We start from the raw sequence: 144,179 nt of genomic DNA on the forward strand, positions 1-144,179 counted from the left end.
CTGAAGCCTGCCCTCTAATGGTGAAAAGCAGTCTGGTCTTTGGTGGCAGGTGATGTCACCACCTAATGTGCTTCATGGGTGGTGACATCACCTGCCACCAAAGACCAAGCACCCTGCTTTTCACCATTAGAGGTCCAGCTTCAGAGATTTGGGTTTGGGATTTATTTACTCTTTAAAATTTACACACTTTTACTACATTGTTACTGTCACAGGGTGATGGTGTATGTATGTGTGGGTGGATGTATATGAAGATGTCAGCCTACGGTCTGGGCAAGACCAAGAAGAGGGAGGAAGCTGTGAGGGAAACCGACATCCTGCAGGAACCATGAGAGACGCAGAGGGAGGGAGCCAGATTGCGACACCCAGGGCGAACTGACTGCTGACCGCTGGCAGAGAGAGGGACACACTTTGTGGGAAAGTGGGGGCGTGAATGTACGCTTCACCCCTCCTTCAGTTAAGAATTTGTTCCTAATCCATGTTTTAGTGTATGCTAAATTAATTGTTTTTACCTCTACTGTTGTCTGCATGCTGTTTTGGGTCAGTGCAACTCCCCAGTAGAGAAATATTGGATTTTTCTTTACAGTCACACCCCATACCTGTGACATTACTACACTTGAGAAAGTCAGAAAAACCAAACATTGTAAGATCTTTTTCATACAATCTCAATTTCTCTCCCCGCTGACTGTTCACAGTGAACAGCTCCACCATTTTTCAATTCATGATGATTCGGTTTTTTGTTGCTCATAGGACGCTAACAAAAGTTATAAGTTATATCAGGAAACTGATTTGATACTTAAGTGAAAACACACTGAAGAGGGAAAAAAAAATCACTGAGTAAAAAACAATACAAACATAAAAGCCACTCATTTACAGCCATGAGTCAGTGTAATTAGTTTCTTCCAGTCTTATAGTGCTATAAGAACATAATCATTAAACATATGCCACACCCCTAATAAAGAAAGTAACCTGTTGATGAAATAAAAGGATCTTGTACATTATCCTGCAGTTACTGCAGCATCAGCTTCTAAACGCCTTGATCCTTGTGTTTCACATAAAATGACTGATGAATTAAAGTTTCCATTTTATGTGGTCAGCCACATCATTGCAACGACGGATAAATTTAATTTACATTCAATCCCTCCTCACTAGCATGCACCAGTCTGCATAATAATAATAATTTGCTCAAAAGTAAATGTGACGCAGTGCCATGCCTCCAGTTTATCTCTCGACAAACGGAGAGAAGAAAGCCCGAGAAGGAGAACTAGAGTTGTTTTTCTTACTTGAAGTGATTGCACATATTAATGCAGGTAACAGAGTCCAGCTTTCACTCTGACAGGAGACGCCAATGCATCGATGCATGGTTGTTATGGCAACAAGCCCATAGGGGACAGCTGCTGTAGTAATTAACCAGTATGCCTCAATTTGCCATTCATTAGGCAGGTGTGTATAAACAGCCAAATGGAAAGCCGTGTCTTTAGCTTTTTGCCTGGTTTGCCATCAAAGAGAACAGGCAATATGCTCTCCCATCAGTAAAACTCTGTGACCAAGCCCACGTAGGCATGTTTGTGGGTGAAATAAAGGGATATTTTGCTTTTCTTCACCTCAGCAGTGAACTGTTTGCTCATAAGTTGTGATATCAAGGCAGAAAAGAGCAGCACCTCCCACTGACCTAACTAAACCTGACTAAGGCTTGTTAGGCCTGCTCTGATCTGTGGGAACTACACACACCCACACATAACACACACACACACACACACACACATGCACAGATGCCCCCACACCAACGCAGTGCCTCACAGCGTGTGTGTGACTAATCAGTAGTGTCATAACTTTATTGGACAAACAGCTCACGTCACAGTTGGTGACAGGACACTGCAAGGGAGCAATCACACTTTCTGAGAGCCTTGATCTTTTTATTTTTTCTTTGTTTACATAATTCATATTTTGAATAAGCACTCTCTCTGTAGAAGCAAGGCCCTTTTCATGGACATTGGGCCCCTAACAAACTGCATCATGACTGTTACATCAGAAGTGTATAACACTAATTTTGATAAAAATCCAATTTCAACCAGATATAAGCAAAAAAATAATTTATTTTTCTGACCTCTCACTGTGCATGTACCACCGACAGAGAGCAGATATGGCTGATATTGAGAAAACATAGCAGTGGCTGAAAAAGGCTGGACTGAAACAGCACAGAGCCACTGATCATGGCTAAGCACAAGATCAATAGAGGTCAGGGTGTACCACACCAGGCAGGACCCCAGGTGCAGGCTGTGCAAAGACACCCTTGAGACAGTATAGCACATCACATCACGACAGGGTGCACAATGCTGGCGTGTATGGCATACATGGGGCACCATAACCAAGTGGCTGGCATAGTGAACAGGAACATGTGCACCGAATTAGAGCTGGAAGTCCCAGGGTCAAAATGCAAGACACCTCCAAAGGTGGTTGAGAGCGACAAAGATCCTGTGGGACTTCCAGATCCAGACTGATAAGCTGGTGGCGGCTGATCAACCAGACATCATGGTGGTGGACAAACAGCAGAAGAAGGCAGTAGTGATAGACGTAGCAATCCCGAGTGACAGCAACATCAGGAAGAAGGAACACAAGAAGCTTGAAAAATACCAAGGGCTGAGAGAAGAGCTAGAGAAGATCTCAGGGTCACAGCCCTGAGAGCTCCGATATCGTGGTTTGTTTAACACTTTTTTTTGTTTGTTTTCTACATAATTCCATCTGTGTTCTTCCATAGTTTTGATGTCTTCAGGATCAATCTACAGTACAATGTAGAAAATAATAAAATTAAAGAAAAAATATTAAATGAGAAGGCAGGTCATATATTCTCCTTTGTTTATTCAGTATCTCAGGGCTTTTCCTTTCTCTTGGCTTGTAGCGGTGGTCCCCCTGACCAGCACCACAGATGCAAATTAGCCCTCGACTCAGGTTTCTATAGTAACACTCATTAGCCGAAAGGTTGAAACAGGCGGATTCTGACTGCTGTTTGTGTGAAGCGAAGCAAGCCCACCCACTCCCTGACAGAAACAGGTTGGATTTGTGGACAAAACAAGTCTTCAACCCTGCTTGCCTTCACCTCTCTTGTCAGGTGAGTGCATCTGTGGGTGAGGAACCAAAGGAACCATTTCACAAGTGTTTTGCAGAAGCTGAAAACGTCATTCGGATTAGGGTCAGACTACAAATGCCTCCCATCCTACTTATGCATCTGGTGTCATGTCAGCTTCTACATGCTTTGTCTTCCTGTCAGAGGTGTGAGATAAGGCTCTGAACCTTTTTTTATGATAAACCAAGGATTTTAATGCCTCTTTTCAGGCCAGGCAGAATGAAATATAGGACCAACTATGCAAATTATGATGATGAAAACAACCGTAGAGCTTGCACGATTGGGCCAGGCTCACCAGAAAAATCAGAGCACAAAGACAAGATGTTTTTTTGCACTGTGTTCAACCTAACCTATCAACACTATTTAAGGCATTTCAAGACTTTGTAAGCTATAGACTGAAAGCTACTTATGGTGTTGAGATTTAAAATTTTTCCTGGCAGCATCTGTTCAGCTCAGTGTGAAAGCAAATGTGTGAGATGTAGCCCACATGTGTCTGAGATCTATGTGTGAACTGCTGATTGCTTTGAATTCATATTGCCATTTTCTCAATCTCCACGGCTTCATAGGTTTGTAAAAGCTCAAGGAAAGGAAAGAAGGGCTCAACCAATATGAAATGTTGACGATGATACCAGTATTCTTTTAAACTAAGGGTTAAGGATATGGTTAGGTTTAGGCACGTTTGGATTTAGTTAAGGTCAGGGAAAGGCTTTGGAAAGGTGAAAATGCACCGCCTCACACTCCCACTCACGGCACTCTATCTTCTCCTTTCTAGTAACGCTTTGTCACCTTTGTCACCGAGTCTACACCTTGGTAATCCAGGAGCGCGTCCAACTTTCTTTTATAGGGAAAGTGGCATTTAAATCAGCAACAACTGCCTGTTTCCTTCATATGATCCTTTCATGGTTAAATCCAAACAATGTGCACAAAGCATGCAATTTAGATTGTAAGATAAAAAGCTCATTTCACAGCATTTTGAGAGACCTGGCAACAATATTCACTCGCTCTAAATTTGACCATTTTCATCACAAAAGATCCAATTAAATTAGGCTACGGTCAGGTTTCACCGCTATCCTCATCAGGGAGGAAAAGCTCCTGGAAATAATATTAATACGAATAGCTTGCTTTTACTAATAGATAATTGTATGCAAAACAATCAGTGCATGAATATGTGATCACACTGCATCATATCCTGCAGATTAGAGGTGAATGACGCCGGCTGCCTGGGTCTGATTTGTTTTAATATAAACCCAGTATCAGCCAGATTATGTCATCCCTACATGTTGATCTAACCCTACAGAGGTTTGCATGAAAACAAAACCCTTTCCTTGTTTTATCCTTTCCTTGTGATAAATGTGATGTTTTTCAACTTTATGTTAATTTTATTGTTGAAATCTGTGCTGCTGCTGCTAATCTCGGCCAGGTCTCCCTTGTGAGAGAGAGTTTTCATCTCAGTGGGTTAACTGGTTAAATAAAGGCTAAAGCGTAAAATCCCATCTTTCTCAGGGAAGTTAAATGAGAGGAGAGAATGGGAGAGAGGTAGAGGGAGAGAAAATGCTCATAGTGGGAGAGGTCACGGGTTGCGAGTGACTCATTTCCAGACTCGTTAATGGTGTATGCGTGTGAGGCCGGGAGCGGGAGTCAGGGCCCGCTGTTGACTCCCACAGGAGGGGCCAGATGACCAGCAACCAGCATAATGACGCACATCCTGCTTCACAGCACAGGAGCCACTCCACACATCAGATCTGTTTCTTATTCTCACCCAGCTCTCTTATTCCTGAGAAAGGATCGCTCTCTTGCTCAGTTTCTCTCTCTCTCTCTCTCTCTCTCTCTCTCTCTTTTACACACACACACACGCAAACAAAGTCGCACACAACAAAAGCACACACACACACACACACACACATCTGTATTTATAGCACTTTAGGGGACAACGCTGCTTGCATTATTTTCCAGCTTGGTGACAGACAAACAGCAGCGTATCTCCTTGACTTCTTTGTGGATAATAAATGAGCGGTTTGCTGTGGGGACGTTAGTATTTGTTGTGCATGAATTATTTAACAGAATGTTCATGTTGCTCAGGAAATAAGATGCATGCCGCCTCAACAAGTATCAAGAGAGAGAGAGAGAGAAAAAAGAAAGAGAAAGAGAGGAGGAAATGAAAATTACATTTCCCTAGCTGCCTTTTCTTTTTTATGCTTTGCCATTAAGCACAACAAGGCCCTGACCTCTGGCCTCTTTATTTTTGGTTACTTGTAATTTTTTTTTTTTTTTTGTGTTGGAAAATGAAACTTATTGTACTTTCACTTTCACTGTACAGAAGAAACTCAGAGCATACACCATAGGAAGCAGGATCAAACCGGTTTGGCTTAATAAATGGTTGGGTGATGATAATGGCCCTATAGTTCATGTTTGGTTTATCGGTGGTTGTTTGCTGAGTAATGATCACAGCTACCCCACCTTTTCATTTATGATTAAATCACTGTGAAACTGAAAATGTCACAATGAAAGAGGGCAAAGCAGTCTAATTCTGTTCATTAGCTGGCTCACACTCACACTCACACACACACACACACAGACACACACACACACACACACATGCACACACAAACAGCTGATAAGACCCTGCAGGCCTGTAATGTCAATACACACACGTCATAAAATCTATGTGTATTTCCTCCAGCTATCAGGCTATTGTCGTGTCTGTTGTTGTGTCAGTACTATCTGTCAGCAGTGTGCTGTGTGACAGAGGGCATGCGAAGCTACTGATAGTGTGTGTGTATGTGTGTGTGTGTGTGACAGGGAGGAGAGTGACGCAGCACAGATAAAAGAGCGTGGCCTTAGAGGAATAGAAACCCTGAAACTGCCGCTGAGCTTTGTTTTTCCCTTTTTTTTAATCTTCAAACAAGAGATTTCTCATTCACGGTGGAGAGAAAAGCCTCAGTTGTTGTCTCACACACACACACACACACACACACACACACACAAAGCAAAAGCTAAAACTATGGGATTCTGTTCCAGGATTTAAACCCAATATTTTAGAACTCTGACATATGGTTTTAAGCATAATAGATTAACTGGGATAATTGGGGCATGAGACCTGTTTTATGTCAAATCGAGCTGGGGATATGAATTGAAAAAGTAGATTTCTGGTGCAATGATGTAACTGAATCGGTAATACTGTCCTAGTCTACATTATTCTAAAGATCTAAAGTAGGCTGCTTCTAAAAATAAAGTGATAATAATAGTCACTCTTGTTCCATCTCTGTTTGATCTTCCTCATCTGGTGGCAGCAGCTCAGAGAAGCACCCAGTACAACACTGACCCCTACTGGCGAAACAAAGCAATACAACAAAAAATAACAGGACAAGTAGAACTTTTTTTTTTTTTTTTTTTTTTTAAATTTCATAAGCATTTATTCCTCTGAAACACAAAAGACAGCTTGTCTTAAATTAAGCCTTAAAGACCTAGAGTGAAAAATAACAAATATGTACAGTGCATTTCCATTATCAAGTAAACCTACATTGCCTGTGTATGAGCAGTGCGTAGTGTGTAGATCATGAAGCTACAACAAATAAGGTTTAGTTGCAGACAAACAAGCCTAGACGATCTTTCAAGTGGGTTCCAGGTACATTTCAAAACTCAAGGCCAAACGGCAAGAGTGGTCAAGTTCAGTTGGAGTCCAATAGCAAAGGAAGTCTTCCACTGTCCCTCCCAGACTGATGGGCAGTCACCAGCCCGGAGTAGTGGTGGTCAAGATGAGGCCAGGGGGGTTCCCAAGGGTCCTTCAGAGGATTCTAAGGGACATGGTGTCCCCAGTAAAACCACTAATACTGTAATTTCTTAAGTTTCATTCACTTTGAGTCATTTCAACCCGAGAATATCTACAAATGACCACTGTAACCATCACTCTCGCCATTATTCACTCCCCATATAGTGTACACAGCTATAAATACTAAACAAATGACAAACATGTTGTATCATTTGGGGTCCATTTTGAGTCCATGCCATGACCACAAACAATTATTGGATATGGCAATGTGTGGCACTTCAGTCCAAAAGAGATTGAAAAAAAAAAATGTCTGTTGTAGTTTCATTATTAAAATTGGGTGCATGGTTTGTCCAAACCATAGCCTATCTAAACTAGTAATGCCATTCCAAGGTGAGCACTCAGATGCTGGTGCTAAGTCAGGCACCGGCTCCGAACCAGCCCTGGTGGAAAAGAGGTAAGAGACAGTGTTTACTCTGAAAAGACAGTTGTCCAATATATGTAACAATGTAGCCACAACACTGACCGAATAATACTATCAATCATGGCTCAACTTTAATTTACTTGATCTAAGAAATAAGGCGAGGTTTGGAAGGTCTGTTGGCAAATGAAGATATAGAGCAATCGCCAGTCAGTCTTTGGTGATTTGACACCCCGGGGATCCTGGGACTGAATTTTATCACATGGAAGTCCGAATGGATGTCAGTTTGGGGGTTCCGTGACAGAAAACGCCCGAGAAGCTCCTGGTCTGAGCTCGTGGTAACTATTTCTCCTCTCCAGGATGCGGAGGCTCACAGCTGATGTGGGCGGGGGTCAGGCCGAGTCGTCGCCGCTGCTCTCCTTGCTTCCCTTCGGGTTCTCCTCGGGTCCCTCCGCCGTGACGCTGTCCGACTCTTCCTCCTCGATGGCGAGGCGCGCGTCCGCGGAGGAGCACAGGGAGCTGACGCTGCTCTGCTCCGTGCACAGCACGCACGCCAGCGGCGACATCAGCGCGCTGTCTTTGCGGTAGAGTTCGTAGTGGTTGCCATGGTTACCGCAGAACGGCAGGGACACCTGCACCGCGCACAGTCCCGACACGGGGGCGGGAAAGGTGAGGCTGTGCCTCTTCGGCAGCGCGCCCCACTCCCGCTGCTCCTCCTCGTGCACCAGGCGCGTGAACACGTTGAACCTCCGTTTCTCGCGCCTCTTGGAGCGGAAGTAGCCCAGCATTATACCACAGAGGAAAACTCCGTAGAAAGACATTACTATTAAAATATATAAGTACGCGTCGCTCTTGTCCGTTTGGGACTGTCCCGTGGCCTCTGTTTCTGGGAAGAGACGCTTGGATGTGGAGTTTTCTGGGTGCTCCATCTTTCTGTGCAGCCTACAAGGAGGACGTAGAGAGTTTGCTGAAAAAGATAAAAGAATTATAGTGATTAAGTGTTTTGTTGTTTTTGTTTACGCAGAGTTTACGCACGCGTTACGCACAGAAACCCTCCGTCCGCTGTACTGATTCTACTTAGATTGTAAATTAATGTTGTGTGTGCAGAGTCATTACTGTCCACATCTGCCAGAAAGTGTGCGCTGTCATGCAAACATGTTATATCCAGCCTCTCTGAGTATAAGAGAAACAAGGAAAGTCTTAATTGCATTGTGTGGCGCTTGTTGTGGTTAAAACCAAAGTGAGTCCAAAATTGATCTTGAGAGAAGATATCATGCAAAAATGTTCTTGCTCCATAGTTTTTAATGGTAGTAAATTACATTAGATGCATTTTAATAAGCCAAGGTTATTGAGATGACACCTCAGTATTTTATATTCATAAATGCCTTTTTACAGTTAAAGACATTCTCAGCATTATGTAAAAGTTCAATGAGAAAGTGAAATTATTTTTTTAATCTCTCCTTGAACATCTTTAAGACAAAAAATTAACAGTTCATTTTCCAGTTCTTAGTTTTTGGAATAAGTTACTAATTGTTTGCAACACACAATATTTGTCTAACTTTGGTATAAAATAATGATAACAAATATCTACAAGCAGTATTAAAAGTACAACTCCTGCAGTGTTTGTAACTAGTAAACTCACCAGAATGACAGAACCAGGGATCATGTGAACTTGTAAGTGGCTTGTATCCTCTGGTGAGCTCCTCTGGAGTTTAACAGCAGTTGTACATGATGTGGATATTTATACAGAGACCCAGAGGTGTCATGAATCACGTGATGAGGAAACTGGTTGAGGAAAGACATTATTGTAAGATGAGGAGTATCCCTACGGAAGCCCTGAGGGCATGTGGCCCTCTTTCTGAAGTTTCTAAGAAATTTTTAAGAGATAATTAATTTGTCATATTTACAGAAAATGTTTCCATTTAACAGGACACCAAGGAATATTAAGAAATCCCTCAATGGGAGTGAAGTAATTTTTCCCATCAGGTCCCCCTTTTGTTTTTCTGTGTATCCTGTGGGCATGAACTTCTTCATTTCCTTTCATGAGATATTTCAGCTGTCTCGCAAATTAACCATATTCAGACTATTAACGATGAAAAAAGAAAGTTGCAGAGCAACAGGTAGAAAGCATCCTGAAACCACAAAGGAAACTGCAGCCAAATTGCACTTGTTTTCTGATATTAAAAAAAAAAAAAAAAAAAAAAAAACAAGTGCAATTTGGCTGCAGTTTCCTTTGTGGTTTCAGGATGCTTATATATATATATATATATATATATATATATATATATATATATATATATATATATATATTAAATAATATACTATTCATAATTCACTTTACACTGAGATCTTCCTCATTGAAAGGGAATTTCACCTTTTGCAGAATCCTCTCATTTTCCCTAGTGTTTGGGACACTTCGGTCTAGATTTATGATGTTTTTTTTTATGATGCCTGTTAAAGTAGGACTTTATACAGCCAACATGACTCGCTGAGACACACTGCTGTATTGACATCAGTGTTTAATGTGATGGTTGGCAGAGTACTTTTACAGCTAAAATAAGCACTAAATCAAATCTAGTGCAACAAAACAAAGTTCATTTAAATGTAAAAGCTCAAACAAACACCCAAACTGTCCACAAACAAGTGTCTAATTCATTGCAGCTCCAGGATTTATCACATTAAGATTTCTCACTTTGGAAAATAAATGTTGACAAATATTGACTGAAGTGTCCAGGAATTTGAATGTGGATTTTTCTTCAAATGATTGAGCTTGTTTGATAGTCAAACTGCTCTCCTCCCTTCATCATCCAGCACAGCCAAAGGAAACATTGCCAGAACTGTCAAGTTGAGTCTCAAAACTGTGATGGATACTGAGTGTTACTTGTTGAATTGGATTGGGTGCTGACCAGTCACCGCTTTCAGGGAATCAGTCTTCTGAGTGCAATCAGTTTGTTCCTGGAAGTTCAGACAAAAATGTGTCATCTTCCATCTGTGTTTTGTGTCACATATCTATTTCAATGAGCATACTGACAAAATGAGGTGTTAATATGATAAATACAACTAGTCGCTTTGAAAAGCAGCTCTTTATAGATTCCCATTACAGTTTAATATCTTTAAACTTGGTGAATGTGGAAGAAATAATAACACAATAAAATACTGTCTGCAAAGACCAAACACAATCTTTATTTACCTCATTTGATCATTTCCCATGGCAAATTACAAATAAATACAGTTGGATGCACTTATGTTACAAGGCAGGTTCCCCACATAGAGTGGGAGAGGAGCTCCAAAACTGGTCTATGATAATAAAGCTTAAATAGAGTTAAAATAGAGACTATACATTTGCTTTCACTGGTGATCACAACTCCACACGCACACGCACACACACAAACACACACACACACACATTGTATTTACAGTCAAGGAGAGACAAAATTAACCCGGGATTAGAAAAGGTGCGTCATTTCTAGGTAAGAGCTCAACACATCGTCTAGAAACACCGTCCTCCATGGCTGTGCAGTTTTGTTTAGAATACCTCAAAAGTTGTTAGGTTGAATTGACCCAGAAGCACAAGAAAAGGCAGCAGGTGTCACATTGTGAGGGATGCTGGAGTCATGTTTGTGCTGTGTATGGAAATTGTGTGTGCACTTGGGAGGCCTCACCCTCAGTCACACACATGCAGATTATGAAATAACACAAGGCTATAAAATAGGCGATGACAAACACAATAAATGTGAGCCAGATGCACAGAGGCTGCACTTGTAAAAGTGTGCAAATTTTTTCAACAAGTGCATTTAAGTGTACTGAGAGTTTTGTTGCCAGCCTTTCTTCTCTGTAATCAAATGCCTTATTTGGATAGAAATGTTAAAATTTTGTATTACACAGTGTCTTTTTTAAATAAGTACAGCCATGGTTAAACAGTAATTCCAGCTGTAATATAAGCAAAAGTAAGTGCACACTGTGTTTTGGACAGTGTGCAGACGTTCCACTATAGGAAACCCAAACAGACTAAACAACAGTGCATCTTTTTTCCAACCTTCATACAGTAACTAGTACATTATGGTCCTACATAAGAATCATATCAAATCATTAATGTTGATGATGACAAGGTAGCTTTCATTAGCCCAGGTATGACTGTGGCATTTTACCAACCCCTTCTCAAATGCCCTCAGATGACTTCGTACTTGTGGAGTCAGATGTGCTGATGGGAGCGGCGTCCCATGAGCTTCAGAGTCAAAGCCTGACTGTGGGTGGGAAACAAAATAAACCTTTCACAGAACTCAAAAACAAGAGGAGAACAAAAAGAAACAAGAGGAACTAACCGTTTCCTGACCTGCAGGAAACACAACCTGTCGCTAGGCAGAACTCGGTTCCGAAATGAAAAACACGACAATAGGAGAAGAAAAGATGATCACCCAATAACGAATAGAGAAATTTCTTTGACATACTGTAACCTTTCTAGAGTGTCTCACAGGTTGACATCCAAATTCGACACAGCAAGGCTGATGGGCACAGAAAAGCAACGAAAGCAAACGTGTTCCCCCCAACATGAGCTTCTGCTTTGGCACTCAGACAAGAGTTCAACAGACGACTTCACTAAACACATTCTGTTTCATAACCCGCATCTGGAAAATAAAGATCTCCTCAAAGAGGACACACACCTGGATAAAAAGGGAAAGGCAGCACTGGACAGGGACATTTTATACCATTTTCCTTCAGCACTTTGTATTTTAAGTACTTTTTTTTTTTTTTTTTTTTTACCCGTCTTCAAAGCTGAGCAATATCCATCAATTAGAAATTCAAGTAAAAGCTGCTTCCAAAATAGAACTGGTTAATGTGTGCACAGCAAAGGGGAACATTGGTCTCTTGATCTCATTAAGTTTCTTTTTGGTCTTAGGAGAAATACGATTTACCAAAGATTCAAGTCATTGTGGCTTTTGTTGTTAGACAGGGAGGAGGATGGAGGGTGTAAAGGGAGTGTTTCCGAGTCAAGTGTTGGTCTGTGCTTGGACGAAGAATCACGCTGCGGCGGTCTTTGCTAGCTACTTCCCACCATACATTCTCTCAATGTCGGCCTGGTAGTGGGTTTTCAGCTCCTTGCGTTTGAGCTTGAAGGCGTCAGTCACGAGTCCTGTCTCAGGGGTCCATGGCTCTGGGCTCAGACGGATCTTGCGAGGGATTTCAAATCGCTCTAGTTGGGCTGCGGTGGAAGAAGATGAAACGCAACACAAGTTAGAATGGATATGAAACTGCAGATGGTTAAGAGGCTGATCTAATCCTGCACAAGACACAACAAAGGCTATGCATGAACTGGCATGGTTTTACAAGCTGCAGCAGCTGAGAGAACTTTGCAAACTAATCTCAACAACAGGCTTACAACATGGGAATAACTCTGACTAATCGTACAAGCTAAGACAAAACCATCCATGCCTGAATCTCTAACGATTCAAGCTTTGACCTCTTCTCACCTGCAAGAGCAGCTTCGGTGATGACCTTAAGGACCAGCTCCTCCATAGCCTTATTGTTGCAGAGCTCCTCCCATGAGCCTCGGATACGATACTGGTCAGCCAGAGCCAACAACTGCTTCTGATTGGGCACCACAAAGCCGATCACGTAGGTCTCATCACTGCAGAGCAGGAGGAGTGGAGGCGTGGTGTCAAAGAGAAAGAAAAAACAATACTTACAATACTCTGTGCGTACTCTAGCAAAAGTGCACTGTGCCAAATAAGGTGATGTAATGGGACACATGCATGCATTTATCAGTCCATGGCTGAGGGAGATATTTACCCTTATAAGGCTGAGGACACACTATGTGCCTCAACAGACTGTGAAAAGATCATCACTTACTGAACAGCTAGCAATGACAAATTTTTTCATCATGTACACTTCCCAAAAAATGGATTTAGGGATGACACAGTGCCTGAATTGTAATGCCATGCAACCCCCAACTCCTGGAAAATAAAGTCTAATTCCACAATACAGAACCAAAAGAAATATAGATATTTTCTTTCCACACCTCCTGTATTTTTTCTCATCTCACTCCTGCTCAGCTCTCATTGGCTGTTGTTGGTCTCTCTTTAGATTCAAGCCATTCAAATACTGTACATGTACATGTAATGGTATCACTTAATCAGTACCTCATCCCACTGCCTTCAGGGTGGAGGTACAGGACATTACAGTGCAAAAAAGCTCGCCTTGGAAAAAGCCTGATCCCTGCAGGCATTGCTGCCTTAAACAGCCGGCCACGCTGAGAGTACAAGCTTTACACACCTGTCCTGTGTTACTGTGGTGATGGGATGCTGTTGCCTAAGTGTGATGTATTGCTGCTGTGTATATATGTATTGTATTGCTGTTGTGTACATATGTACAGTGTTGTGAAAAGGAATTTCCCCTAGGGGACAATAAATCTTAATCTAAATCTAAATCTAATCTAACTGGACTAGGGGGCAAGAATGTCCTCAACCCTCACATGTTACAAGATGTACAGCTATCCCATACTAGTGTTGAATTGGGTCCATCCTGAAAACTAGGCAACAAGACCAAAATGTCCACCACAATTGGTGCAAATTTGATGTATTTACTTTTTGTATTTGTGATGTGCGGTGTCTGGGAAATTTCAGGCCTGGTGATGTCACTGCAGCAGGCTAATCAGGTTTATATTCAAAATGCCAGATCCCTGTGTGAAAATCAAGGAATCTCAAAAATTTTGCATCTCGCATGTGATGGACAAGTGGATGGAGCTCAATCCATAGCCCAGTCCCTAATTTTCAATCATGGAGGCCAAACAGTTCAATGACCAAATGGTGGCTTTAAACACCCTGGAAGTCACATGAATGTTCCCAGCCCAAGCTAAACACACACACAGACCTGTTGGCGTAGGCACAGATGTTGTCGACCAGAGGGCAGTTCTTCAACATGGCCTCCACCTTCCCCAGGGACACATACTCTCCTGCCTGCAGCTTCACCAAGTCTTTCTTACGATCTGGAGGAACAGAGAGAGCAGGCCGTCATAATGTGTGTATCCGTGTGCACATGCATATCTATCTGAGTACGTGTATCTTAATAAGGAAGACGGAGACTGGAGGAAAGGTCCATTTTCCACTGAACTGTGTATGTCTGACCAATCTGATGTAGATAAAACAGAGAAGTTGGAGTTTCTGGCTGACTCATGTAAACAGAACTGGAGAGTAATTCTGGGAAGTGAGGTGAATCTGATTTGTTAAAAGGTTCCTGGGAGACGAAGGCCTGCCAGACTGATGAATGGCAGTCGAGCGGAGGAGTTGCCTGGAAGAAATCCAGGAATGTGGGGCACTATGATGATAATTTGTGCTTTCAAGTTGGATCAGTTACAGAGATGATCCACAACACGGTGGCGTTTTCGCAAGGCGGTTCCCAGATATCAGCTGAGCATGTCACTCAGTGTGTCTAGTGCTGTGATGCCTTTTTCTTTGGATTCTCTGTTGCTGAGGTATCTAGGTTTCTTCGTTTACATGGACAGGCTATTGCTGATCATGCAAACTACCGAGTTCTTCTTCTGTTCGGTCAAATAAAGCTCTGGCAGCATGGTTTGTTTAGCCAATCAGAAGAGAGAATCAGCCCCTATCCACTGATTGGTGGACTGTTTTCTGAGTGACATATGGTCAGGCCAATCAACCGACGTCATTGTGCAATGCATTCTGGGACGTAAACAATAGTGCGCTGCCATACTGAGCAAGAGAAAAACAGAGCCAGCGAGATACAGTAACTATCTGAAAACTTGTCATGGCTACCGCCGAGCGTGATGTTATACAACCGTACGTATTTGAGCCCGACTCTGATCCCGAACCACAGACGAAGCCGGCATCGTATTGTGTCAGGTTGATAAAACAGTCGGCGCTGAAATCAGCCCAACAGACGAGCAAATATGGACTAAAACCCTGCGAGATGCGTGAAACTGGGACCCTGAGCATGATGTTATATGACCGTACAACCCCGAACCACCTCAAATCTGTTTATTACAGGATGTTTCAGAATGGTAAGTTATTTTTATGTTATGTTGTAAATATGTTGTGAACTTGTTGCCCTGGGAGCGGAGGGGTACTGGCTAAGTTCGCTAGCTTTGTAGCTCGTTGGCCGGGGATGCAGGCGCTGTGGGCGGAGTCAGTGACGTCAAGACTTACACGAAGTGCAATCCGCTCGTTTTACAGGGACAGTTTCAAAAAATGGGCTGTGTGCACTTCTCCGTTTATCACAGGTGTAATGCATGGGACAGTATTTATGTGGCCCCATGACCTTCCCTATCACACAAAAACAACGAAAATTGCATTTTTCAGGCCATGGGGCCTTTAAATGTAAATTGTATCATCTCTTCATGGTCACCAGAGGTATTCTCCTAGTCAGTTGTTTTCACTAACTGACTACAGATTGAACTATGGTCACAATTGTGCTTAATCTGAAATATAGTCCTCAGAAATATGTGAACAAAATCAATGTGAAAAATGTGTAAAAATGCAGAAAGTGACACTGTGGGCTAAAAGGCTCACAGCTCTCTAGTTATTAATCTGTCAGTCTACCCATTCAGGTACCCTGTCGACCCATCTGCCCCGCTTCCGACCCACCCATGCATCCTCTAATTCACAAACCCAGCGGCCTAGCCATGTACATGTATGCCTCCACCTTCCCATCCACCCAGCTATGTACCCATCCCTCCATCCATCCACTTCTCCTCACCAATTATCTTGAGACATCCATCATCGTGGAACTCTCCGATGTCTCCTGTGCAGAACCACCGCTGGCCGTTCTCATCCACACAGAAGTCCTCTTGGTTTTTGGCCTGGTTCTTATAGTATCCCATGGTCACGTTGGGCCCCCCAATCAGAATCTCTCCTCGTGGGTGGGGCTTGTCAGTGCTACGGTAACCACCTGAGAGTAGGGGATCAAATCATCTGTGTAATGGAAACTGGAGTAGATTGCAAAAAGGTAGATTCTATATGGCATGGTTAGATCATAGATTATTCTCTATACTGTTTTCTGCCCTCCTGCATTATCATTCTGTGGCGGTAGCTTGCTGATTTTAAAATTTATTGCTGCCAAACAAGTTCCAATCAAGTAATAAACTACATCATGATCGGTTTAAAGATTTAACAGAGCCTAATAAAAATGCATGATGAAATGTTGCGTAAAAGATGGAGAACGCAAAGCTATAAAAGAGAGCAGAAAAGTGGCACGATTTCCTTACAAGGACATGAGCTGGCTGCTTCTCCTGAAGATAAGAGAAAGAGTGATCTCTTCCTCTTTTAATGCTGTGCATCATTCTCACTTGCTAGGCCATGTGGAAGTATCAGTCACTGGATTAGCAACTGACTAAAGTGTTTTTATGTGCCTCCAAGTGTGTGAGAAGACAAAGGGGGCAGAAAGAGAAACAGAAACAGAGAAAGGCTGATGTTCATCTCAACTGTGTGATTCTGTGTGACACTGGGTAAGTGTATGAATTACGAATGAATTTGGTGTGTGTGTGTGTGTGTGTGTGTGTGTGTGGCTCCTCTCTCTGTCTCACTCACCCTCCACCCAGTCTTTGAGCTTGATCTCACAGCAAACCAGTGGCCCTCCCACTCTCCCAGTGCTGTAATCCCACACTGGAACAAAACATAACACACATACACACACGATTAAGAAGCACACTAGCATCAACACACGACATTTATTACTATGGCAACTAGACCTCCCTTCCTCCCTCGCCATGGTAACCCCATCCCAAAGGAATGTCCACAGAACAGTGTTTTCTTAGCTCAAATGACCGCGAGCGGAGAGCGATGGGCAGCGGGCCACTCTGTTGGTTTAGTCTGCCTGGGAAAGGCTGGGAACATTTCCATTATTTCAGAAATGTGCTGGCAACGAAAGCCAATACCTCAGTCGCACAGTTCAAAACAGATTATCAAGACACCGATCACCACCCGACATGTGAGTGACGTTCTTAAAAATTCAAATGAAATCATTAAGAGAAAAAAAAAAAAAAAAAAAAAAAAACATTTTTTATTGCTTTGTTTGCAAAGTGCAGTGGTAACTGAAACACTTGATAAAACAGTTTTTTAAACTTCGACTTAGACAGAATGTCACCAATTTTTGTGAATATTTTGCATTATAATAAAGAAACTTTGATATCAAATCCTGTTTTGATCATTTCATGACAGGCTAAAGAGTGGACGACTGGGGCTCTCACCGTATTCTGACCTGTCGATGTTTGTTTTTCCATAACTCTCTACCCTCCTTTTTAAAACAGCACAGCCCCTCCTTTTTTCACTTCGACCCACATGCAATTCAACCATTTTCTTCTCATCCACTTTCCCATCCTCTTCTGTAAAAAAAAAAAAAAAAAAAAACTCTTGCCCTCTTTATCGACACCAAGTTCACTTTCATCTCTGCTTTCATGTTGCAGAAACTTCCTTTCCTCTATGACGTCCCTCAGTTACTCGGTAATGAGTTACTTTTCCCATTAACAAATTGGTTCTTGGTTCTGACAAATTTTAATTTAATGAGTTATTACTGCTGATGTGGCCTCCTCTAAATATTATATTGAAGTTTAAGTGGCCAAAAACCATGACTTAAATTTATCAAAATGTCAGTTTGAATAAAGAAGTTCTCAATGGAGCTTGAAGGTGCAGCAATATTCTCCAGTGCTGCTCAGTTTCAATTTGTCAGCACCACATCAATAAGTATGCATTTTTGCCCACTTCTGTAGGGTAAAGTAACAGAACAGTAAATCAACCTGCCTTGACTTGAAATGCATTCCTTAAAGTGTATAGTAATTGCATGCTAGACTCTTTGCTGCACTGCTTACGCTCGCTGATGGTTCCAGCGCCGCAGGTCTCAGTCAGGCCGTAGCCTTGTCCCACCGGGCAGCAGAAACACACGTTCATGAAGCGCTGAGTGGCAGCTGACAGCGGCGCGCCACCCGATAACAGCACCCGTGTCCGACCACCCAGCAGGGAGCGCACTTTCCTGAACACCAGCCTGGACACACAGAGGGAGGGATGGATAAACTGTACTTGTATAATTTAGGATGTATATCGCTGATGTCATGAAAACTTCTAGTGAACTTGGTGATCTTCATGTTTTCAGCTGAGAGACTGCACATCCTTCTTTCAGCTGAGGAAATCCTATGAATCTTGACCTTATAAAAAACATTAACAATGTCTTAACAATGCCTAAAGGTGCTCTGATCACTGACTGTCATCAGCCAATATTCATTCTAAATAGTTTGATCGGTGGTCTTAATAAAGGCCGATCAGAAGAGCTGATCCAAAACATGATGATGATCCAAAACATGCGAGGCAATTTCTCTACATGCCACTCAAATGGCTTCACTAGTCTGGCAGTTTCACCTAAATTTGCAATTTGCAAGATGAATTCCAAGGAAATGTCAACATCAGGAACCTCATCAAACATGTTAGTCATGTCAAGGAATCTGATGAGTTTTCAAAGCTAGTTAGCACTAGAGGGAGAAAAGTTACAGACCTTGAAAAATACACGGGTGTAGAAGTACAAGTTTGCTTTTTTTGTCTCTCATTTCTTGCAGGGCACTCTCCAAAATGCAGGGAAAATTTGAGGGCTGACTGACTTCAATCAGTATTTTGGCGATAACCTTGTTTTGCTGCAGTTTTTATGGTCTTTAAAGTTGGAGTAAATTGATAGTCCCTGTGTTTTGTTTTGTCGACTGGAATTGATTTTTGCTATATCTTTAAGATGCTCCCAATAACCAAGTGTAGGCTACGGTGGTTTAAGTTTAAGCCAATAAACAAATAATGTTGTCAATTCATGATAGTTTTCATCTCTTAATTTTAGAATGTACCGTATTGATCTGAATATAAGACAATATTTTTTCCATTGAAAATGCCCTGAAAAAACGCCCTCGTCTTATATTGGGGGTCTAAGCAAATACACATGTATTGTACTTGCTACTTGATGTTCCGTGCTTGAATACAGCACACTTGTGTGCTCCAGCACGGTACGGGCGTTCATGCACGAGCACATGCACGGTCACGCACGCAGCGGGCGAACGTGGATACAACGTAAATCATGCAACTTTCCTCCTGCCTCCGCAAAATCGGTTAATGCGCGGCGCGATTACCGGCGAATGGCCGCGTCGCGCAATCAATAATCAAACATGTTGTCTGTGTCGCTGTCCGTGGTGCTGCTGCAACCGCGTATAAACAAAAGTTGATTTATGATGAAAGGTATGGCAGTCTGTGTGCGCCGCACACCTGTCATATCCGGCAGACCTGACCGGGGGAGTGCGGTGCTGACCGAGGCACCGGGCGGCATCAGGTGGGCCGGCCGGTGTGCGCCGCCACCCTGTTGAATGTAGCAGCCAGCTGACATGCCGCTCCGGCTGTCAGTTGGACGCTTTCTAAAGTTACCTCCGAAACTGTCAAGGTAAATAAATATCCCTTAACCCTGGCCATGAGTGCAATGTGAGACGGTGGCGGTCTCAGAAAGAAGAGCTAAAAAATGCCCACAGCCAGAGAAGGACTTTTCGTGGACCAAAAACTGGTCGATTCAACGAGACTGACAGGAGGGTGTGCGATTTTGTGAATGAGAAACGTAGTGAAGGACTGCCCGTTACGAGGGCTGTGATGCAGCAGAAAGCACTTGAAGCTGCCACAGAGCTCAACATACCCCGCACTGAGTTCAAAGCTAGCATGGGCTGGTGTTGCAGAATGCAGTGGCGGCTTTAAGAAATTTGGGGCCCAAGGCAAAGGCAGGCATGGGGCCCTCTGAGATGAGAGGACAACACACAAAACAGGGGCCCTGAGACACACATAATACAATAAGCATTCTGCTGGCATTTTAGCAAAAGTATTTTAATCAAAAACATAATTAATGTGCGCAAATAAGTAATAACTGTATTAACCATAAGTGTATGAGGAGTTTTATGGGGCCCTCAGGAACTTGGGGCCCTAAGCAACCGCCTAGTTTTGCCTAATGGTAAGTCCACTCCTGGCAGAATGCCCATATAAAAAGTATTTTTCCAAAAAAGGGTCTCGAAAAAGAGGGGTCGTCTTAAAATCAGGGTCGTCTTTTATTCGGGTCAATACGGTAATATAAAATGTTGTTAGAAATAGTTAAATAAATAAATACTGCCACATGACAAAGAGAAGGCTTCAAATAGACCCTGTCATTGGTATCAGCCAATACTGCTTCCAGCGATTGATGATCAGCCCAAAATTCCAGATTGGAGCACCCTTACTTTAAAGTAAATATGTTTCTTAGTACCTTAAAAGTTGACATTGTGGAAATACACACTACCCTTGCTTATCGTGAGCTGTCTGACAAGTGCTGTGAGATAATCCAGTATCACTGCCCTGCTATGTAGAAATCCTAGCAAACTGGCTAATGTCCTACATGTGCAGCAGAAATGCAGCCAAGTCTGAGTCAAAGTCCTCAGATGGCACGAGAGTTGGAAAGCAACACTGATCTTCACAATGATGTTCATGTAGTATCTGAAATCAAGGACATGAACACAGTCATTTTTATGTGTGTGTGTGTGTGTGTGTTTTCATATTCATCTCCTCATGTGACCTACTTGTCACACAGAGGTGTGCTGTATCCTTTGGCAAGCTGCTCCAGTTTGTAGTTGTATGCCAGAGTAAATAGTGTTCGCTGGACATGGTTCATCTCCTCCACCTTGGTCATCACATTTTTATAGATACGATCCATGATCTCCTGGAGAAGAGAGGGAGGAGAAGAGATTGATAGAACGCGAGAGAGTGCAAGGAAACGAGGAATAGAATGAGTAGAGAGCACATGGGTAAGATTTCGAGGAAGCCATAAAGTAGGATACAATGAAGAGGAGAGAAAATCATGGAAATAAAAAGAGGCAGTGAGAAAGTGGGGGCAGATAAGATGGAAAATGTTGGTCAGTAAATCCTGTTTTTGTACATATGCCGCCGGCCCAGCTAAGAGATTCAAGTGTTGATGCTGTACAGTTGTGTAGCTCTCGCAGCTCCTAATATGGGGCTCTGCTCTGAGCCCAAACAAAGCTCTGACACCTTAAATATGGAGGGTCCAGTCATTGCTATGGCCACAGATAACCAAGGCAATGATAACAATGTCTTTACAACAAATACAAGCCAGCTTCAACTCACAGAGGTGCATGCCGTGGATATTTGGTATATTTTGGTATATTTATGGTTGCTTTGTAGAGCGCGCTTAAGTGCACTATTAATTTATTTTTTCACCCACTGTTAGCATAGTTTGCTTTTTATTGGGACAAGAACAAAGTTGAAGTGGAGCTTTTTTGATGTTCCCAGAAGGCCTGTGGTCCCAGAGCTTATTTAGCATGGATTTTTATTTAGCAATCAAAGCAGTGAACACCATAATTTGCTAATAAGTGCCTAATAACACAATTAAACATTACATGAAGTAAGATAACTCTTAAAAGAACAACATAATCTTTTCTCTTAACACGCCACCTCATGATGTCCGGAGGAAGAAAACTGGACAATTGGCAACACATGTGCTCTTAGAGTTTGGTTGCATAACACGAAAGGCCCAAATGCATTAATAACAACAACCAACCAACTAAACCAGTAAGCAACACACAACAGTGAGTCCCTGGGCACAGCAGACATGAAAAACTGCAGAGTGACTTCAAAGACACTATAATGACCATGAATGACTTGTTTGTCAGTGTATGGTTTGACTGGTCCATTTTAATGCAATACCTGAAAAAAAAAAAAAATACAAATACAAATACTCTGTAGATTCTGCCATTTCATATGGAAAAACTGCAGTAGTACTGCATAATAGAGAATATTGCAAGGTCTGGTTGAATTTACATTAATTATTAGACATGCAAAACCAGAAACTCCTAGAGATACTGGAATTTGTGTTCTCAGGTTTCTCTTTACAGGATGAACTGGGATGAATTAGTGATAGAAATGGATGGGATTAGGAATGGGAGAGTGGGAATGGGATGAATTGGTATCATGGTGTGCCCTGGCTACAACCCAGTCGTAGGTCTGCGTGACTCGACTTGGTGCCTTGGTTTCGTATTGTCAAAGGGCCTGTAGTGGAGGGAACAGCCCGAGCCCCTCTAAAACCAAGAACACTTCATTATCCAATTCAGCAGAGTGTCTTAAAAGCCTGGGTTATGGTTAAATGGGGGAAAGGGCACAAACAACAAACAATAAAAACCAGCTGGTCGCCGTGTGTGCGTGCATGTGCGTGCGTGCATGTGTGTGTGTGTGTGTGAAGATAAAGCAGCGAGAGAGAGGAAGTCCGCTTGGAATTCAAGCAGCAGCCCGTTGTCATATCACAGCAAACAATTTGTGTGTATGCATGTGTGTGTGTGTGCGTGTGTGTGAGTCGTGGGGATAACCACACGGGGCTTTCTCACGTTCTGTTTACAGCTGTGAATGGTTCCAGACACTGGGGCCCTCTGCCCTTTACACTGCGACCCCTGGGAGATGTGGGGTGGGGGTGGGGGGGCCCCTCATGGTGAGACACACTGAGAATACAGAGGGAGGTGCTTACAGTCTCCAGTCTCACCACTAGCCATGGATTACTAATCCCAATTTCTCAATTTCAGATGGTTACTCATTTCCAATTTCCCTCTGGATATCATGAATGTTGCATCTTAGATAAGTTTGATGGCGCAATTGCTCTGAACAGACAGTCTTATCTCCAGGGTTTAGACATCTGAATGTACTCTATCACAAATTAACAAACAGGCCTGTGATGTGCACTGGATGCAAGTTAAAGCGATGCAAGTTGAAAATGTTTGTTATTATGCAAGTGAGCACAATGCATTCACTGATCGGAAATGTGCAAATATCTTTAATCTCCACTTTAACGGACATGGAATTTCTGACATGGCTGTGTCCCCAATTTCCCAAAATATGATTTGTTTCTGTCTGCTTATAAATGCTCTGACATAGGAAATGTAAAAAAGTAATGTTATTATTTGAAAGTACTTTAGCTGCTTTAGCTCAACTAACGTTTCAAGATTACATTTTAAAAAGGAGATTAAAAACGGGTTTTATTTGGTCAGAGTGAACTGAGGATTTTTTTTAAAGGTCAACAAATAATATTAAAGACAAAGACAGAATTTCCTCTGGTTTTCGATGCCAAAGTGAGTTTTCACGCAACATTGAAATAACAGCCAGATAAAGCAAGACCAGGAAGCACATATATGAAACACAATATGATTCTCTTTAGTGGCAAAAATTATTTGCTCTTAATCAAGTGTAAAAAACTTGTACCTCATTTCCTCTCACTGTAACTAATCTGAATATCATACTTGGCGTAAAATATATAGTAGAGACTCGGCTTCTGAGTTCATGTGGCTCATCAGTATTTGTTTTCACAGCAAAGTTAAGCTTTTTTCCATGACATTATCAAGGCTCCTCCATCACCCATTCAACTACTTCCTGATGAGTTCAAGCATCGTAAGTGACAGTAACTGCAAGGCTTCTTTTTCCAGCCCAAAGTATGTATCACTACGTTTGTTTCTTCCTCTTTCTCTTCACTGTAAACCCTTAAAAAACCAATAAACCACTTATGGAAAGTGCTCACTCCTCTTTTTTGCTGAAAAAGTTGCCTTTGACAAAATACAGCCATGCTACAGCTTGAATAAAGACGGTCCTAGCGTCATCGCTGCTGAAGCCTGGGTGATGAGACTCTAATGCTGAAGTGACAGAGAGCAGAGTTGGCCAGAGACAGGAGCCAGAGGGTTTGATTTACGTCACAGCCAATAAAGAGAGCGACCAAGGCCTGCTGGACACTGTCACTGCAACACCAGCTGGACTGTGAACAAAGACAAAGTGAAAGCTGAACTTAAGTCAGACGAGGCCCAGTGTCGAGCCCAGAGTGAGTGTTTCTGAAGCAGACGGAGAACAGAGCGACTGAATTGCAGGGATCAATGCACAGGCTTAGCAAACATTATATAATGCACAGTTTTTGCAAAAAAAAAAAAAAAAAAAAAACAGAGAAAAATTCCAAGGCACTCTCTTAGAAACAGTAAAATGCCTTTATTAAACTGGCATTGTCAAAGTGACATACTAAAAGCAAACTCCGACGCGTTTCGGCGTCAAGCCTTCATCAGGGAGTCAAACAGAGTATTCTCACAAACACAGATCTTTTGTCTAGGACAGAGAGAAAACGGAGAGAAAAACTTTTCTCTCCGTTTTCTCTCTGTCCTAGTCAGCTTGAATACCTGTAAGGTGGAGCCTAGCCATGCTCTGTGCATGGGCAGGTTGTTCCACACCCACTTTGCTTCACAGGAACGTAGTGGACGCATGTCATTGGTTGAACACCAAGACAAAAGAACTGTGTTCGTGAGAATACTCTGTTTGACTCCCTGATGAAGGCTTGATGCCGAAACGCGTCGGAGTTTGCTTTTAGTATGTCACTTTGACAATGCCAGTTTAATAAAGGCATTTTACTGTTTCTAAGAGAGTGCCTTGGAATTTTTCTCTGTTTTTTTGCACAACATATATCCCTCTCCAAAGAGCACCTTTCCTCAATGCACAGTTTTTATTTGGTCTTGTCTTACCGGGACAGCTGCCATCAGGGTGGGCTGCAGGACGCTGGTGTCTCCTTTGCTCCCCTTCTTGATTTTGGTTGACTAGATGTGAAAGAAAATGGTAAAAATCACAACAGTGACAACACACTTTCAAATCAGTGCTCCTTCTGATCTTTATTCAACGATGCATTTACATACAATGAAAGGAAAAGCTTGATTTCCACATACACTTCAAGGATGAGTGAACTCAGGAGGAATCAAGGCCCTGACTGTAGCACAGTGACGAAACTGTTACCAATCCTCTTGTTGCAATAGAGTAAGTTGTTCACAGATCTGGTAAGAGCCGATGTATTCCTTTAAAAGGGAATGCTGCCATTTTGAATTAAAATATTAAGAAGTATAATATTTTCTCTACCCTTCAGGGGTCAGGTCAGGTCAGGTACATTCCTCAGATATTAATTTGCCACTTTTCAGCACGATGGCCCCGATCCAGCTGGCAATTACAGCTCTGGAACCAAGTCAAAGTTTTTGTTTATGATCCCAGTACTCCTCGAGGGATGGAGAAAGACGTTTTAACGCTGAAAATGGATGTCATTCCCCTTCTTCATAGAATTCCCCCTTTTTTTAAGTAGTATGGGTATGCAGTATGAATTACGTTTGTCAAGTGATAAAGGGTACAATCCTCTCTCAGTGACAGTTTTTCTGTACCTGGTCAGCCAGAGTCTGAGGTGAGGAGTAGCCGATCCTACAGCCGTGGGAAACACACACAAGCTCAGCACTCAGCTCCAGGACGTGGGCCAGAGGCAGGTAGCCGATGTAGGTGTCCTCTTCGCTGTAAACAAACAAACAAACAAAAAAAAAAACAAAAAAAACAAAAAAACAACAGCTAATCAATATCTTTTTAATTGAGCAGCAGATGTAGTTCATATCAGCAAGCTAAATTAATGTTACATATTTGCATAATCTGCTCGATAATCATGTTTAATGCGAACCATTATGTTCTTTCGGAGCATGAATCATATCAATGTCATGTTTACAAGATGAATTCCGTGTACCAAAAATACTACTGGCAGCATAACTGCAAAATGCAAGCCATCTTTTTTATTTTTTGCTTGAACTTAAAAATGATTTATGGGCTACTTATTTGGCAGGGCAAAAGTACATCTGGTTCATCTAAGGACCAAATGTACTCGATACAATCATCCATCCAGAATCTGCTGGAATCACATTTCAGCAGATGTGTGTGAAATTCATGGCATACATGAAGGGAGGATGGGGGGGCGGGGGGGTTACACAATCGGAAGACAAAATACACAAAGCAAAGCCATCGTTTTCATTGGGACACCGATTGAGATCGTAACGGACATAACCCCTCCAACCTCCATCCTTCTCACCCCAACTCCCATCCTCCCGGATTTTCCCTCCATGCTCCGCTCCCTCCTTCCTGCATTTCCTCTCACCCCCGTCCCGCTCCCCTGAGAGGAGCGTTGGTCTCTGTTTTAAACTAAACTAAACACTTCTGTCATTACTTGATGCTGGTTAGCTGACCGGCCTTTGAGAACCATACCTCTGCACGTGCTCGGCTGACATGGAGGCCCCGACCAGGAAGCCGGCCCAACAGATCATTCGGCGTCGTTCCCTAGTTTTATCAGACAACCTCTAAATCAACAGTGCTGACGCTGCATGGAACCAGCGGGGGTGGAGATTACTTCAAGGGGAGAGGTGGGAGTTGGAAACGGCAGATTAGAGGAATTTGTTTTCTTAATTGTGCTGATATAATGCTATCTAAACAGCTCATCTCTGCTGCAAAAATGCTGAGGCGGTTTTCTCAGGACTGAAAATCACTGGCCTGGGTTGTTAAATAATATAGCGCCATACACACTGGGGGATTTAAGATACTTATGAAAAGGAAGGGTACAACAATATACAATCCCACCAAACATCCGACGTCTATTGGACCGCCAGATCAGGTCCATATCGCGCTGGTCAGTCTAGGAACTTATCTGTACGTCTACATGACCTCCGAAATAGGTTGTGCATCTGGACATCACACTACGATCTCAACTGGACGTTGATAAGACGTTCAATATTTGAATGCGCACAGAAGCAGTATAAAAACTGTCTAAAATGAGTTTAAATTTGACGTTGAAAAGACGTCCACAACGACCACATTTGGACTACAATTAGCCCTTATACGGAGGTCCTGTGGTCGTCAACACTGGATGTTCGGTAGACGTCGAAAAAAGACGTCGTCTGGCGTTACAGTCTGCACATTCAGGTACCAAAAGAGGTACCAAAATTGGACGTCCAAAAATGACGCATTGAAGACGTCGGTTGGACGTCTCTTTGCACGGTGGGCTGGGATGCATGCACTGGAAAGATTTTTACGTTGAGCAAAACATCACATCCTGTTACTGAGTTAAGCTGAACATTTCTGAGGTCGGGTTAAAACGCAGCAGGATGGCTAACGTTACACTGCAAGCTTCTTCACATCCAGCGGGTTTCACTTCCAGGCTTTAATAATTGTGTCCACCATGTTTGTTAATATTTCAGAATGAATTAGCACCTTTCCTGCCGTGTCATTCCATGTTATTACAACAATGACAATTAAAAAAAAAAAAAAAGAAAGTAATCAGTCACTTCCGCTATTTCTTATTTACACTTACATTTCTTTTTGTTGTTGTTGTTGTTGTTGTTTTTAATTTAAAGTTGTGTGTAAAGTTTTTTAGTTTACGTTTTTGATCTGGTAGTGGATTTGTTTTTATGATGAGTCCCTGTCATAATAACAATAGACATTGAAGACATTTGCCAAAATGTAATAAAAATGACATTTTCCATTTTAAAATCCCATACTCATAACCTAATTTTGCTTTATTTGGCTGTTGACGAGAGATTGATTGATTTAGATAGTCTGGACAGGCAAAAAACACATGAAATGCGATTTTTGCAGATTCGATCCAAACCACATTTGGAGGTGGTTTGACATGCGATTCCAATTGGATTTCCACATTGGATTTCTGCGTCTCAGTCTGGACTGTAGACATTTGCCTTAGACGACTGAATAAAAAAAAAAGATTTACAAAGTCTCAGAGACTGAAGTTAACGATGACTAGTGTTTACTGACAAATGCAGTAGCAATGCAGGTCAGCAAGGTAGACTGACTAGACTGCAACAGGAACAGCTACTAGGGATGTCACAAGAACCGACTCTTCGGTACCAAGTCGATGACAATTGTCCAAAAATATGACGGCACCCATTTTTCTATGGGACTGTAGGTACCCTAGACACCATGTATTTGCTTAGATTTAGTGTTTATTTAGATTTAGCCATCAGCAGGCCATAACTTATTCTTCTGAAATCGGCGGGCTGCAGTATACATATGATTTATGCTTGTTCAAGTGTGCGCCCATGAAAAGATGGCTCCAGGTGCCGCTGGAGCAGCAAGACACACAGCAAGAGGATTTTGCATTGGAGGCGGATGCTCAGGAGATAATAATAAATTCACAAAACGAAATATGCAAATGGTGCCATCGAAATTTCCCATGAAATAGTTGTTTCTTTTTCTAATTATGTATAAGCCTGTTTATTATCACCATATTCTTCTCTTGTCTCTGCTGGATACTGCAATTGAAATTCTGTGCAATCTGAAAAGTTGTTATTTAAGCACAGTTGACTTATTGCTTGTTTTAAATACTTGAAGGCTTAAATACATGACTGTTCAACAGATTTCAACACAGGAGTGTATGTTGGAGTAAATGGGATTTTTTCTTTTTTTTGTCTTTTCTTTTTTTTTTTTTTTTTTTACATGGTATCAAAATGGGTATTGAGAATCATGGAAATTCACTGGTACTGGTATCGACTACTGAATTTCTGGTAATGTGACAACCCTAACAGCTACACTAGAAGTCTAGACTACAGAAACCATGGCCATCCTCAAACTAGACCTGACTAGAAACAAAGCAGTGGTGCGAATGGTGAGCACTTCAGACAACCTGACAAAGGCAGAGCGGAGAAGCAAGGCTTGATGTCAGCTGATGAGCTGATGGGAGACGGCAGCAGGAGGCGAGAGTGGGCCAGCAGGTGAAGAAGCTCATGAGAGTTAGCAGCAGCAGCAGCAGACATATTTAAGTAGAAATGGCCAGACTATCCAGGTACTGAGCAGTTTGACTTTTTACCCCTTCCCTTTTTTTTTTTTTTTTGAAAATCATGAAGTTTAGGGCTGAATTAGCAAGTTATCTCATGCCTGCTCTCTATTGATAATCTCTAAGCTGGTATCAGTATTGTTATGTAGGCCTACATTTTTGCCATGTTGTCTTTTCGCTGTAAATGTCTGTTTGTATTTCTGTTCATGGGCCTTCAAATCTATACCTGTGAGTCCTTGTTTGTGCTGTGCCTCCATGCACTGTTCAGATTACCTAAATATTGAAGCCTACTGACCATATGCGCCATAAACACAGGTGACACAGAATTAAGGTTCTGTTCCATTTAAGTCTACCAGAATCTTTCCAGCATGAACAAAAGCAGGAGCCTGGCTCTGTTTGACTACATGGACAGGAATCTTAATTAATGTCATTAGTAATACTTGTGTTTACCTGCCATTATATATAATTTTCCATCCTTTTCCAAACTTTAAAGCCCTATATGAGGAGTGTACAAACGTATGGTGTTAATTCCGCAGATTCATCCACATGGGAATGCACTATAACAGAGCCATGGTTAAATATCTCACACTGCACTACAGACGACGCAGTGCCTACCTCAGATTGGGTATCCTCTCGGCCATTCCTGTGATGCCGGCGATGATGTTGCTGTGGGAGATCATGACGCCCTTTGGGATACCTGTGGAGCCGCTGGTGTACATGATGACAGCGATGTCGGAGGGCAGCGGCTGTTGTCGCCCACGCGCCACTGTACGATGGACAGATGACACACACAGAGACATGCACACAAACACACATTAACTTGATACTGTGGAAACACATTACAGACTTGCAACAGCAATTTGCATGGTTTTTCCATTGCGAAAACACACACACTAATGTACAAAGAGGGCACACAAATGTTTAATCGCTGTGTAAACATTAATAATGATAGCCTGTTTCAAGGATAGAGGTTTTATCGGGGGGGCTAGAATAAATCTCATTAGCTCCATGTGCACAGGAAAAGCAGATTTAGCAAAACAAAATTCAAATGGATGCAAAAGGTCCAGGAAATATGAGTGCTTGTAGTTCACTAGAGATTGTATAAAACACAAACAGTTTACACAGAGATGGAAAATTAGTCAGCTGTAATATTAAACAAGCAGGCCACTGTTCAGTAAACCTCTGTAAGCCTTTTAGCACTATCAGTGGAGAGAGGAATGTGTCAGAGAGCCGACTAGGCCAATCAAAGACACCATCTCCTCCTCTTTGCCTCTGTCCTGTAGACTTCAACAGTGTACATTTGGCTGGCACACTGTCGCCTTAAGTAAATCCAGTCCTGGCTGGTGTGTGTGTGTGTGAGAAAGTGAACATGTATTCACGGGACATCCCAGCCACCCTGTAAAACATCTTTTATATTGCATCAAACCAGCTCAATTACCTCAATATGTCATGCATCTACAGACACAGACAGTGTTGATACTGGGAGGTGTGGAAGTGAAAGTTGTGCAGGCTGCAGTGCCAACTCTATATCCCAGACACGTGAGTTCAGCTGTCAGCACTGGAACCAGCCATGGCCTACATATTACAAGCAGGATTATTTTTTCCTACTTAGGTGCCAGATAGGTGGGATCGGCTATGTAGGATGACACAATAAATGCCAGAAAGTTCAGACTATTAGGGAAACGCACTTGATAGAGAATTTATTATTTTTTTGTGAATGCTGTCTTACTTCTGAGACATCTTCATGTAATAAAGGTTACAATGCTGAGAAGTATGTACAATTAGTTGTGACTTGGGGTTGCGATCTCTATTCTGTTCACATCTGTGCTTAGAGCCAGATATATTAGTTTGCTTCTGAAACTATTTATTGTTTTGCGGATATATTGGCACTTTATTAGAAATCAGATGTTGGCCAGGCAATGCTGTCAACTTCCAGTATGATGGATATGGTGATGCAGTTGCAGTTTAAGAAGCATTCATGAAGCATTTCATGCACAAGCTATACGTGTTTGAATCCTATCAGAGTGCAGCATGAATAGGCCGCTAACATTATCCAGTTGAAAATTTTGGTGTCCTAATTACCACTTCGGCAGCTTTTAAGTAGCCTTATTATAACCTTAAAATATTGAATACTGGCACAAAATATTTGCTTTCAACAGCTTCAGTCCAATAGTATCAGTATCAACCTTCAACCTGAATCCTGCCCGGGCTCGTTTGTGAGCTGTGACTGCCACCCACTTTCCTGGGTGCTGGATGTTTGTAGAGGCAGACAGGGAATAGGGTGTTAGGAACCGTGCCCTTTGACCCCTGCACTCCTCCACTGCCAAGGATCAAATCCTGCCACAGGCCTGCAGTACTTTGCTTCCTCTCTGTTCGCCCTGTCTGAATACATAAATAAAACCCAAATCCTTCAAAAAGGAAACAAAACCAGTCGGCAGTTTGCCAGGCTAGCAGCAGCGTGCCCTCCATGTGAGAAATGAAAGCTGTTGTTTTTCCTCTCAGCTTAATGTTGTGTGGAACACAAACTGAGCAGACAGACAGAGAACGGGGAGAGGGACGCCGGACCGGGTGCAGCGGGGGAAAGAGGGAGAGGAAAAGGACGTGACAGTCGCAAGGGGAGGGTCCTTCTTCTGACGTTCACTCGGCGCTCGGATGTGAGGCGTGGAGGAGTGTGTGTCACTCCGCGAGCTGATGTCATGTGAAGTTAACAGCAGTGTGTGTAAACATGACCCTGCCCAATATCCCAGTGGTCCATCCTCCCTTCCTTATCCTCTTCTCTCGCTTTTTATCAAACCATAACAGCACCAGCTCCTTTTTTTTTTTTTTTTTTTTTTTGGGCCAGCCTGAAAGGCCAACAACTTAAAACAAACAAAAAAAAAACAACAAATAAAAACAAAAACAAAGAAGGGAAGGAAGGTTTCCTCACCCATTCACCAACCAAGCACTCCTCCTCTTCCTCTCAATCGACCTTAATCTGACACAGATGTGAGCACTTCCTCATTCACATGACCTGCTGGGCTGATCCGCCGACCCCTCCCCCCCATTTATTGGGTGAGTGGGAGCATCCATTAGTGCTGCTAACTTCTGAGACATTTCAAGTATACTGACTCAAAAAGGGGAAAAATTAAGTGTGAATGAGGGGATGGCAGGTGGGTTGTGGATGTGGAGACATTTGGGGTTGCTGCCGTTTTTTTTTTTTCTTTTATATTTCTTATTTCTTTTATATTTCTTATATTTGTTTTCCCATACTTAGTCAAACCACAGGCCACTTCTCATCATGTGCAGTTATCAATTTTTTGGATTTTGTGCATTTATGATAGAAGCATCAACTGAATGTTTTTTTTTTTTTTTTTTGCAGATTTGTATTCCTTGATGTAAATTTGAATGGTTATTTTGACTAGCAGGGATTTTTTTGTTTTGTTTTGGTTTTTTTTTGTTTGAATGACTGTTTTACTTCTCTATCACCACATATGTACCCATTCTATGTGGCTAAGTAAGATGCTTCACTGCATAACTTGACTTGACATATAACACAATAGTTCAACATACTGTATATCCAGTACATGTAAGCATTTATATCTTCTGGTCAGCAGAGGGTGAAGCTTTTTACATTTTCCAGTTTGTTTGTAATAAACAGAAGAGGAACTGAGCAGTCAGCATGAGCAGTGATAGCCACCATGCCTGGGCAGACAAAGACAAGAAAGTCAAACAGAAAATCCCAATAAAACCATGTCATCAAACACGACGTTTGATGGGGTTGAAACAGGGTTGAAAAGCCTCTGAAGCAGCATGTAGATCACGGGACACTTAAACTCTTTAGTGAAATGCTTTTAGGTCTGTGAGCAGCACATTAGAGTGAGGCAGCCTTCATTGCCGACTTTCACCCTTACAGACGTTCAGTAAAATACTGACAGATATCTGATATATGTCATATGTTTTCTTTGTGCTTCTGTTTGTTGAAAACAGACAACAGTTACCATTCTCAGGTTTCGCTCCCAGCTCCTGAACCGCCGACATGTTGTGAACACTGATGCCTCGTGGGTAGCCCAGCCACGTTGTAGGTGTGTTGTCCACTACAATAATATGCTGCAGCCTGGGAACCTCACGTAGGATGGCCTGACACACACACACACACACACACACACACACACACACAGCATGCATGACACGTATACATGTATATACAGTTACATGTGACACAAACCAGGTTTCCTCTTTCAGCAGTAACTGAAAATCCTGTGCACATTAGCTTCATCAATATTTACACTAAGAGAGGATGTATGACAGTGAGCAGAGGAGAGGTTTGTGTTTAGGCTAAAGAAGTTGGACATGAAATGCCAGCGCATGATTTATCTTTTGGGGAGTGGAAACTGTCCAAAACGTGCCATAATGCTCAACACGTGCACCCATCTTGTCCTCTTTTTTTATTATCCCCCAATACTGAATGTCTTAATAAAATGGCTCAGGGAACATGGCGAATTTATGTGTAGCAAATATACTGTACAGAGTATAGATTTATGGCTTTTAAGTTTAGAAACTGTACGAGTCTGCTAGGCAACATTAGATGAGTTGCCTCAACATTGTGGCTTTATACATATACGGATATTTAACTGAGCTAGTGATGGTAAACTCACGCAAACTCAATTTATTCTTCTAACTAGCGGGAATTTACCAGGCTTTATAGCTAGAAATGAAGTACAGTAATATGAAGATGGGGTATTCTTAAGGGGAAAAAGAGATTTATGTTAATAGTACCACCACTTTACCACTGCTTCACAGAGATTTCACCTTGAGTCTGGTCTCCAGCAGCTCTCGGCTGGTGATGATGTGTGTGACCTGGGCCTCGTTCAGCCCATGAGCGATGGCCGGACCACCCAGAGTAGAGTAGAGGGTGACCACTGCAACACACACACAGATACAAGATGACACACTCTATATACACCGTACATCCCTGAGAAACTCTCTCAAACTAATTATACATGTGCATCCAGGTTTATCAGAGCTATGTCATAGAGTTCATCATTACACCATAAACAATACACAGTTATGGGCCGAGCTCCTTTCCAGTTCTAAGTATAACATATATCCAGCAGGTTTAAGTGGGGAAATTGTGTGTGTGTGTGTGCATGTGAAAACATTCCCTTCCCCAGAAGGGAGAGCTGTCCTTAATAAACGCTCTCCCTGCAACACTTTTATTTATTGCAAATTACTGTTTATTCTCTCAGGGTTTTTTTTTTATTATTATTTTTGGTCCCTATGGTCAGAACTGAATTTGGAATAAGTATTCTCATGCTTTCTTATATGTTTATGTTGTATGTTACTTTAATGTTGGTCTCAGTGCAACCATTTTGGTTAGGTATCTCTAGGAAAAGACATGTAAACTCAGTGGGACCCGATAGGTTGAATAAAGGTTAAATAAAACACACAGAGACAGACACATTTTGAGACCCATTTTGCAAGAAGATGTTTTTACAGGAGCATGAGCCAAAGGAAGAGGAAAAACAAGCAAACAAACACAAAACAGATCCTCTGGCTCTTTCATTTGCTGTTAAAGCGCTACATGGATTGGCACAAAGCTACATGTCAGATCTCCTAAGCCCCTATTCCAGCTCCAGGGCCCTTAGATCCTCCTCATTACTCCTCTACATCCTCGTGCTTTCAGCATAAATCCAGGGGTAAACGTGCCTTTTGCACTGTTGCCCCCAGACTATGGAACAACTTACCCCTCAAGATCAGATAATCCCCTTCAACTAATATTTTTAAATCCTGTTTTTAGTTGTTTCTTTTTACTTCAGCCTTCGAGACAGTCAGCCTTGAGTTTAACATTTTAACAAACATCATAATGAGCATGTGTGTTTTATTCTTCATGTGATGCTCGATGACATACTGCACCTTTTATTTACATTTATTCATTTAAATTTAGATTCTTTTATCTTGCAACTTTTACCTCATTGTACACTTTGTCAACATGTGTTGTTTTGAAATGTGCTCTATGAATAAATTACTTGACTTTGTCTTTCATGTGTCTTTTCAATAGTGACCAGATTAGTGCTTTTCTCTGACGCCTCGCTGTCCACAGAAGTTATACATCACTACTCCTGAGGTCTCTGGAGGATGTCAGCCTGCTGTCCGAGCCAAGAGAACTGAGCATCACTATTCTAGGCCCTAGTAGACATGTGAGCAATACAACTCCGCCTGCACTCTCCGAGGAGGCAGCTGTGTTTTCTGTATCATAACACAAGTGCACTTGATTGTCCCATCTACCAATCAATCACACGTGAGGATCATTAAAAATGAAAAGGAACAAAAAAATGTCATACAAACATGAGCCAGCTCTGGGCTGGTGTGCAGTATATCTGCTGGGTTAGTATGTTCAATTTTCCACAAGACAATTTAGACATCTGAGAAATACTTTGCAGATATTAGCAAATTAAATAGCTCATCAACAGAAAAAAAAGGAAAAGGTGATCTCTGGAAGCTGCAAAGCCCAAAAACCACAACGATCAGCACTTGGCACCAAAGTTGAAAAAAATTAAACTTAAAACATGAAGCTCCTGAGGATTATCACTTTAACCAAAACATCAAAATGGTTTTCCAGAAAACAACAGTGCCTCTGTGTTATCAAAGGGTATCAAGTCAATTCCCTGTGGGCAGTTTATTGCTCCACATCCAGCGAATTTATGCACTTGAATGAAGTCTCCAACCAAACTAGAGGTGTGTATCATGCTGCAAGTCAGCAGTTAGAGGGGACATCATTTGTTTTGTATCGCTGCTAGGGGGAAATGAAAGCGCTGACAGTCTACCATACAGATCAAAAGGATGTGATCTGTCATGGAAGATGAATTGTTGATGTAAAAAGGGATGAATTTGTTCTTCCTCCAGCAGGTTTTCCCACCTGTCAAACTGATGCACCATGCCAATGTCTATTTTATGGCAAACTTTGCACCTTTGCACAAAGAGGCTTGTGTACGTTTTAAATTTAATGTGTAAACTCAGACTTGGTAAGAGTTTACTCTCAAACTAGCCTGCATTTGAACTTAAATATAATTGGTGCAAAAGGCTGCCAAGCTGTATATATAATGCTCACTGCTGTGTGCATTTACACTGTGGTGAACTAGTTTAGGGGGTGTGCGTGTGTGTGTGTGTGTGTGTGTGTGTCTGTGTGCGTGTGTGTGTACAGTCAACATATAGACAGCGCGGCATGTGTGTAGATGGAGCGTGTACGTGCTCCATGTCTGCACGACTCAGCAGTTCTACTCTAGCGTGTCCCACAGAGATGACATCATCTAGCGCCTTCAGGGCCTCAGGATGGCCTCCTAGCCAATAAGAGGCGAGCCCTCAATGGCTCTTTAGGGGAAATAAACATCACTGGAATGTTGTGTGTGTTGCAGCTATCTACATTTGTGTGACCTTCTGTGTGCGTGCTCACATACATGTATGCGCTTGCCGAGGCACCAGCATTTAGACCAATATTAAGCTTGGGGGGCTCCACATGAGAATTTGTAATACATCAAAAAACAGAAAATATCTTAGTTATTATTTCCTGAGACCTACATATTGACAGATGACGTGGCCTGGCTGAGTGCAGTGCATAAAAATACTGCAGCCAAGTCCTTCAGAAAAGCTGAGACTAGCTGAACTTTTGACAAAATGCGGTAAACATCGTCTGCTGATGGATGAAGTTAATCAGCCAATGAGCCCTCCATAACGCAGCCTGAGTGGTTACAGCACAGCATTCGACAAAAATGCTGAATTAGACAAAATATTGGGCCAGCATCGGCATTTTATTACAAATCTGCTATGCATCATGTTGTCCAGCTCTGATACTGTGTAATGGATATGATGCAGTTTGATTGACTACATTCAGTATCCACCGTAGAATTGATCAGTGTTACTGAGTACTTTTAAATCACGTTACACACATTGATATGAACATTTAATTTTGATCATTGCTCATTTGATCTGAAAGAAGAGGCCTTGTATTTCTATAGGACCTTCCTGGCTCAGTAAAGGATGAAAAAATGCTAGTACTTTAATAGCAAAAGCAGTAGTAGCTTTACTTTTTAGTATTATCCTGTGTTTCAATACAACGTGTTGGCATCCCATAAATGTTCGATCAAAGACTTTTCCACACTCACAAAAATGCAATTCTAGGAAAAACCCTACATGGATTTTTTTTTTTTTGCACACAAATTATCAAATATATGTACAGCTTTCAGCAATTCATACCAATCAAACCCCATTACACTTATATATGCGTGCATTTCTATTTCTAGGTGTGCACATTTCAGTGGGATAGTAGTTGCAAGGCTGTGTGGAGGTTAGAGCACCAGTAGCCAACTAATTTCAGGTCAGCACCCCCCAGGAAGAATGGACAGATGGGGTGAGAGAGGAAGAGCGAGGTGAAGGTGAAGGAATGAAACAACAGCAAAAAGAGAGACAGACAGAGACAGAGAGAGAGAGAGAGGGCGAGACATCTAGAGAGACAATGTTGACACAGACACAGGGGCTTATGGGACAGGGCTTAGTGACAATACGTGCTTGCGTCACAGAGGTCCGATATTTCCTGCTTGGGCGTGACACCTCCAGCCGTGAGATCTAAACACTAGTTTATTAAAACGCATTGAAGAAATGCCCTAACCCCGGCAGCGAAGCATGTACTCCTGCAGCTGGAGTTAAATCCAAAATCATTATAATTGCACTTGCATGATTTTCATGCCACAGCAATGAGAGTTAAAGAGGAAATGCACTGTACATGAATTCCTGCACAGAATACCCCATTTATTTAACACGCACATCTAATGACAAGTGGAGAGAGCTAGCAGAGGTTGAACACAACTGCATGTTGACAAAGAGCCAGTAGTGGATAGACTGTCCACACACACACACTCACTCACTCACACACACACACTCACACACACACACACACACACACACACACACACACACACACACACACACGCCATGTGTTTGAGTTCACTGGGGGCCTTTGGCTGACTCCCTGATGCCTCTGTCAACATCAGATGCTCACGTAGACCTCCTCATCCCTCCTCTGACGCCATCACTCCTCACTTTCTCTCTCTCTCTCTCGCCTCCCCTCTCTCTCTCTGTGTCTCTCGCTCTTTCTCACCTTTCACCCCTTTCCACCCCCCACTGTATGTGTTATCCATCGCCCCAGGCTTTTTACTGTCCTGAATATTTGTCTTTGCAAGAGAGAATAATACATTTCTTGGCTTGCGCGCACAGCATATTTAATTTTATTGTTGCAGAGACCATGACATTTTAATGGAGCATTAACTCAAGTGCACAGAGAAAAGGAAGGAGGTTCCTCAAGGACAATCAAAATATTAAAAATAAATAAATAAATGTTTAAAAAAAAAAAAAAACAGAGCACATGGGAGAGATGGTGCTTTTAGTAAGAAATTTAAGACATGCATCAATCAAGGAAAAAAAAACAAGGGACACTTCTTGAGATGATAATGTTAAATAGGCTTCGTTAAATGCCTAATTATGTTAAAACAATCTCAACTCGCTGTTGAGGGCAACACTGCTGAAATGTGAGGTGTTTTTTTATTGCTTCAAGATGGACTAGTCATTAATTAAAGGCCTTTTAACTTCTGCAATTCAAGAAGAGGCACCTTGGTTCTTTCTGAAATTTGTCAGTCCTTTATTAAAGTGGTACTTCAAGGACTCTGGTTTTTGCTACTATGACTGTATAGTCAGATATCATCCCGCTGACTTGTTGAAATGAAAATAAAAACAGGCAGCTGGAATAAAAACCCAGTGTGAGGCTTTTTTAAATGCTGCTGATATGAAGCCATTCATACGTTCATAAAGGGTCTATGTCAACCAATTTGAGCTTGTTGTTACGGTCAAATTTTCCAAATACCTTATTTAAATCACCACTAGATTAACGTGCACATTCATTTGTGCACGGTGTGCACAGGTGAGACAGCAAAAAGTGGTTTGAAAAATACACAGTGCAAAATAGTGCTCTAGATCTTGACACTTGATGGGCTAAAATATGCGCTATAATTATTCTTCACTATTTTGCACCATGTCTTGCTATTAAATAACTCCTTTTTTTGTACTTGTACCTATGAATCATTTTTCGAGGCTTTTTAAGCTCTTATAAATCAATGTGCAGGTTCCTCTGTCCTCTGATGTTGTTGAAGGATCTGAACTTATGCACCTGGAGAAACTGACAGCTTCATGGCCAGACAGGACAGTTAAGGTGAAGGTTAGTATCAGACATTTTTTACAGAATCAAAAAATACTATGACAAGCCAGAAAATCATTTTATGGGACAAATGAACCCTTTGTATTAAGAGTGTTAAGAAACAGTGTACAGGTATAAAATGACAATGCAATGTTGCAGGTATGAGTGCAGGCATGTGTCACCGTGACAAAGAAGTGAAATCAGCCTGCGGGTCAAACAAGAGAAAGCGAGGGATGAGAAGGCGAAGTGATGGAGGAGAGAAGGACGGGCGGAGGAGAAATGGGACACTTATGTAACTGAGAGCAGAAGGGACAATTTGACCTTCTTCTGTCTCTGCCGCGCTCTGCACATTACAAGTTGTCCCTAAATTTATTCTAACCCCTAACATGCATGCACATGCACACACACACACACAAACACAAACAAATGGCCACGAATTTGCTCTCATTCACACACATTTGGATGATGCTCAGTGGGAACCATCCGACTGGAAAAGGCACAGGGAACACAGAGTCGCCTTCAAAGAGCGACAGTGCACAAGGTCACGAATAGAGCAGCAACTTGTGATTATTATTGTCATTATTATTATTATTTTCTTGATTCATTGATTAGTAGTTCAGTCCATAAAATGTCAGAAAATTGTGAAAAATGTTGATCACAATTTCCCACAGCCCAAGGCAATCTACTCAGATGTCTTGTTTCGTCAGCCCACAACCCAAAGATATTTAGTTTACTGTCATAGAGGACACATGAACCCATAAAATATTCACACTTGAGAATCAGTATTAGAGAATTTGGAAATTTTTTTCTTAAAAATGACTCAATGACAATCAATTGATTATCAAACTAGTTGGCAATTAGTTTAATAGTTGGCAACTAATCGATCATTCAACTAATCATTGCAGCTGTAGTCACACAGATAATGTGTGCACTCACCCCTATGTGCACGGACAGCTGCGCCCACAACATAGTGCGCAGAGTAGTGGAATATTTTTACAAGGGTTTGAGGGATATGTTTTTTTCTTTAAATGATGATGAAGCTACCACTATTTTCCTTTGACCATGGCAAAACATTCCAAAATATTAATAATTTTAGTTTTCCCCTGAGACTTCAGTTTTGACAGGTTGAAAAATAAAACTTTCAAATTGCATTTAGACTATGGGATACTTCAGTTGCATTGTGACCCTGGGTGATTATCATAACCACAATCACAATAATCCTAATCAGAATTCAGGATGTTGAGAATTAACTCGGGTTAAATGCTTCCCACTGATAACCCATGTAAATTTGATCAGTTCTATAATGCATGTGAAATGAACCAAACTGTATTTTACCCATCATATCAGAGGTGCACTAAACAGTTAATCATATATGTATATACTGATGAAACTGATATAAAGATCAGTATACATGATTGTGCTTGTGCCTCCATATCACCGGTTTGCTCTACTCACATGGAAAGTTGTACATGAAGCAGGCCTGGGCGGCTATGATCCACTCGGCCCGGGTCTCACAGAAGATGGCGATGTTGTTCTTTGGCCTCTGCCCCAGCGATGACAGCCCGCTGCCGAGCCGCGATGCTGCTGAGTGGGTCTCCTCGTAAGAAAGCCAGCGGTACTCACCCAGGATCACCTGCAGGGGGAGACAGAGACAGAGAGGCACAGGCAAGAGAAGAGAAGAGTGTGAGAGAGAGGAGGAGAAGACTCTCTTAACAAATGGGTTCCATATAACACATGTTTGTACAACGTATAACCTTTTAATTTAAGAAAAAAAAGAACTTCAGGAATGGTTTTATCCTAACATCATGCTCAAATGGTATTCGATAAAACCGAATGGTGCTGTAAAGACATATTTATGAATGTATGAGACGAAACCACACAGGAGTCTTTACTCTGATTGATTCACTTCATAGAGAGCCACTGTTCTTACCAAAGAACCCTCTTTATGGATGGCATGAAATTGAAATGTTACAAGGCACAGTTGCATGTTTTATTTGCTGTGTATGAAAATCAGGGACGGGGGCAAGAGTTCGCTGAGTGAATCTGCTTCCAAAGAGGAATATTTCTTCTACTGGTTTCCTTACAGACATTTGTGTGAGTTGACCAGTGAATTTCATACACCGGAGAATGAAATAAACACAGGTGCCTGGATATACACTCTAACACTCATGCACTGATTAAAGCCCACTAACCCACCGACAACACCCCCTACACCCCAACACACACTCACATTTGTTAAACACGTATTAGTGGGGTTATACTGGCTCCTAATGGTTAATAGTTGCTAGTGCAGCATATGCATATGCAATAGATGTGCACTACTTGCAAGCATACACACAAAAGCACACAGTAATCTTTAAAGTTGAGTAAGAACACTGTTTCTCATGTGTCTTACTGGCTGTAAACAATTGTGAGTGGCTACAAAAACTGAGGCATGTTCTCTTGCAGCAACCAGTGTTTCAACAGTGGACTGGAAATGGATTAGAGGGATTGGGCAATTTGAGGATTAGCGAGGTAATTCAGATGTAATTTAAAGTGTGCATTTCAAAGTTGGCTCATACACACTGTACTGTGCATACTGTACTGTGCAGAGTCACACACACACATACACACATTTACAAAGCGCTGCCTCAAAGATTAGACTGAATGATGAGGCAATAGCGTCGAGGTCATCTGAGGATGCGAGTGTCAGTTTGGACCAGCACGTTGAGCAAGAGCAAATCCAAAATGTCAGACGTGACACAGTGCCAAAACATGCCACGACATGTCAGCATCATAAGTGTCTCTCATCCTTCCCACAGCCTTCCCATTTTCTCTCCTTTCCCCGACCTCCAATCTCTCTTTGAGCATTTCAGCTACTTATTGTTCTTTTCTCACCTTTTATCTTCTCTCCATCCTCCCTCTTAACACAAGAAATGCCAACTTGAACAGGAATAGTATAAATATCAGACATGGTCTTCCTTCCTTTCCTCCATTGGTTTTTACTGAGACTCAAGCTGGTGAAACAGTCATGGAGGGGCAATTCGAAAGCAGAGATATTTTCGTCTTTCAATTCAAACCAGCTAGCAACTGGTAGTGGTTCATAGTGTTAAATGAGTACTTAGTAAGTAGCTTGCAATGCTCCTTGTCTGCAATGAGGGATCCTGATGACGCCAACAATTTGATTGTAATTTGAAGGAAAATGTAGAATTTCTTCCTCACTGTGAGACAAGTCTGCAGTGGAGGAAAAAACTCTAAATAAAATCCTGAAAGAAACTTCCCTTTATTTTCCTTCTCCTCATCCAGTCTTTTCCTTTTCTGTTCTTTTATTTTTTCTTTCTCTCCCTTTCACTTACTCTCCTCATACTTTTTGAATGTATTTGTTCCTTTACCATCACATATCAGTACCCATACCTCCTTTTACTGTTCCTTTGAATTTCTCATTTTACTCTCTCTCTGTATTATTCTGTGATTCCAGATACTTGATTTTCCCCACAGTCTCATATTATTCTCATCCGCAACACTACATATTGCATGGATTTTGATATCCATGGACCATCATGTTGGTTCATGCAGAACGCCGGAGTCATGCATGAAATCACCTGATCAGCATCAGTTGACACACAATCACCAATGACATCCCAGAAAGTGAATGCAACGCTTCTTACAGTCTGACGCTCATACTGCTGCCAAATCCATCAATCAGTCACGTCTGGGTTGATGTTGTTATAGAATAATATTCTGTATGTCGTGGGTTTTTAATTTTATTTTGCTCTCACATGTTAAATGGATTTTCCATTATCCATTGTTTTGTTATGTTTAATATCCATTGTTTGCTGTACTCTTATTTATATTCTATTTTTCTACTGCTATTTTACAGCTTTAATGACCCAGTTTTCCCACAGGGATCATAACTCCTTTCTCCATGCCTCCATACCTTTTTAAACACCTTCCCGTTGTTCTGTCGTTCATCCTCCTCGCTGATCACCTCCCTGGTACCCAGACAGTCTCTGTAGGGGAACCTCTGAGCCGCGTACTCAAACACCTTATCCAGGGTGTCCACCCCGAGGTGCATCGATGTCACCAGCCTTTTGGTGGAGCTCACAGCCCGGTAGGGACCCTCAGGGCTTCCCGACACCGAGCGGGCCTTCATTCTGCGGGCTCGGTCTTCCTCTGAGCCGCCGAAGCCCGGGTCGGGGCCGGATATCCAGCTGAGAAGGTAGGAGGGCAAGAAGGTGATGGAGGTGTAGATCCACACCATGAGGTGGAAGAGGAGAAGGAGCATGGGGTTCAGGTCCTCCTTCAGCTTCATCTTGGAGGCGCTGTTTGACAGCAAAAGGCAGGTGTTCAATAGTTTGATTGGCTGGGGCTGAGTCTATGTGAGGTGGAAGTATGAAAAAGAAATCTTATAGGAAAGGTTATGTGTTTATCTCTTCTCTTTCTTTGTCAATCCCTATTTTCCTCCCTCTCTCCTTCTGCTTTTCTTTTTTGTGTTAGAGAGCTTCACCCTTCTCCTGTTGGTGGTTATACTTCTCTTCGGTAACAGCTCCACAGGTCCTCGTCACTTCTGGAAAATAAATGATATTAACTTGGCATTAGAACGACAACTATTTAGTTTCTGAAGTAGTTTCAGTATGACAGAGCACCCTGAGAACATACGCCTGCTTCTGAAGTTACTCAGCGTTTGCAACCTCATGAGAATTTCATCCAGGCCTCATTGTGAATCTGAAATGAAAAGGCTGATGCGTCACATCCTCACAGTGTTCAGCAAAAAGCAGAAGAGGGATTTTGTTATTTGGCAAACCACGGTGAGACAATCCGACCCCCGACACCCTCTCTGTATTTCTCTGATCAAAGGTTCCTCTCCCTGCCTGTATCAAGTGGACTAACTAATAACACAGCAAGAGCACAGCACAGCCTCCTGTCACTGTTAATATGACTGGCACCGACAGCGAGTGAAAGAGAGAGCAGATGTGTCATTAGATAAGCCAGGGAAAAGTGGAGCGGAGGAAATGCAGGGAAGTAAGGCATGAGATTTTGAGATCTGGAAAGAGAAAAAAGAGGGGAAAAAATAGGGGAAGAGATTAGGGTTTGGCTGATGAGGGATTTTGAAGGCTGGCACCACAATTTTTGCAAGCAGCCACGAGCTGATATTTTCAGCAAATATTCAGTATTTTCTGTCCTGACCATCTTTATTATCCTAAAAATAAACCTAAAACAGTCAATTATTCAGTGTTTCTCCCAGAAATGTATTCTCGCCAGTATAGAAAACCTTCTGAATCAGTATTTAGAACACCTTGAGACTAAAATTCACTGAAATCCTTGCTAATGAATTTGGCAGTCTGACACATTAGTCTTATCTTAGTGGAGATGTACAGTTGGAGAGTGGCAGGTAGGTGGAGCAAAAGAGGAAATAGTAGCAGAGAGGGGAAGAGAAAAAGAGAAGGTTAAAGTCTGACAAGAGTCTGACAAAAGAAGATGACATTTAGTGTGAGATGGAATTTATAAGGCTTTTGAGTGAGCATGTGTGAGTATGTGTGGCAGCGTACAACACACTAAACAAGAGATGGCAAAGAGTGGAACAGATGAGCACACAGACAGAACAAGCTGTATCTAAAGTGTGTGCTCTGCCAAGTGGCGGATCCACTGGCTCCAGTGTACCCGTTAAACCCCATGACGCAATGCAAAGGAGAGGGGGGCATGGTGCTTGCTCAGATGGACCGTCACACACTCCCTCAAATGAATGTATGGTGTTTGACAGTGGATCATGTATATCTGTGTGTGTATTTCTCTCTCTCTCTCTTTCTCTCTCTCTGTCTCTCTCTCTCTCTCTCTCTCTCTGTGACACACACACACAGAGTCCTGCATTGTACTTTAGCAGGGTGATGATGCAGACTGGCAAACTTCACCTGACAATGGCAGAGTTTAGGAGCTGTCCAGGGTGCTGAACAGTGATTAGTGTTTACCCTCTGCTTTGGCTGATAGTTTGCTCTGTTTTAACTGAGGTATGTTTGCAGGTGCAAAGGCTATACTTAGTATTTAAGCTGTGCTAGGAAAGTTTTTTTTATGTAAAATGACCACTGCATTACCTATCAGCCTGAATCCCAAAGTGAGGCTGCAATGGAGAATCTCACCTCTACTAACTGAGAGAAGGAAGTGATAAAAGTGTCTCCTAAGCAGTCGTAAATGAGCTCTCTGTCCAAAAAAAAACCTACGCAGAAGCTGTTTAATGTTTAATAAAATTGCCTCCTGCAGCTTTAAGTTCCTGTTTTTACTGTTTTTACTATCCCACAGCTATAACAATCATGTGCCCTGTCAAAAAGGTGCACGCCCCTCCACACACACACACACACACCCTGATTAGACCTACAACAGTCTTTTTTAGCCTTAGTAATTAATTATTCATGTGACAGAGAAGCTCATCTTCCTCCTCTGTAGCACCACATCCTTCGCCTAGCCCTGTATAAGCCATCCAATGACACACACACACACACACACACACCTTACGCAATGCCCTAACCACACTCATCCCTGAAGTGTTCCTTTGAGACTTATGAATAAATCAGACAGTTCTTCCAAACTGCCATCTGTTCCCTTTGAGATAGCATCCTGCCTCTCAAACTACAGCACCAGTGTTGCTGCTGGTGTCCCATTACCCATTAAGTCAAGTCAGGTCAATTTTATTTGTACAGCCCAGCATCACAAATTACAAATTTGCCTCAAGGGGCTTTACAGCAACATAACATCCTCTGTCCTTAGACCCTGACATCAGATAAGGAACAACTCCCTTAGAAAACTCTTTAACGGGGAGGAAAAAGAGAAGAAGCCTCGGGGGGAGCAACAGAGGATGGATCTCTCCCTCAGGACAGACAGACGTGCAATTGATGTTATGCATACAGACCACATGTTACAGACACTGAAACGAATCAAGCCAAGACGCCGAGCTTTTTCAGGTTGCAGAAACAGACTAATGCACGGGGAGTACGGTGTAATTTACTCTCTGACTTCCCCTTCCTCGTATCATCCAATGCGCTTTTGTTTACTGGATTTGCTTTCTGTGGAAGTGCTCATTTTTTATGCCACAAGTGCAGGTCAATGACACAGAGGCTACAGAGGAGTGTGGTCCACTGGAATAAGCAAACCATCAAACTGAGGGAATAAAATAAGCAGATCAGGGTGCTAACGGGCTTGAACTGGTTTCACCATAGTTTCCCTTTATGTAATGACAGCACACGCTGTCAGAGAAACAGACCTACCACAGCGGAGTGGGTTAGACGACTAGGACATAGAAACTTTCATGAACCATGAAGTAATTTCATTTCATTTAAACTCTGCACAGGTTCTGACACTGCAGCAAGTGATAGTAAACACTTGCCATTGCTGCTGCAAAAGTCAAATTAAACTTCAATCACTGGATGTTTTAATCTTAAAATGTGCTGTTGAACACTGGACAAAACTATAGGTTTGTGTCTAAAAAGTGCCATATTACATAGACTTGAATTCTTCCATTTCCAGTTGTGAACCTAAACAAGATTCTAAGCAGGCCTCTAGCTAATAATGCTAAGCGGTAGTATTTAGTTGAGAGCTGCAATTTTATGACTTTAGGGAAAGCTACTATGTCAACAGACTATATTATACAACCTTAGGGAGTCAGAGTAAACAAGAAAAGGGAGATAAGGCGATGCAGGGAGGGAAGAGGGATGGAGGCTATGTTGCTGCCTACTGGCATTATGGGAGAACTATGACTAAACTTTGTTTAAAAAAAAACAAACAAAAAAAAAAAACATGTAGATATACAAATGCTATTTGGAGTCACCTTTGACCAAAGTGGCCCACACTGCCATGAGTGCATTAATTTTAGGATGCCCTAGGATGCTCTGGATCTCTAGGTGCTCACATACTGGCACCTGCACCTGTACACGTGTGCATGCATACACAAACACAGAAAACACACACAGAGTAGTACATCAATTCCAGGCACCTGTAATTTCTTCACAGAATTTCATCTGCATTACCATCTGCCCTAATTAGCCTGTCACTAACAAGAAGAGACAAGCCCAGTTTAGCCTGTGGTTTCAGTGAAACACACCAACAGCACCAGGAATTCCTCACTTTCCAACCAGGCCTGAGCAACCTGCCTAACAGGCCCAACCCCTCTCTCTTTCTTTCTTTCTTTGTCTGTGCATAGTTCATAACCATAAGCTTTGAGATGGCAGCATGGCAAAACACACGCAAGCTTAAATCAAGTCTCTTACATTGAAAAAAAAATATAAATAAATACCGGGAGAGTGACCGATGCAGTATGTAGTATGCAGTTGCTCAACGAGAGCTTTATGCAACAAGCAAGAGCTTTAGAAACAGCCTGCACTCAGTGGATTAATTGAATAATATTCTGACAAGGCCTACTAAGTGGTGGGGTGAGCATATGTGTGTGTGTGTGTGTGTGTGTGTGTGTGTGTGTGTGTGTGTGTGTAAGAAGGAACCATTGCTTCCTTAAGGGATTGTGTGAATGGGGTCTTTTGTGTGCCAACGTCATCGTGTTTTCACCCACTCAGCTAAGCAGGCAGGCTGAAGTCTTGCAGAAAGTTCAACATGGCCATTGTGATGAAGCACACGACACAGTCCCACTGCACTGCCAAGGGTCAGACTATGTGTGTGTGTGTGTGTGTGTGTGTGTGTGTGTGTGTGTGTGTGTGTGTGTGTGTGTGTGTGAAATGTCTGTGGCACATTTGTGTGTGGGTCTGTGACAGCCGGGCACACACTGGCCTAAGTCTAAATGTATTTTCCCATTTGAGATAATGGCGCAATCAAAAGCTTGCAAAAGCTCCGAGGAATCTTAAGCATGATTTCACTAAAAGTGAGAACACACAACACCATTGGCTGGATTATATGAATCAGACTACAATGTTTTGTTTTCTTTTGTGTGTGTGTGTGTGTGTGTATGTGTATGGTGACACAATCTAGATTATTTCTTCATTACAAGCTGTGTGGATGTTTTTGACTTAGCGTATACATGGAGTAGCTAATTTATGCAGTGATATTTGATGGAGCTTAACATGTGTATCTTTTTCATAGGTAGAAAAAGAAAACTAAGAAACAGCATTTTTGCTTTTCATGCTTCACCCAACAGCCTGCAGGATTCATACATGTCCTATTTATTTGGGATTATCTTTTACAGCAACACAGACGTGCATCCTACTTGTTTTCATATTCCAGGAAATATGGCTTAGGGGAGGGGTGCAGTGTGACTGTGTGCCCTCAAGTAACTTTGGACAATCCTTGCAGGACAATAGCATCTCTGTGTGTATGTACAGGCGCTCTCTCACGGACAGCCATGATTTGATAACCACTAACATGGGTTAGCTCGCTCCAGCACTGCAAACAGTCCGTAAAGCTGGACACCATGGAAAGTAGCTTAAGATTATGGAATTTACAGTGAGGACTGACATGAGGGCTGTGAATAAAAATCATGGGCGCAAATTTAGGGGGGAGCAGGGGGGACAAGTCCCCCCCAATATTTATAAAAGATAAATTTGTCCCCCTCAAAAAAATATCATGAGATACAAACTCCTCACTAATACAGGTAATATAACAATACAGAGTGGCAAAACACTTGTAAAATCGTTCATAATTGTTTTCCAAAAAAGCCTTACACCCCTATGCTTGGACCATACCATTTTTACTTTGGCACCCCTCTTGACCCCCTGACCCCCCACTAAATGTGTCCCCCCCAATGTCTAAGGGAAATTTGCGCAGCTGATAAAAATGCATCCCATTTGGTTTGCATTTCATAATAACTGTACACACATGCATCAGAAAAGCATAGACAAAAGTGAGTTGACGTTGCTCAGAGTTCATCAATCTAGGCTACCCATGTGCACAATGCTCAGTAAATATATATATATATATATATATATATATATGTGTGTGTGTGTGTGTGTGTGTGTATCATATTTATCTTCTATGTAAATTTCATCAGAATTCATTGGTACAGATAGGCCAGTAGTAAGGTATTAATTTCCCACTTGGGAGTCAGAGCCAGGCTCAGACTTCAACATCCAAGCGCTGCAAAGCTGTGTCAAGGCAGCCGGAATGTACATAGTACTTCCGGTTACGACTTTCAAAATAATACACGCTGGCAAATTTGGTTGGAGGAGGACTGTAGCTTGGTAAACTTTAGACATATCATCCAATATGTCCTTTTCACAGCGTATATTCAGAAACACTGAGTCTTTACTTCAATTAAGGATAGCCGCATCTGAAATGAGGAGACTTTTACTTGAACTTGTTGAACACTCAGAGTGAGGGAAAAAAATCGATTCACTTAAGTATCACAATCCTTTTTTCTTACATTTACTTACTTATTACTGAATTGATTTAATCAAAGCACAATACTTCTGGAATCACAATACTTAAGAATCGCAATTCATATCAAATCGGCACCCAAATATTGTGACAGTATCGAATCGGGAGATAAGCACACTGTCCCACCACTATTTAACACACTTCTAAATCTACTTCAGAGGTAATACTTGAGCAAAGTAATAACGCCTCTTCTTCAATAAGAATTGGTACTTTCACAACATCTTTAGGCTACTAATGTTAATAACTAACATGTAAACAGTAAATGTTTCTGAGATGGCGGCAGCTGATAAAGTACAAGGGAGCCAGAGACACTGCTTCACATTCATGATGTCTGATGTCTATGATCCCCATTTTCTAAGTTTAACCTTTAATTATACAGATAATCCCGTCGAGACTGGGGTCTTTATCCAAAGAGAGTCCTGCCCCATGATGGGCCTACTGAGCAGATACACGTTTAACACTTTTAATTTGAAGGTCAAATCGCCTTACTTCCTTACTTCCCCCGGTCTACCTTCACGAGCTTGCCGCGCCTGCAGCATCACGCACCATCTGAGCATCACGAGCGGGCTCGTGAACTAACCCAGCGCTCACCTCGCGGTGTTTGTGTCCCGCGGAGCTCGGACAGCGGCGGGCAGGCGACGCGGTGTGCAGCAGCCTGGCAGCCGGATCCCGCAGCCGCTCCGGTCGGTCCGCTCGTGCTGCTGCTCGGTAATCTGAGCCCGGAAGTGACACGCGCGTCGTCGCGCCTGTGTTATTGCACGAGGGGAGGGGGGGCGTTCCCAGCTATTTGATTGGACTTGTCAAGGTGGCGCGTGCTGAGGGCCGGTCCGCGGTTGAACGGAGGCTCGAGGTTACTGTCGGTCAGAAGGAGCCGGAGCACGCGCGCCCACATAGGCTAAACTCACGCGCGCACTATAGTCCAGTTTCTGCTCCTGGTTGTCTGAGGTTAAAAATAAATAAATGAATAAATAAATAAATAAAAATAAAGAGCAAAAACATTAGCTATTCGTCACCTGAGATAAAGGTAAACAGCGTGTATTATTTCAAAATTAAAAACAGTCATATTGTAAATGTAAATGTAAATATATGTAATAAATATATGTAATATGTAAATGTATTAAGCCTCCAATTACCTCTGAAGTCAATTTGATTCAATATTTAACGCCTTTAAATACATATTTAACATAGTTTTTCCTTCATATTTGGTAACTTATGAAATCAAAGGTGTGTGAATGGCTGTATCTCTTTCTGTATTAACATTAAAATTAACATGATGAGGTGTTTTCCATGACCTGGACACAGTTTGCAGGCATCAGGATTTCTTTGGGGTTAATTTGACCCCAGGCTTTTTGTTCGCTCTATAAAATCTTCACAAAACATCCCTCTGCTTCAGGGCATTAATCTGGCAGAACCATACCTGTAGTGGTGGGAGAAACGGCCCACTTCCACAACAACGGTGATGTCAACAACACACATGAGAACCTGACTCATAAACTTGAGTAATAGTTTTTATTCTAATAATTACTGGGGTAAAAGTGACCCCATATCATACAAAATGTTAGTTAACAAGAGGGTTAAAGGTCAGTCGGGTTATAATTCTTGTGAAAGTTGCCTAAATGCTGTTGTAAATTGTGATTTTATATAAAACCTACCGTGATATGAATGGAGCCTCAGTTTGGACCCTCAGATGATCTCTCAGTGTACGAAGAGCATCACTAGCACATAAATCACTTCCTCTGGACTCTAGAAGTTTATTCCTGTGTAAATCAGCGGACGCTTGGACTGTGGGATTTCATCACATTCTCTCAGCTGTGATGACGTAGCAGTGGTTAAGGCTGTTTTTGCTGAGAACCAGGGTCACATTTGCTCTCCAAGTACAAGAGTTGCATTAATTTAACGAATTATTATTTATCTGTCAGTATAAATTTCAAGTGTTTCCATAACAGTTCTCCTCAATCTCCAGCTTGGCTAAGTTCAGTTCAAATCAAATTCACTGTGTTTAAATGGCATGGACATTAAGAAAAAAAATATTGCTGATCCAGTGGGGCAAAATGCAATAATTCAGATCAGCGTTTAGTCATAAATAATGTGCTGTCACTTCTCATCACACTTTTACTCTTTGTACTGAACATTGTGATTTTACATAAAGTTTGTTAAAATGCTTTATAACCAGTTTTGTCAAATTCTATCCGTCTGCATTACTCAGTAGTGTGTTTGTAGTAAAGTATTTTATATTTTTTGCAGTTCCTGTAATATTTCTATATGTACTTGTATTTTTTCTGTGATATTGTCCTAAGGCTGTTCTTTTTTTTTGTTTTGTTTTGTTATGTAGTCCATTTATAATAGGCTATAGTTCTGTTTGGTTAGAAGATACAGAGCAGGTTTTTTTTTTTGTTTGTTTGTTTTTGTTTGTTTGTATGCTCCTATACATCAGTGAACAAGTACAATGTACAATCTGAAACTTCTGGAATACTTCTCTCATGCAGAAAAGAGGATTACACTCACACTTCTTGGTATCACGACGCAGTGTAGCTGCCTGCTGACTGAGCTTTACCAACACACACACACACACACACACACACACACACACACACTTGGTTACAATCAGAGTACGTACATTTTTACAGATTTTGAATGTGTCATATCTGTCATGCATTATGTTTATTTGTTGCATTTCTATCAAGAGGCGCTTTCAATCATTGTTCATGTGTTGACTATTGGCCATGTGTGTGTGAGAGAGCCGCTGTGTGATGACTCACACACACTCTCACATGCACTGTGGCTGAGTGATGTACCAAGGACAGACCAGCAGCCTGACAGGTTCAGCTGTAGAGACTGCAAGGGGGAGGAAGAGTGTGGAGCTCTGCTAACTCTTCATGCCCACCACACCCCAGCAGCAGATTGCTAATGGGAGAATATGTATAATCCAACATCCAAATATAGCTCTCATCCGTTTTAACCACTAAACAGCCGGTCAGATGACTCAAGCACAGTCTTTGAAATCGATAATCTGAACACCATCTGTTGTCTTCGGTAGTTATGTTCACAAATCATAAGACGTTTTCTGTTATATTTTTATTTTGAAAGTGAGGAGAAAACAAATAAAGCAGAAAAAAAACTACCAAAATAAAGACACAAGTGCCTCCATGGTCATATAGAGATGCAGTTGTGCACTCATTGTTTGGTGCATGTGCTGTTGCAGGCATTTCATGATTTATTAAATAGATAAAGTGATGAGCTCTGCTGAGGCTCATATGAAGAGCTCGAAGACACCTCCTGTTCAACCTGCTGTCCTCTAGGAGGCGCTACAGGTGCATCAAAATCTGGACAAACAGGCTTAAGAACAGTTTCTTTCCCTGGGCCATCGAGAACTCCTAACAACAGCCATAACACACACACTACAGAGAAATGCCATCATCTGCTGTGCCACTTTCACCTTTAATTCACAACACTATAAATGCAGCATACAACATTTTTTTTTTTTTTTTATGTGCAGTGCACAATGTTTTTAAATGCAACAACCATTGTTTATTATGGTATTTAGTTTAGGTTCATATTTAGTGGATGTGTGCTTGTTGTCTGTCTTTAACTGTCTCATTGATAGCACTCCTAATTTTGATATATAATTACAATAAAGGCTTTCTAGTCTAGTCTTCCTGAAGTATCTCAGAAAAGGCTAAATTTAATAGTTTTGATCTTTGATCTTTTGAATGGATCATTTAATGTCCAAAAAGTCAATGAAATGACACTTTAAAATGGGTTTATATGGAATGGCAATAACATTTGAGAACAATGCATCTTTACATGAGTGTGTGTGTGTGTGTGTGTGTGTGTGTGTGTGTGTGTGTGTGTGTGTGTGTGTGTGTGTGAGTGAGACAGAGAAGGTCAAATAGGAGTGAGAGTGGTGGCTGCCTTGAAATGTCAATGTTGCCATAGAGATGGGCTTTGTGGTGCGTGAGATTCAGATGTTCCAGTGTTCAACTCGTCTGTTCATTCAAATGTTGCTTTGGCCTTTTCAACACATCATCCTGTAGAGTCTTCATGATTGTATAAAACTGGCTGTAATTCCCAAAGGGTTAATGCCATATTTTTGTTCAACCCCTTAAATTAAAGATGAAAGTCTGCACTTCAATCACGTCTTGATTATTCCATTTCAAATCCACTGTGGTGGTGTACAAGGGCAAAATTATGAATATTGTGTCACTGCCCAGATACTTATGGACCTAACTGTATATTATTAGCAACTTACTTTGCCTCCCCTAATGATATCAGAAATCATATATTCATATCTTATGAAAGCACAAACTGGATGCCATGCCACTTCATTTTTTTTTTTTTTTTTTTTTTTTTTCAAATTCAACTGATATATTTGTGTATACAGCGGTTGCGAGGCAATACCTAGGCTGAATTCCAGTCAGGCACCACTCTAGACAGCTCCAGCCGGCTGCAGGGGTCCTTTCCCACGGGGGCCGAGAAGGATTAGCAGCCAACATGCCGACTGTCAGTGTCAAAAGGGACCTTCTCTTCCAAGCTTTGGGCAGAACTTACAGTGAGTCGTTTTCACTACATGTGCAAGTAGGCGACACACTACCTGTTTTTGTATGAGTATTGTTTTGAGGCTGAAAAAAGCAAACGGAAGTATTCTCCAAGCTCGTTAGCATGCTAGTTAGCCACATAGCAGCTGTTCATGAATGGAGCAGCTAAATTTGTCGTCGCTGTCTTGAATATTAAGCGATATAACTGTGTGTCTCGTTGCAGCACGAACAAAATACTATTTGTTCCTTTGTTTCTGTTGAATTTTGTGCTGTTTTAACTTAAACTTGTTGGTTGTACTCAACTTTGTTTGACAAACTGACTTCTGTAACGTTGTGTAGTGCCTTTCAACGTGATTGCATCATTTCCTGGCTCATGCCATTTAACTTGGGATAAATCACAGCTCAGAAGTTGCTATAGGGTTGTTGTTTTTTTTTAGCTGGTAGGTGCAATATTTATGAAGTTTTAATTGCCCGTTTGCCTTTGTTTTTTGTAGCTGATGAAGAGTTTGACGAGCTATGTTTTGAGTTTGGACTGGAGCTGGATGAGATCGTAAGTGATGCCTGCAGTGGGTTATAAATTCATGGACGATGTTACAGGGACCACTTTGCATGAGGGGTGTGACGATTCATTCATTGCATTTCTTGGGGCTGTGCAAAGAAAAAAATATCAATACAGCGATATATCATGACAATGCATATATCAATATAGCAGTCTTGAAAAATAAAGGCACTCATTGCACAGTGCACAAAAACGAATAGGTGGCAGCCAAAAACACTGTTTCTAACTATGACAGGTCTCAGTTTGAAGCAAAATGCAAACATGGAAGGAGGAGAAAGTCAAGCCACTGCCTGCAAAACTGAAGGCAAAAATATGGGGGCCTTTTTTTTTTTTTTTTTGTGCAAACGCCACACAGTTGGGATTTGGACATAAGTCGTGCAACATGCACAGCATGCACTTAAAGACAAGTGAATGTGCATTATTGCTGCACCGAGGCATAAGAGACAACAAAAAGGCCATTTTAAGTATATAAAAAAAAAACTTTCAAAAACAGACTATTTTATTTCACTTTACTATTAAGATCTCTATGGGCCTTAATTGTCCCTGTTCTGTTTAACAAGTATGCAGTTTATATTAAATGACTGTTGAGCTGTGTGGGACAGTACTCAGCATCAGTGTGTTTCATTAAGTTGTTGTTTGTACCCAGCTTGAGCATTAATGCATGAAAAGCATCGAGTGTGGAGTCGACCACATTTGAAGAATATACAGAATACTCTAACCTAAACCTCTTTTTGTCATTTAATGATATGATAATGATAATGAAAGAATAAATCATATTTAAGTTGTTCTATTGTGAGATTCTTCACATTTAAGAAGAAAAAAGAAGTCTTAAAGTATTGCATGTGTTTTCATAGAGGATAAGCAGTTTTGACTAAAAGCGCTGAATTGAAACACTGACTCATGACTTGCAAACTTGAATTGTTAAGAAAAAAAAAACTATTCTGAAATCAAGTCAGTCAAATAGATCTCTTTTAAGCCAAAGATTCACACCCCTACCATGCACCCATGAATGTCAGATCTACACTGAGGCACAGTCACCATAGAAAATACTGCAAAAAAAAAAAAAAAGCACCATGCTACCAGTTATAGCCCGTGACCACTCTGCTCTGACTCCAAAACAGACTTCAGAGAAGGAGATAATCAGTCGCGAGCAAGGCGACTCCAAGGCCTCAGGAGCGTCTGAGGTCATCCTGTACAAGATCGATGTGCCAGCTAATCGCTATGACTTGCTGTGTCTGGAGGGGCTGGTCCGCGGCCTGCAGGTCTTCAGGAATAAGTGAGTGGCACTCTGTGTGTTAGGATGGACAGTGTGTGTGATGAACGAAACCCCTTGGAGGAAACCGACTGTGTACTTCATGATTGAGTAGCTTGAGGCTGATAAGTGAGGGGTGGCTGCAGTGAAGCTCATTTCAGCATAGATTAGTTTTGTACAGTGGCAGCTCACAAATATAAGCAGCATTACAACACTGTTTTGTGGTAATGTATAAGAACACAATATAAATTAGTAAGTAAGTGCTTTTGCAACATTAAAATGTTCCTGTGGTTGCGGCTGTCCATTTTGAACGCAAGATGGTTCTCCATGTATGCAGACCGGCTCTTGCTGTACTGATTGAATTTGTATTCCAGGATTGAAGCCCCCCGTTACCGACGTGTCAGTCCAGCCAGCGGAGAGCTTCAGAGGCTGGTCATCACAAAGGAGGTAGGCGGAAACACAGGCTTGGGCATCGACTGATAGATTTTAGCAGACAACAAATTGTTTATTATGAACTGAAATGAATCTCAGCTGCCATGTGATTGTTACTCGCTCAATTGGATCCACATGTCGTACACGTCTGTGGGCGACAAGGACAGTCACTGAGCTGCTGTGCTGTGTGTTGCTGTGCAGACGGAGGCTGTGCGCCCCCATGCTGTGGCAGCGGTGCTGAGGAACATCACCTTCACACAGGACCGTTACGACAGCTTCATCGAGCTGCAAGAGAAACTCCACCAGAACATCTGCAGGTCAGATCGTCCTCTGCTTTCACCTCACTAGCTGATTTATTGACTTAAGTATTGTGGCTGCAGCATCTGCGAGGTGATGTCATCCATGGTCAACTATGGGAGAAGTGGCTGTTTTCATCTGTTTTAACTTGTTGCTTTAGCTTATTTGATGAAGATGTAGAAAACTGATGTACATTTAACTGCTGTGTGTTTGTGCATGTGTGGGTGTGCAGTGGATAACCCTTTGAGAAGGGTGTGATCCTGATAATCCTGTTTAACTACATCTCTTGGAAACAAGCAGTGCAATTAACTTTCATCTCAGTTTCAGTGAGATGATTATTAGAGGAAACAAATAAAAAAATAAGTTGAGCCATGTTTCAGCTACAGGACTTTTCCCCAGGGACAAGGAACCTTTTTGAGAAACTGTCTGCATTTCCACTGCAGGAACTAGGGTCTAAATTAAGTTTCAGGGACATTTTTTAACCCCCTAGAAAGTGCCTGCTCCGAGGCTAGTTCTTTACAAAGGCACAGGAACTTGAGCTCTGTCTCATCTGTCAACAAGTGGGTGTTAAAATAGGTTAAATAGCCTGATGTTTCACGACTGTAAAAAATTAACATGCAAATCAGCTGTCGCCTTTTCATACGTCAGCAGACTAATTTGCCTAATCTTCACAGGTTTTTAGATCATGGTGGAAATGCAGACAACAACAGACTTAATGAACCTTTTAGTTCCTTGAACAGTAGCCTCTGGGACTATAGGTCACAGGGACATTTACTGGAAACAAGGCTTCAGTAGTGTTGTTAGCACTTCCTGGTGATTTGTTGCAGTAAGCTAAATAAGAATAGAATAGAATAGAATAGAATAGAATGCCTTTATTGTCACTATATACATGTACAATGAGATTAAGAGCAGCTCCTTTTTAGTGCAAACATGTAATAGTAAAGAACAAAAAATAAAAAAGATAAATTACAATATCGATAAAAATAAGTAAAAATAAGTATATATACATCAAGTAGTTCTATATACAGTAAGGATGTACAGTGTACTGTAACATCGAGGCCTATAGTAATGGTTCATTTGCGCTCTGAAAACTTTAATAATCTTAATGCACAACAGTCAGGATGCTGTTATCTGACAGCAAATAATGTGTATCTCTATCTTAACTAATGTATCTACAGGAAGAGGTCCCTGGTGGCCATCGGGACGCATGACCTTGACACGATCTCAGGCCCCTTCACGTACACAGCCAAGCCTCCGGGAGACATCTGCTTCAAACCTCTGAACCAGACCAAAGAGTACACCGCCACCCAGCTCATGAGCCTCTACAAGGTGAACAGCAAATCATCTCGATGCTAGTTTGATGAGCGGTTACTTGCTTGCTGCTGTGGCCTGTCTGTACTAACCAAATGTCGCCGATCTGATACATGCAGACCGACAGCCACTTGAGGCACTACCTTCACATCATCGAAGACAAGCCGGTGTACCCCATCATCTATGACAGCAACGGCATTGTCCTGTCCATGCCTCCCATCATCAACGGTGAGCACCTTGTACTTTTTCCCACTCTTCATCTCTTGCACATTTGCTATGTCTCTCTCACACAAACACCATAGTTACTGTGCCAGTATTTGACTGAGTGGACTGTGTCTTGTAATTTTTTTTAACACTTTTTTTTTTTCTTCCAGGGGACCATTCAAAAATCTCCCTCAAGACAAAGAACGTCTTCATCGAATGCACGGCCACAGACCTAACCAAGGTACAATTAGAAGAACAGAGAAGTCGTAGTTAATTACAAACTAGCTGCCTCCAGTCACTGTTATGGTTGAAATCTGAAATGAAATTCAGTGTCGCTGTCTTCCCTGCAGGCAAAGATTGTATTGGACATGATGGTGACCATGTTCAGCGGGTACTGTTCACAGCCTTTCACGTGAGTCCCGTGTTTCTGTCTAAATGCAAGCTCCTTATTGACAGGCTGGCTTTCCATCTCAGCTGTTTTATGAGAAATATAATATATTGAAGTAGAAATGTGGAGTGAAAACAGTCAATATCCAATGAATTTCTGCAATATTTTGAGTTTTTACTTTTGCTGAATGATGATGCTGATGCTGAAAAGCAATAACAACTTGTCCAATACGAATGAACTCTTCAAAGACTCTTCCATTTTTCTCAGAGATGTATTTTCAGTAGCAGCTCCGTTCTTTGTTCAGCAGGCCGATCTATTCTCTTCCACCCAGCTGATGGAAAGCCACCGGGTTCAAAATTTATTTTGTGTGACATCTCAGAACTCATCATAGTAGTTAGATGGAATGTAGCCATTGAGAGGATAATAATTTCTATTTTCTGTTTCATCCGTAGGGTAGAGGAGGCCGAGGTGGTGTATCCAGACGGCAGGAGCTGCACATACCCAGTACTGTGCTCATTCTCACTATCAGCTTTTTTTCCCCCATCCTGTTTACTTTTGCTGTCAGATGAATTCTTCCTACATCCTCCTTGATTTTTAAATTTTTTTTTTAATGTCATTTCCCTGTTCCCTATTGCATTGACTGCAGGAGCTGGCTTACAGGAAAGAGCAGCTGTCCAGTGACTTCATCAACCGCAAAGTTGGCATCAGGTGAGCCGTTTGAGCCAACTCAGTCACAACTTGAACCACTGAACCATACTTTATTTCATTCTGAAGCATTTTACTTTACACAGGCTACCTACTCAATATACATTGTTAAGTTAAATGTATTTAACAAACCATTGAATTCATTTTCATGTTTGCATTTGCTTTGATGCTTTCTCTTGGGAATGCAGGACACATGGCTTAGGTTTCATATTTTTCTGGTCTGCTAACCAGTGCCATATACCTTGATATATTTCTGTTTTTAGTTTCATACTCCATGGACTTAAATTTTTGGTATTTATGGCATTGTAAATATTTGTTTTCATATTACTGTATACTATTTTATTTGCTGCTGTTAATTTCATTGCAAGGATCATTAGGTTGATCTCATTTCTCATATATTTCAGTGTGAGTGACCCAAGTGTTATTTTGTATTTGGTACACACCACGGCTGAATAGTTACTCAAAATATCATCAAAATTGCAATATGTCTCAATATCCAAGTATCTGTAACTGCAGTTTTTTGATCAGGGTAAAATGTGTGACAAAACATTGCTGAAAATAAAGAATGCTCCCACAAAGACGACCTGCTGTACAAATGGTATTTTCCAGATGTAAGAAAACATGTTTGATTAGCACAGACTCCAGCAAAAAATCACACCATCGCTATTTTAAGGGTTTTTGGCGAAAATGAATAGGCAATGCAAAAAAAAATCCATTCCTACTAAAATCGTGAATCATATTGTGAACACAATATCTATAAAATTCATCTCTATGATTTGTTTTGCCATATTGTTCAGTTAGAACTGGTCCAGCGCTCATAAACAAAAGCCACATGGGTCGCTCCTGATTGGTCATAGTGTCGTTTCTTCCTCCCCAGTGAGTCGACTGACCGCATCGCCCAGCTGCTGACCAGGATGTGCCTGCGCTCCCAGCCCACAGGCGCCTGCGACAACATCGAGGTGGAGATCCCACCCACGCGGCCGGACGTCATCCACGCCTGTGACATCATGGAGGACGCTGCCATGGCCTACGGTTTCAACAACATCACCCGCACTACGCCACGTGCCTACACCATAGCCAACCAGGTGCCTGGATTTCACTCTTTCTGTTAGGGCTGAAAGATAGGGAAAATAAAAATATATATATTGCTATTATTTTGACAATTTTCAAATGTTATATGATTCACAATGTTAGTGATTGCTTTTGCGCTATAATTTTCATTTTCTCTGATCATTAACTACCAAAATTATATGGTTTTTGCTGCAGTCTGTATCAAACAAAATGTCTGGAGAAAACAATCTTTATCATAACATTTCAATTATTAGGGTACTTTTATACATTTTACATCTTATCGAAGAGGTGCACTTGGTCATATTGCAGGTCTGATAATATTTTGATTAATTGTGCCCTACTACATGTCCTTTTAATTTGTGTTTGTGAACCCAAATACCCATGTAACTCATTAAAATGGTTTGTGTTCTTGTATATTTGATTTATTTGTTCATAGTTTCCCCTGAATAAGCTGACAGAGCTGTTGAGACAAGACTTGGCTGCTGCTGGATTCACAGAGGCCCTCAACTTTGCCCTGGTAAGACAAGAGACAAAAACATAAGCAAACACTTTTTCCCTTTCTTTCAAGTCCTTATAGCAATTTGTCCGTCTTTTCCTCTTGTAGTGTTCCCAAGAGGATATAGCAGACAAGCTGGGGAAGAAGATCTCTGAAACCAGGGCTGTTCACATCTCTAACCCCAAGACTGCCGAGTTCCAGGTAACTTAGTGTTAAACCATGTTGAATCTATATTTGAAGCTGTGCATCCCCTTAAACACTGCAGTAAACTAGAAAATAGCAGTTTAGCAGCTTCTTGGTCATACCTACTTACTATGCTTAGAAAGCAAATATTCATCTTGAAGCCTTAGAGGAATCATTCGACCCAAAAGCAAAATCCTGTCATTTGCTATCCTGCTATTTGCTTCCAAAAGCCAGACATAGAGTGAGTCTCTCCAAATTTATCTCAACAGCTCCTGCATTATAATCTAATTGTCTTGTAGCCAAATGATGCTCTGTGGGACCAGAGGGGCAATATTAACCTCATTATTCCTCATTATAGATTATAGTCATCAGCTTTGCTTTGCTCTAACACGCTAAGTTAAAACAAAGATAAGATATTAGGGGTAACTTGCTTTGTGTCTGTTCACAGAAGCTTTTATACTGACATGGGGATGAGTAATTGTGACAGTTAAAGAGATTTTTTTTTTTTTTTCTTAAATTTTATGAATTTACAATGAATCAATTTGCAGTTGCGCACTGACAAGACCAACAGGACTAGTAACATTTTCACCTCTGTGTGTTTGGCATTCATAGTAGCTGCCGTGTTAGCAAGGCTTTACCACATTGTGTGTTTAGTGGACATTATGAGGTATTTTGTTAAACATCTTAAATCACTATGGCACACACAGTAATTTCAACAATTAGGTGAAACTGTAATAAATCTTTTAATCACAGTGCTCAGTGTATAAGTTGCTTTACCATGCACTTTAGATGTTGTCAACAAGCCATTTGAACACTGGAATGATAAAGATTCATGATAATGAAGGAAAAAAGACACTTGATATGATGACCATATTTCTGCAGTTAGTTTTTGGATTTTGACTCATGCCTCGGCCAGCACAGGAAGCAAAAGCAGAGATTTCCCTTTCAATTCTAACTGGGCCAATAGGGTTCGGTTCCAGAAGAGGGCGCTCTCTGCCTTCCTCACCGACTGTGCTCTTACTCCAAGCATCATGACTGTTTTTCTCCAACAGGTGGCGCGCACTACTCTGCTGCCAGGCTTGCTGAAAACAGTGGCAGCCAACAGGAAGATGCCCCTTCCCATGAAGCTGTTTGAGATATCTGATGTGGTGCTGAAGGATGAGACCAAAGGTGTGTGTGTGTGTGTGTGCGCGCGCGCGCGTGCACGTGCGTGCATGCGTGCATTATGACAGGAAATCCATTTGACTTACTTACCCCGTACACACAGTGGCCAGCTCACCCCTAAAATGAGGGCTTCACTGATTCAGATTTCATTGTAATCTGATTCCCATTCTGGGTTGTGGCTGTCAGTAGTTGATATTCTGTGTCAGTATGCGGTGTTATTTTCCACCATTTTAATGCATAAAAATAAAAAAAAAAACAACAAAAAAACATACAACTACTCTTGGTAGGGTGGAAGATTTGTGAATTAAGCAAATAGACCATGGGGCCCTAACAAAAAAAAAAAAAAAAAAAAAAAAAAAAAAAAAAAATCAAGGATAATTGACTACTAAAATGTAGAAAATATAAATATGTCTCTAGTTGCTTGTGTTCAAATCTCAGACAGATAGTGCTGTATTTATCACTTAAACTGTAACTGTGTAAACTAACACATTGCATTGTATTAATTTTATTGGATATAACAACTTGAGTGGCTTATTTTTAATCTTTTTCCTCATAAAAGGCAAGCATTGACCTGAGGTAACTGCAAACCTCTATGACTTGGAATAATTTGAATCCCATTTCCCAATCCAGACGTAGGGGTGAGGAACAGCCGGCGTCTCTGTGCCATCTACTACAACAAGAGCCCGGGGTTCGAGGTGATCCACGGCCTGCTGGACCGGACCATGCAGCTGCTGGAGGTGAAGCCGGGCCAGGGAGACGGCTACCACATCCAGGCTTCAGATGGTGAGACACCTGCAGGGGAACCAGCATGTTGTACCGAAACGCTGGGTTTGATGGTCAATACCCTTTAAGGGTGGATTCATGCAGGCATGTTTTTTTTTTTTTTAGCTTCTCTGTGAGTTTATGTCTTTAGTTGGTGAAGAACAACAACTGAATCTAGGTGTTATGATTTGTGAAGGCATATTTTATCATGATTATGTAAATATAAACCTATGACTAGCAGTTGCTATGCAAAAAAGTGATACATTTCACTGTGAAGAAGTCAGCTTTCTGAAACAACAAGGCTCAGTTCAAAGTTGTCTGTTTTATTTTGTGTCAAATGAAACAAAACTCCATACCATTACCAGGAAATACCATTATCGAAAAATAATGGATTACTCATTGCAAATGAAATTTTATACCTCAGGATATGCACGGTTTTGAGAGATGTATGCCAGACAGGAAAAATTGAGGAATTTTATACATTCTGAATTGCTCACTTCGCAGGAACATTATTTTTTTTCTCCATCTTCTATAACATATTCCTTGCATTAGCTGGTGTTTTCCAGCCCAACTTTAGTGGAAACCAGACTGTTCACCCTTTTAGAGAAATATTAACAAACCGAGAAGGACAAAAAAAATGTTTCTTACAAAAAGTCAGGGAATTTTACACCGGGATCATGAATAGTAATTCTGCTCATACTACTCCATATGTTAGTTTGTTCCTTACATTCAAAGTGTCGACTGCTTCCTCTCACCTTCAAAAATCATAATAACTTTGTCCAGTCTTCAGTTAAATGATTGAGAAAACTAAACAGTGTTCATGTCTGAGGATCTTTGGATCATTTCGCTCAGTAAAATCAAAGTTGTGAATATTTTCACCCAGACAAAGTCAGCCTCACTGCCTTTTTTATCATTTAACATGACTCTATTTACAGAGGGTGATATCAGAAGTCAGAAATTATTGTTTTTGATTGCTAATTATAATTATTACTGAAACTGAAATAGTAATTTGTTGTCTTGTTGGGTCGCAACGTCATGGTTAAGAGGCCAGTAGGTGTAACATAAATGCCTATGGGCAGCGGGCCAGAGGTCACTCTAGAGCAATTTGCTGTGTTATGCATTTCTACTCTAATGATGAAATGTATCCGAGTAAGAGTGCAAATTTCCAAATGGTTTTCTCTCAAGTTATCATGAACTAGATGGCTAACGCCAGTGCTCTTGCATCAGCACTCTCAAACGCTTCTTAATTTTTCTCTGGGAAGCTTTTTTTCCACAGTAGCAGAGCACATGAGTCCTGTAAACTGCAGACCATAAAGTAGTGCCTTACAGGAAACCTGCGTTAATTGCAGTGACAGTGGTGACATGTGACCGTGTGACTCTGTGAGGGTCAGCGACTGTAGAGGCTGGAAGGACAGATGTATTGCACAAGCAAATTTGTGTGCATTTTGGCACTCATTTTCCCAAACTAGCACTCATAAATCATTTGAGTTTTGGATTCCTCGCTCCATCCTTCCTCTCTCCATACTTTTCTCCTCTCTGCAGCCCCCACCCCCCTTTTTTCCTCTTGACTGGCTCACTCCAAGGTCACACCACAGGATATCTACATGGCTCTGCTGGCCCATTCAGACAGCAGGCAAATCAATGCGCTCAAGTATCACCAAATGAGGGAGATCAAGAGGGGAAGGCAAAAAGAAGACGTAGGGAGAAGAGAAGAGAGGCAGATACAGAGATAGAGTGAGAGAGAGAACACAGACAGAGAGTGACGATGGGGTGATGGGTAGAAAAGCAGTGGTTGGGGGGGGGGGTGCAATCTCTGCAGTGTGGGAGAGTGCATGGGAGTCACGTCACCCGCTGCAGTGCTGTGCAGAGAGACAGACTGGCACATACAACACCCACCCACGGGTGCTTAGACTGCCCATCTGACACACACACACAGGAAACTAAAATGGTCACGCTGTAAGAGTGCACACTAATGCGCAAGCATGCTGCACTCAACACACACACTCCCGTCTCTCTCCCATGCTATTTTTTCCACTCTTCATGCACCATTAGCCTAATATCCCCCCCATATGTCAGCATGTCCTTAACCCCATTACAAGGTCACGACCCCATCTAAGAGCTCACCTGACAAAAACACTCGCACACCTCTCAGCCCTTCAGGATGTGTCCATCAGCTGGGTGACACTGTAACAAGCCCCCCACACCGCCTCTGCTCGCCCCCAGCTCGCTGCCAGGAGAGCCTAGCGTCCGCCACAAACCGCAGAAAGGCTGAGAGCGAGGGGTTAAAACGCCCGCAGTGGGAATACACGTCAGCTGGGTTTCCACCAGTCAAAGGGGGAAGAGTGAGCGTTGAAATAAAGAGTCAGGGGAGCACAAGTGGAGGAAGAAACCACTTAAGAAGCAGATGCCCACGTTTCACTTAACAACTGTGTCCAATGCGGGGTCCTGGCCTATCCACCCACAGTTAGGAGAGGCACTATGCTCATCTCCACTCCTCTGTTCAATAAGTGACCTTGAGACCTTGAGGGTTCCATCTACACTGAGTTTTGAAGGCCAGAGCTAATGTTTTTGAATTGAAGCTGACAATTGCCCATATGCAGTATCTTAAAATGTATTCAGCCTATTTTGCAAACATTTTTTCCAGAGATGACAGAAAACTCTGAAACATTGTTTAGACCCATATAGGGAAACTACACCTCTCCTATGAAACCCAGACTAATGAAAGTCTTTTAAGTGGGTTAGCAGCTCCCTTTACAGCTGCTTTTATTGCAGTTTTTACAGACTAACAACGCTGAAGCTGCTCAGTAGCCATTTGATTTCTTGTCCAGCAGTTTAATAATAAAATATTTACTAGCTGTGGTCAGGGAGGACCACTATCGTATCAGAAGCAGACGATACTGACTGGCTGATATCCAGGTTTTAATAAAAGGCCAGCATCAGCCTATTATAATGGAAACCTGATCCATCTTTCTAACTCTGCTCGCTGAAAGCTTTGCTGAAAGTTAGAGGAGAGTGGGCAGAAGTGGCTTGGCTGAAGTGTGGGATTTTCATTGACTGATTGGTTATTTAAGATGTACCGGAGCTATTTATATGGTTGCCATGGCACCCCACTCAGGGTACAAGTAGATGTCGTATGCATCCACGCAAACGGCACGCTCCACAGTTTTGATACACTTAACAGACTCGGCACAGCCAAATGAAGCAAATGATGAAAACTCCCTACTGTAGTTGCGCGCTCACACACACACACACACACACACACACACACACACACACACACACACACACACACACACACACACACACACACACACACACACACATTCCAAGGCACAGCCCGTGTATTCTGTAAGCCTTCATCCATAGTGATGAGTGAACATCTAAGCAGTGGGTTCTGGAACCCATTAGCAAGGCAGCGTGGGATGGAGCAGTGCACTATGGGAGAATGCCATGTCTGTGTGTGGGGCTGTTGTCATAGCAACGCTGTATCTCGTTAAGCCTCTGACCACTGTCTGTCTGTCTGTCTGTCTGTCTCCATGTCATTGTGTGTGTGTGTGAGTCAAGTGAGCAAATGCCTCTCACATTTACAAGTGAGTTTTCCTCGGACTGTTTATTATTAGGGCTTCTTATTTATTCTGGACTGAGAAGAATATGTCCCTGTGACCTTGACTCTGGCACTGACACACAGGATGGCTGATTGGATTGTACTTTAAGCTAAACTGTCTAAAATCCAGGTTTTAAAAAAAAGAACACTTCTAGAGGTGCTGGAAGTGACATGTTTACTCCACATCTCAACTAGAACACAGCACAGATTCAAACTATATCCAGCTCTTGAGGTTTGACAGCACATTTGCTGTAGTAAAAAAAAAATCCTATGACCCACAGGAGGGTAATACATATTGTTTCCTGTTTGTTTAGAAAAGAAAAACTATGTAGTTAGCATGAGCAGCAGTAGCCACCATGACTGAACGGACAAGGAGAAGAGCGCCACCTACAGAAACTCAAACTTAATCAACAGAACATCCAAGAACTAAGATGTCGTAGTACCGGAGACTAAGGGTGTAATGAGTCACCTTCTTCAGTTTGGTTTGTACCTTGGTTTTTAGCAAGGACCGACCAGTTATCGGTCCCAGCTGATTATTGGTTATTGCCTAAATACAGAAAGTCAGAAAAGCAAAGTTGTAGGGTGTTGCCAAGTTACCGTAAGGACAGAAGGGTCCAAATTTTCATTTCATTTTTACTGGATTTGCCTTCAGACGCCTTTCACCAGCATTTAAATCCAACACATCTGATGTCAATCCAGCATCCTCATTCGACATTTAAATGTATAGTTTTACTTATTTTAAATATAGTTTACTTGTCTTCTCCCCCCCCAATTTGCAGGTTATTTTTTAGTTTTCTTTCTTGTATTTTTTTTTTTTACTAATATAAAAATGCAAGTTAAAGCTATGCAATATAGCATTTTTATATGTAGCTCAGGGTTTCCTCCAGGATTTTTTTTAAACTGTAGAGGAGGGCTTCAGCATCTTTGTTACACAATCTATGTCAGTGCGCTGCTGTAGCCTGGAAATTTTCTTTGCCTTTTGGACTCGTACGGTGCTGGTGCAGTTGTTGTAATTTTTTTCTTGGTGGTGCAGGTGAAACGACTGAAGGGGTTATGCCACACAGATTTGCTTCTCTCCATGTAATTTTCCCCAGACATACGTTCATATTCCACACAAAAACAGCATTTCATTCAAATTATGTCAAAATCCGCGATATTCCGCGTTAAAAATAGATTAGATAGATAGTTTTATTTGGCTAAGTCCGCGATTCCGTGATCGCTGAAATTATAGGGCCCTACAATGTTAACATTAACGATAACATTAGGGTCATTTTCACAGGCTTGAACAAAAATGGATTAGATTTAATCATGGCTAGGTACCTTGCCCTTTTCTCTCCCTCTGATTATAGTAAGTATATGTGCGCAAATATAGGCTATATATATGTGTATATATATCCATTCATGCAATATACTTTAAATTGTTTTAACATCTGAAAAAAAAAATCATCATTCCGAAGGCGTGGTAGCTTTTATTTTGTCCCGGCAGTGCGCCCGATCAATTACATGTAGTGGAAACCCTGTAGCTTGTGGAAAAGTCATTTATAAGGCCTCATGTAAGCATTAAGTATTACAATCAGTGTTGAATGTTGTGTTACAAAGCTGTTGGCTGTAATTTTGCATTGTGCAAAAAAACCTGCACATGCTAGAACTGCAGTGGGGGAAAAATGTGGTTCAGTGAATGAAACATTGCAGTCTGTTTTACAAAATCATTACACCCACAGTGTTTGATTGACAAGTGGTCTTTTAGCAAGTGCAGCACAGAAACACCACAGCAGAGACGGCTTAGTAGCAAAGATGAAGACAAAATTATTATTTTTTTTCTTCTTCTTTCTGTCAGATTGCACCTTTTTCCCTGGCCGCTGCGCTGAGATCATTGTGCACGGGAAGAGCGTAGGACGCCTCGGGGTGCTCCACCCAGACGTCATCAACCGCTTCGAGCTCACCATGCCCTGCTCCGCCCTGGAGATCGACATCGAACCCTTCCTGTGATTTCACATTCCAATAACTTTACTCTTGAAACACAGTAACTGTATTCCATTCTCAGCTCAGATCAGTGGTACAGAAAGAAATGTTCGAGGAGAAAAGACATCATGTATAGGTCATGAATTACTATTTCAGAGGGTGTTTGGTTTATGTGGTTGAATTTTTGCCCTAAATTATCTGCCCAGGTGGCACATGGGAAAACAGATGGACCAGTCTGGTGCGGCTTGATAATGTGGAGCACCAGTGTTTGATATATCACTGATGTGGCTGTTTTTACAAAATTCAGAAGAATTAAAATGAACAAGACTCCATTGTGCCTTGTGTTTGTGATGTGATTGGTGTGCATGTGTGTGTGTGTGGGCATGAGCATGCATGCCTGGCCTTAATTTAGATTACTTGTGCCTGGGGGGTGAGCATATGGTAATTAAGCTTGGTGACTCATTACCTGTTGCTTTGTTGCCTTGGTTCTTCCAGTGGCCACACTGCTGAAAACCTCCTCACACATGACGTCCCTGTGCAGGAAGTCGCCAAGCACAAGCTCCCCACGCAAGACGAATCCCCCCTCGCATCCACAAAGACTGTCTTTGGTGACATGAGCACACCGGCCGGCCTCAAATTCCTCAATGATTTCCTGGCGGACAAAAGCTACTTGGAGGGTTTTGTGGCATCGCAGGCCGACACAGCAGTGTTTGATGCCATCCCCTCCACCCCCTCACCAACCCTCTGCCACGCCTTGCGCTGGTACAACCACATCAAGTCCTTCCAGAGGGACAGGGCCTGCCTCCCCTTAGCCAAGAGTCAGTACGTCCACCCAGCTAATCCCCCGACCCAAGCCAACGCCAACAACGTTGATGACGACGACATTGATCTGTTTGGCTCCGACGACGAGGAAGAGAGTGCCGAGGCAGCCAGGATCAAGGAGCAGCGCCTCGCCGAGTACGCAGCCAAGAAAGCCAAGAAGCCAGCTCTCATCGCCAAGTCCTCCATCCTGCTTGACGTCAAGCCTTGGGATGATGAGACGGACATGGCCAAACTGGAGGAGTGTGTCCGCAGTATCGGCATGGACGGGCTGCTGTGGGGGCAGTCCAAGCTGGTCCCAGTGGGCTATGGCATCAGAAAGCTGCAGATAGGGTGTGTGGTGGAGGATGATAAAGTGGGCACAGATCAGTTGGAGGAAGCCATCACCGCCTTTGAGGAATATGTTCAGTCAGTGGATGTGGCTGCCTTCAATAAGATCTGACACACACACACACACACTGCAGTAAAGTCCACCAAATTACCTGTTGATTTCTGGTCTTGCTTCTTAAGTTAGGTGATATAGAATGAAATATACTATTAATGTTCTGAATAAAAAACTGCCACTACCATGTCCATGTAATACAGAAACCAAATCTGACGTCCTTGGTGGTTTGTCCTTTGCTACAAGTTCAAATTTTCACTGTTTCACTGTGAAATGAGTCTTTCCTATATATATATATATAAATAAATACAACTAGTATTAACTTTTTAAAGAGAGTACTTTGCATCTTTTTTTATATTTATTTTTCAGGGTTTTATTTGTTACAAATATACAAACTTCCATGAACTGTTTGTTGATACTTAGATTCTTTCAAAGTTAAAATGTTCCTGCATATGAAAGCAAATCATAACAAGATGCCTGCATGATGCAATGCATTGCAATGATGTCCGACAGGTGCACCAGCATTCCTTCCCAGGTCTACTGTTGTAGTGTCAAGTTGACTCTTTTCTGCGTGTTGCCCGTGAGTGTAAAAAGAACAGCATAGAGGACAGCCAATTCAAACCCAACACAGCACTGCAAAGTAAAGACAAGACAGAGGTGAGACTGAAAAGAAGTTGCAAAGTTTCAGCTGAACTGGTTTTGATCAGGTTTTCCTGACTTGTATGAACTTCTCAGATTCAAGGTGGAGCTCTCCCTCGTGAGGAAATGGCAGTGAACCTAGACATATTTCCTGAAGACGTTCTGGTTTGCACAGGTTTTGTGAAGACGAGCCAAACTGGCATGATTAAAACCACAACAAAAACTGATCATACGAGAGGCTGTGTGGGGAAAATGATTCAATAAATTTAAGTCAGTTGTGTGAGAAAAATAAGTTGTATTTTATTTGTGTTATACCATTGGGTCATAGCAGATGCAGCAGAACAAAGATTCTGTTAACCAATATAGAATTAACAAGGCCAATAGATGTATATGTGACAAACTTGTAAGGCACTTCAATCTTTCTCCTCTTCTTGGCATTTGTGTCATTTTGTGGTACTCGGTACCAAGAGTACAATGCCCACAGACTCACCGTCTTCACGATCTGTCGAGTTCCCACTAACGCCACAACCCCCACAAAGAACCGGCCGGTGCCTAATGCCAGAGTATTTGCTGTAAGTGTGGGTAGAGGTACAGGTAACACCCCCTGGGGCTCAAAAGTATGCCCAAGTTGTTCATTCACCCAGTACCCCACAGAGCACCCGGCTCCAACTCCTAAAATAGTGGTTGTGTCGCCCCGTGTGGTGCTGTAATGGTCCAGCTCGGGGTATGTGTAGCTGAGGAAGAGGGGCAGTGCCAGCGCCACAATCGGGGAGATGGGGCTGGTGAGCTGGAAGCGGTCAAACGTGTCCCAGTATGGGTAAGTGAGGAACATCAGGACGGCTGAGATCAAAGCACCACAGATCACATCCTAAAAACAGCATAGGGAAAGAATTACTGTGCTATTACTGTGACAGCAATGTATAGATAAATATACAGTCATGAGATCACCAAATAGTTCTAAATACCATAACAAATAACACCTTAGAGTGAAGTTAGGTCATACTGGGATGGCAGTTAAATTCACCTTCCTGAAAACTAAGTAAAAATGTAATGTTACAGCTGTATTTTTTGTTACCAGGGCTGCGAAGTGTATGAGATTTTAAACTTTTAGTTTCTTATACCCTATACATTATTATTCCAAATATATACCCATCTATTTCATACTTTAGCTGTACTTTCTTTCACAGCTGTATTATGAGTAAATTATTTTAGACTAAGCTCAAGGTGTCATCGATAATTAAGGTGATAATGTGACCCCAGACAAGCTAAATGTAGAGTAACACAGTCGAACCACATTTCTATATCTGAGTTTGTTCATTTGAGAGAGAGAAACTTAGATTTTTTTTAAAATCAGCATTTAAATAGAAGAAAAAAAATTTGTTCTCACACGTTGACTGTGGTGGAAGTTGTAATTCTCTACAACTATTTAGGCAGTGCATAAGATTTTTTATTGAGTAAAAATAAAAAGGATGAGGGTTTTGGGGGTAAGTGATGGTGAGTGGTGTGAGCACAAGTCTTGATGTGCTCAGGATCTTCTCTTGAAGAAGCAGGAGCATTTGTTGGAAATTGACCCAGTCTTCATATTATCCTGATTCTTCTCATTCCTTCTTGGTTGGGCCTGAGCACTGCCAAGTCTTCCCAGCATGTGACATTTATTGAACTTTTTTCTCCAAACCTTTTTCTCCCTCTCCAGGCCAGGGATCTTGGCCAACATGCTGGACTCTCTCTTGGCCTGCTCTTGCTCCTTCTCCTCCAGGGCCTGCTGGGTATCATCTCTTGGCTTTGAAGAGGCAGGTCTTCTCCTAAGAATTTTGCCTTCCATCTGCTTTTTAGCCTCGTTTAGGGTGCCCATTAATTTTCTCCCACTGAGACTACTGGTAGTCCAGGAAGCGTCTCCTGAATCTTCTGGGTTTCGTATTTCTCCTTTTGGAAGGAATCCTCCAGCTCCTTTGCTTTGAGGACTGCACTCCTCTCACGAGGCCCTCCTGCATCAGCTGAAACTTCATGCCCAAACTGGTCCCATCTGACTTGTCTGCCATCTGAGTGCTGAGGGCCGTTCTGATCTTGATGGCCTGCTGCTTCCCATCATGCAGGGCTCTCTGCTGCTGCAGCTCGAGCTCTGTAGTCGTTCTCTCTACAGCCTGGATCTGCTTGCAAATGGCTTCCTTATCCTCCTCAAAGGCCTCAATCTTGATGTTCTGCTGCTCTACATCATTTAGAGCTTTCTACGGGTGGAGCTAGAGCTTACATCATTTTCATCTTTCCTCTTGGGCTTCGTTACTTGCTACTATGACATCTGGATGTTCTGCAGGTGGAGACTGGCTTCTTTTGGGGACTCCGCAGCACCCTGGGCAGATGGGGTCATCTCACAAGGTTCGTGTTTGATGGCCCTCTGCAGAATTGTCCTCTGCTTCTCCAGTAAATGGGTATAGAAACTAGATGGGTGTGTGTGATGGGTGTAGCTTCACTTGGGATCCTCCAGCTGTGTGGAGCACTCAATCCTTTTTCCTTCTACCTTTTTTGTCCTTTTCTTCTCTGTAGTGCATCCATCACTGTAAGAATGTCTGCTGGCTGACGCATACTTTTTTTATGCATGTGATTTGGACCTGTGCTCATATCACTGGCCTCATTGCTGTGATTAGGTCAGCAGCATGGAATCTATTTGCTGAGAAAAGTTTGGAGGATTCAAAGTTGCTCTTGACTGACAGGGACTGTCAAAGACGCTGTGGTTTTTGTAATCTTTTGATCGTTTTTTGTAGGTAGGTTTTTTTTTCGATAACTGTTTACTAAAATAATGTTTTTGAGTGTGTTGATAATGATGATTATATCATTTTAATTAATACTAAAAAATATGGTAGCCAACAGTATGTATAGGTCCATAGAGTATCTCTGTAGCTCAAAGTGGATGGCCTGATAATATGAACTTTTTCCCCAAGTTCAGTCTAAAATACTACTACTACTAATAATAATAATCCATTTTTAAAAGATGATTTGAAAAGATTTTTCTTCAAAAGCTGTAGCAACAAAAGTGGTTAAGTTCACACTCATCATCAAGTAGCCTACTATGTCAATAGTGAGGTTTCTCTCAGGCGTCATTAAGGAGTCACAAGTCTCTAATAAGACGAGTTCGTAAGTCATTGTGACTAAATCTGTCATCAGGAAAATGCAGGATGAAAGACTCTACTCTGAAGTGCATATTGAATCACTGGGGGAGCTCCAACCAGACACTCTAACCAGACGCGGATATGAATAATGAATCCTGCATTGGGTTTGAATGTTTTATACTGTAGCATGTGTGTGTGAATGGAGGCTAGCTCACCAGAACTGAGTGCATGCCCGTGTACAGACGGCTGAGACACACCAGAGAGGACAGCACCACTGCGATCAGGAGACCCACCTCAAACTGGAACTGAGACACACACACACACACACACACACACACACATACACACACACGCACACACACACACACACACACACACACACACACACACACACACACCATGAACAATCACAAAAACTAACCCAACCACAATGACCAACAGACAAGCAGCACTCCCAGATAATCCGATCAAAGATCAGGTTTGTGACAGCAGTGTGTAGCATGCGATGGGGAATGGCGCCATCCTTAAATTCCTTTCATTCCTCTGCTCAGACACAAGAACAATTGTCATCCTCCACTTGTTTTACCTTTTTTCACCTTCAGCCCATCCTCCTCTTTTTCCTGTTAGTTTGTAATCAAATCGTCCATTCATCACTCTTCTTAATAGAGGCATGTAAATCTTCCCTCTGACAGCCGCCCATTCGAGCAGGTTGACATGCAGTCTATCATCCGGTCATCACTCTTTTATTCCTTTACTGTCTCTCCGTCCTCTCTTCCCTCCCCTCCCTACTTTACCTATGGCAGCAGATTTTCTTTCCTCCTCCATTTCAATAACAGTGAGAAGAGAGGCCTTGTGTATTCATTCACCTCCTCCACCCACCCTCTTCCACCCCTCTCCCTCCTCTTCTCCCTCTTTTTCCTGTGTATTTTCCTGTCTTTTGCAGCTGGAAGCCTATTCAGCGGCAGTTCATGAAGAGGTTTTTTTTTAATGGGCACAAAGGATGCCAGGGACAGGAGGGGGTCACTCTGTGATTGACTGTCGTGACCTCCGACCTGCTCCGGGAACCAGGAAAGTTGCCTCAGGGCCTTCAGGCTATTCAGGCCCTCTGCCACAGCCCACTACTCATCTATAGCTATGCAAGCCCTAAGGGAATCCTTGAGGAATTTATGCAGCAATTAAATGCTCTACTGTATGTGTGTTTCTCAAGTTGCTTAGTTTTTTTCTCTGACCTTGAGCACAGTTTTACAAGAAAACGCGATGACCAAGTAGCCAAAATGATGTGAATACATTCATAAACAGCCTGAGCGCTGCAAACAGATGACAAACTAAGTAAATCACTCAGCGTTTGGCAAATTTACCAATAAATAACCCTCTACACTAAGTGAGCAAGTTAAACACAGTGCTTGATTGAACTGTAGACTGAGACTTTTATTGATTTGGCGGGCAGAGTGACGGAGATTTAAAAAGAGAGAGAGTGTGAGTGAAAGAGAGAGGTGGAGATTTAGATTGACAGTCATTGACTCAGTTGAGTCCATCAGAAGACCAAACAGCAGCTGGGAGGGGTGTGGCTGATGGTGACTGATGATGACTGCTGGCTCCGCCCCCTCTTGCCCATTGTCCAACGGTTCAGTCAGGACTTAGTGATGGACAGGAGGGCCATGCCCCTCATCCCATGCAGCCGACAGTAAACAAACTCCCTCTACAGGCTCTCTGTACCACAGTGCCTCAACGTCTTTGTGAGCTATCACTAAGTCCTTCCCAGTTTAGCTTTCACGAGCGCCTTACTGATCTAGAGGGATCTATAGCACAGCCAAATTCATTGGCATCACTAATGAAATACCAAATCAGTGTTAGAACTATGGCTTGACATCCACTTAGTGCCAGAAACAAAAGCTCTGGCTTCATAATCCTCATAAAGCAGGAGTACATAATTTAAAACCAGGAATATTTAGCAGGAATATTATATGACACTTTACCCACTAATAAGTTGAGTAAACAAATACAGTTTTTTTTTTTTTTTTTTTGTTTTTTTTTTATAAAGGATGACAAGAACACTGGACATCAATGCTATTTTATATCCTGGATCGTTCAAAGGAACAACACAGCCGCTATCTTGATTTTACAAGTCAGACATAATGAAATCAAGATTGTGGGTGTTACGAAAAAAAAAAAAAAAAAAAACGTACTTCTCCCAAGAGGTAGTAAGTAATGGACTGGTGATGCCAGCGGTGATGCCCACCTGTATCCTGGAAGTGGCACTGAGCAGCAAGGTGAAGGAGATGGCAGTGGCGGCCATGGCGTGGGTGGAGGGCAGGCCGTATTCGGCAATGACGCGCGTCTCCAGTTTGACCACAGGGGGCGACAGAGGCCGAGGTAGCTTCAGCACGTCCTTCATCAGCTGGCCGACGTACATCACCAGCTGAGGGAGGGGGGAGGAAACGTGGGAAGACCTTAACGTGATGCGATTCCAATGTAATATTTTGATCAGATTCTATACATAATATGTATTATTATCACTAATATTATTATTATTATTCTTGTCATCATCCTGTGTTTCAAGAAAGACTTTCATATTGTGAAGTGGAAGCTTTCCACAATAAATTTTGGGGTGACACACTTACTCCATTTTATTTTATTTTACTCATTTTTATTTTATCATAATTTTTGATTTCATTTTGTCTTGAAATAGTAAAAAAATAAAATACACTAAATTCTGGAATAAAATATATTGGCCACCAGCAACTTCAAATCAGTATCTGTTCTTATAAGATTGTTTTTGTGCTTCTGTTTAAAAACACTGTGGCCAATTTCTGGTGATACAATGAAGCTTCTTATAAAAGCTTTACTCAGTGCTGAGAGATTAAAAGAAAGATCCTAGTTCAAATACCAAGGGAGGTTAAGCTATAATTACTGCCAAACAACTGCTCTGTGTGATCTAATACATTGTTCTTGCCTAAATGCAAATAGTCTGTTCAGGAAAAAAAAAAAAAAAACAGACATTCTTACTCGTATATTTTTTTCCTGTCTCACAATAGTGTAGGCTTAGATTTGTCATTTATAATCAATATCTGAATCAATCACAAAACCACATGAGCGTATCAGTTATAAGCACCAGATATGACATCATCACAGCTGAATAACAAAAGAACAACAGAGGAGCATTGCTAATGTGATTCTCCATTCTGCTGGCCACAAAAGCAGAAAGTGGAGATGGAGGAAGATGATAAAAAAAAAGAGTGGAGGAAGCACACTACTGATTAGCCTATGCAGTAATAAAACTAACCACACACACTCATAAATAAGTAATCAGTATCTCCACAAAAAGAAAAAAAGAAAACCTGAGCCTGAGTGCAGACCCACCCTGGTAAAAACTGCAGATACTGCAGTCGTACAGTAACTAAATCTATTGTAGGAAACTAGGAATCGAATTAGGCATGGTTTGCTGACGCAGCGTCTTCAGCTGGTGTGGAGACAGAGGGCTTACACTTTTGACACAATGACACACTCAATGCAAGGTGTGTGTGTGTGTATTTGGGGGTGGGGGGGTATGGGTGTGTGTCCTGCCAAATGTGCTGCCTATTCTCTTTCATGAGATCCCCAGTGGCACTCAGAGGGGCAGCCTGCTCAAGCTCCAGGTTTATTTAAGGCTCTGCCTTGTATATTTAATGAATGGCTGTCTTAGCAAGGAGCAGAGAGGGAGTGCGAGGGAGAGAGAGAGAGAGAGACTAATGTGTGTGTTTAAGGGAGAGAATAGAGAGGTTGTTATTACCATTTCTACTGACACTGTAATTAGAAAATGCTTGTTACCATGGCAAACGAGATATAAAAGTAGGTCTGTTGACCTGGTGTGAGCACAGCAGCTTAAACTGGTAGAGACAGAGAGAGAGAGGCGGAAACAGGGAGTGAGGCAAAGAGAGAGAGAGAGGGGGAAAGAGAGATAACAAGCTAACTCTGTAGATAAAGAGACAGAGAGATGGAGAAAGAAAGAATCTCTCTCCTCACCATAAAAATGCGCCTTTTTCTTGAGATTGCCTCAGCTTAGCCGTAAGAGATTGTTAGACTGGCTCTATTTTCTGTTGGTGTACAAACCCTCGTCATACTTTGGCAACATTAATGATCGTTTGGTTTTGCCAATAATCTTTAACTGAAAGACAGAGATAGCAACCTAACCCAGAGCAGAGAGAGAGAGGGAGAGAGAGAGGGAGAGAGAGAAAGCACTAACTCAGTCGATCAAGAGATAGAGAGGGAGGGAAAGGGAGGAGAAAGAAAGAATATCTCTCCCTATGACAATAAGTGTTTTGTTCTTTCCACAAATGTCCATCTGTGCTTGCCTGTAGTCATGGCTGAATGTTAAGTTCACTATTCTAACATTTGCATCTACCCACACTATACCCACACGCACAATAACTGGTCCCGTGTACTGTGCCACACACAGAGGATGGACAGCGCCGAGTCCGTCCATTCACTCTGACAGAGTATTCACACACGGTTAACATCATCTGCATTTGCTCCTTTGCTGCTCATCACTGCCGAGTGTGTGTTTTATGTGATACCCCCACCAGGATGCTTACACACTCAGTCCAACTGGCCTCCATCTCCATAAAGCCGTCACCCCAGCCTCATATTGGTGCTTTTGTGTGGGTCAAATCAAAGTACTGGCCTAGGGACAGCCTGGTCACATGAGGAGAAGAGTTAAAGATAGGTCAGGGCACACACACACACACACACACACACACACACACACACACACACACACACACACACACACACACACACACACACACACACACACACACACACACACACACAGAGGCAGCCACACTGGTGTGTATTTTTGTGTGTTTTCTCATGAATAAGCGTATTGATTGAGCCCAGTGTAGCTTTGGACTTTGATCTGTCAACATGCGGGTAGGAGTGAGTGAATGTGTGGGGGTGGAAGAGGGGAGCTATTAAACAGGTCACTGTTTGTATGAGGAACACATGCATGTTTGTTTTCTCTGTAGAGATATGATTAGTAGCTGCTTTGGTCACAGGTTTATTTTTTTTTCCAATACATGACACAGCTCAGGTGGGCTAACCAGAATTGGGGAGGCCACTTCAATAAGCTACCACTCACTTTAAACCAAAATAGGCAGAGGCACAGCAAAGTTAAATTAACAGAAATATAGCTTTGTTAAAAATCTGGATTTACGGTTTCAGCTCCAACAGAAGGCAGTGGTTTTTGTTTTTTTTTTTTCATATTTTTAATACATAAAAATAGATGTAAAAGTCCAATTTCTTGTTTTGGCAGTTGCGGAATTTATCTAAAAATATTACTAAAACCACTGTCCAAAGTTCAATTTAACTGATCTACCGTAACCAAGCTACAGCAAAATACAGCTGAACTACTATAAATGTAGCGGAAGTGCTCTCCAATGCTCGCAGTAACAAATTGCCACAGGGCAACTTCTCAGCAGGACACAAATGATATTGCAACAGTACAATGTTTTAAGTGTTAACAGAAGAGCCATGGGAAAATTAAAATAATGAATACCCGTGGAGCTGCCCACAGCAAATAACACCGTTTTGTCTAGTTGTACTATGGGAGTCATACTGCTGTCCCTTTGCTATAATTAATAAGTGCTTGCTAATATAAAACATTTTCCTCCATAACATGACTATGGAACAGCAGTGGGAAGCCAATATGCCACATCCCAGCCGCACGGGTGCTGTCCTGGGCCGCGATGGCTTCAGTGAGGCGGGAGGAGCAGTCGTCCGTGTGGGTCCCGTGTGAAGTTGTAGGCTACTTGGCTTTTGATGACCTGCTTACAGTCTTGCAAGCCTCTATTTTTAAAGATAAATTTGTGTTATTTTTCATGCATTACTGTTCTGAGGTCTTGTATAGTCTCAGTTCTGCCGAGCAGACTCTAGTGATGCCAATGATAAAAGTCTTCCTTTAATCATAGCTGATAGTTTGCCGGTGATTTTTTTTTTTCTTTTGGTCCTTTGGTCTATCATATTCACTTTTTATACACATGCCATACAAATTTAATATTACAAAAACACAATGTTCACACTACCTTTCTAGCCAATCTTGAAAAGCCTTATGTGCCCTTATGTTAAAATATAGCTTGAGACTTTTTGTATTCAGTGCAGCGCATTCAATTTATGATTTGCATAATGATACACCACAGTAATGCTGAATAAAACATTCATGTAATTCATGGCCATATGGTTAATGACAGTCATTGTTTTCGAAGTCAACCAAAGTCACCCTGTAAGTAGGGCATGTATGCCCACAAAGTGTAATGAAGGACACCAGGCACGTGCATGTGGTGTGCATGTCTACATACATACATGTACTCATATTGTGTGCTTATGGGCATTTATATGTAACTTCAGTCTTTACGCTCATGAATGCAAGTCTTTTTTGGGATGTTTACACTTCAGTTGTTGGTTCTATTGTATTGTTTTGTATGTGTGTGAGTGTGTGTGGGTGTGTGTGCAGTCTGTGTGAACCTTAGATAACTCCAGCACCACAATGGGGGGTGTTGTTTAAAGTGCAGTGTGATGCACCCTGAGGGCTGACAGACCAAATGGCCGGTCCAGAGAGAGAAAGCTCAGAGCAATGATGAGGCCAATAAAACACACTGCTGGTAGACTAGAGGGAGGAGAACACAGAAGAAAACTGGTAATGCCTAACTAGAGGGAGGGGAATGAGTGCGTTTTGTAGGCAGGATTGTGTGTGTGTGTGTGTGTGTGAGTGAGTGAGTGTGTGTGTTTATGTGTGGTTGAAAGGAGCAGTGTTTGAGTTGACAAGGGTCTGGTGCAGTCAGTACTCCAGAAGAATGGGATCCCCTTTCCCCAGGGGGCCGAATGTGGGGTTCAGACGCAGGACACACACCATGAGCTTGAGGCAGGGACACAAAGGGCACACAAACATACTGCCCATCACACACTGTGTGGGTGTGTGTGTGTCTGCGTGTCCGTAGACATGTCAGAGACGTGACTTGTAGGAATGCATCTGACATGTTTTGAGGGTCTCAGCAGAATACACTGGACTCTGTTGGAGTAAATATCTTAGGGAGAGATCTTACTGGTCTTTTTCCACTGATGTGTCCTCATGTGTGGCCTCTTACCCTGTCAGGGGCCCTGGTCAGCTTGGCCCTACTGGCCCCAAGCCTGGGGATATGGACATGGTGTCAGAGACAGGTCACTCAAGGGAGAGGGGAGAGGGGATGAAAGGAGGTTCAAAGGTGAGGAGACGGAGGAGGAGGAGCGGGGAGAGAGAAGAGATGTGGCATTGTAAAACAGATGGGCATGAAACTGATGGCTGGAGCACAAGCACACTGTGGTGGTCAGACTGACAGAGGGGCAAGTAGACACGCAAGTCTTTCTCTCCAGCTCAAATGCACACACACACCCACACCCACACTTCTTCCAGCTGTGACTTACAGTCCAGATGTTAACAAGGCGTCGGCAGAGAAAGGGGTCCACGTTCCAGTGGATGCAGGGCAAACAGGTGATGTAGAAGACTTCATGTCCCAGACCTGCTGAGAGCAGGAAGAGGAAGTACAGCAGCCAGTTCCTCACCTCATACTGAGGCCTGCCTGGGTCCTGTGCAAGATAAACAGATTAAGTTGACTTTAAAATACTGTGCAACCAGGTGCAGCCTCCTGACATGCTGTCATGTGGTCCTCCCACCCATCCCACAGCCCAACACTTACACTCTGTTCACTGCACCCCCTTCTTCGTTGCAGTGTGGGAGGGGTATGACAAAAGTAATGACATCAAACCAGGATCCCAGCATCTTTTTACTGCTATTTCACAACAGTCAGTATTTTCTAGACTGGCAGTAAACATAGAGGCGGTCCTGCCATACAAAATTGATTTTGATCTCTCTCTCCCTTTCTTTCCCTCTACCTCCCTCCCAGTCTCCCTCTCGCTCTCTAATTTTGTCTTTATGTCTTCTTCAATCTTACATAAAGCACTTCGAATTGCCCTGTGTTTGACAAGTGCTATGCAAATAAACTTGCATTGCCTTCAAGTAAGAAGTGCCTACTTCAATTCTCAAACTCGTTATCCTGACATAAACAGCTACATAAACAGTTTTCAGCATGATGCAACTGATTTTTCAGACTGCTTTCACCTCTGTTAGTTTAAAATCATGCAAATCATTTACAGCCATCTGTTTGGATGGACAAGCTTCATAAGGAATTAAAGAAACTAAATATATCCACTCATTAGAAAGGACTAATTGGAGAAAATTGGTACTTATTTCATTGTCATTGCTGAGCACCACCCTCATCCACTGTGTTTAGTATCTTCAATAAAAGAAATCATATCAATCTGGGTCAGCTGAGTTAGTCACTGCCACTTTGTTCATAAATGAAAGGTGTTTACCCAAGGAAAATTATAAGAGTGATAAGAATATAAACATCACAAACAAGGTGTAATCTTGCAGACAATCTGAAGGCCGAGACAGCTAGACAAGCAAGAAAAGCCAGTCAGAGCATGCAGTTTGCAATATCTCTGCGTAAGCCTGAAAGTCCATGCTGACTGCTTATTCAAACTTTTAAGCCTATTCTGGCCTCAAATCTTATTTTTATTAATAAATGTTGGGGGAAAACCTCTACCAATTGGGAGAGACCTGTTTCACTTGTCTCCAGTGCACTTTGACTTGTGCAAGCCTTTTTCAAGAATCAAGTAAAAGTGGTTTGAACTAAATATAACATCAAGGCGTTGGCTCTTGATCCCTGAAAACTCGCCATGTGTAGGCCTATTTACATGAGGAATAATGCCATTATTTTTTCCTCACTATTTTAATGCTATCCAAAAGAAAATCAAAGTCACGTCTGTCTTTAGATCATCATTCTTTGCAGTGAACAGCTTACACCATTAGCAGATCCAGATGCCTTGAGTTTATAGTGCGCAGTCTTGTCCAGGTGGTCGCTGGCTTCCCGCAGGTGTCCACGTGGTTTGTCGCTGCGGTTTTGTCTTCCCGTCGAGACGGGTGTAGTCCCTCCGCTGTGATGCGCGGCCTCGATGAGGAAGAGTCCGCACCGTCTCTGGAACCGGGCCACAAGCTCCGGATCATGGAGGTAGGCCAGGAGCTCTAGCATGTCAAGTCAGCTTGAGGCGGTGAAGGAACGGTTGCATTCAGACTTGTCAGACAGGAAAAATAGTGGAGGGGAGTATTTGCCCTCGCTGGGCGCATCTCTGACGGTGGGAGAGGCTCTCAGGTGCGGTTGGTGTGTGCAACAGGTGTGCGTAGGGGGGCGGGGCTAGAGAAGGGCAGGCCAGGCAGTGTTGAACAGTGCTAAAGCGCCAAGGTTTCTCCTGACCTTTAGACTGGGATGGTTCACAAATCAGAGCACATGACCATTTGTGAAAGCTTTTATCCCACGATCCAGGACTTGAGCCCCACACCCTGACAGTGTCTTGGTCAATGAGCAGTAAGAATTCATATCACAAAGCAATACAGATTTATTCCATAAAGAAAGTAAGGTAGCCTCATTAAAGGTACAAAAATAAGATAAAATGGGATCTGACTCTTTAAAAAGATGTACCTTAGATTTAATCGAGAGAAAGGCTGATGCAACTGTTGACAACAGAGAGAAATAAGCTGTAAAACGAGGCTATTTGTTATATTGCAGTTAGATCGGCATTACTTCAAGTGTTTTGGAGAAAGCGCAAAGATCACCGCAAGCCCTTTTGTTCAAGAACCTGTTGTTACTTGTTACACATATTCTTGCCAAGATACAGTTGATGTGTTAAAATACTGGGAATGAAAGAACTGAGAGACAGTAGAGGTGTGTGTGTGTGTGTGTGTGTGTGTGTGTGAGAGAGAGAGAGAGAGAGAGAGAGAGAGAGAGAGAGGTGAATATTTTGGTATATAGATGCAAGTTAATATGTGATAGTCTATCCTCCTCCAAAGAAATGATGACATAAACGAAGAGACTGCTGCACTATGAAAACTGTCTTGGCCTCTCCAACATTACATCATGGTGATGATTAACAACTTTAATAGACTCTAAAAACAGCAACTTTTGGATGAGGATCCCTTGCCAAGAGCATATAGACCCACTTAAAGGTACCCAGCTAGTTTATCTTCACTCCCTCCTGGAGAATATAATATATATATAGCCTACACATGAATGTTCCAACCCTAGGTTTCACTCTCACTATGACCTCCCTCATATACAGTACTAATAAATCAGCAAAAAAATCCTCCTGCTATATGGGGTTTCCTGGGACAAGCTCTCATGGGATCCATGAAGGCCTCATTTGTATCTGTAATGTGGGAAATTCCTGACCTACATTGTGTCTGCTCTTTTTTGCTCTGAAACATTGGTCAGCCACTGCTGCAGATGGGCCATCGTCTTTTATCACTTCACCTTTCAGCAGAACGTGAGATAACTTGATCTAAATGAGCGATTTTTTATAATAAAATCATTTGTATTGACAAGCTTTGTCAAGCACAGGCTATCAAATTCTATTAATTTCATTATTTCAAGCAATATCCCGATACTTGACATACATGAGCATCAGTCAGGTCTGTGCCTGAGCCTATCAGTGGCCAAATTTGATCTTGTGGTTTTTACTGTCATACTACAGAGTGAAGGTCAATCTATTTGGAAGCCATCTTTTAAAACAGTCACATCTGGTTCAGACTTTGCTGTATCTGGGTGAGATAATTTGCTAACTTGCCACCTTTACATGTTAACAAATAGGATTCTATTGCTTGTACATATCACAAACGACTGTTTGGTGCTATTCTCTTAGAAAGAAAACACACCCTTAATTGTGCAAAACCCATTTTTGAAGGTGTATTGCTCCAAATCAAATCATAGCCTGTTACTTTTAAAGGACAACACTGGATTCTTTGTTCTGATTAAGTATTTTTTTTACTGTTTTAACACATCAGATGGTCATTTGAGTCACTGTGATAGGACTTTATAGAACTAAAAAAGAAACTTAACTTGGCCATCCCTTGGCAAAAAAATGAGCGAATGTCTTGTTAATCATTGTTATTGTTTTACTTTGATCCTTTAATTTTAAGTTGGGTTTGGAGGTTCGAGTGGGAGGCTCAATGATATTAGATGCCAGGGCTTTGTTTTTGGGCACAGTGAACTGACGCGCCTGGTTGACTTCACCAAATTAGCTCATCCTTTTGTCTGGGATGCTGTGTTACAGTCAGGCATGGGACTCATTGCCTGGTCGACTGCTGTATGTCTAAGCCCTGCACACCGAGCGGATAGAAAACAGCACCCTCTCTCCAGCCAGAAGACTATAAAGGGAAACCGAGAGAACAACATCCGAGAGCTGTGAGCGACTGATCGCCGCCTCCCTCTGTCTCACCATCTACCTCTCCCTCTCTCTGTTTTGTGGGATGCGCGCAGTCTCTGGATGGATGAGCCCTCGCATTGGAGTCATTGCCATTACATCATCCATTCCCACACAACCGAGCATTTAAGCTGAGACGCAGACGCCTGGATCGTTATAAAGGACGTTTTGGGGATTATAAAAACACACCAACACATGTCTGCATAGGGGATGATGGCGTTTTCATGAACGGGGAGGAGAGGTGGTGGAGAGGAGGAGAGACGTGCACCGTCATCAGCATCTGTCTGCCAGCTCCCTTTGTGTTCACCGGATAATGTGAATGGCGAAAGATGACATGGCAGAGGTAGATTTGGCATCAAACGGAGCGGAACCCCCCGGCGAGGCCTCCACGGCGTTTCCCTACGAGGAATATGAATGCAAAATCTGCTACAATTATTTCGACCTTGACCGTCGGGCTCCCAAGATCCTGGAGTGCCTGCACACGTTTTGCGAGGAGTGCCTGAACACGCTGCACCTCAGGGAGGAGCGGCCATGGCGCATCAGCTGCCCCGTCTGTCGCCACCGGACCCCGGTGCCGGACTACCGGATACAAAACCTGCCCAACAACACCAAGGTGACGGAGGATTTTCCGCTCTACATCGACTCGGACCCCCTGCCTCAGGACGCTTTGCCGCCGTACCCTCCCCCGCTGCACCCCGCGCTCATCGCCCTCCGCCGGGAAGAAGCGTCGGGGGCGTCCACCGCCAGCCAGGCAACCCCGTCCACCACCGTATCCACGGCCACGACCCTCTCCCAGGACTCGGTGCGCTACGACAGCTGTCAGAGCTGTAAGAGAGTGGCGCTGACCACCGGCTGCGTTTGCGTGATCTTCTCCTTTCTGTCTATGCTGGTGTTGCTGTTCATGGGCCTGATCTTTGTGCACAGTCACAGCAGTCCTCCCTCGCCGGCGGGACCCATTTGCTTGTCGGTAGCCAGCATCCTGGCCATGTTCTCGGTGGTGGTCACATGGCTGATCTGCTGGCTCAAATACAGACCCGACCATGAGACAGGCCGCTCATCCGCCACCAATAACTCCCGGAGAAACGCCTGATGATGACTGATGATGAAGATTACTGTTGTGCGTGGGTGTGTGATTATGTACATACTACTGGCACATGATAATCCTGCTCCCTTTACTTTTTTCTAGGAATAAATATCGTCCAAAAATGGCCTTTCGACCGTATAGCAAACACCTAAAGGCCTTCATCTTGTTTGGAGCAATAGGCCGACATGATCCTTGATAATCTTATAAGTTATGCACTTAAAATTGCAGTAGGCCTGGTTGGCAAGATGTCTTGATGAGCAAAGTTGTCCAAGACTTAGACCATTTAAAAAAAATAAATAAATAAAAAAAATGCAGGGCTAAGCTATGGTTGGTTTGATGACTGAATGTGAAATCCTCATTTCCAGGGTAGGTTATGACCCCCCCCTCTCCCACCATAAAGCCCATCCCCTCCCCTAAATAATATGCATATCCCACTATGCCTCTCACTGTATGATAATTGTCCATGATTCACTCTTATATCTCAACAAAGCACTCTTGTACAGATATTTCGCAATGTTCACATCTGAGTTTTGAGATGATGGATTTTGTTTTGTTTTATATCGAGATCTATATGGTTATTTGAGAAGCCTCCAAAGTATCATTCAGTGAAAAAGAAAATTGTATACACAACCCAAACTGTAAATAGTCCACAAGTATAGTTGTTACACATGGAGACTGGTGTCAAGCAGGATAGGTGTTATTATGTGGGTTAAGGCTTCTAACCCTTGTGATTTTCTGTCATCAATTGAACTTGTCTTGGAGAATGCCACCGTTTCCACTGATGCAGAAATGCAAACCCCACCCATTTCAAAACCACAGCAAAGCTCAAAGTAATTGGAAGAGACATGAAGTAATTCTGACCCATGGTCTGTTATCTATTTTGTGCATGTCAGGATACTGATAGGTCTTGACCTGGGTAAAGAAACATTTTTTAAATGTTAACTTTTCCTTCTTTGTTTTCTAAATGCAGGTTGTTGTGTGTACCTCACCTTGTTGCACTCCCAAGTTGTTGAACCATAAGTCAGTCAATCAACTGCTCAATCAATCAGTCAATGAAAAGTTCAATCAGACTTCATTGTAATTATGATTCTAATCATGTGTGGGCCTACTGTCACAGTCAGCACCCAGCTGGGATGTCAGGGAGTATTCCCTCTTCCTGTCACATCAGTTACACAGCTGACAGAGAAAGGAAGTTGAAAAACAAGGTCTCCAACATGGAGCTGCCTCCCATCTACGCCTATTTAAACGTGGCCTGTGAAGCAAGTGGCTTTCCACATCAGGCTTTGAAGAAAGGTCTAGCAGATGGATTTGTGTGTGTGTGTGTGTGTGTGTGTGAGGGAGAGAGAGAGAGAGAGAGAGAGAGAGAGAGAGAGAGAGAGACTAAAAAGATAGAATCGGGATTTAAGTCTAATTTCAGTCACTATCTTCACAGGTGGTGGGCTAAAGCGCATTTCAAAGCCAGCTTTTACCTGTTTGCAAAAAAAAAAAAAAAAAAAAAAAATCTTCAAAGCCACATGTGAGGATCCTTATTTTTATGGTTTATGCATATGAACATGTATCCTGGTAGATGGGACATGGTGAACAACTTGGAGAGTATTGAATCAAATGATATATTTGATTTCACTCCCGTTCCTGTGACTGTCAAAGGTTATAGTATATATTTTAAAAACTATGACCCATTCACAAGCCCCCCCGAAAAACCCTTAGCTGCCTGTGTGTAACTGAGATTATTCAGAAGCACAAGAATAAAAACACTAGCATGAGATCCTAGAAATTTGTGTTAGTGCAATGCCTCTGCTAAGACAATGCAAATATTGCACTTTACTGAACAGAAAGTAATAGGATTCATTTAAACTTTGAATTGACTTTTAGTGATTCAAAGAAATTTCAACTGAATTCAAAGAAAGCAACTCCAAACAAAGTAACGGGATGCAACAGTGAAATGCAAGGCTATTCTGGGCTGATGTCTCAGTGTGAACATAACTGTGTGCTGTGTGTAAATTATTTATTTGTACAGGCCCACACTATTTTCAAATATAGTATAACAAAAAAAGATATCTAATTGTTGGAGCACCTTTACAATGTGGCCCTATATATTTATCTGATTTCCATTCTAATGTGCAGTGGTCCTCTGGGCTTGTGAATGGGAATGTTGCATCACTCTATGGCTCCTTGAACCTCTTGTCACCATTCAGCGTAAAAAAAAAAGTGTTCAATTTGCAGATGGCCAGGACACCGGAGTGATTTTACCAAGCAATCGCCCTTGCATGTTTATTGTATCCCTACCTCACTGTTGGGGAAATGGCAAAAACAAAGTCAACGAGTGATTCTTAAATTTCCCCCCCAATCTATTTCCCACTCCTGCTTCAATCATCCTCTTAAACATCCCCCTCCCCCAACTTCAGAAAATGCACTTTCACCCTCTTATTTGACACAAGTAATAGGGTATCTTTGAAAAACGTAAGCTTATTGTATTTATTTAAGAGGACCTAGAAAATGTTGTTGGTTTTTATGAGACTCTGTGGTTGTTGTTAAGGTTCCAATTGTATTTGCACAGAGAAATGTTCTTTATGTGCTGTTTTACATACATAAACACATTTCAGTAATAAAGGAAACATATGAATACTTACTGCATTGACTTACTTACTTCATTGTCTCAGTGCAGTGATGTCCACAAGAACAGTAGAACTGATAAGAGAATAGCTTGACAGCAAGATAATGTACTATCACTAACCCCCCTTTTTAGTATTATATATTGGCTGGTAATGAACTCAGATTAAACTTGTCACACTGCTATGCATCAAATACGCCCTCCACTGGCTGATAGTGGGTACTACATATAAAAAGCACATGTCTACCCTACAGTGTGAGCTGTGTTTAGTTTATCATGTAGGTCCAGATGTGGAAATCTCTAATACTGAGTTTTAAAAGTAAATACCTCCTCGAGTATGGTTTGGATGTGTCTGTAATATCATCGGCTAAAAATTTTCCCCCTTAGATTTATTTACCTGTCCAAACAAGGCTCCCTTTTAGTTTGCATAAAGTTTAGCCATTCAGTCACCAGTATTTTCCCTCATCAGTTTTTGGAAGATTTTTTGACTGCTGGTCAACGGAAGACAAGGGTCAAATTGAACAGACAGAAACTGAAGTAAGCCATTCACCATCTGATTAGGGCTCCTCCTCCTTGTTAATCTTTAGGTCATACTATACATGGTCTAGTTCTATAATATTTCAGCTTTAATATTCCATGTCCCATAAATAACAGGTCACTATAGCCTAAATGTGTGACGACATTTGCTTCAAATTGCATGTGCATGTTGTGTTATTCACCTTCTCAACACCAGGGCAAGTATCCGCTGGTCAACTCACCGTGGCTCCACAACAATAAAACGTATTGTGCTCATATTGTAGGCCAAAGTCTCGCTGTATCTTTAAATTAGTTACAGTTCCACTCATTAACTGGAAAATAGTTTAAGGCAATGTGTGTTTACAAATTAACCATGACAACAAGCCAAAGAAAATGTTAACCTACATATTTTGGAGATGTGGGGCAAATGAATTTGAATGCCTCTCGTAAGACTTTGGGCCTTCTTTGAATTTGTGTGCTTATTTATTTATTTTTATTATTATTATTTGTTGAGAACTCAATAGTCAAATTCACTTTTCGGTTAGTGTAAGACACAGTTATAAATCATCAGCAACAATTTGGCACTTTTGTAGGAGTTTTTTTTCCCCTCCTGTTCCTGTTTGCATGAAGCTACCCCTGACTTTTCTACTATATTTTTGGTCCAGCTTGAGTTTTGCATTCCCATATGTCACGCTCGATAAAAATATCATGCTGAGACGTTGCAAACCTCAGGAATACTTAGATCCACTTCAGCTCAGCGAAATGAATCTAGACTAAACTATGTTGTCAAATCTTGAGAAAATTAAAATGACAGAAACGCAGAATAACATCATAAGCATTTCAACTGGGTCCATGGGCCAAATACGCAGAGCCCATAGGCCTGCATTTTAGAAGGATACTATCTGGGCCTAAATCACAGCAAAAATCTAATCTGTAATATAGACTGGTCATGTAATAGTGATATTAGCCTATACGATTCGGGTAAGGACATTTTAAACTCGACATTGAGTATACCACATTGGTCACACACTATATTAATATTACAGTGATATCATATAGGAGATTACAAAAGAAAAAACAAAGTACAATACAGTAACTACAGACTCACCACTGATACCGCAGACATGATAATCTAATAGAAATATTGTACTTTCCGTGTTGGACGGCCCTTAGCCTCCAAAGTCTTTTCATCGTGATCTGACTCCTGCCTTTATATGAATTATTACACTGAATTAGTGCAATGGCAACTAATTGATTTGACAGATAATGTGTTTGTAGATGAGGCGCTCCACGCAGAGCATGTGATGCAACCAGTTTAGTTCTCATCAAGCGAGATTTCTGACTTTGAATTTCATCCCCCGGTAATGGATTGGACACGGGGATTCAGTGTCGCTTTTAAAGAAAACACGAGGTATGCATCATGCTTCTCTCTGTTTTCCATTGGCCCCCTCTATTTTCTTGGCTGTAATATCCAGTTTCAATAAGATCATTGACCCTCTAAATCGTCACGTTCGTCAGTGGAAGACTGATGTTTTCCCTACAAATGTGAGAGGCGCAAGCAAACAAAAAGTTTGCCTCGGCGTTATAGTGGGACCTTTTAAAGGCTCTCAGTTTCATCCTCGAATTAGTATTCTGATATTCAGTTTTAATAAACCACATAACTCTGCAAACTTACGGTTGGCAGAATAGATGTTGAGCCTATTTCGGTTGCTTTGCCTTCTGCCTAAAGTGTGAAATACCCTAATATATCTTTAGGCCTGCGTTTGCGCTGTCATTTATTCGATCACATAGGCCTACCGGAGTATAAATTTGGTCATTTTCGTGTAAATTAAAATTATTTGGCTACGGCGAGTAGTTCCTCAAACGTTATCTAATGTTGTTACAAATGTCTAAGCAGCCATAAACAAACAACTCACATTTCCCCTCTCTTTTGAAGCCGTGTTATGTCATCCTGTGCGGCGTTTTATCCACCTGGAGGACAATAATAATGTTCTGAATGAGGATAATAATAGGCTCCTTAGCAGGTGAAAGCCCCCCCGTTTTCTATGCTTATTTTAAACCCAGCATCCCTCCATTGTGTGTGTGCGTTTTTGACAGAAAAGACAACATTTGAAGTGCCTTTTTCAAAGGCAATAAAAGAGGCAAATGTTAATTGAATCCTGCTTAGCCTGTGGGATACCTCTTCCCCGCGTAAATTAAGGTGAATGACACTGCTCCTGGTGCCCGCCCGGTGTGAATCCTGTATTGCTGTGGTGGCCGATAGGTGAGTAGGTTAAGACATGAAAGGCTGATCAGGTGCTTTGTTTGGGATGCTTTTCAGTGGCTGCTGTTGTGTTTCATGAGCCACAATGAGGGTTTCAAGAATTTCTTACAAAGCTTGAATAAACTTAGACGCGGAAAAAAAAGTTTAGGCCTATTTCCAGCGGCACTTCCATCTAGGAAATATTTCTGCCAGGCCATCTGATCGTGGATAGTTTCAAATAAAAAAACGTTTGTCATTTTCCTGTTTATCGATTACACAGTATTGTTTGGCTGTGTCATATTTCCACGAGGTCGCTCTGTCTCACTGGAAAACCTCACCTCTGCATCTGTCCAAATGTGCACAAGACGCACCAGGATGTGGACCAATATGTGAACAAATATTATTGAGTCAAAGTGATATAACAACAACAGTCATTTCTTTAATTTAATTGGGATGATTTGAAATATTAAAAAGGTGGACTTGTTTATTAGAACTTTGATGGACAATTCCTAGGGAAGGGGCTGTCTTGCTTCGGGTGATGGACAGTGAGGGGAAGCAAGCTTTTGTCTGGTTTCAAAGCTCAGGAACGGAACTTTTGCTCCAGTGATTGATTGGGGACTAAAGGGATGCTGTGACCCGCGATACTCAGCGCGTAAAAAGAATGGCTGGACTTAAAGAGAGCAAGAAGACAGACACCGAGTCCCTCGCACCCCCATCACCCAACCATCTTTTGGACAGCGACAGTGTATTGGTTATTGGACATTTGATGATCTAAATACACTCAGCCAACTATTCTCTGTGCCAGAGAACTAGACTGGCTTTACGGCCGCCCTGGCGTCGTATCCTGCTGTGGCGCACGCCCCCCTTCAGACTCTTCTCGGCTGGTTGGTGCTCATTCTGAAAACCACAATAAATTCCTTGAGGTGCATACACTTTGGCACCATTTGTGTCATATATGAGACCATGGGGTTGAAACAAATTAGAGGTCGTGTGAGATAATGTACAGCACTTTGGAGATGATGGACACGCGGTTTGATGATTAAATTAGCAAGACAGATCCTAAAGAGGAACTTTAAAAAACAAAAACAAAAAACGTATTCATGGACAGGCAAGATATGTGACTTTGCATCTGTTAAAGAAACAGCCATTCATACTGTCCGATCTTGTAGTATCAGTCCTTATAATGAAAAGAAAATTTCCAACATACACCATATCAGAAGACAGAATTCACATCAGAGGAAGATTCAGGGAGTCAGAGGAACATCAGTAATTATTCCACTTTGTCCCAAGAATTCAGGCTTATTCAGTCAGTAAACAGTAAACAGGCTTGGGAATTATGGTGTGAAATGATGAAGACATGGGATTCAAAGGGTTATGGTAGGCCTACTCGCCATTCTAAATGCGTCCAAATTTGATTGCATTTTGTTATCATTATAATAGAAAGCAAAGACAGGGGGAAAAACGCGAAAACTTTATGGGCAAGCTATATCCAAAAGCCATGGTAGAAGTAGTGTTCCCTCTGTGCATCTGCAATATTGAGTCTGGTATTTACTGCCTTTTAATTTAGTACATAACACACATAAAAATTAGTTGCCAGTCATTGCTGCTCCACGTTGACTTAATAAATATAGTCTGAGTACAAGGTGTTGTGTAAGTTTTTGGTGATAAATAACAAGCTATTAGATGCATTGACTTTACCGTGGCTTAGGATTTAGTGAGTTGACGCCCCTGTCCTGTCAGAACCGTGACAGCTTCCCTGATAGGAGGAAAGTTTTCATTGTCGGCCAATCGTTACGCACCGCTGCATACCGGGTGCAACCTCTGGGCCAATCACAGCCCAGAGCGCTGACTGGCAGAGAGAAGAGCTCCGCTACTTTTGACCGTCTCCTCTCACTTTGAACCGGTGTCAACAAACAACGACAACAACAACAACCCCGTCGTGGCTTCACCGCCGTGGCAACCCCGTCTCCAAGCGCATCAGGACCAGGGGAGCAAACTGAGGGATTGGGAGGTTTACTCCCTGCAGCTCTCAGCAGCTCCATTTTCTTCTGTTTTTGTCAACTTTGACTCTTCAGAGGCGGGAGCTGTGGTTCTCCCGGGACACTGGTGCTTGGCTGTAGCCCTGGTGTGGCTAACCCTAACCGAGACAAACCTCCCAGGAACCTGTGATAAGCTGCAAGGCGTTTTGTACAACAAGTCAGCGAAGCCCCCCTGCTCCAGGACCGGTGGTGGAGCAGCAGCCTCCGCGTTGGGAGGAGGTAGGAGGAGGTATCCGTGGCCATTGGGGTGGTGGAGGTATGACTGCGTTGGCGGGGTCAATACCCAGGATGATGCGACCCACGCTGGCTCAGAACTACCCCCGCAGTGGCTTCCCACTGGAAGGTAAACCATCACAGCGCCTAAACCAAGTTTTTCACTCATGGATGTTGTCAGACAAGAGAGATCTGGGCTTCAGTGTGCATATTTCTGGATTCAAGTGGTTGCAGGCCTCTCACGCACTCCTAAATCCTAAATCTGTTTACTCGTCCACCGTAAACTTTCTACAGTTATAAAAGTTTCGAAGAATCATCCTACACCTCACCTAACAGGCCTGTAATTCTCATATTTTGTAATTAATGTACTTTTTTATATAGCCTATATATATATTTGACTAAGGCATCCACTTAGTTTCAGTAAATATTGTGTGATTTTTTTTTTCCGGGGTGGAAGCATATTGTTAGGCCTTTTTAAAAACAGCCTACTTGAAATAAATAGTTTCAGTTGTCACTATATTTGCATTACCGCAGTAATGCCGTATATATTTGTAATTGTTTTCGCACAGTAATTTTATCACCTTAAGCAGAAGATAGTTTTAACTATAAAACATTTATTCCCCCTACTTTGTGGCGACTTTTACTTGAAAACATCTTATCTTCAGTAGGATATTATATATTGTCATTGAGATTCATCAAAGCTGGTGTGCCTTTCTTGGTGCTCGGCACTGACTGCACCAGGGTTGGTTGGTGATATTTTTAAGGCTAATTATTATTTTTATTTAATGTAGTGTCTACCCCGCTGGGTCAAGGCCGAGTGAACCAGCTCGGAGGAGTTTTCATAAACGGCAGACCTTTGCCCAACCACATCCGACATAAGATAGTGGAGATGGCCCACCACGGCATAAGGCCCTGTGTCATCTCCCGGCAGCTCCGGGTCTCCCATGGCTGCGTCTCCAAAATCCTGTGCCGGTACCAGGAGACGGGGTCTATTAGACCCGGGGCTATCGGTGGCAGCAAACCTAAGGTATGGGAATGAAAGAGAGCAACAAGGGCTCCTTTAGACTTGCAGTACACCAGCGTTTTATTTGCAGAATAGGTTTTTCCCTCCGTTTGCATGAATAAATCCAGTGAGAATTTAGGGTCTGAATTGATATTTTCCTACAGTATAACCGGCTCTTAGGGCTAATAGCCCATAGTTGCCAACTGCTTATTTCACACTGCAGCATTGCATTTAACATAATATTATCTGACTATTAAGCATTTTTTCTTCCATTACAAAAGATGTGTTTGGATTGAAAGCCGAACTGCCACAACGAAGTGCGTAAACACTGTTATTTCTGATCTTTGAAGCAGGGCACAACGCCGGACGTGGAGAAGAGAATAGAGGAGTACAAGCGGGACAACCCGGGTATGTTTAGCTGGGAGATTCGGGATAAATTACTGAAGGATGGCGTATGTGACCGCAACACCGTTCCTTCAGGTAAAAAAACAGGTGAAGTCAAAGTTTTAGAGGTGCTTGTGTCTGCCTTTCTGCAGGCAGACTGTAGCTGCCCCATTATCATCTTCACCTCCCACCATCATTTGGTAGTTTTCATTCACTCATTGAACCTATAACCACAAGTTATCATGTAACACTGTCCAAACGTTTATAAAAAAAAATATATATATATATATATTATTTTTTTTTTCCTTATGCAAAAACAAATAATTGTTAATATTTTTCCATCGTTAAACAATCTATGACATCATTTGCTTGTTAACGTTTTATTTTTTTAGTCATTTAATTTAATCCAAAATAAACTGGGTACAACCTGTTTCTCAAATATTCATAATTTATGAGTGGAACTGGTTTCTGATTATTTATTTATTTTTTAGCACTAACAATTATTTGTTAATAAATGTTTACTCAGTGAGCTCCATCAGTCGCATCATGCGGAGTAAGTTCGGGGGGAAAGGAGATGAAGACGATGATGAAGATGAAATAGAGAAGAAGGAGTTGGAGGAGAGCGGCCGACAGACCAAACACAGCATTGAAGGCATCTTAGGAGACAGATGTGAGTGAACTCCTCAAGTTGTTGTCGTCCATGTGGGAGAAAATGCCTCCTATTAATTCTAACGTGGGTTATCTTAACTCTAAATAGATAATCGATGGGTGTCGTTCGATCAGATTTAATCCCAATAAGAACCCATATGGGGAGATTTTTTTTTTTTTTAACGATGTTGATTCAGTAGGCTATTGAATTGCTAAACACTTTGTCTAACCTGTACCTGGGGAAATATTAGTGGTGAGGGTGAAACCCATATTAGAATAGCCATCCTTTTACACTCTAATTGGAATAATTTCTAGAGAATTAAATTATAGTAAAATTCAACTGCTGATCGTTTTTCTGCGGAAACCTCCTGAATATGCCCTGGGGATCCCCACTTTGAGAAGCACAGATCTATACAGGAACCTTTACTGCAGTCTCCACACGTCCAACCTGTTGATTGCACTGCTTTTGAGGAGGGTGTAAACGAGAATGGTTTTATTTAGTCGTGTAACTAACCCTCTCTATGTGAAGTTTTAGCATGCTGTAAATTTGTTGGATGGGGGCGGAGAGTGTGTGTCCTCCTTTGTTAAGGATTCTTTATCGACCATATCTCTCCGGCTAATGCTTTTCCCATGAGGCCTTACCGTAAATCAAACAGCAGGTGATGGCTCTTTGCGGGAAAGGGAGAATGTGCGCGCGCGCATGTTTGTGTGTGTGTGTGTGTGTGTGTGTGTGTCCGTCCGCGCGCTTGTTTCAATATGTTCAGAAGCGCATGCTTGAGCGTGAAACACAGAAAAGTGGAGGTTGAGCCAAGTAGTGTGTTGCACAGGCCTACATGTATTTGGGAATTTTATTTCTTCTGTTTTTTGTAATTTACATGTCTAATTAAAACATTCGCATAAAGCAGTGCGCCATATATGCACAAATAAAATAGTCCTCTCAAGACAATTATTTTTGGTCTTTTCTCCACTGATTCATGTCAGCTGGCGTCTGTTGATACAATGAATCAATATTTATTTATTCCAGTATTTATTTATTGTTGTCTAAATGTTACAGACACTCCTGTAACGATTTAAAAATGTGTTTTGCTCGGGCAACAAGTGGAATTATATCATCTCCGTAGGTAGGACAGTTTTTTCTCCACTTATTTTAGGGAAAATAAAATTAATGACTCCACATTATAGGCGTTATAGACCATATCAGTACTTTTTCGGGAAAACTACTGACTACCTCACACATCTAGTCTACTGGTGGAATCGACATAGTCGTTTAAAGGCAAAAAATCTCACAAAATGTCTTCCTTTTCCACACTTACAAATGCCAAATTAAACATTCTCTCATTGCTTAAGTCGTTTTAACTGCTTTCCTCGCTTTTTTTCTGACACTTTTCAGGGACACCAGCCTAAACGAATTGGAAACAGTGAGCGTTTTGTAAAGCTCATTACCTCAGGCCTGTTTCCAAAGCCTAATTTCATTTCTGACTTGTGGCTAATATTCCCTGGGAGCAGTAGCTCGATTCGTTTCAAAACTCATTAGCCTCTATTATTTTTCCGCTACACACTCCTCCCAAAAATTGGCCAAACGCATCCTCTCTTATCTTCAGGAGTCACAGCTCTCTCGCCTAGCCGGTGTGTTTTAGCTGTGGATGACGGGGCAACTAAACAGCCAAACAGATGTTCAGTGTTCCTGTTGTCCTTTGGCTCGATAAAAATCAAAGTGAGAAGACTTTTTTTTCCACAGTAAACAACTCAAATGTGCTATTCCTTTGCACAGAGGATGCGCTAGTTGTTGAGCTGAAAAGTGAAGTGGCTAATTATGAGGAAAACAAGTTTGTGTGTGTGCGTAAATGTGTTGAGGTGTGTGTGTGTGTGTGTGTGTGTGGGGGGGGGGGGGGGGGGGGGGGGGGGGGGGGGGGGGGGGGGGGGGGGGGGGGGGGGGGGGGGGGGGGGGGGGTAATTAACCCTCACACGTTTAGAGGAGTGTTAACTTACAATTCAAAAAGTTAAGTTTACAATAGCATACTTGTTAGGCTGATAAAAATGCGTTATTGACGCGGAACAAAAAGACCTGTATCTCTGTGAATGACACTAAACGTTTCTCTAATGAGTTCACCTAACAGCTCGGCGGCTTCTATCACTTCTTCTCTCATTTTTTTCCCTCCTGCAAGCAAAATTTGAACATTTACCATTTCAGCTGTCTGCTTTTCTTCCTCTCAGGGACAGTAGAGCGAATTGAGGGACCGGGGCTAGTTTGACGAGACAAAATGTCCCCTAGATGAGTTGATCAAACATTTGTTCAACGGTTTCCATCTCCTCACAAAGACACGCCTCGCGCGCACAACGGGACGCTCGAGGATGAACTTGGGAGACAAAGGCGCGAGAGTCTATTTGGTGCTCACGCTTGGGCTGCGCGCGGACAAAAGGCCGGCTTGGAAACAGCTTTGGCCGCCATTAAAGAAGAAGGCAACCTGTTTATAATTCAGCCGCAGAAAAAAGAAGGGGAGAAGAGAGCTTCTCCACAGAAAAGCCCGACAAAAGACATTATGAGGCAGCAATGAAGGATGAATTATTCAGGGACCGCTCCGGCACGGTTTAGAGGCCCGTTCACCGAGAGAAAATGGCCGTTTTCACCTACAAAATGTTTCTTTTCGGGGTCGGCGAGAGAAGCCGACTGCCATTCAGAATGACAATTGAGGCCTCTGCAATCGACTCACGTAGCCCTGCACAGGGATGCGTGCTCGTTCCCAACTTGCAGGCTACGCACGCACACACACACACACAGCTAGGCTAAGCAAACGCGCGCGCAAACAAAGGCACGCACCCACGCACACGGGCAAGCTCATAAAGCATGTGCAATTTTCAGCAGGCAGGCAACTTGTGAACAGGACTTTTGTCAATTACAGCCCACTGATGACACGTCATTATGTTATGTTTTCATATTTATAGAGGCCGATCTCTGATGAAAAATAACTGAATTTGTCGGAAGAATTACATTTATTGATAATGGAACACACATTATGGCTATTTAGAAAAAACAAAAAACAAAACAAAAACAAAAACTGAGAAATAGCCAATCAGCGTTTTCCGTGATGTAGCTCAATCGGGTGTACCCTACAGGTCCACTTGTTGTGTACATCATAGTTTTTTTTTTTTTTTTTTTTTTTTTTTCTGGCGTCCAAAACTCTCATGCAACTATTTACACCTATACAGCCTTTTTAGTGTACGCTTCTTTTGTCATTTGTCATTTTTGTGCATGTACGGAAGAAAAAGTGACACCGTCGTCTTATTTGCTGCTCAGACTTTGATGTCATTTCTGTGATTATAATATTCGGATTTAGCTGTTATCAAGAGAGGGAGGTGACGTAATCAAACAGCTTTGATGATGCTAAAAATATTGAAACAGTCCCAGCCTCTATAATGCACGATCTAGGCTATTATTGATTCTTTGATCAGAGCCGGCCTTGCCCTCTCGAACATTATTAATGTCTTCTAAATGATGTCGATATTGTGCTATGTCACATTTAATGGCGGAGGGAGTGTATTAAAGAGTGTTTTTGCTGAATGGGGACCAATGTTCTCCCCGGAGAGAGCCGGCCTGGCCCGGAGCGCAGCTTCACAATGGGGCCCCCGGCCACCCGTCCTGCGCACAGCTCCGAAAACTCACCCCCTCCTCCTCCTCTTGCTCTCCAAATCTCTTCAAGCAGATTAAATCGACTCTTTTATTTCATCTCACTTTCATCTGGAGAGCGACACCGCCCCTCTCCCTCTGTTTCCTACTCTTTCTCTCTATTTCTCTCTGCCTGCGGCGCACAACTCGTTTAATAGCTGGGCTCCATCCTCCAGAGCGCAGGGCCCCAGCAAAAAGAAAGTCAGTCTGTTTCCAGCAAGTTTCCAATTAAGGTCTGTATTAGCCTTTGTGAGCTAATTGCAAATATATGTCCTTACATTTCCTAATACAAGCTTGCAAAATTGATGTGTCTATCTAATTGGTATAGCCTATAGGCTATTGCAGAGTTGGCCACGTTTGTTCGTGTTAATACTCGTAAAAAGGATGTGTCATTTCCACCAAATCTGTTTGGATAATTTGGGAAAAAGACACATTTATGTAACTTTTTCCCCCAATCATAACCCGTGTCAACTAGGCCTATTAAAAGCAGAAATTAACTTTACCAGCCTGTTACACATTAGACATAGGTCCATATCCAGATCTAGTAAAACTAACGCAAATTTTGAAGATTTTTACTTTTTTTCCCCTAAGCACCCGTTACTTTTGTTAACCTTTAGTTATTGAACATTAAGTTAACAACCTGCGTATAGGTATGAGTGATAATTCGGTCATTGCTATTTAAACTAACTGTTGTAGGACGAGAGGTGTGAGCTTATTGGCTATTTTACAGCTGGTTAGAGTGTGGCACGGCCAATCAGAACCGCGGCTCGGAACTACCTGTTAAACAAACGGCAGCTCAGCCGTTCAGTTAAAACATCGATTCAAATAGGCAAGATAATCTTACTTTTTATATACTTTTTTTTGGTAATTTAGTTTTTTTTATAATTCATTGCCACATTCCCCAACTGTCTTCATTTCAAGACAGTTCATTTCTTGTGGAAAAATTGTGTGGGTATTTAGTTGATATTTCCTGGCTGAGAAAACATTACACCACCACAGTGATGATCTAATGCAACAAATCTGAGGTGAGCTCAATGCTTATGTTTTGATATTATGTATTACAGGCAAAAAATATATTTTCTTCCATATCCACCTTGCAGAAGGTAGACATTACTTTAAACAGAAAAATACTCTTATACTATACATATGCAATATCCTCCGTTCATATCCTCTGTTCTCTTAACAAAGGTGTGCAGTCTTCTTCTTAGAGAAGTATATTCCTAGTATCTGAACTTTTAATGCAGCATAAACGCTCTTGCAACTGCTTGCAAACTTTTGTTCCTCTGGCACTGATCTTGCATAATATCACATTTGGAAGTGTAGTTGGCCCCTGAGGACTGTTACCAGGCCCTAACAAAACTTCCAACATCATATTAATTAACCCAGGGAGACAAAGTTAATGATTAAAACAGTCACAGTGGCCCCGCCCCCTCACTCCCACCGATTCATATTTTCACAGTGTATCTTTTGGAAGCTATACTTCGTTAGGTGAAATTAGCCAGATGATACAGAGGAGCCTTGTTGAGGGCTGACACATTTCCATTTAGGTCAGGCACACACACACACACACACACACACACACACACACACACACACACACACACACACACACACACACACACATGCACACACACATGCACACACATACACACACACATTCCACTCTGCAATGCAAACAGTCAAAGGGATAACTTTATTTGGTGAAAGGGGATCCTGGAAAGGGCTAATTGAATAAGCCCGGGATCTTTGAAAAACCCCTACCATGGTGAGCGCAGTCATCATGTCATAATTAGGTTTATTGAGGCGCATTCCTCCAATCTGCCTCCATTCTCCCGGGCTCATTGTATCCAGGGCCCAGGCCAATGGCCGGGGGACAAAAGGGAACCGTGAGCAGACAATACATGAAAGAGCCATAAAGATTTAGCTGGCTTTGTCACAGAAACGGAGCAGGACTTTGTTTGTGTAAATAATGCGAGTGAATGAGGAACTTGGGTCTCTCTGCCACTCGGGGTGAAGGATGGCGTGCTGCAAATGTAATTTGTGGGCATGCACTGGATGGATGCCAGGGGAAAGGAGAGGAGAGGATGGAGAGGCGAGTGAGGGATAGAAAAGAGAGAGAGGGAACGTGGGTAGAGGGAAGAGGAGTGAGAGGAAGAGGCGAGGGAGGGCAGCAAGAGGGGAGGCAGAGAATGGGTTGAGAGCACACAAGGGGCAGGCTTTGTGTGTTTAGTGTGTGATGATGGTGTTTGCAGAGGCATTTGAGCATTAGCCAAATCTGACTTTTCACATTAACTTTTGTGTGCCATCTTTTTGCAGTAGTTATCCTAAGATTAACTTAGAGTACTTATACTGTGAGGTTAAGAGTTCACTGAGAAAACCATTTCTCCAAGATAAAACAAAGCACCTGTGATGCTTCACACCCCACTGACCATGACTGTTAGATACCACGAGAATTTTTTGCATATTGAAGATGAATGATTTAAGTAGTCCTGGATTTTTTCCCCTTACCACAATGGCAGTATAAGTTATTTAGCAGCATTTTGATATCATGAAATGACAGCCATGTTGCATTTTTTAATTCAGGAAAGTTAATACTTGCAAAACGTGTTTGGAAAATTGTGTACATGGAATGAACTGTCCAGAACTTGTTGCTGTATTTAAAGTGACTTTAAATTATGTCATTCAGTTGAAACTGTGCGTAACATATTTCACATGGTTTAATTCAGTAAGTTCTGGGTTGTTTTTCCCATCATGTTGTTGCCAAAGTGGCACAAACAGAACTGATAAGAACTCACTGGATCCTATAGCAGCTATTGGCTGTTACTGGCCTGAGCCAAGTGTCTGGTGAAGAGGGCTCTGTCTGTCTGCTGAATGAATGAATGTGTCACTCAACGGGTCCCTGGGTACGAGGGCAAAGGAGGGCACGAGGGCCAAGTGGCGAGCACCAAATCACTCTCCTTTACCCCGGGGCTCTCTCTGTCCCTCTGTCCCTCTCTCCACATCCCGCACTCCTCCCTCTCTCGTGAGTTTTTTCTAATACGCCCATGCACGATGACTATCCAAGCATGAAAACATAGTTATCTGCAAATGAATAGGCACTCTATGCTTCATTAAAGCCTCTTTTTCCTTTCACACTCTTATTGTGACCCTCTGATATCAATTCAAAGGGCAATTAATGAATGCACACTAACTTTGAAGTCAGGGTGATTTTTGAGAGGGAGGGGGCTTGTGCGTGCATCTGTGTGTATGTGTGTGTGTGTGTGTGTTGGGGGAGGGGGGAGGTGGTATTTGGGGTGTTCCCCCTTCAAGACCCTCTCCAGTGCCCCAGCCTTCACCCGTGATGGACTAGCCACATTGAGCCGAGAGCGAGCGAGCCCCAAAGACGGTTTGAAGGGAGTGAAAGAGTGAAAAGGCCCAGCGAAGGTCAAGTAGAATGGCTCGCCTTAGAATAAGGCCCCTCTTTATCTGGTGCAAGTATGCACTATAGGCACAACAGCTGGGGGGAGAGGGGGAAAGGCGAGGAGAGGTTGTTTTTAATGTGTAGCCTCTGTGTATATGTGTGTGTGCGTGTTTGAGAAAATAAGGGAGAATGGGTGTTTGTGTTTTCCTGCGTGTGCAGCTTTCATGCATCTGTGCGTGTGTATGCGTTAGTGCGTGTGTCCATGACTGTTATTAATGTGTGTGTGCGCGTGTGTGTATGGATAGGGGCTAGGCTCGGGTGTCAAAGTTTGCAGAGGCCAGGCAGAGGCCAGTGAATGCAGCGCTGCAGTGAACTGCTGATGGGGGACAGGCAGCTGTCAATCACCCGACTGATGAAGCCTGACTTCATTCACAGCTTTGTTAACTAATTAGCCTTGAGGCCTCTGTGTCGCAGCAGGATGCTTTAAAAATGTGCTGTCCGATATTCACGTCACATGGGAAAAACAGTTACAAGGAATATCTCAGATATCAATATTTTCACGTGTTTGCACTGGTTTGAAGCCAGGATTGAAGATTTTCCGACACCTTTGTTGCTCTTAATCAACGCTTTTCATTGGCTTTATTTGATTTAAAAATAATGTATAACTCCCAGAAGTTGATCACAGGTATTTCCTTGTTCCTGCTGTCAGAACTCAGGCAGAGAAATCCAGGTCTGCTGCCAACACAGTTCCTGAGTAGCATTTACCAGCTGGAAGTTGAGGTGAACAGTATTTTCAAGCAGGAGGCTTGTTTTTCAACCATTTTTTTTCTTAATTGCTAGACTGCCATAGTGCATGTTTTAATAGATATTTCATTCACTTTTTTAGTGCAGACAAAGCACTAATCAATTTTGAGGGCTATGGACTTAGAAAGTCCACAACAGTTTTAAAAAGGGAAACACACTTTACATACAGCTACAGCATGTTGTGGATTGTCTGTGTGGGCCATTTTCTTGCCTTTTCTTTAATATTATATTATTTCACTTGGAAGATTTATGACTGCTACTTTCAGTTAGATAGAGGGATGAAGAAGTTGTTGAATTATGGTAGAGAAACCTGATTGACAGTTCACCTGCGTGCAGCTTGCCCTGCTGAATCTGAAAGAGCTCACCCACTGCCTTTAGTCATAAGTGATTTTCATACTTAAAAAGACATAAAGGAACTGCAGGGTCAAAGGGCAGTGCAGGGTCGCTCTCCCCCAGCTCTACACAGGAAACAAGGTTAGAAACACATTTTGCTAAAAGTGACAGGTAACCATTTCCTGACCGCCCCCCCTGCCAAAAAAACTCCCACGATTTGTTGTAGACAGCGCTCGTCGCCCATTTATTCCGCTTTGCCCTGTCATTTTCTACAGTGTAACAGGGCTGAGATTGATGAAAGTGTTTGCTTTTGTCTGTCCGCACATCATTTTTCATATATTCGCTCGCCCATGCTAACTGCCCACACACACACACACACACACACACACACGCACACACATGCAGACATACACAGCTCCCGCTCTCATTTACAGGGCAGCTGTGAAGGTCGGGACTCCTTAGCAAGTCAAGTGAGTTACCCCCCAGATCACTCACACACACACCAACACACACACACACACACGCACCATCTTTTTCTTAACCCAGCAGAAAGAGGCGCAGATGGGTCTGTAAGCTGTCAGTTAAGCCATTATCCAGCCCAGCATCTGCCTGCCTTGACTTCTATGTACTGTTTAATGCAGTCGGCCAGTCACTTAGTCCGCCGGCCCCTGAATAGGAACAGCATGGTCGTCCCGCCCAAATAAATGCTGCGTTTGTCTCCTCTGCCTTTTGTTTTGTGTGGTTTTGAGAGGGGAAGGTGGGGAGAGAGTTGGGTGAGGGGGGGGCAGTGTGTCAGAGGCTCAGTTTACCCTCGCTATTAACCAAAGCCCCAGAAGAGTTATTGGGATGTCCAGAGAGGGGTGTAAATAGCACACATATGGTCAGTCGACTCCCCCGATCCTCAAAATCCAAGTTTGAGACGTCCGCTCTCTCTCCCACTCTCAGTCACACACACACACACACACACACACACATACACGCTCAGTGTGTCCTGTCTCATGTCTCAGTGGATATATTTAAGCCTTTTTGTCCCCGTCCGACGCGGTCCCCCTCCCCTCACCAAAAAAATCGCCAAATGCCAAAGTCTTTCCAACAGTCTGTTTCAGCTAAATCCTCTATTCTTCCCCTCCTCGTCCTCCTCCTCCTCGTTTTCCTCCTCCCTGGGATGGCGTTGCGCGGCGGGAGCCATTTTGGGCTTTCTTGGCTCCAGAAAGGTTGTTTTGGCTTGGAGTCCCATGCACTGTGTGCCTCTCAGGGCTTCAGTTTGGTTAAATTAAACAGTTTTCTTTTCTCCTCGGCTCTCCCCCCTTCGACTCCCTCTCTCTTATTTTGTGGCTTAAAGAAGCAAAAGCTCCACAGCTCCCGGGCAATCTTGCCGAGGCTGCTTTTCCAGGCCTTCCCCACTCAGATAATTTTACCCTTTTAAGGCTCATATTTTCTCATATTTCGGTTAGCTGACGAGAGCCAATACCACGTCTGCAACCCCCCCTCCACTCTACTTTTAAGCTGAGGTGAAGCAAAAGTATACAGGAAGAAGTGAAGTGTTTACAAGGGGTTATAAATACAGCGTTTTAAGATATAGCCTATATATACAGGCAGGGAGAGATACGAGGCATAGAGTGGATAATTTCATTGGCCAAGGCTATTTGACAGTGCCAAATCGATGCGATCAGATCTTAGGGGTAGCGAGGTGGCGACGGCAAACGGGGCACTCTCAAACCACAGGTTTACAGAGCTGGAAGGGATCCGTGGAGCAGGGGCAAGGTTTCACCCTGTTTTCTCCCCCATCCATCCTTCCCTCTCTTTCTCTTTGTCTCCACGAGAGAGGTTTATGATTCTGGTTCGGCATGATTTTTGACTCCTTGTAACATTTGGTCAGTGTTGTGTGATTGTGCTTCTGTTTGCCCAGACATAGCCGTTTAAATAAGAAGTGCATTGTTAGTGGGTGTTAAAGTGGGAATGCCTCAGGGCTGACAAGCAAGATTAACATAGTCTTGAAATGCATGTAGCATCATGGAAAACCCATCGCCGTATGCGTTCTGTGTGAGTCCCTGAGCTGAGCAGTGGGAAGGCATGTGGCAGGCATGCTTAAGTGTTTGCTTTCTATCTTGAAACAACTTTGCCACCCAACCCCAACCATCCGCCATACATTTAGGCATTTAGTTGATGCTCAAAATACAATCAGTGTAACGGCAAAATAACTTTTCATTCATAAATCATCAAAAATTCCAAGCAACTAACAGCAAAAAATGCTGCAAAAGCCCTGGACTTGGTGCTGTCATAATAGCAGTGTTACTTACAATATTAAAATGTAGAATGATACTGCAAGAGCAAAGTGTAAGGATCTCAGGGGTTAATGGAGATCCAGCTGCACAATAAACAAGGAACGAAACAGAATAGTTTGGTTTTCATAGCAACCAAACATTGCTGTGACTACCACAATCAAAAAAACTGAGCAGGGTAGTTGTGTCCAACTGTTGTATTTTATTAAGAGTTATGATCAACACATCAATTATATGATGAAAACTGGTCATTTTGTTCAATTTAAAAATATGTATTTTCCCAGCCATAGCTGACAAACTCGCTTGACTACAGTGATTTCTTTGTTTATGAATTGATAAAGACAGAGAAAGAGAGAAATTTGGGTACAGTTTCCAAGTAAAGTGAGCAGTGTTTTCCAGTTTGCTCAGACTTAACGTCCTACTTTATTATTCATAAGCTAAATTACTAGACTACCAGTCCAAGTGTTTCATTATTACATTTTGCTGCTGTCCAGTGAAAACCATGTTCCTCCTGAATGTTAGTTTCTCAGAAACGGAGAAAAACAGTCTTGTTTCTGGCTTGACGACTGCATTTTTCAGCTCATCAAACTAGTTTTGAAAAACTTTCATTAGCCCAAGGGTTGCAGAACTTTCTGAACCCATAGAGGTGCAGGTTAATCCTCAAATGCTCACACCTTTTTTCATGAGTTGGTTTCTTGCTTTTCACAGCTTCATAACAATACTAAGGGTGGGTGGGACAGCACCACAGTACATAGAATTGCAGTGTGGCAAAGAAGTAGAGCAAGGAGAGAGAAGGGATGTAGCAGGAGAGTAGAAAAAGGGAAAGTCATTAGCTGGGATGGGAGCGTTGTTCCTTTCACCTCAACTGGTGTCCACAAATGGAAAAGGGCATGCAAACACAAGATCTCATGCTTCTAACAACAACAACAACAACAACAGAAACCAACAGCCCAGACGGGCTATCCCCAAGGGTACATTTAAATCAGCAACAACAGCCACCCCTCCACTGCCTCCTCTACCCTCATCTCCCCCTCAGGTGCTCTTACAGTTCCCTCTGGAGGAAGGGGGTGGTGTTTTTTTGGGAGGAGGGGTTAGACGCCCCCGACTGTGCCCTTATCTACCCCCAACCACCCCCGCCAACCCCCCCAACCCCCCACCCCACCCCTCTGCGGAGCCTCTTTATGCCCCCCTCGCCCCCCACCGCACCCCCCCCCCCTCAGCTCCCCCGCGGGGCAGGTGACAGCCCTCCACTGTGAAGGGCCGAGGGAGCCATGACGGATTCCACAGATGGAGCGTGGAAATCGCCGGCAAAGACCTCAGCTCGCTGGAGCAACAAAGAGCCAGAGAGACAGAGAGAGAAATATGGGTGGAAAAGAGAGAGAGAGGGAGAGATGGGGAGTGATTGGGAGGGATTGGGAGAAGGGAGACAAAGAGAGGCTGTGAGAGAGAGAGAGAGTGGGTGAAAGGAGGGAGAAAGACTGAGCGGAGAGGGAGTAGGTGGTGCTTGGTTAAGGACGGTAGCGTGCCGAAGTCGTCTGCAAAAAGTTTGTGGGGCGCTTTAAGAATTCGTTATTGTTTGAAAGGTGCACGTCTGAAGTTTTTTCTTAACTTTTCTGCACACGCCATTTGTCATTTTTACTCTTGCGCTTCAGCGCAGTCCGTTCTAGAACTGTATTGTTAGTTTTGTTACGTTGCCCCATTCTTAGCCATATTCTGCTTTTCTTTGGCGAATGTCGCTTCTATTTGCTGCTGCAATGGCCCATTTTACCCACGGGGATCACTGAAGTTTCATTTTATCATCTTATCTTGTCGCATCTTAACATCAGCAGCCCAACATCACGTTGGAGTGCAAGAATTGAGCCTGCTTGTCTTGTGTAAGGGATCTGATTCAAGATTGTATCGAGACTAGACTCCCGAGACTTCAGAGGTGCCACTCTGTCGCTTCTTTTGAAAAGTTCTTGGATCCCCGGTAGCAGTCATAACCGATAGGTAATTCCAAAGTGATTAAGGATTTTCGCGGCCGCCTCGGCATTCCCAGGGTCCAAATCCCTGTGAAATGCTGTGGAACGCGCATGCTGCTAAAGTCGGGGGGGCGAAAGCATTCCTACCAGCCCTCCTCCAGGAACCGGAGGGGGAGGCTACAAAAGGCCTCGTCTCTTGTTTTTCAGCCATCCTGTCCAAAACTCCAAAGCCCCTCACTCCACACCCCAAATTCCTTTCCCCGCCATTTAAAAAACAAGTTCTCCATCGCCACCAGTCCTGTAAAACATCGCTGTGTTTCCTGTTTGGTTGACAACCATGTGGCTTGGCAATGCGTAGAAGTTAGTAAGGTTCTGTCTCCCTGGTATCGAAACTCAGGGTTCTCCAAAGAGATGAATCTTGTGAACCATGCTAAAGCTGTTTGCCATCTTGACTCGACATGCTTAACCACAACAGCCATTCTGAACTTTTTTTTTTTCATTTCTCTGCATGCACTTGAGAAGGTGTTCAACCTGTGAATTTGCGTGCAAAAATTTCATGCCTGTAAAAATACTACACTCACAAGTGGTCTAATAAAAAGCTAGCAATCTTTAAGTGCAAAATTGCAAGAAATTCACCAGAGGCTTAAGGCGAAGTCTCCATTTCTCTCGCTCCCCCTTTCAAAATATTTTACTCATTGCCTCCCTCATGGTTGAATGTTTCTTTACCAATTTGCTCCTAATGCATGTTAAGTTGACTCCCACCGCTATTGGTGTTGCAAGGGGAAAATCGCCAAAGGGGGAGAGAGGATCAGTTTCACATGAGGGGCCCCGAGCTATTTGGGTTCTCTTGTATTTTATTGTTGCTTCTGAGGGGGAACTAATACAGTGTTGCACACAAAACTTCCCCTGTGCTGAGGGGGAATTCATTAAGTGTAACACAAAAAGTGGACGTTGTGGCCTCAGTGAACCTATGAGGGAGCCAATGGGTCGTTTGAAGTTCTGGGTATAAAACCAAGCTTCTGGCTTATAGAACACGGCACACAATGGTATTAATACTGATCTGAGAGAGAGATGAAAAGTGGAGGCACAAAAGCTGTCAGGAGCAATAATATCACTGCAGCTCAATCAGGCTGAAGAGCACACTTGATGACAACTGAAAAAAAAAAAAACAGTTTCATGACAACATCTTTAATCAAAGCAAAAAGTTGAGTTATGTATTTCATATGTTTTAGTCAGCATAAATGATGCAATTTCATTGGCTGATTTAACTTGCATGGTAATATCTTCAACCCCTCGTGGTTGTGTGCGTCATGGGCGAGTGGTTGAGACACACAGATGTCCCTCGTGTTTTTATCACTGCTTGATAATAATGTGATAAATGACTATTGTTTCGCTGGTCATGATGATGGTGAGGTCTGAGCACTAGGTTCATAATTAGCCAGTCAGAGAGAGAGAAAGAGACATAAAAAGATATAGCCGATTTACAGCCATTTCCGCTGAATTAGCCTTTAAGTAAATAGACCAGCATGCACCTGGCTTACTGAACAGATAGCCTGTTCTCCATCCAGCCAACTGCTCCCGGGGGTCCAGGCCACTGGGCCCATGCATGCCATCCAGACACACACACACACTCATACACACACATACACACACAAACGCACTGAAAGAATGGCCCCTGGATCCAAATTAGGCCTTTGTGTGGCTTTTAGTCCACCAGTCCCCCTGCGGTGCCCTGGGAATCTTGTCCAGTGGGATTATTCCTAAGGCAGGGAATATTCCTTCTGAATGGAGGTCTGTTTAGCCACAAGACCATGAGGCAAACTGATGCCTGATGGTGTGTGTGTGTGTGTGTGTGTGCATCTGAAGAAAAGAAAATGGCCCCTCTCTATAAGAGGTTTATGTAAACAAGGGAAAATAGAGAGCAAACAAGTTCACATGGTTGAGGATGATGAGCTCGAGGGAGGTCAAGCAATGCTGCTTGTTCGCAATTTTGCTCTCTGTTATTCCCCAGCACAGAAAAAAAATATTAGCAAATGTGCCAGGTGATCATTTTCAAAATAACATCCAATACTGATACCAACACCAATATTGTTGAACTGAAGTTGCTGAAATCTGAAAATTCAATATCCCTCAGTGTTTTCCTCAGAATGAAATTTTGTCAGCGTGGAAAAGCCTGTGTGTGTGTGTGTGTCTATGCACGTGTGTGTGCTATTTGAAAGAAACTTTCATTGTCAAAACTTCATCTAAAGTGACAGTGACAGTGACTTGCCAGTAATATTGACCAACTCACCCACCTCACACTTTTTTTTTCTTCCTCTTTTTATTTTTTGCATCAAACCAAAAAAAAACAAAAAAAAACAAAAAAACAGCGAGTCACTCAGACGAGGGTTCGGACGTGGAGTCAGAGCCGGACTTGCCGCTGAAGAGGAAACAGCGGCGCAGTCGGACCACCTTCACGGCGGAGCAGCTGGAGGAGCTGGAGAGGGCCTTCGAGAGGACCCACTACCCCGACATCTACACCAGGGAGGAGCTCGCTCAGAGGGCCAAGCTCACTGAGGCCAGGGTGCAGGTGCGAACGAGGACAGACACTTTGGGGGAGTTTTCCCCAAAATGTCAGTTTTTCATAAACTGCCACATCAGCTAAAAATAGACAAGCTTTTTTGCTTGATGGCCACTTGTTCTGGAGTTTATTCAGTGTGGATGTGAAAGGGTTTCATGTCCCACAAGGGTTTATGACTCCGCTCAGCCCACAGAGGAGCATGTTATCACTCAGCTGCAGTGAAAATGTGACACTAAAATCAGAGTTACAAGGTTTTCAGCATGCTCACACACTCGCCTCCACCTGACCTCTGCCAGTACACACCTGGTGACCTGTCTTTAATATACCTGCTCTTGCTCTCTCTCTGGCTGCCTCTCTTGCTCTCTCTCTCTCTCTCTCTCTCTTTCTCTCTCTCTCTCTTTCTCTCTCTCACACACACACACACACACACACACACACACTTTTACAGGTAAATGCAGTGGCTTTACACATTCTCTCATCTCTCTAGTCCAACACGTACCAGCTGACCTGCCTTTTCTTTGTACAATATTCCGTACACACACACACACACGCATGTGCGCATGCATGCACGCACACCTCATCCTCAGCTCCCAGGGGCCCAATCTTGGAGGCTCCCAGTTCTGATCTGGAGTCCAGTAAATTCCCCTCCACAGGCTCCATATGGGAAGTGTAAGCAGTCCCAGCATGGAGTCCATCCATATGGGCACGGCATGTCACTTACACACTCAACACACTACATTCAGCCAACCGTAATGCACACACACACACACACACACACACACACACGCCCGCCCACACACACACACACACACACACACACTCATACTTCTGATTTTCTTGCTTACTCTCTCTCTCCACAGCTCACACAGAGTTACTGGGGAATCTACTGAGTGTGTGTGTGTGTGTATAACAGAGAGCGAGAGCACGTGCATGTTTGTGTGTGTCTCTATACTGTTAGGTCAGGTGAATTTAATTTCTCAGTTGCAGTTTTTAGCTACACCTTAAATTTAGTTTTGACCTTTTGTACTTTTGTACAGCTCAAAAATGGTTGCTAATAAAAACCTTTGTGTATGTGTGTGTGTGTGTGTGTGTGTGTGTAGTGTGGAGGCTGATGGAGCATTACTGTGGAGAATAATGCAGTTCTTGAGGGCAGCATGCATATAACACACACACATCCACACACACTAATCTGTCGTTCATCTGTCTAGGTGTGGTTCAGCAACAGGCGGGCGAGGTGGAGGAAGCAGGCGGGCGCCAATCAGCTGATGGCATTCAATCACCTGATCCCAGGGGGGTTTCCGCCCTCAGCCATGTCCAGCATCCCGCCCTACCAGCTCTCCGACAGCCCCTACCCCCCCTCATCTATAGCGCAAGGTAGGGTTACCTTATGTGATTACATAACCACAGCAACAGTTTATGATTCACACGTATTGAAGAATGAAGGAACTGATCTCTTGTGGTCAGCAGCCCTCATATCTAAATCACCTGTTCTCTTTGCTGTTGATGCAAAAGATGAATATTGCTGCTATGAGGTGAAAAGAACATGCTTCTGAGTTTTGAAAAGGTTTCCAAGTGATCACATCATTTTCTCAACCCCTCAGAGAAGCATATCATTGTTCCAGCTGAAGTTAAAACTTCAGATGGAAAAGTAGGAGTTAAGAAGTTTCCACATGGTAATGACAGTTTTTACTGGTCACCTTTACCTGTTTCAACAATGTTTCTATGCAAGTCATGATCTTGAAGGGTGAAAGATAATGATTTACTCACCTGAGCAGCTTTATTTTGCAGATTGTCAATGTCGGGTGAATTCGCCTCTTCAGTTTTGGTGATTTTCATGTTTTAGCTGAATTTGAGTATTTACATGCTTCTCTATGGGTTCAGGAAGTTCTACAACCCTTAGGGTTGTGAAACCTTAACAAACCTAATTATATAAACTGAAAAATGTACAGTCAACAAAACTGTTTTCCTTAGTTTCTGTTGATATCATGGGGATACAAGGTTTTGGTTGGACAGCAGTGATACATACCTTTTCAAGAAATTTGAGAAATTGTACTTGAAGCTGAGCATGTTTTGATGAAAGTATTGTACTGTGCTTCAGTTTAAATTAGGTGGACAAATTTTGTAGCCTACCCGCTGAATTGTATTGATTCATACTGTCTTTGTGCACCACTTTATTTTATATATATATATATATATATATATATATATATATATATATATATATATATATATATATATATATTTAAATTAAAATAACTTACTTTGAACTATTTTGTCCTTGCATTTGTTAGCACTGTAACAATATTCTCTTAAAAAAAGACACTAAGTAACTTTCACTTTAAGTACATTCTGAAAGAGAAACCTTATACCCTGTAGCCTACTATTCAGGTAGATACTCACATTGGTGATTTTGCTACTAAAGAATAATGCAGAAAATAAAAGCAGTTGGATATTTTAGCACCTTTTCCACAGCTGGTGATTCCAACACCGTGCACATCGCCCCCAGTCACACTGTCTCTCACTGTAGCAGTCCTTGAAACTGTCCTAACTTTTTCTCTGCAGTGTCAGAACCACCCAGCACGGTGCATCGGCCCCAGCCTCTTCCTCCCTCGTCGGGCCACCAAGCCTCCAGCGGCGGAGGGCAGGGAGAAGGGGGCTCGGCTTACTGCCTCGCCTCTGGTCGCCACTCCTTCTCAGGCTATTCAGACAGCTTTGTGAGCCCTGGAGGACCGGCCAACCCCATGAACCCCGCCATAGGGAACGGACTCTCCCCACAGGTGAGACCAGAGTCACCAATGTGCCGCTTAAAGTCAGGCATCAATACTGCGAAAATGTTTCAGTGGCTAATTGAGAAGCATGGGTTGGAATTAGTTCAGTTGGTGCTGCAGCCAACGACATTGCGTGATTTTTTTTTTTCAAAGTTTTCACTATTCATCTTGATTTTTCCTGTTTTTCATTCACCACTACTACTAATTGATGGAAATCTTTGCAGGCATGATCATGTTACTGGTGATTTGTGGTGGCTGTGATATCATTATAAAATCTCGATTTTACAGTTCAGTTTTTGTAGTGATTTAAAAAATAAATTCCAAACAATTGTGTCATTTGATTCAGTAAAATTCGTAAAACATTAGAAACAAAGAAAATTGGCCGTTTTTTCACTAGCTTTAATAATAGTAAGATTTTAAGACTGGAGTGCTGGAGTTAAACGACTTGTTAAGACGGATATTTTTGTAGCGTAATAGGCCGGCATGCACAGGACTTGTGTGTTTGACACTGGACTCGTGTTCCAAGACTTATTGTTCCTACCATGAATGAAACCCGTGACATGCACAACCACACCAAAGCTGGGCAGAATTAGATTTGAACATGATTTCAAAGACTTGAACCCGGTGGAGATACACATGATTTATCCTGTCAGACACACAGCCTTGCAATAAATCAAGAGCTTAGAAAAAAATCAAACATGCTATGATTTTTTTCGCCTATTCAAGTAATATTTTGCCCAGGTGTACCACACACACACACACACACACACACACACACACACACAGCTCTCTGACTCACCTACCCTTTCACACACTCATTGGCAGATTAGGAAGATGGGTTGCTCCCACAAGGGAAAAGTCAGATGACGTCTAGAAGGACGGAGGAGGACAATCGAGTGTGTGACAAATGAGAAGTGAAAAGACAATTACGGCCAATTATCCAGGCATGAAGTCTCAGGGTCTCTATACTTACACATGGAAGAAGACCCTAACAGGCAGAAAATGAGATTTCAACCTGGCACCGTCCGACTCCTTAGAGAATAGGCCACAGCAGTATGATAAAGAGGCTGGGGAGGACACACACACACACACACACACACACACAGACACGCTCATTACAGCTCATGCACTGATACAAAATGGCCATACACACATGCGCATAATGTATGATTTTTAAACTGATATTAAATTACATGGTCGAACAGCATGCGTAGGTCAGCGTTTCAAGGTTATATGTAGATTGGTAGATCAGCGATTTATTTTAATTGTGCAAGAGGTTTCAAATGGGCCAAAGGTCACGACACTTATGGGTCATTTTTAGTAAAAAATGAAACAGATGGGTAGGTGTTGATTTTTTTTTTTTTTTTACAATGAATTGTGACAAAGAGGGTAGAAGTAAATCAAGTTTTTTTTATTATTATTATTATTATTTATTTACCTGTGTTTATCCCCCCCATAATATACATCTGTGTGTGCATATATGTGTATGTATGTGTATGTATATATGTGTGTGTATGTATGTATATGTATATCTATATGTGTATATACATTTCTTCATGATCTGACAGTGTATGGAGATGCTTTTATCTGATTTATACACTTCCTCTCCTACAACCCCTCTATTTGAATTAATTTCAGTTGCTTAATTGGTACTGCAGTCTTAAATGCCTGAAAAATATTTATCCAAAAAATAATAATTATTGTTTTTCTCTCTACACACCATCTTCTTTCCTTCCTCACACTGGGTGGATAGTTGTGTGACGATTTGGGGTTATCAGTGCAGAAGGTGGGATACAATCCTGTCCCCTGAATGTAGCTGTGTCAGACCTTTGTTTATGTTTGCAGCAGCTGTTTGCGACAAACACACACTGCCTGAGCATCATGCATGCCGTCAGACATACAGAGATGCACTGATGATCGAATGCCAGAATAAATATAGCATACAAACAAACAGCATGTGCACGTATAAACAGAACATGGCATTGTCACGATCATGTATATGTGCACACACACACTCCCACACGCATGGCACGCCATACTATAGCCTCAAGGGAGGCTTCTCGTGATTGCATTCTTAAAATGTTTGCTTCTACATTCCTCCATGAGAAAGCAAAGGTTCTAATTTATTTGTATATATTTCATACGGCAGAGCAGGAATGTCCCGTCTCAGATGTTTCCCCCATCCCGACATTCTTCCCTGCTAACTCCTGGACGCACTGATTTAGGCCGCTGGCAACGGCACCGTTCCAATATGAAACACCCTGGACGGGCCAGCCAGCAGCCATCCCACGCTAAAGAGACGGGGAGAGACTCAGGAGGGAAAGATGGGTGGTGGGGTGGGATTTGGTAAGAGAGCGTGAGTGATAAAAGGAGAGAAAAGTGAAAGCATGAGACTTACCAAAGTGGAATCCGCCAGTTTCAGTGATGAGAGACATGAGGAGAATCCCCTTTCTTTTTCACTTTAAACTAAATGTTCCAAACGCAGGTTAATTTTTTAGGAAAATGTTACTTGGCTTGGGAGGAAACAGAACTCCCCTCTCCAAATCAACATGAGCTCCTCAGTTTAACCCCCCTGCTTGGGAAATGATTTAAACAGGACCATGTGTGTGTGTGGATGTAGAATAATATGTCACTTAAAGGGCCAAGAGGACCCAAAGAGCAGTGTACCTGCTTCTTATTAGGACAGCTAGAAGAGCCTTGAGGTCTCTGCTCTGTTGAGACAGAGGGGGGGATGTGATACATTTAAAGGTAGCAGGTTAAGTTAGTTACTTTCATAAGTGGTGAAGGCGATCTCAATTTCTTATTAACGGTTTACTGAACAGTTTGATGATGGACAGGTAAAGTTGGTTGGGGGTGGTGCTGGCGGGTCTGTTTTGATCTTCACTGAAAGACTTTTGCCCTGTGGCTCTTTTCCGTCCTTTGCCAGCCAAGAAATATTCTCCCAAATTTGATTATCTGGTCACTAATAAAGACCAGGTCAAGAGCTGACGGATTTCTCCAAATGTGACTAAATCCTGAGGTTGACTGGAGCTGAGCTTGCAGAGGCCTTTCTTTTGCATTATCTTTGTCAGTATATCTTTGCTGAAGATAAGTCGTTATCTTGCGCCATGGTTTTTTGGAGCGGCAGTGAGCAGGAATTTTAGAATAAGTGGAGTCGTGGATCTGAGACAAATTGCTTAATTCTTCCTCTTTGGTGCTATCTCTCCGACTGTCTGGGAAGGGCTCGCTGGAAGCCTTTTGATGTGCACAGCAGGGGGATTTGCGATGTGAGTGTGCGTGTTTGTGTCTGTGTCTGTGTCCGCACATTGATGTGTTACACACACTCTCATGCTTGTGTGGTAAGTTTAAAAAGATATTGGATCAAGACTGCACCTATTAAGCCTTGCCAGAAACTAGCAAGACAACAGAGAACATGTTTTCCACAAGTGATGTGGTCCCCCTCTGGGTCTATCAGTAAAAAAATATGTCATTGTGTTTTGGTCTGCAGGGCTAGGTTTGGGCCATTCAGGGCAATTATACAAATATCAAAATGCTGTAATGAGACGCAGCATTTCATTAAAGTCTAATCGACGGAGTTTGAATCAATCAACAGATGAATAGATGGAGAAAAAACGTATTCCACACAACTTAATTATTCCTTTATTTATGTTCACCCCAACTATGTTAGTGTTCACACCATTCTTTATGCACTGACAGAATACATAATGAAACATTTGTCCAAAGAGTCACCCAAAAACTTTCATTTCACCTCCTCTCCTCTTTTGTCCTTCCACTCAGGTGATGGGTCTGCTGAACCCGGGCGGCGTGCCTCATCAGCCCCAGAGTGACTACGCCATCTCCCCCCTAACGGGCGGCCTAGAGCCCCCTGCTGGCATGGCCGCCAGCTGCAGCCAGCGTATGGAGCACATCAAGGGTCTTGAGGGTCTGACCAGCATGCCCTCCATGCCGGCTCTGCCCTCCCTGCCCAGCTCCCAGTCCTACTGCCCTCCCTCCTACAGCTCGTCGGGCTACAGCGTCGACCATGTGGCCTCCTACCAGTATGGCCAGTACGGACAAAGTAAGGTCAATAGACTTCACCTTTTTTATTCTTTGCCTTTTATTACCTTTTGCAGACGTCAGAGCCCCACAAAAAAAGTCACAGAAGGTTTACTGCTACTATTACAGCTAGTAATAATAATGATAAACCCCTATGGTAAATGATCGATTATCCAATATTTCACCACCTAGAATGCTTGCTATCAACCCTCAAAGATTCTCTCTTTATTGACCAAAGTTAGTTGATATTCTCTGATGCATTGAGGTCTTTTAAGTCAGGAGGTATCCCGGTCCTGAAATCAAAATATTTTGGATCATATTGAAATCAGCTGGTACCTCACCTGTTAGCCGTATAGTCAGCTCCGATCAGGATAAATCGTAGCCCCAGCAATGTCCGACGGCGTCCCCCGCATAGCTTGCCCTAACCGAGTACCTACCTGTTGCACAGTGAGAGGGCCTTTTCACTTCACATTACTGTTACCTTAAGGGTTAAAGTCAACTTCAAACAATTCTCCATCTAAGTTTGGAAGGCAGCGTCATTTTCCGCCACAGCGTGATTACAGCGGCCGCCGTTTCCAATTTTGGTCCGCAGGGGGTTGACCAATCAGGTTCATCCACTGACCTCGCGGCAACCCCTCGGCAACAGGGCCCTTCAAAGCCATGGCAACGGTCCAATAGGTCTGACTGCATGGAGCTTTGTGGAGCGGCAGGTATCGAATGAATATCTAACTTAATATCCGAGAGCAGCAAATGTCTAATGAGATATCTCGGTGAAGTATCTCAAAGTGGACAGAATAAGGAATTAGGGCGACACACAGGAACCACCTCTAGTATGTGGCCATGTGCATTAACACACTCACAGAGGCACAAACACAAGCATGAGTGCAGCACACATCCACATACACCTACACACTGTTTCAAGCTTCAGCAGTCCATCTTGATGTGATTAATCAGTGCGAGTGGAGAGCCGGTGTGCGGTTGGGTTTGGAGCTGCAGAGGAAAGGTCTTTTCTGGGGGTGGACGGATCCTAATAGCCTCTGGCAGGGCGGCTATTGGAAACAGGTGCGAGGACTGAGGTCAGCTGGGGAAGCAGTGTTGGACGTTACTGGTCCAGGCTCCAGTGCAATGTCAAGAGACTCTGGATTGGCCTACACTACTGTAAATTTTGACGAGATTTAACTCTCATCAGGCAGAAATTTTAATGGTAATCCGTGAGATCCTTGTTTGTTTTAAATTTTCTTTCTGTCTTTTGCAAAGCAGCCTTTGCTGTGTTTTTTTTCCCTTGGATTTTCTGGTGATGAAGTTTGAGTTTCTATGAGTGCCACTCTTTTTTTTTTTTTTTTTTAAATTTGTTTGTTCATTGGCCATGATCAGTGACCATCACTGCTCATCTTATCTACGCAGTTCTTCTACTTATTCCAAACAAGTTTTTTATTGGTTGCTGCCTTAAATGTAAAAAGCATGAATTCCTGTGACCAAAGCACTACAGGATTTTTCCCAGGAAAGACCAACCAGACACTGGCAGTTGGGCAGAAAATTTAGCAGCTAGGAATATATGTTGAATAATTACTGTGTTATATCAGTCAGTAATAGAGTATCATATGAGGCATTTATTTCTATGATTGGGTGGATTATTACTGTCGAGAATGTGTTTAAATTCCTGTATATGAATCTCTAAATTGTTTTAACGGCAGTTTTCCTAAGTTGAAGAAATCTTAACATTGCGTTAACCCGGGGCATTCTTGCAAGCTTCTGTTCTCACCAACTCCGCCCAACGACCTTACACCCCAACACGCTGTTAGCACATGCTATGCTAACAATAGCCATATGTTAGCGGAATGGCATGCTAAAACATGTGCCCACGATTTATTGCAACCATATATCTATTTTACCATCTTTCAATCTTTTATCTTTTTTCACAGGCAATACTTTAACAACTATGTTTCACCCCTTTTTTAGGTGCCCTTCCTTATTTGAGGCCTGAGATCACCTGATCTGTGGCTTTGGACTTCACAGACGGATGTGTGGTGTGTGTGCGTGAGTGTGTGTGTGTGTGTGTGTGTGTGTGTTTGTGGTTTGTGTGTACATTGATGGAGGTCTTCATATAAACCGGACCAAAATTTGCTACCATTTACCAGTACATATTCTCCACTGGAGGACAATTATTAAGTCTTGATGGAGAAATGGACCAGAAAAAGAAAGAAGGGACCACAAGAAGGAATATCAGACCAAAAACAATTGATTTACTGAGAACATTGCTGCATCAATATTGTAGATGAATGGCAGAGATGCCATTGGGGACACTGCACCCCTTAATGTGGTTGGCTTGTTCACCACATGTTGATCGCCAACTGCCTGTACCACCGTGGAGGAACAGCATCCACAGGCTCCGAGTAAACCCACCGACTAAACACCATCCATGGACTCAGAATCTGCCTGTGGGGCCTGTGCTAGGGCAGCAACTCTAAATATATCATCACGGACTACCAGCCTTTGAGCTGAAGCTTGGAGAAGCATGTTTACACGTCTTAGGGCCACATGAGTACATATGAAATTCTGTGTATCTCCAAATTAATCCCCAAATCATATCTGCTTGAGGCAAAAAGAAAAAGGGCTTTGTTGATTTTATTGGACATTGCATTTATTTGAGATTTCTGCATCCCACACATGGAGCAAAATTCCAGAGACAAAGAAAACAAACGAGAGAGGGAGCAAACGAACATGTTGGTTTTATTGTATCAGCAACACAACCCTAATGTACACTACAGCTGTGCCTTCGAGTAGGTTCATTCAAACATTCCTCCTACCTCCTCTCTCTCACTCTTTCTCTCACTGTTCTTTCTCTCTGTCCCCTTCTCTCTCTCTCTCTCTTTCTCTCATTCCCTCTGTTTCATTGATGTTTCAGATGGTGAGGCAGGGATCCCAGCCTTTTGTAGTTGTGGAGAAGACTTGGAGGGGTCAGGGGTGACCCTAGGGAAAGTGACAGATGAGAGAGCAGTAGAGGAGGGGGGTGAAGAAGTGGCTTTGAGGGGGATAGGCAAGATCGATCGCGGGGTGAAAACCCTTTAAAGATCCCCTCCCAGCAAGAGAAAGCCATCGGGTCACAAGTCACGACCGAGAGACACTTGAGAAACCGAGAGACCAAGAGAGTTTAGACTAAAGAGAGCCATTCTCCCAGCTGACCAGAAGTGCAATATCACATATCTTAGAGTCGACCTCGCCATTAAAACAAATGAAGTAAACACGCCTCTTGCAGCGCCTTACACAACACTTTGGATTCACTCTCTGGATCTGGTGTGAGACGCTGCAACGGAGCGGCACATGTGCCTTTGAAGGCTTTTGGGTCCAAAACAAATACAAAACATTGTTAATAGTGCTATCATAGCAAACTGAGGGGACCGCATTTTTAACAACTTAAGTCACTGTAGAGTCATAAGGAACAGATTGAATCAAGGGAATGCCAAGGTAAACAACAAATTACCAGGAATGACAAAGCCAAAATTGTGTTTTTATTGTGTTGTATTGCTCGGGACCTTTGTGTTTCTATTTTGCAAAAAGCAGGAAATGTCAATAGGGGTTCTAATGTGTCCCAGACATATTTATTGTCACAAATGTACTGTATGCCAACAATGTAATTGTAAACCTTGCTGCATTGTACAAGTGAGTGATATGAAAAATATTTTATACATTTAATGATAGTTTGTCCGATCTCAGCAAATTGCCGTTCAAGCCTTGGTACAAGCACTCTGTTGTTTTGTATGTTTGTCTATGTTAGAAAGAATCACTTCTTTCCATTTGTCCCTTTCATTTTTTATATATTTTTTCTATATTTGACAAAGCAATATGACATAATGTCATGTGTACAAGCGCAGCATTATTACTATTTATAATAAAATAAAAAAAATTCTGAAAATAGCCGCAATTTCGCTCACTTATTTTCAGTCACCCAGTTGCAATTACAGCATAAATGGGGTCTTTGTGTTTATTTTCGTCACAACTTGACAAAAAGAAAGCAAGTGACTCTGACTCAATCTTCGGGACAATACAAGTGCACTATAGGAGAGACAAATATGTACTTTTGAAAACGCTCATGTGAACCCTCCAACAAAAATAGGACCATCCAAATGGGGATCACCAGACGTTTGAATTGACACTGAACACAACAGCCTTTCTCACGGATGGCTGGAAATGTTCAGACATCTGCATTAGTGTGTATTAATACCCCCGTTGGCCCCCACTACTGTAACAAACTGACTTTTGTTTAACAACCTCTGCAAGGAGGAGAACAAGCCTTAGAGCGTTTTGGACAAACAGCGGACCCTGCCCCTCCAAAACCTCTGCAACCCATCCACCCAACTTACACATACAGGGCCCCTTCTGTGTCTGTGTGTGTGTGTGTGTGTGTGTGTGTGTGTGTGTCTGTGTGTCTGTGTGTGTGTTTGCGCAGCACATGCATTCATACATTATGTTCATGTTCACATATAGTGTGTGTAGGTGTGTGTCCCTGCAGCCTGAGGGTATTAAGCCTAATTATAACATTCTTCTGATTAATCGTGTCTGCTCTCAGGCCTCAGAGGGATGGTGCTGTGTGTGAGCTCGTGTAGCGGGACCACACACTCTATAAATAAAGTCTAAGTCAATAACAACGTTAAGGATCAGTCATAGTCTTGTCAGCTCTGTTTGCTAAGCCTAAATAATTTGGCCAATGTGAGGACAGTAGGACACACACGCCCACACACACTCATTGGAACAGTACAAGCTCAGTGGCACTCTAATCACTTACCTATACATGCACACACACACACACACACACACACACACACACACATGCGTGCAGGTACACAAGTTTGCCGTACAGATGTGCGAATGCCGCGTGTGCATGTGGACACACTCGACACACAGCTACACACACGCACTCGTACACACGCTGTGTTTGCTTTCTTAATCAGTCCACGCCATTAAAGATGAAGACAAATCACACCTGTGGAATTCCGAAGCTAAGACATTACTTTTATTAATGAACCCTGGATCCCCTGCACTGAAAAGGCTATTATTTCTTTAACACACCCCAGAGTGTAGTTAAATTAAACTATTTTAATGGCATTTTGCACCAGATAATGGCATAGTTTTCGGATCCCTCATTCAGCAATACAACTGCCAACAGATTATTTTGGCCATATAAATATAATCATATCCATGGATATTCCACAATTAACCAGTCTTTTTCCTAAAATAGTGTTTACTGGCAATTGAATAAGGGAAAATCCATCTATGTTCCAAAACATGCAATTATAACAGTTTATACCTGTTTGCCATTTTTGGTACTGGCATTGCTCCAGATTTTTTAAATTTGTTTTAAGTCAAATGTTAATAACAATACACTAATTGCTAACAAAGTTGTCCATCTGTCAATTAAGGGAAAAAAACTGGAGTTATTTTCTGACTCTGGGCTTCATGCTGTTGCACAATTATTCCTCAAGATGAAAACAAACGTTTCTGTTACTCATGACATGTGCTGAGTCTGTCAGAGACGCTGCGGACGAGACAAATATTTTGCAGCTGCGATCGCTCAGACTTCTGTGTAAAATTTATGCAATAAACTGCAAGCGGTTCAGCATAATTGTGTTATAAAGCTAATTTTGAGCACAGTCCCACACATACACACACAAAAGGGATTCTCTTTGTCACTATTTTCTTCCACACACATGCACACAACACACACACACACACACACACACACAGCAACACTCATTCCAGCCTTGTATGACCATGTGATCTAGTAATTCACATCTTAGACAACCCCCTGGTTTAAAGAATTTGTTTTTTTCCTCAGCGTTGTGATCTAACATGACCCCGAGATCACGCCAACAGCTGCCTCTGTCATTCTCACTCACTGTTTGTGTGTGTGTGTGTGTGTGTGTGTGTGTGTGTGTGTGCATTGTGAACATTCTAGTTGTATACATTTCTATACCATGTGTGCTGTCCCTCTGTTTCTTTGTGAGTGAATGCAGTAAATACATCATATATATTATAGTAAGGTGTCCCAAATTGATAAAAAAAATTATATGTATGAAATTTCAAAAAAAAGAAAAGAAAAGAAATTATAGCTGTTTTTTTTTTTTTTTTATTTTATTTTTTTTTTATTTGTATTGGTGGATATTTACCCTATAATGACTACCTACTTACTAACTGGAGGTCGTAGTTTATCCTCCTCTCTATTTACCACTACATCACTGATAAAATATGTACATGCTTTGTATTATATGTTACATTTTGGACATCTAGCTGATACTATTGTACAGAAAGTGCAACGGTAGAGCATATTTACTTCAACCACATGCCCATTATCCATGACTAACGTATTTAAATCCATGGCATATATGCATATAAATTAACCAGAGATCCATTTCATTTGACTGTTTGATTTGCCAAATACGGTTTACTAACCTTTTCAGGCTGACATAAGTCTTTAAGATATGAATTCACGGTATGCATTATATTAAGCAGTATCAAATGGATGGAAGTCATTTTACACACTAGAAAGTCCAAGCCACCATCCACTGGCTGCTGTTTTGAGTTTATAAATCAAGAGTTTTTTCTCCGCTTTTGGTACAAACTAGTGTTTCATTTTCCTTTCTATTACCGACCCAGGTTTCAAGGTATCATTGATTTTCTGTGTTTATTTAAGTCATGATGATCACTGAGTGGAGCGCAGGCTTTCTGATACCGTGTGTGTCTCTCTTTCCAAAAACACCAAATGAGTCCTGTCCCATCTGCGCAGGAGGCAACTGGGTGGAAGGAAGCGTTTCCGACCATACCACCCCTGTACACACACTTAACCCCTGACACCCCCCAGCGCTCACACACTCTGTCATCACAGGTCCTGGCTGCTGCTGACCTGACCACTAACACATGCTGGGGACAACTTAACCCCTGCACCCCGGCACGGAAAAGCACATCGACGGGGAGGGGGCTGGAGAAGGGGGAAAGTGTCACGAACAGGCAGAAAGGGATAAGAGAGCAGTGTGTGTGTGTGTGTGTGTGTGTGTGTGTCTGTGTGTGTATGTGTGTGAGACAGACTGGCAGAGTGAGAAAGGGGCAGATGCATCCATTTGTTGATATACAGACAACAACACACAGCTATAAATACATAGAGGCTGCGTGTTTACCTCATATTCCCAAATTTGCACTCATTTGTTATGTTTTTAATATATCTTGCTATTTTTATATGTTCATCTGCTTGTTTCATGTGCTATATCCCTGTTGTGTACAAATTCCTTCACTAATTTTGGTCATTTTCATGTTTTCATTTCAACTGAGGGATTACGTAGCTCTCCATGGGGTCGACTGGACAGCCTTTGGGCTTATAAAAACCTTTCCAAACCTCATTGGATTAACTAAAAAAAATGCACAGTGATGAAACCAGAAACAGGGCTGATTTTTTTTATTGTTCCTGAAAAATCAATGTATTTTTTATTTTGCACATTTTTCTCTCCATTTTTGTTTTTGGTAAATTCTATTGATTTCCTTTTTTATTTTTTCCCCCCAAGTTTGTCTATTCAAAATGTTCACCTTGAATTATCTCCACCTTAACAAGTAATTTGGTTTCATACACAGTCTTAAAATCTTGTTTTACTTGAAACAAGGAAAAAAAAAAAAACAGTGCAGCTCATTTCCAGTAATAGTCAACTTGTTTCCAAAATTTGCTTGCACCAAAGTGTCATTTTCTTGATCCTAGTGGGCTGATCTGCTTTATTCTGCCTTGTTTCAACATATTTATACTTGTTTAATGAAGTGGAACTGCAACATTGCACAAAGATTTTTTTTTTCAGTTCTTTTGAAATAATAATAATAATAATAAAAAGAAAAATCAGAGTATGAGACCAAATGGTTTGTTAAGATTGGAGTTTTTTCCCTACTTGGAAAGTCTGCAACAGCCCAGTTTCCCAGTGGGAATCAGAGGCACTGCATCATCATTCATCTCACCTGAACCAACAGAGACACAGAGAGAAAGGTCAAGCCCACAAAAAGACAGAGATGAAGTGAAGGAGTTACACTCGTCTTTTTTGTAACGAACCAGTATAACAAATCCTTTTTCCTGGACTCCTGACATTTCTGCTTGGCCTGTTGAGAACCGCATGGTATCGGATGGCACTAACACCGTCAGCGTTAGGGGTCCGAGAATTAACTCCCATCAGGACCTTTTGTGCTAAAAATATACGAGTTTGTGGCTGTGTGTGCGCCGATTTGGATAAAGGTACCCACCACATGGCAGAGTAAAACATGGCTGTCAGGAGCTGTTTTGTCAGTGGTGCAGTCGAACAAAGATACCAAAGGAAAAGAGGGACTGATATGGTTCACACACACTGACATGCTCCATTCTTTGTGGAATCACATGATGAGAGAAAGAGACAGTGAACGTGTGTGTGTGTGTGTGTATGAGAGAAAGAGAGAGAAAGAGAGAAGACTGCAGACTCCAATATGCACAGTGCTTTTTTGTGTGTGCGTGTGTGTCAGTGGAAGGCATGTATGTGTGCGTTTGTGTGTCGCTGCACGCATGTGTTTTTCTGTAAAGGAAAAAGACAAAGCAGACAGTGACGCAGATCAGAGGGAAAGGGCTGGAGGAATGAAGTCAGGGAGGAATTTTCTAGGAAATGACGGCTTGCAAAACAAGAGCAATGTGACATCAGTGCAAGAGCTGTGCCTCACTTTAGGGAATGGCACTGTTTTGTTTTTTTGTTTTTTTTTTCATAGGGGGAGAACATGCCCAGAGAGAACCACATGCCCCCTGTGTTGCAGTGTTGTGGCCGCTGAAGCTGTTCCAGGCTGCAGGGTGACCATGGGGGCCTTCCTGTGCGAGCTGCTACTCTTGGTTTTGCGGGGCAAGGTTAACGTCGTGATAAAACAACATGCCGCAAACAATCGTGGCGCGACTGCGTGATGTTATTGAGCACTGATTGCAAAGTACAAACAGGAAAGCATTGAAAACATTAAAAGTTAAATCAGACTTCCTGGCAGGGCTTATTTCTTTATAATCTCTCCTGACAGTCATCTGGACTGACACATAGACATCTGTCGGCAAACCCTGCTGAGGCTGAATTCATGTGGATTTAGTTCTGGGTTTTTTTTTTTTTTTTTTCAAAAGACGACTTTACCCATGTCATCTACTTACAGCAACACACAATCTGCAACATTTTCATAGAAATAAATGTCAGTTTTGCCTCTCTATCACTGACTAAAATGAAGGAAGAGTGACACTATCTGTATCAAGTTCATGAAAGCTTTGATGTGCCAGCTCTTCAATCCTCCGCTGCACAGGAAGTGATGCATTATATGTTTCTGGTTGTTGGTTAGTACCAAATAGAAGAGCTGGGTAGATGGCATGAGCAATGACGGCCACAAAGACAAACAAAGAAGAGAAACTCAAACCCCATCAAGAGAAAACCCAAGGAAAAAGACATCAGTCCCGCCCACAGGGTTTGATTGACAGGTGAGCTCTGGAAAATGTGGCGCAGAAACACCACAACGATGGACTCGTAGCGCTGAGGAATGACATAAATTAAAACACACACTCATACACAAAGAAATTTCATGTCACCTATTAATTTTTTTCAGCTTCTATACTTTTTTTTCAGGAGACAATTGATTTCTTGATTGAACAGTCATTAAAAAAGCGTGCTGCAGGCGACATCACCTGCAGAAACAGACTAGATGATCCTGGTGAAGACACTCATTGACAACTTGTATTCATACTATGTTCACACTAACCACCGCAGCAGTATATCCAGTTGTGGACAGTAACAACGTACATGCAAATGTTGTACTTTTGACTGCACTACATTTCTGTTAAGGTTGTTGTTACTCGTTACTTTGAGGCATAGTTTTGAAGTCAGTGGAATTTTTTTTTAAAATTCTCTAAAATCTGATTGGCCGCACACTGTTCCTCACAGGAGAAAAATCAATCACCGTACAGGTTTGGAGCAAAAGCACAAGAAAAAAAAAAAAAAACCAGCTCTGTGAAACTAGCGCAGAGATGAAAATGAAATGCTTTCAAAATGAAACACATCATTTCCATTTTGTTGCCAAAGAGCAAGCAAGGCAGGTACATTTGTACAACAGAGTCAGTGCTTCATCAGGCGGTTTCAGAGATTTACCAGGTCCTGTAAATGCACTGTGGAAACAATACAGCAATGCACTGATATTAAAAAGAAAATGTACTTTTGAATACTAAAGTATTTTTAAAAGCAAGTACTTCAGTACATTAACTCAAGTAAAAATTTGATTGAGCAGCTCTCACTTGTGGTGGTGTAATATTTGACCAGGAGTATCTAGAGCACGTCGTCCACCACAGTCATATATCTGTATGCATTCAGCATACATCTCACACTGCATGGCCTTAAAGGGACGTAGGCCACCATGTTGTCACATCAGCAGAGGAAGTGAACGCAGTCCAATGGTCAATACTCATTCATAATTCATGCTGCTCATTTGCCAGCCTTTTGATGAGCTCTCTGGTATCCCTGTGTGATTGACAGGCGAGGCCCGATGAGAACATAGCTGGGAGTTTATGAGAGCCTCGTGGCTCCAGATTGTGCAACAGAATCGCCTACGACTTACACAGCCAATGCAATGAGGTTTGGCCGGGAGTTTGAGGACAAACTGGCAACCATAAATTTGCGGTTATGTCAGCCTGCCCTGTGTGAAAGCCGAAAAGACAAGAGAAAGAAAGTGAATAATTAAGATGCAGAGTGAATTAAGAGGAAGAGACAGGAGTAACAACAAAACAGCAGACAAATTCTGGGGTCTGTGTGTACTCTTCCCTCCAAAAGGGAGTGGTGCAAAAGGTTTGTGGCAGTCAAAATTGGTGAGCAAGCAACAGAGCGAGAGAAGGATGGCTTTCCTGAGTGACTCCCAGATGAAGCACAAGAAGGGATTTCGTAAAAGCAGATGGACGGAGGCAGATGTAATGATGGCAAACACATTTGGAGGAATTCTGTGCGACCTTCCTGTAGATCTTGTCTGAAACGCACTCTGAGAAATACGGCTTCTCGATGGTGCTTGTCTGTACATGGCAGGCCTGTCAGAGTGGGGGGGGGGCATGGGAGAGCGGTGGGAGGTGGGAGGTATGTGCTGGGGTGAGCAGAGGTTTTGGAGAGGTATGTGATGTAAAACGGTGGAAGTGGGATAGCAGCTGAGGCCGTCCAGAGCCCATGAATCAGGCTGAGGCACCGTGAAGCAGCGGCCATCATAGGAGCCAGATGGGCCCTTGGCTCAACGCTGGCGGGGATGAAGGAACACACACAGGCAAGATGGGAACAAACAGGCTCTTATGCGTGCTGCAGACACAGGCGTATAAATGCACGAAAAAGCAAACACACACATTCACACATATACAACACGCACGCGTGCGTCAAGACTCTACAGGCGCACGAAATGCATGTAAAACACATGCAAAGACCCTGCAACAAAACATACACACGCACTCACAAAAACACACTTTCTCATAAATCTTTCCTATTACAGAAAAAGATAAACAGGACGCAGGCCTGATTCAGATTTTATGTCTCTAAGAAATAATAATTAAAAACAAGTGTTTGCATCTTTTTTTGGTTGAACGTGTTTTTTATTTTGCTGTTGAAAATTCAAAACTGCAAAAGTGGTTACAGCAATTATTTCAATGATTTTCCAAAAATCCAACTCATATCTGCAGAAAAAAAAATGACTTTATTGATTAGAAATAAAATGGGGTTTAAAAAAATAGTACTGGAATTCTAAAAAGAAAGAAAAAACAAAATCATAAAACAAGATGACAGTCAGCTACATGCAGGAGAATTCCTCAGATCATCTGGACAGGTCACTGGTTAAATGGGCCCTGAAAAGTATGTGTTTGCTTCAATGAATGGCTTCCTAAAGCCCATCATCCTTGTCTGCTTGACTTAAGTTAGACAGACTGTGACTGATTTCAACCCATAGTGAACCCATATGATCCTGCTTTACAGCCCACTAAAGAGCTGGGCCGAGGAAAACGACCAGCACTTTATGGACTCCGATAATTATCAAGTTTTACATGAAGGTTTTGCTGAGTCACACTCGGAAAAAAATAGCTGATGTTTAAATAGCTGCTTATCTCCGTGACTATTTATAATTATTAGTTTTTTAATTTAATCAAATAGAATAAATAAATAAAAATGAGCTTTTTTTGATTTTTTTTTTTTTTTACTTTTATACACTTTTGAAGTTTGAACCCCTTTTTGTGCCTTCTTTTTCACTAAACAAAACTACACATAATTGTCATATGTATATATATTTAAGATGTTTTGTCAATATACAACATAATTTGAGATCTTAATTAAAGGCTTTTTGTGGGAGGTCTTTGAGATTCCACATGTCCACAATTTTTGTTTTTCATTTTTGCTGTACCGGCTGTAGTTTGTAGAAATAAAAAACAGTGCAAATAATCTTCTCATAAACTTCTATGCTGGTCATGGTCATGTTCATAAACATCTCCATAAACGGATCTAAACAGGCTAAAAGTTTCATATACTGTGACTGGCTACTAATTATAGTCTCCCCTCAGGATAATCTGCTTTGAAATATGGTCGTATTGACATCTATCAAATTGCTGTGGCAGGATTTGGTTTTTGTGGTGTCATATATCCAATAAATCCAAACCTAGAGAAGGCAGAACACAGGGTGATAATTAATAACAGATAGAAAATGAAATTTTTCAGATGGAAGAGTTTGAGTCACAGCAGACGGCTGCTCAGCTTCCAAAATATCCATAATACATAATAGCCCAAACAAAACTCGAGTCTGCAAACAAAGTGAAATCCTTCTGTGACATGAAACAAAAATGAAAGGGGAGTTTGAGTAGGAACAAATATGCAAACAGACACACACTCTAAAAGTTATTTTAAATAAGATCTACCCGATAAAGTCACATAACAATTTGTGATCACTTGTGGTTGACTATTTTATCTGAACATTTTCATAGTGTTCCCTCAGATAGTAAACAGTTGTAATACTGTTAGGAGACTGAGTAAACCCCCTGTCAAACAGGAACAAAACTGCTCATGTGCCCTAACCTAAAGTTTTATTAAATTTACATCCACGTGTAAAGGTTTCCTTCAGCCACATCCTTTCTTCAGCCTGAGGGTTTGGGAAGGAATTTCCTTATAATGCTGCCTTCAGGTGCTGCTGGAAACACGAGGACTTCGAGTTAACGCACATGACCAAGCCAACAAAGCGATAAATGCAAATGGAGACAAGAAATTTTCTATAGCTGAGTCATGAGATGGGATGTTTATGATGCAGGATGTGGAAACATGTTTACACATCATGATAAAAGTAATGCTTTTAATTTAGAAATGTAGTGCAGGGGCAACCCAGGTAACTCAGTTATTGCACCTTTTATTTGTGGATTAAAGTTACCCAGAATTTAACTCTCCATGATGTTAATAGTTCAAGCACACACATTATAGTAAATACTATCAGTCTAATGCAGACTACAATTTATTGACTTAAAACTGTAATTTTGCAGAGAATGAAATTTAAGATGAAGCTTTGCTGAAATTATAAATGATTATGTTTGAAGTTTCTAACATTATTAACATTATCACTGAAATACAGTAATTTTATTTACATGACATTACATCTTATTCTATGAAGTTATTGCTGAACAATTTATGCAATTTATAATACTTTTCCATTTTCACTTTTTTTTTTTTTTTTACGTTTTAGTCTTCATGCAATAACATAATAATAATATATTTACTTTGTGCAGAGGCAGCACAAAGTAGTGCCACCTGATTTGTAAAATTAAACAGATTAGACACACACACACACACACATACACACACACACACACACACACACACACACACACACACACACACACACACACAAAGTACAGTGCAGGGTCCATTTTGTTATTATCTAAATGTGCAACAAGTTGTATTTATGACTTCTAGTCTTCAGACGTAGGAGCTTACAGGGAGACAGTGAAGGCAGCATTTTCCACAGTTTCCTGCTGGAGAGGCTCTTGTGCTGCAGACAGACTGTGAGGACATACGCTGCTTAACACAGACACCTACTGGCCACTTGCTGCAAACAGTGCTCCAGTTCCTCAGTGTCACCACCGCAGGGCCTTAAAACTTTTTCATGGCACAGACCCACAAACAGAGAAACGTCAGACCATGACTCCTGTTGCATGAGCTTTTGTCTCTAAGACTGCTCTCTCTCTCTCTCTCTCTCTCTCTCTCTCTCTCTCTCTCTCTCTCTCTCTCTCTCTCTCTCTCTCTCTGTCTCTCTCCATGTATTCAAAACAGCTGCTCTTGTACATTTTTGCAGCCACAAGTTCTTTGAGAAGCACCACCCTGAGGGCGTCTGTGTACATGCAGAATCTGTCTAAATGCAATGATTAATGTGATATTATTTGACTAGTCATCTCATTTTTTGGTTGTGATTTCCACCACAATGATACTGTTCAGTGTAACTGTCTGTTATTAACGTTTTATGGGCACCCACAACCACTAAATCCATAACTTGTGCTCATCATCCCATCATTTTGCATCAATATTTCACACCATCATCTAAATATTAGATTCCGGTTCTCACAATAATTCCCTGTCATGATAATACCATTAATATGAATGATGTACTGTATCTTCCTCTGTCTAATTTTACACTACATCACAGTGTCCACTAGGTAGCAGACGTGCTCCTTTTAATGTGTCTTTAATATTCTGTATACCCTTGCAGTGCAGGGTAGTTTTACCCGATATGCCCACTAGGTGGCAGTAGACCGCTATGGGTTGAAGTCAGATGAACCCATTAACCCCCACTTTCCACCCCAGTGTGAGAGAATCCTCATCCTCCCAGCTCTGTCACAGAGATATGAGCCTGTCCTATGCTGTTTTAACTCTGATATGGTATGCTGGCTGCCTGGGCTTTGGGATGATTATTGTGTGTGTGCATGTGTGTGTGCGTGTGTGTGTGTTGGTGTGTAAGCTTACAGCTATGTGAATTTGTTTGCAAGACCAAGTAAGTTGTCAAGAGTCCATCTTGTTACCCTTTCCCCTCCGCTCTTATTCACCAACCCTTGCAACACACATCACGCCTCCCTCTCCATAACCCACCGTAGGGTTGACTTATTATGTGTGTGTGTGTATGTGTGTGTGTTACTGAGTCTCCTGGGCTCTGCCACCCTGCCCAGACTACTAATGCCCTACCTGCTCCTCATTAGAATGTCCTGTTTGAGTCCAGCCATCTGCGCCAACCGGTTGGCACACCCTCTGCCAGCCGTTTGATGTCGACGAGGAGCTCGGCGACGGGCGCAGGACGGTGTCCCAGCGCCAGACTTAAAAAGACCTTTTTGCTTTGTAGTTTTTTCGGGGCTGAGAAAAAGTCCTGATGTTTTCATCTAGGCTGGCAGGCTTTAAGGGGACCTATAGGCAGCTTCGGATGGCAGCAGGTGAAGGTATTTCACCAAGGTTTCCGCTGTTTGAACTGTCTGAGGTGCGCTGGATTTGTCTTGGCAGATGCTTTTGCAGGCTCCAAACGGGAAGGGGTGATGTAAATAAAAAGAGTAATATGCAGTGAATGAACAAAATTTTAGAGAGGAGATTCCCTTTAACAAAATCCAGTAGCCAAATTCTGCTTCTCTTTATGTATATTTGCTGCTTTGTGATTGTTGTAGATTTACTAATGAGGGAAATCAACAAGGGATCATGTTTTTACTTGGATTCACCTCATCAGTGTGCTTCACGAAAACAGTAACTATGTTGCTCAATCAATGCCTCCATTTAGTGATCATATGCAAAGCATTCCAATATACCATTTTCATCATAAAGCAAACATGGTTAGACTGACATCATTTTGCTACTTCTTACTATGATATTTGTGTCATGAAGGTTTACATCACCCTAAAAAAGCGAGTAATCTCCCTCTCCTAGATAAATAGCTGTGTAAACTGAATTTAGGTAGGTTATCTCCATGCTTGCAAGATAACAAAATCCAAACCCTCATGTTTTTTTATCACCTCTTTGTGCATCAGTGACTCTCCTTCCCAGAATAAGAAGAAGTCGGTGACTAGTTTGGCCTGCCCTGATGTCTTGCAGGCCTGTGGGGGAGGCAGAGATGTCCGAGGGAAATAAGATGAGGTGCACTATCCAGTGCCGGTGAGGTGGGGAAACATGTGTTCAGAGATACTGGAGATGAGTGAATACACCCGCAGGCCTAGACTGACACATGACCGAGCTAATCCTCCTCTCATTCTCTTTCCTCTCCCTCTCCCCCTTCCTCTTCGCCCTCTCTCATCCCTCATCACATCCTCATCTTCTACACTTCGAAGATGTAAACAGAGCTGTATAAATCAAGATGCAAACTCTCTCGTGCGGGGAGAGAGTGAGCGGAAGACAGAAGGGAGGCAAAGACTGGAGGGAGGCAGCACTTTAAACACGGTAATGGCTGACTCTCCATCATGTTTAGCCTCTTAGGGCCCCCGCAGACCTACGCTGCAATTGGCCTGCCGAAACACAGAGATGAATTAATCATTGCCTTTTTTCCTCCCTTTGCTCTTCTTCACTCTTTCTTCCTCCTCTCCTGCAACCCTGCTCTTTCTCACACTCGCACAAACACACAGTCCTCCTCCTCTCCCCCGTCCTCCTCCTCTTTGGCTGTGTGTCTCTCCATTCTGCCACTCATTCTATCTACATTCCACCCGTCTCTCTCCATAAATCTGTTTCACACCTATGCAGCACCTCTTTCTCACCCCTCTTTTCCTTTTCACCTCTCCCCCTCTCTCCTCTTCCCACCATCCCTATGCAGCGCTCATGCAGCTTAAATCTTTCCCTCCCTCCCTCCCTGCGCTGTATGGATGTGTAATGCTGACCCACTTTAGCTGACGGAAAGTCAGAGGAGAAAAGGAGGAAGGAAGGAAAGGAAATGAAGGAAATAAGGAAGGAAAGGAAGGAGGGAGGGAGTGATATAGTGCTCGTGCCTGACTGCTCATGTCCCACAGTGCTGTGTTTAAGGTAAATATTTTTACAGCGCCGCTCATCACAAGGACTTCTGGGACGCCCTCACGCCACGCCATCCCTCCTACCACCAGATCAAATATTCATATGCCCTCCCTCCTTCTCCTTGCTCTCTTCATCTCTCCATTTCCCAGTTTGTATAAATCTCCCTCTCTCTCCCTCTCTCTCTCTCTCCCATGTCATTTCAAGTTCTATGTCTCCCAATCCACTCCCATCTACATATGTCAGCCCCCATCTCTGTTTGTCAGCCCCCTCACTCTTAACCATGTTATTTATACCTACGTAGAGATATGTGTGTCGTGCATGGGTCATACTTCACATGTGATTAACACATCAGGTGGGAGTGTATGTGCATGCTTCTCCTCTCATGTCTTTCTCAATGAGGCTCCCGGCGAGGCTAAGTGATACAGGGGCAGGGCAGCACTTTTATCTGATCTTTGATGTGCGACCTATGCCTGTTTTGCATAGAGCAGTGGGAACAGCAGCACGATGGCAGTCTTTCTCTTGCATGAGCGGGATGGAGAGAAAAAGAGGGGAGGATGTGTCTTCGGGGAGCAAAGAGGAGTGAGAGGAGAGTCGAGCAGGCTTGATGAAGGCATAACTTCAGCTGCTCTTTCCTCAGGTTGTCACAACTCATCTTCTATCGCCTGCACACAACCTTTCTGTTTCTGTCTCTTGACTAGCTTATGAAAAAAGTGAACTGTAATAATGCTATAATTAGCTTTGATGCTGTGGAAATATCACAGCAAAACTAGAAATCAGAGGACATGAGTGGAGTGTGATTGTGATGCCATAAAAATAATGTTTAAGTACACTATAAAGTCAATATTGAGTAACGCAGACAAATTGTAAGTCTTTATAAGAATATTATAGAAATAAATGTATGAACGGTTTGTCAGGCTGCATTGACACAAGGCTGGTACAGGTGGAGGTGAAGGCATGTACTTAGGAAGTTGTCAGAAGAGCCAAGAGAGTTCCATCAGAAGGGCCCCTGCAAAATTCCTGACTCCAGATGGAGGTAAACTTTCCCAGTTTCCCCTTTCCCAATGTCCCATCTGGAACATCGAGACCAAGCACAGCTCCAGGGGACAGCATGGGAACATTCCTACCAGTGCTCTGTCACCAGGAGATATCCTGAAAAAAGAAGTGAAATGCTGAGGAATGGTGAACCCCAGGTGATCACCCTGTGGCTGGTCTGTAGGCACCGCTGGTGCTAAGTAGAAAAGTAGAAAATACCCAGCATACACCCCTGCATCTGCCTGTTAACTGAGTCAATGAAGTTACATGAGATTTAAAAAATAAGCCTAAAAAGTCACAAAACAGTCATGACAAACTCTCCATTGTGCATCAAAGATGAAGTGTACATCCCTACAAGAAAACAAAATCATGGTATGATAAAAGCACTATAAACTCATTATTGAGTGGCACAGACACAGGAATATTACAGTAATATTATAATGATTCTGTCTTACTCACAATTGAGTACCACAGATACACCACAAATTCCTATAAGAATATTATAGTGATACCACAGACATAAAAAAATGCTCTTTAAAGGACAGTAGGAGTATAATTATCAGCCTATAAGCCCCTGTAGCAATATCTTACAATTATTAACGTGATACCATGTGATAAAAATACCATAAACTCACTACAGAGTACCGAGCACCACACTGCTGTATCTGCTCTTGGCCAGTGCTCACTTGGAAAAGAGATATATTCTCAGTGCGACTCTTCAGGTTAAATAAAGGATAACTATTAAAAATACAAATATTGGTCCATATAGAGATACAGAGTTATTTAAGACCAATAAAGTCACCGCAAACTTACCAATGAGCACAACATTGACCAAAAGCATAGTCAGAGTCCAGTTTAATGGCATTTGTGATGAGACACATTAGAATTAAGAGGTGGAGAATTCAACATAAAAACAATATAGAGTGACAATTCACACTATATGCCTTTAAATCCCTATAGGAAGACTATTGTAATACCATACATGATTATATTTGCCACAAACTCACGACTGAGCAGCATAAACACAATAGCACAAGAATATTTTCGTGATCTTTCCCTTGTGTTGTCGATATCTCTTTGTATTTCTCATCTCGATCTTTGAGCTTGTGATTATCCATTTAATTACAGAGACTCAAACCTGGCTAAGCACAACAGTGAGGATGGCTGAGAGAGGAGACCGAGAGGGAGAGAGCAAAGAAGATTTAAGGGGGACATGAAGAGAGGGAAGGAGAGGCGATGGATGAAGGACAGGAGAGTGCGCAGGGAGAACCTTCCGCCTCCCCTCTCCTCTCTTTCTCTATGAATATTTGATGCGGGGGACTAAAACCAGCGCTGTGAACTCTGAGAGAGTGTGACAGCTGAAAATGCTTGGAGGAGAGCGGCTTACAACAGCTATCTACCGGCAGTACACAGTGAGAGCTGCTACTGGGGGGGAGGGTGGTGGGTCTGGGGTGGGGTAGAACGAGACAGAGAGAGAGAGAGGGAGAGAGAGAGAGAGAGAGAGAGAGAGAGAGAGAGAGAGAGAGAGAGAGAGAGAGAGAGAGAGAGAGCACGTGACAGTGTGCTGATTGGACACTTCCAGTCTCAACACACCAAGCACTAAGCAGGAATGCAGAGGAGGGCAAACCCATTTAAACTCAGTGCACCCACCTTTTCTATTTGCAGGGAAGTGTTTACCCAGCGAACCCTTACCATAAACCTATTTTTAGTGTCAACCCTATATCCAGGTCAATGTCCTTTGTGGAAACCAGGATCGACAAAATGTCCTCCCTTTGGGGGATTTTCCCTCACTGTCCAACCTTGTGTGGACATTTGGTCATCACGGAAAGTACAAGAACTCACACACTCACACACGGCGAGCGGGGCATTGAAATATTGATGCAAGCTCTCTCCTTGCTTTAATGAAAAATCGCCCTTCGATAAATGTTTCATCCCTCCAGATGCATCACCTCCCCATTTTTAAAAGATGAGGCAATTCGCCGTGGAAACACAAACACAGGGAAGTGGGTCTCACTGCAATTTGTTGCCCTCAACATACACCCGAGGGTGATAGCCGGGGACAGGCCGGCTGATATTAAAAGAAAAAAGGGGATAGCATCAGGGAAAGAAGGAACTAGTGTTTTACATTGCTTTCTGCCCCCTCTTTCAGAGTCTTTCCCTCACCTTATCTACATGTTGGTTATTAATCGTGTGCATTTGATACCATGAAGTCCCAATCTAAAAAGTCTCAGATGTGTTTGCTTTTTAGGATACACGGTAAACAAAAAAGGGTCAGCTAAAGAGGGTGTGCTTGCTCAGCATGGCGGATGTGTGGCGGCTGTCAGGCTGAAGGACACACTCTCTCTATGGTCTCTGTATTGTTAAGGAATTGAACTTAAGTTTTCAATTGCCTGGAAAGGATCAAGCAATTTCCCCTTGTATCACACATCGATTAGTGCCTTTTCCCAAAATTCACAAATGCAGCTTATGTCCTCTCTGGCTTTAAAGCAATCCTCCCAGCCAGTATATTCGTCAGATGAGGTTCCCGTGCACATGAGTCAGCAACTTATTTCCTTCAAAATCCCACAGTTCATCATATCAAGAGCCCTCAAATGGCCCCACAGCACATCCACATTAAACCACAGACCATCTGTCCAATCTGACCAATCTGTAGTTAGAAATGGCCTGCTATGGAATTAAATCGTTCTCTACAGTGTGGCTGAGGTGATTTAAAACCGGAAAGAGTGGCACCTCTGTTTTCAACCGTCACCCTTATTCATTCTCTTATTGTTACACCACAGAAAGCACAAGAAGCACTTTGCGAACCACTAGATGACTTAGTTGGTTCTATTTTAATTTGGACTTCATTGGCCTCAGTAGCAAAATGTTATGAGCACAAACAGCCTGCAACCCTACATGAGATGGATTTTTCATTTTGCTTACCATCACTTAAGTGACATATGGGCCTAAACTGTAAAGCCCAGTTTAAAACAGAACACATTCAGTGGCTGATATTTCCACTTTTTTGATAAGGCCTGTAAATGTGCTGTAAAAAGTATTAAAGACCTATTTACAGTGGCCCTCCAAAGCTATTTTCTACTCTTGTTGGAAAAGACCTTGTAACTCAGTTGTTCATGTTTTCACTTTCAGTGAAAGGATAGTCCTCTGCGGGTTGAGACAAAATCCTTGGGTTTGTGAAACCTTTCCAAAATCAAATAAAACAAACTGAAGAGTGTATGCTGGTAAATATGCACTCGAGGTTGTTATTCCCTGAAAAGTTGCCATTTGGGACATGAGGTTTTCGAGAGCATACAGTGATTACTTTTTTTTTTTTTTTTTTTTTTTTTTAAACTATAAAGTGTAATTATATCCATGCAAATCTTGGCTGAAGATATGAACAATGTATAAAGTATAATTAGCTATATTTAATTAATTATTTCATTACTTGCATTTAGTTTTCAATCTGCATTTAGAACTCCTAATTAAAACCAGCTCTTAAATTATCCAACCAAGACTGAACAAGGCATATGAAAGATTTATGGAAAGTAACTACCTGATGTGAAACTTCACATGCATGACTATGCTCTACGTGTCATAAGGTCCACATGTGACGCTGAGCGAGCCCCATACAGCTGACACAAATAGCTTCGGCACTAGGCATCACTCCCACAGATGTCAGGCTGATTGTATCTGCAATGTAACACTCAACTGAGAAAATGTAACTCTGCTGACGGAAAAGCCACAGAGCAGAAACTTCACCACAACTCAGTGCCTCCCCGATTCCTGCTGTAATAAAATATTGTTCAGCAAAGACTGGGTCAGTGGTCAAAGGTGCACTGGACAGATCACACTGAGGAAGTGAGAGGAGCCATGAAAGAAGGATAATTCATTGGGTGACTCATATTTTTAAAACTCGGACATGGTAGCTACACTTACCTGCTCTCCCCAAAATTTCAGGAAATAAGGCCATTTTAAAATGCATGATCTGTGCATGAAAAGTGACACATTTCCCATCACAAATGGATTATGTGAACGAGGCACAACTAGGAGAGCCAGTGTCTGAGTCTTGATCGAAAAATGTCTAATGAAAATTGGGTTAAAGTAATACCCCCCTCTCATTTTGAATGGTTATCAAACAAGCATTCAGCCGCAGTTCAGATGTTTAAGCTAAAGATGTAAATGCATTTTGATGGAAATAACTTGCAATTTGCATCCCCTGCTGCTAGATTCGCCTCAGCCCAAGTCCAAATAACACCCCCCATGATGTACTAAAGCACCAACCCTTCATTACAAAACCACAGAAAATTGCAAAGCATTATCACTGCACCCGCAGGACAAGCCTTCAGCGGAATGAGCAGCCAAGGGAGACACCCGCTTCCTGCATCTGACCAATCGAGTGCTTTGATGTTCAAACGTGTTGGCCAATGGTTGTCAAGGAACACCAAAGCAAAAATGGAAAACATGTTTATAAGATATACAGCATGATGTAAAGCACTTAAGTCAGTATGAAATCCAAGATGGTATATATGTTTCATTAATTCCTCTGATTGCTTTTTTTTTTTATCATGCCCTGGTCTATGTGTAAAAATATATCAAAGCATTTAAGAGCTCTCTCTCTCTCTCTCTCTCTCTCTCCCTCTCTCTCTTTTTTTTTTCTCTTTCTCTCTCCCTCTCTCTCTCTCTTTTGAGGGTTTGGATCCACAGTTGGCTTGAAGACATGAATTTATGTTATACCATTGTGTGTAAATGTTTCATTACCCCTTGGATCTTGCATGCTGACTGAACATCTAAGGGGTGAAAATAATAAATATAATCTTTAAAGAGCAGCTAGTGTGTGTGAAAAGTGCGAATTTCCTATCAGCGTGAGCCTCTGACCCACTAACCCACTTTATACCATACCAGCCCATGTGTTGGCCATGCGATGCTGCATCTGCTGTTTAGCTCACACCACCTGCAGGCCTATATTTGTACAGTGTTCATATACTCTCTCTCTCTCTATATATATATATGTAACTTGCATGCCACATGTCAAAACTGGTAAAGTGCCTTGAGTTTGCACACAAGCTGTTTCGACTCTCACATCCACGCCAGCATCAATAATTGAGTGCGCTGCAAAAAAAAAGAAAAAAAGAAAAATGCATGAATAGTTTGACTTGAGTTGCAATAGCAATAGGTTCCGTGTGTAGATGCTGTATTACACTGAGATGTTGTGCAGATTAATCATTCTAAGCGTGATATGTGATCCAAAACATGCAAAACAACATGAATGTTTTGATTGTTCATGCATAGTGTCGCTGGGTGTGTCTCCTTTAGGTTGGGTTACAGTAGAGACTTGTTTGGGAAATATTTTCCTCCTCAGTGACTGTAATTAGAACAAGCTTTTTGCTCCCTCACTCATACAGTAAACACGTACTGTAACTATAACTCCTCTAGGCCATTTTCCCCAACTTCGGCCAGACTGTAAATGACTGCAACTTCTTTGATTGGCAAAGCATGAGAGCTCTACATGGAAACAAGGTATTTTTTTTTTTGCATAGAACGGGCCATATTATAATGCATCCTTCCCTATTAGGATTCAGAAAGGATTGGCTGGATGTGTCTTTATGGTGCTCTCTGTCTCTTCATTGTTATTGAGAGAAAACCCATTAAAGCTGGGCTAAGACTTGGCCAGCTTGCAGGATGCTGCCAATACAACTCCACTGACATTGTCTGTACCCTTGATACCCCTGCCATTCACGAGCCTCATCTTGAATGAGTGGAAATATTGGAATTCAACTGATTTCCCTTGGCAAAGCCCAAGGTGCTTTCCCAGCCGCTGTTAAACACAATACAAGAGGTGAAACAGCTAAATTGAAATGATAAAACGTTCTCGGCAGGCGTTTTAATAGACAATAGTGCCAATCAGGAGGGGTGCAAAAGGCATGAATGAGGAAAGGGCAATGTCAGTGAATTCTCCCAGAATATCCCTCCATGCCAGGAGGCTGGGAGGGCCACAGCAGCACAACGGATTAACAGCATTCCCTTTAGTGCTGCAGCCTTGCTTATGCTAATAATGTCTGTCAGTGCTGGAAGGTCACCATGACCAGCACTCTGGGGAAGGACGCTCAGCTTTTAGACCGGCTTTACACAGCAGGAGCCTACTGTAGGAGAGCTGCAACACACACTCGTGCCTTGCTGCCGAATACAGTGTGTGCATATTGTTCCTGTACCATCACTTAATTATTGATTGTTCATTTATTCACTGACTCCTTGGCTGGTCTCTGCAGTGGTGGCCAATCGCAACCCGTGCAATGTTCCCATCCAATGAAATCATGCATAGCGATAAGTGATAACGGAATTACCCAGAAGTGGAAGGGCCAGCAAGGCAGACACACAGACCAACCGTGGCCAAAAGGTGCTCCATTAGCAGAATCCCTTGTGCTGCTCTACCAGCTTTATTATTGTCTGACTGCCACGGCATGTAGAAACTGATATATCTTGTACATAAAAATAACCTGTCAAAATGTTACAAAAATATCCCATGAAATCAGTCAAAAATGCAACAAAACCTGTTAATATATAACTTAACATTACATTATTGGTGAGCATTTATTATTTCATAGGGGTTGTATCACATTTTCAACTGATGGCATAATAATAATATTAACTGACAATCAATGACCTTATTAATTAAAATAATGAAAATTGAAGTATTGACAATACATCATTAATCAAAACAGGTTCCATGCCTTATCATAACATAGAATAATGAAATGTTATCCAACTTATTACATGAGTATGTTTTACTACAATTTTAACCAATTATTTTTTAAATTTGTTTTATTTTATTTGTCTATTTTTGACTGTGCAATTAATATTATTATATTTCACAAGTGAAACACCAAAGTATATTACACATAGAACATATATTACTAAACAAATATAAAACGTATAAACTACTGCCCAATATCTGAAAATGAAAGAGACATTTTATTACATTTTGTCAAGTTCTGACATTATCCAGGAGTTACTGGATTTTCAGCTGCTATAGTGACTCGTGATTACTTTGAAATGTGGGGTATGTATGAGATGAAAAGTGCTGTAATATTTCTCTTTGCATGTGTGTGCGGTGTCCAAACTGGCCTCCAGGGGGGGACACGCTACAGGTGACCAGAGAAGAGGAGAAAATGGGGAAGAGTTGGACAGCTGCCTCCGGGCTGGGAGAATAAGATCCTTAGATAGAATGGAAGAATGGGAGTCAGACCTGACCTCATTTCCCATGGTTAGAGGCTGAGAAAGAATTAGAAAATGAAATAAGGTAAAGGGTAATGGCAGAAATAGTAATTGTGTTAATAGATGTGTGCATATATTGACTATGGTGGTTGTTTTTCATGCAGCTGTTGTTTTCAGAGATATTTTGGTCAGCCTTCTCTTGTTTTCCCAATTGATTTATCACTGCCACAGCCTTATTCGACTCTTCTTAGACTCTTGTTCCATTGTGTCAGATCTATGAAACTGTTGAAATAAGCCATTCTAGGTAAGGTGATAGAGTTTATATATGTGTAAGAATTGTAGGCTGGAGATTATATATATTTTTTGATTTTTTTCATTTAAAAGCTTCAATGCCCAATTCACTGCAAATACCCTGAGCCAGCCTGTCCATCTTTCCTGTTCAAGTTGTCCGGACAAATTGTACGCTGATCCAACACCCATGTGGTACAATTTCATGCCTCAGTAGCTGAGGTTGTGTGTCTATATATGCTCTGTAAGAGGTTTATGCTTTTATGGACTATTAAACACACTCCCCTTTTCACTGAAATCAGGAAGGAAATAAAACCTTCAAAAGGCCTTCTTCAACCAGTTTCCACAAACCAGTGCATCACTGATAATAACCTGATAGCCATGTCTTCACCGTCCTGTTGCAGGATGAAAAAATAATCTCTATGATAAGGCAACAACAGTGTTGCTGAAATAAAATAAACTGATGATAATACAAATTTCAAAGCTTAAAGCTAATAAAAACTTGCTTGCAGAGGGTCAACCAATGGAACAAGGGATCAAAGGTCCTCTCTAGGCAGAACCTGCTTCTTTGAGGCAGCTGTGGGAGGTAAAAGTAGATCCAAATGTAGTCTGGTTCAGCCTTTTGTCCTCCTCTTCCTCTCACCATATCACCTCCTTCCTGCACTCCCCCAGCCTCCTGCCTCTGGAAAGTATGCACGTCGTTACCAACGGCTGAAAAGGAGGAGAGGATCCGGTGTGATGTGTTGCCTGGCTAAGCTTTGCAATGCTGCAAAACAGCCGCACCCACGGGAGAAGAAAAGACTGTGCAATCAGGTACTCCATGTTTTTGTGTTTTCGAGTTGGCTCATAAAGCAAAACCTTTGAAAAAACGCAGCTGTTGAAAGCACGGGGCGAGCCGGCATCCTTTGTGGATTAACCTTGTTTTTACAGCATTGGGTTTTTATTCATGAATCTCAGAAACACATCCGGTGAATAAAAACGTCCGTCATGCAAATCTGACGGTATTCCATCATTTGGTTGTGCATTCTCTATTCATGTAGCAGCATGCTGGTAGGCAAATGAGAATGAATTATCACAGCCGCTTGGAACACACACGGCCAACCCCAGGGGGGCTCTTAGAGACTATCATCTGAAAGCACTGCTGTGTACCGCAGCCGCTCAGTGGCAGACAGCACCCATGCATCATTGTGATACAACACTGGCACACTCAGACCATATTGACACAGCAATATAGCCAGGTTATGTTGGCACCCGCACCCACACGCTGGCAGGCCTGGCGCACGCACAGCATAGGCCTTGAGGAGCTGCAATTGGGGGCCTTGGGCATTGCTCCTGGCAAGCCTTGGCATTTATGGTGCTGGTGTAATGAGTGTGTGATTGATTGAAGCCA

The 144,179-nt window shown here is 42.3% G+C and overlaps 6 protein-coding genes across 13 annotated transcripts; 3 read left to right on the forward strand and 3 right to left on the reverse strand.

The window, feature by feature from the left end:
• Positions 1-6,559: 6,559 nt before the first annotated feature.
• Positions 6,560-9,001, reverse strand: kcne4 (potassium voltage-gated channel, Isk-related family, member 4). Its single transcript, XM_030066330.1, has 2 exons — positions 8,951-9,001; positions 6,560-8,275 (listed from the first exon to the last, which is right to left on the reverse strand). The coding sequence occupies exon 2, from the start codon at positions 8,235-8,237 to the stop codon at positions 7,701-7,703; it is 537 nt and encodes a 178-aa protein (XP_029922190.1). The 5' UTR covers positions 8,238-8,275; positions 8,951-9,001; the 3' UTR covers positions 6,560-7,700.
• Positions 9,002-10,469: 1,468 nt separating this feature from the next.
• acsl3a (acyl-CoA synthetase long chain family member 3a) lies at positions 10,470-50,246 on the reverse strand. The gene is made up of 16 exons (XM_030066321.1): positions 50,108-50,246; positions 43,659-43,718; positions 43,089-43,473; positions 40,628-40,805; positions 33,742-33,851; positions 32,931-33,069; positions 29,569-29,719; positions 25,520-25,643; positions 24,842-24,913; positions 20,870-21,009; positions 18,125-18,297; positions 16,848-16,922; positions 16,018-16,209; positions 14,176-14,290; positions 12,777-12,934; positions 10,470-12,508 (listed from the first exon to the last, which is right to left on the reverse strand). The coding sequence occupies exons 3-16, from the start codon at positions 43,461-43,463 to the stop codon at positions 12,351-12,353; spliced, it is 2,160 nt and encodes a 719-aa protein (XP_029922181.1). The 5' UTR covers positions 43,464-43,473; positions 43,659-43,718; positions 50,108-50,246; the 3' UTR covers positions 10,470-12,350.
• Positions 50,247-53,930: 3,684 nt separating this feature from the next.
• farsb (phenylalanyl-tRNA synthetase subunit beta) lies at positions 53,931-69,937 on the forward strand. The gene is made up of 18 exons (XM_030066806.1): positions 53,931-54,065; positions 54,546-54,601; positions 55,732-55,886; positions 56,237-56,309; positions 56,496-56,611; positions 57,770-57,920; positions 58,022-58,130; positions 58,277-58,347; positions 58,457-58,518; positions 58,947-58,998; positions 59,141-59,202; positions 60,077-60,284; positions 60,707-60,787; positions 60,875-60,967; positions 62,002-62,119; positions 62,744-62,896; positions 68,317-68,464; positions 68,937-69,937. The coding sequence occupies exons 1-18, from the start codon at positions 54,008-54,010 to the stop codon at positions 69,700-69,702; spliced, it is 2,532 nt and encodes an 843-aa protein (XP_029922666.1). The 5' UTR covers positions 53,931-54,007; the 3' UTR covers positions 69,703-69,937.
• A 115-nt stretch (positions 69,938-70,052) lies between these two features.
• Positions 70,053-82,656, reverse strand: sgpp2 (sphingosine-1-phosphate phosphatase 2). Its single transcript, XM_030066807.1, has 5 exons — positions 82,259-82,656; positions 80,820-80,981; positions 75,625-75,804; positions 73,601-73,690; positions 70,053-71,149 (listed from the first exon to the last, which is right to left on the reverse strand). Exons 1-5 carry the CDS (start codon positions 82,484-82,486, stop codon positions 70,604-70,606), a joined length of 1,206 nt encoding a protein of 401 aa, XP_029922667.1. The 5' UTR covers positions 82,487-82,656; the 3' UTR covers positions 70,053-70,603.
• Positions 82,657-84,835: 2,179 nt separating this feature from the next.
• Positions 84,836-88,423, forward strand: rnf228 (ring finger protein 228). Its single transcript, XM_030066197.1, has one exon. It carries the CDS (start codon positions 85,030-85,032, stop codon positions 85,798-85,800), a length of 771 nt encoding a protein of 256 aa, XP_029922057.1. The 5' UTR covers positions 84,836-85,029; the 3' UTR covers positions 85,801-88,423.
• Positions 88,424-93,460: 5,037 nt separating this feature from the next.
• pax3b (paired box 3b) lies at positions 93,461-119,269 on the forward strand. 8 transcript variants are annotated; one of them, XM_030066849.1, is made up of 11 exons: positions 93,461-93,545; positions 94,207-94,442; positions 94,769-94,898; positions 95,329-95,472; positions 102,827-102,832; positions 110,264-110,463; positions 111,663-111,828; positions 112,927-112,929; positions 113,017-113,231; positions 117,000-117,279; positions 119,217-119,269. In XM_030066849.1, the coding sequence occupies exons 1-11, from the start codon at positions 93,461-93,463 to the stop codon at positions 119,249-119,251; spliced, it is 1,500 nt and encodes a 499-aa protein (XP_029922709.1). In that variant the 3' UTR covers positions 119,252-119,269. The 8 variants fall into 8 exon arrangements, with proteins under 8 accessions (XP_029922709.1, XP_029922707.1, XP_029922708.1 ...); XM_030066847.1 differs by lacking the exon at positions 102,827-102,832; XM_030066848.1 differs by lacking the exon at positions 102,827-102,832 and having other exon boundaries at positions 94,772-94,898.
• Positions 119,270-144,179: the final 24,910 nt, after the last annotated feature.

This window comes from Myripristis murdjan, chromosome 13, assembly GCF_902150065.1.
Source record: "Myripristis murdjan chromosome 13, fMyrMur1.1, whole genome shotgun sequence".
NCBI lineage: Eukaryota > Metazoa > Chordata > Actinopteri > Holocentriformes > Holocentridae > Myripristis > Myripristis murdjan.

What these genes read in the sequence shown, in the direction of transcription:
- farsb (XM_030066806.1), top strand. Translation starts at nt 54,008, where the DNA reads ATGCCGACTGTCAGTGTCAAAAGGGACCTTCTCTTCCAAGCTTTGGGC. An exon ending in AACCGCAAAGTTGGCATCAG is followed by an intron (nt 59,203 to 60,076) that starts GTGAGCCGTTTG and finishes CTTCCTCCCCAG; the next exon opens with TGAGTCGACTGACCGCATCG. An exon ending in CCACATCCAGGCTTCAGATG is followed by an intron (nt 62,897 to 68,316) that starts GTGAGACACCTG and finishes TCTTTCTGTCAG; the next exon opens with ATTGCACCTTTTTCCCTGGC.
- kcne4 (XM_030066330.1), bottom strand. Translation starts at nt 8,237, where the DNA reads ATGGAGCACCCAGAAAACTCCACATCCAAGCGTCTCTTCCCAGAAACA.
- pax3b (XM_030066849.1), top strand. Translation starts at nt 93,461, where the DNA reads ATGACTGCGTTGGCGGGGTCAATACCCAGGATGATGCGACCCACGCTG. An exon ending in CAGTGGCTTCCCACTGGAAG is followed by an intron (nt 93,546 to 94,206) that starts GTAAACCATCAC and finishes TATTTAATGTAG; the next exon opens with TGTCTACCCCGCTGGGTCAA. An exon ending in TCGGTGGCAGCAAACCTAAG is followed by an intron (nt 94,443 to 94,768) that starts GTATGGGAATGA and finishes TGATCTTTGAAG; the next exon opens with CAGGGCACAACGCCGGACGT.
- rnf228 (XM_030066197.1), top strand. Translation starts at nt 85,030, where the DNA reads ATGGCGAAAGATGACATGGCAGAGGTAGATTTGGCATCAAACGGAGCG.
- sgpp2 (XM_030066807.1), bottom strand. Translation starts at nt 82,486, where the DNA reads ATGCTAGAGCTCCTGGCCTACCTCCATGATCCGGAGCTTGTGGCCCGG. An exon ending in GCCTTGTTAACATCTGGACT is followed by an intron (nt 75,805 to 80,819) that starts GTAAGTCACAGC and finishes CCCCTCCCTCAG; the next exon opens with CTGGTGATGTACGTCGGCCA. An exon ending in GTGCCACTTCCAGGATACAG is followed by an intron (nt 73,691 to 75,624) that starts GTGGGCATCACC and finishes TGTGTGTCTCAG; the next exon opens with TTCCAGTTTGAGGTGGGTCT.
- acsl3a (XM_030066321.1), bottom strand. Translation starts at nt 43,463, where the DNA reads ATGAAGCTGAAGGAGGACCTGAACCCCATGCTCCTTCTCCTCTTCCAC. An exon ending in TGCTGGAGACCAGACTCAAG is followed by an intron (nt 33,070 to 33,741) that starts GTGAAATCTCTG and finishes TGTGTGTGTCAG; the next exon opens with GCCATCCTACGTGAGGTTCC. An exon ending in GAGAGGATACCCAATCTGAG is followed by an intron (nt 25,644 to 29,568) that starts GTAGGCACTGCG and finishes GTTTGTTTACAG; the next exon opens with CGAAGAGGACACCTACATCG.